Source organism: Microchirus variegatus (genome assembly GCF_963457635.1).
Source record: "Microchirus variegatus genome assembly, chromosome: 17".
NCBI lineage: Eukaryota > Metazoa > Chordata > Actinopteri > Pleuronectiformes > Soleidae > Microchirus > Microchirus variegatus.
In genome coordinates this window covers 19,562,479-19,668,678 of record NC_139818.1, presented here as the reverse complement: position 1 = coordinate 19,668,678, position 106,200 = coordinate 19,562,479, and the positions used below count along the sequence as shown (strand labels likewise).

At 36.0% G+C, this 106,200-nt stretch overlaps 6 protein-coding genes across 9 annotated transcripts; 3 read left to right on the top strand and 3 right to left on the bottom strand.

The window, feature by feature from the left end:
- Positions 1-56,381: 56,381 nt before the first annotated feature.
- znf646 (zinc finger protein 646) lies at positions 56,382-61,717 on the top strand (the record flags this gene model as incomplete). The annotated part of the gene is made up of 3 exons (XM_083903824.1): positions 56,382-59,002; positions 59,161-60,237; positions 60,832-61,717. 3 exons carry the CDS (start codon positions 56,382-56,384, stop codon positions 61,715-61,717), a joined length of 4,584 nt encoding a protein of 1,527 aa, XP_083759950.1.
- A 3,992-nt stretch (positions 61,718-65,709) lies between these two features.
- LOC310938886 (uncharacterized protein) lies at positions 65,710-75,306 on the bottom strand. Its single transcript, XM_083903514.1, has 5 exons — positions 75,182-75,306; positions 68,934-69,032; positions 68,692-68,835; positions 67,722-67,770; positions 65,710-66,157 (listed from the first exon to the last, which is right to left on the bottom strand). Exons 1-4 carry the CDS (start codon positions 75,261-75,263, stop codon positions 67,730-67,732), a joined length of 366 nt encoding a protein of 121 aa, XP_083759640.1. The 5' UTR covers positions 75,264-75,306; the 3' UTR covers positions 65,710-66,157; positions 67,722-67,729.
- Positions 75,307-79,289: 3,983 nt separating this feature from the next.
- On the bottom strand, positions 79,290-91,499 carry rnf40 (ring finger protein 40). 4 transcript variants are annotated; one of them, XM_083904295.1, is made up of 20 exons: positions 91,447-91,499; positions 90,846-90,994; positions 90,581-90,748; positions 89,824-90,136; positions 88,534-88,734; positions 88,210-88,331; positions 87,737-87,883; positions 87,285-87,359; positions 87,032-87,151; positions 86,696-86,875; positions 86,346-86,481; positions 85,732-85,853; positions 85,353-85,612; positions 85,107-85,224; positions 84,856-85,005; positions 82,124-82,336; positions 81,904-82,029; positions 80,337-80,477; positions 80,112-80,213; positions 79,290-79,715 (listed from the first exon to the last, which is right to left on the bottom strand). In XM_083904295.1, exons 2-20 carry the CDS (start codon positions 90,981-90,983, stop codon positions 79,539-79,541), a joined length of 3,009 nt encoding a protein of 1,002 aa, XP_083760421.1. In that variant the 5' UTR covers positions 90,984-90,994; positions 91,447-91,499; the 3' UTR covers positions 79,290-79,538. The 4 variants fall into 4 exon arrangements, with proteins under 4 accessions (XP_083760421.1, XP_083760423.1, XP_083760424.1 ...); XM_083904297.1 differs by having other exon boundaries at positions 82,124-82,333; XM_083904298.1 differs by having other exon boundaries at positions 82,124-82,330.
- Positions 91,500-91,801: 302 nt separating this feature from the next.
- Positions 91,802-95,759, top strand: phkg2 (phosphorylase kinase, gamma 2 (testis)). Its single transcript, XM_083903483.1, has 10 exons — positions 91,802-91,918; positions 92,522-92,633; positions 92,752-92,927; positions 93,022-93,076; positions 93,165-93,230; positions 93,455-93,618; positions 93,722-93,812; positions 93,910-94,063; positions 94,997-95,122; positions 95,227-95,759. Exons 2-10 carry the CDS (start codon positions 92,539-92,541, stop codon positions 95,470-95,472), a joined length of 1,173 nt encoding a protein of 390 aa, XP_083759609.1. The 5' UTR covers positions 91,802-91,918; positions 92,522-92,538; the 3' UTR covers positions 95,473-95,759.
- Positions 95,760-96,216: 457 nt separating this feature from the next.
- Positions 96,217-98,805, bottom strand: cfap119 (cilia and flagella associated protein 119; the record flags this gene model as incomplete). Its single annotated transcript, XM_083903734.1, has 9 exons — positions 96,217-96,371; positions 96,467-96,532; positions 96,702-96,765; positions 96,871-96,987; positions 97,224-97,294; positions 98,250-98,413; positions 98,509-98,574; positions 98,667-98,701; positions 98,788-98,805. The coding sequence occupies 9 exons, from the start codon at positions 98,803-98,805 to the stop codon at positions 96,217-96,219; spliced, it is 756 nt and encodes a 251-aa protein (XP_083759860.1).
- Positions 98,806-100,788: 1,983 nt separating this feature from the next.
- On the top strand, positions 100,789-104,577 carry LOC310939329 (tubby protein homolog; the record flags this gene model as incomplete). Its single annotated transcript, XM_083904044.1, has 12 exons — positions 100,789-100,830; positions 101,551-101,710; positions 101,810-102,052; positions 102,255-102,380; positions 102,458-102,622; positions 102,704-102,873; positions 102,956-103,117; positions 103,199-103,311; positions 103,412-103,526; positions 103,632-103,730; positions 104,160-104,331; positions 104,444-104,577. The coding sequence occupies 12 exons, from the start codon at positions 100,789-100,791 to the stop codon at positions 104,575-104,577; spliced, it is 1,701 nt and encodes a 566-aa protein (XP_083760170.1).
- Positions 104,578-106,200: the final 1,623 nt, after the last annotated feature.

The following is a 106,200-nucleotide window of genomic DNA, read 5'->3' as shown; positions in this document are numbered from 1 at the left end:
ATAGTATAGTATGATGTTTTTCAAATTTTGGACCAAATTTTTTTTTGCTCAAAAGCTGCCACATTTGGATGATATAGCATAGTACTACGTTGTAGTCAAATTTCGGACGACATATGACGCTTTTTAGACCCAAAAAACTGCTTTTGAAAAAAAATGTCACATTTTGGACGACATAGTATAGTATGATGTTTTTCAAATTTTGGACCAAATTTTTTTTTGCTCAAAAGCTGCCACATTTGGATGATATAGCATAGTACTACGTTATAGTCAAATTTCGGACGACATATGACGCTCTTTAGACCCAAAAAACTGCTTTTGAAAAAAAATGTCACATTTCGGACGACATAGTATAGTATGATGTTTTTCAAATTTTGGACCAAATTTTTTTTTGCTCAAAAGCTGCCACATTTGGATGATATAGCATAGTACTACGTTATAGTCAAATTTCGGACGACATATGACGCTTTTTAGACCAAAAAATATACTTTAAAATAATTGTCAAATTTTGGACGACATAGTATAGTATGATGTTTTTCAAATTTTGGACCAAATTTTTTTTTGGTCAAAAGCTGCCATATTTGGATGATATAGCATAGTACTACGTTATAGTCAAATTTCGGACGACATATGACGCTTTTTTAGACCAAAAAATGATTTTGAAAAAAAATGTCAAATTTTGGACGACATAGTATAGTATGATGTTTTTCAAATTTTGGACCAAATTTTTTTTTGCTCAAAAGCTGCCACATTTGGATGATATAGCATAGTACTACGTTATAGTCAAATTTCGGACGACATATGACGCGTTTTTAGACCCAAAAAATGATTTTGAAAAAAAATGTCAAATTTTGGACGACATAGTATAGTATGATGTTTTTCAAATTTTGGACCAAATTTTTTTTTGCTCAAAAGCTGCCACATTTGGATGATATAGCATAGTACTACGTTATAGTCAAATTTCGGACGACATAGGACGCTTTTTAGACCCAAAAAATGATTTTGAAAAAAAATTTCAAATTTGGACGACATAGTATAGTATGATGTTTTTCAAATTTTGGACCAAATTTTTTTTTGCTCAAAAGCTGCCACATTTGGATGATATAGCATAGTACTACGTTATAGTCAAATTTCGGACGACATATGACGCTTTTTAGACCCAAAAAAATGATTTTGAAAAAAAAATTCAAATTTTGGACGACATAGTATAGTATGATGTTTTTCAAATTTTGGACCAAATTTTTTTTTGCTCAAAAGCTGCCACATTTGGATGATATAGCATAGTACTACGTTATAGTCAAATTTCGGACGACATATGACGCTTTTTAGACCCAAAAAATATACTTTAAAATAATTGTCAAATTTTGGACGACATAGTATAGTATGATGTTTTTCAAATTTTGGACCAAATTTTTTTTTGCTCAAAAGCTGCCACATTTGGATGATATAGCATAGTACTACGTTATAGTCAAATTTCGGACGACATATGATGCTTTTTAGACCAAAAAAATGATTTTGAAAAAAAATGTCAAATTTTGGACGACATAGTATAGTATGATGTTTTTCAAATTTTGGACCAAATTTTTTTTTGCTCAAAAGCTGCCACATTTGGATGATATAGCATAGTACTACGTTATAGTCAAATTTCGGACGACATATGACGCTTTTTTAGACCCAAAAAATTATTTTGAAAAAAAAATTCAAATTTTGGACGACATAGTATAGTATGATGTATTTCAAATTTTGGACCAAATTTTTTTTTGCTCAAAAGCTGCCACATTTGGATGATATAGCATAGTACTACGTTATAGTCAAATTTTGGACGACATAGGACGCTTTTTAGACCCAAAAAATGATTTTGAAAAAAAATGTCAAATTTTGGACGACATAGTATAGTATGATGTTTTTCAAATTTTGGACCAAATTTTTTTTTGCTCAAAAGCTGCCACATTTGGATGATATAGCATAGTACTACGTTATAGTCAAATTTCGGACGACATATGACGCTTTTTTAGACCAAAAAATGATTTTGAAAAAAAATGTCAAATTTTGGACGACATAGTATAGTATGATGTTTTTCAAATTTTGGACCAAATTTTTTTTTGCTCAAAAGCTGCCACATTTGGATGATATAGCATAGTACTACGTTATAGTCAAATTTCGGACGACATATGACGCTTTTTAGACCAAAAAATGATTTATAAATTTTTTTTCAAATTTTGGACGACATAGTATAGTATGACTTTTTTTCAAATTTTGGACGAAATTTTTTTTTGCTCAAAAGCTGCCACATTTGGATGATATAGCATAGTACTACGTTATAGTCAAATTTCGGACGACATATGACGCTTTTTTAGACCAAAAAATGATTTTGAAAAAAAATGTCAAATTTTGGAGACATAGTATAGTATGATGTTTTTCAAATTTTGGACCAAATTTTTTTTTGCTCAAAAGCTGCCACATTTGGATGATATAGCATAGTACTACGTTATAGTCAAATTTCGGACGACATATGACGCTTTTTTAGACCAAAAAATGATTTTGAAAAAAAATGTCAAATTTTGGACGACATAGTATAGTATGATGTTTTTCAAATTTTGGACCAAATTTTTTTTTGCTCAAAAGCTGCCACATTTGGATGATATAGCATAGTACTACGTTGTAGTCAAATTTCGGACGACATATGACGCTTTTTAGACCCAAAAAACTGCTTTTGAAAAAAAATGTCACATTTTGGACGACATAGTATAGTATGATGTTTTTCAAATTTTGGACCAAATTTTTTTTTGCTCAAAAGCTGCCACATTTGGATGATATAGCATAGTACTACGTTATAGTCAAATTTCGGACGACATATGACGCTTTTTAGACCCAAAAAACTGCTTTTGAAAAAAAATGTCACATTTTGGACGACATAGTATAGTATGATGTTTTTCAAATTTTGGACCAAATTTTTTTTTGCTCAAAAGCTGCCACATTTGGATGATATAGCATAGTACTACGTTATAGTCAAATTTCGGACGACATATGACGCTTTTTTAGACCAAAAAATGATTTTGAAAAAAAATGTCAAATTTTGGACGACATAGTATAGTATGATGTTTTTCAAATTTTGGACCAAATTTTTTTTTGCTCAAAAGCTGCCACATTTGGATGATATAGCATAGTACTACGTTATAGTCAAATTTCGGACGACATATGACGCTTTTTTAGACCAAAAAATGATTTTGAAAAAAAATGTCAAATTTTGGACGACATAGTATAGTATGATGTTTTTCAAATTTTGGACCAAATTTTTTTTTGCTCAAAAGCTGCCACATTTGGATGATATAGCATAGTACTACGTTATAGTCAAATTTCGGACGACATATGACGCGTTTTTAGACCCAAAAAATGATTTTGAAAAAAAATGTCAAATTTTGGACGACATAGTATAGTATGATGTTTTTCAAATTTTGGACCAAATTTTTTTTTGCTCAAAAGCTGCCACATTTGGATGATATAGCATAGTACTACGTTATAGTCAAATTTCGGACGACATAGGACGCTTTTTAGACCAAAAAAATGATTTTGAAAAAAAATTTCAAATTTGGACGACATAGTATAGTATGATGTTTTTCAAATTTTGGACCAAATTTTTTTTTGCTCAAAAGCTGCCACATTTGGATGATATAGCATAGTACTACGTTATAGTCAAATTTCGGACGACATATGACGCTTTTTAGAACCAAAAAACTGATTTTGAAAAAAAAATTCAAATTTTGGACGACATAGTATAGTATGATGTTTTTCAAATTTTGGACCAAATTTTTTTTTGCTCAAAAGCTGCCACATTTGGATGATATAGCATAGTACTACGTTATAGTCAAATTTCGGACGACATATGACGCTTTTTAGACCCAAAAAATATACTTTAAAATAATTGTCAAATTTTGGACGACATAGTATAGTATGATGTTTTTCAAATTTTGGACCAAATTTTTTTTTGCTCAAAAGCTGCCACATTTGGATGATATAGCATAGTACTACGTTATAGTCAAATTTCGGACGACATATGACGCTTTTTTAGACCAAAAAATGATTTAGAAAAAAAATGTCAAATTTTGGACGACATAGTATAGTATGATGTTTTTCAAATTTTGGACCAAATTTTTTTTTGCTCAAAAGCTGCCACATTTGGATGATATAGCATAGTACTACGTTATAGTCAAATTTCGGACGACATATGACGCGTTTTTAGACCCAAAAAATGATTTTGAAAAAAAATGTCAAATTTTGGACGACATAGTATAGTATGATGTTTTTCAAATTTTGGACCAAATTTTTTTTTGCTCAAAAGCTGCCACATTTGGATGATATAGCATAGTACTACGTTATAGTCAAATTTCGGACGACATATGACGCTTTTTAGACCCAAAAAATATACTTTAAAATAATTGTCAAATTTTGGACGACATAGTATAGTATGATGTTTTTCAAATTTTGGACCAAATTTTTTTTTGCTCAAAAGCTGCCACATTTGGATGATATAGCATAGTACTACGTTATAGTCAAATTTCGGACGACATATGATGCTTTTTAGACCAAAAAAATGATTTTGAAAAAAAATGTCAAATTTTGGACGACATAGTATAGTATGATGTTTTTCAAATTTTGGACCAAATTTTTTTTTGCTCAAAAGCTGCCACATTTGGATGATATAGCATAGTTCTACGTTATAGTCAAATTTCGGACGACATATGACGCTTTTTAGACCCAAAAAAATGATTTTGAAAAAAAAATTCAAATTTTGGACGACATAGTATAGTATGATGTTTTTCAAATTTTGGACCAAATTTTTTTTTGCTCAAAAGCTGCCACATTTGGATGATATAGCATAGTACTACGTTATAGTCAAATTTCGGACGACATATGACGCTTTTTAGACCCAAAAAATATACTTTAAAATAATTGTCAAATTTTGGACGACATAGTATAGTATGATGTTTTTCAAATTTTGGACCAAATTTTTTTTTGCTCAAAAGCTGCCACATTTGGATGATATAGCATAGTACTACGTTATAGTCAAATTTCGGACGACATATGATGCTTTTTAGACCAAAAAAATGATTTTGAAAAAAAATGTCAAATTTTGGACGACATAGTATAGTATGATGTTTTTCAAATTTTGGACCAAATTTTTTTTTGCTCAAAAGCTGCCACATTTGGATGATATAGCATAGTACTACGTTATAGTCAAATTTCGGACGACATATGACGCTTTTTTAGACCCAAAAAATTATTTTGAAAAAAAAATTCAAATTTTGGACGACATAGTATAGTATGATGTATTTCAAATTTTGGACCAAATTTTTTTTTGCTCAAAAGCTGCCACATTTGGATGATATAGCATAGTACTACGTTATAGTCAAATTTTGGACGACATAGGACGCTTTTTAGACCCAAAAAATGATTTTGAAAAAAAATGTCAAATTTTGGACGACATAGTATAGTATGATGTTTTTCAAATTTTGGACCAAATTTTTTTTTGCTCAAAAGCTGCCACATTTGGATGATATAGCATAGTACTACGTTATAGTCAAATTTCGGACGACATATGACGCTTTTTTAGACCAAAAAATGATTTTGAAAAAAAATGTCAAATTTTGGACGACATAGTATAGTATGATGTTTTTCAAATTTTGGACCAAATTTTTTTTTGCTCAAAAGCTGCCACATTTGGATGATATAGCATAGTACTACGTTATAGTCAAATTTCGGACGACATATGATGCTTTTTAGACCAAAAAATGATTTATACATTTTTTTTCAAATTTTGGACGACATAGTATAGTATGACTTTTTTTCAAATTTTGGACGAAATTTTTTTTTGCTCAAAAGCTGCCACATTTGGATGATATAGCATAGTACTACGTTATAGTCAAATTTCGGACGACATATGACGCTTTTTTAGACCAAAAAATGATTTTGAAAAAAAATGTCAAATTTTGGAGACATAGTATAGTATGATGTTTTTCAAATTTTGGACCAAATTTTTTTTTGCTCAAAAGCTGCCACATTTGGATGATATAGCATAGTACTACGTTATAGTCAAATTTCGGACGACATATGACGCTTTTTAGACCCAAAAAATATACTTTAAAATAATTGTCAAATTTTGGACGACATAGTATAGTATGATGTTTTTCAAATTTAGGACCAAATTTTTTTTTGCTCAAAAGCTGCCACATTTGGATGATATAGCATAGTACTACGTTATAGTCAAATTTCGGACGACATATGACGCTTTTTTAGACCAAAAAATGATTTTGAAAAAAAATGTCAAATTTTGGACGACATAGTATAGTATGATGTTTTTCAAATTTTGGACCAAATTTTTTTTTGCTCAAAAGCTGCCACATTTGGATGATATAGCATAGTACTACGTTATAGTCAAATTTCGGACGACATATGACGCTTTTTAGACCAAAAAATGATTTATAAATTTTTTTTCAAATTTTGGACGACATAGTATAGTATGACTTTTTTTCAAATTTTGGACGAAATTTTTTTTTGCTCAAAAGCTGCCACATTTGGATGATATAGCATAGTACTACGTTATAGTCAAATTTCGGACGACATATGACGCTTTTTTAGACCAAAAAATGATTTTGAAAAAAAATGTCAAATTTTGGAGACATAGTATAGTATGATGTTTTTCAAATTTTGGACCAAATTTTTTTTTGCTCAAAAGCTGCCACATTTGGATGATATAGCATAGTACTACGTTATAGTCAAATTTCGGACGACATATGACGCTTTTTTAGACCAAAAAATGATTTTGAAAAAAAATGTCAAATTTTGGACGACATAGTATAGTATGATGTTTTTCAAATTTTGGACCAAATTTTTTTTTGCTCAAAAGCTGCCACATTTGGATGATATAGCATAGTACTACGTTATAGTCAAATTTCGGACGACATAGGACGCTTTTTAGACCAAAAAAATGATTTTGAAAAAAAATGTCAAATTTGGACGACATAGTATAGTATGATGTTTTTCAAATTTTGGACCAAATTTTTTTTTGCTCAAAAGCTGCCACATTTGGATGATATAGCATAGTACTACGTTGTAGTCAAATTTCGGACGACATATGACGCTTTTTAGACCCAAAAAACTGCTTTTGAAAAAAAATGTCACATTTTGGACGACATAGTATAGTATGATGTTTTTCAAATTTTGGACCAAATTTTTTTTTGCTCAAAAGCTGCCACATTTGGATGATATAGCATAGTACTACGTTATAGTCAAATTTCGGACGACATATGACGCTTTTTAGACCCAAAAAACTGCTTTTGAAAAAAAATGTCACATTTTGGACGACATAGTATAGTATGATGTTTTTCAAATTTTGGACCAAATTTTTTTTTGCTCAAAAGCTGCCACATTTGGATGATATAGCATAGTACTACGTTATAGTCAAATTTCGGACGACATATGACGCTTTTTTAGACCAAAAAATGATTTTGAAAAAAAATGTCAAATTTTGGACGACATAGTATAGTATGATGTTTTTCAAATTTTGGACCAAATTTTTTTTTGCTCAAAAGCTGCCACATTTGGATGATATAGCATAGTACTACGTTATAGTCAAATTTCGGACGACATATGACGCTTTTTTAGACCAAAAAATGATTTTGAAAAAAAATGTCAAATTTTGGACGACATAGTATAGTATGATGTTTTTCAAATTTTGGACCAAATTTTTTTTTGCTCAAAAGCTGCCACATTTGGATGATATAGCATAGTACTACGTTATAGTCAAATTTCGGACGACATATGACGCGTTTTTAGACCCAAAAAATGATTTTGAAAAAAAATGTCAAATTTTGGACGACATAGTATAGTATGATGTTTTTCAAATTTTGGACCAAATTTTTTTTTGCTCAAAAGCTGCCACATTTGGATGATATAGCATAGTACTACGTTATAGTCAAATTTCGGACGACATAGGACGCTTTTTAGACCAAAAAAATGATTTTGAAAAAAAATTTCAAATTTGGACGACATAGTATAGTATGATGTTTTTCAAATTTTGGACCAAATTTTTTTTTGCTCAAAAGCTGCCACATTTGGATGATATAGCATAGTACTACGTTATAGTCAAATTTCGGACGACATATGACGCTTTTTAGAACCAAAAAACTGATTTTGAAAAAAAATTCAAATTTTGGACGACATAGTATAGTATGATGTTTTTCAAATTTTGGACCAAATTTTTTTTTGCTCAAAAGCTGCCACATTTGGATGATATAGCATAGTACTACGTTATAGTCAAATTTCGGACGACATATGACGCTTTTTAGACCCAAAAAATATACTTTAAAATAATTGTCAAATTTTGGACGACATAGTATAGTATGATGTTTTTCAAATTTTGGACCAAATTTTTTTTTGCTCAAAAGCTGCCACATTTGGATGATATAGCATAGTACTACGTTATAGTCAAATTTCGGACGACATATGACGCTTTTTTAGACCAAAAAATGATTTTGAAAAAAAATGTCAAATTTTGGACGACATAGTATAGTATGATGTTTTTCAAATTTTGGACCAAATTTTTTTTTGCTCAAAAGCTGCCACATTTGGATGATATAGCATAGTACTACGTTATAGTCAAATTTCGGACGACATATGACGCGTTTTTAGACCCAAAAAATGATTTTGAAAAAAAATGTCAAATTTTGGACGACATAGTATAGTATGATGTTTTTCAAATTTTGGACCAAATTTTTTTTTGCTCAAAAGCTGCCACATTTGGATGATATAGCATAGTACTACGTTATAGTCAAATTTCGGACGACATATGACGCTTTTTAGACCCAAAAAATATACTTTAAAATAATTGTCAAATTTTGGACGACATAGTATAGTATGATGTTTTTCAAATTTTGGACCAAATTTTTTTTTGCTCAAAAGCTGCCACATTTGGATGATATAGCATAGTACTACGTTATAGTCAAATTTCGGACGACATATGATGCTTTTTAGACCAAAAAAATGATTTTGAAAAAAAATGTCAAATTTTGGACGACATAGTATAGTATGATGTTTTTCAAATTTTGGACCAAATTTTTTTTTGCTCAAAAGCTGCCACATTTGGATGATATAGCATAGTTCTACGTTATAGTCAAATTTCGGACGACATATGACGCTTTTTAGACCCAAAAAAATGATTTTGAAAAAAAAATTCAAATTTTGGACGACATAGTATAGTATGATGTTTTTCAAATTTTGGACCAAATTTTTTTTTGCTCAAAAGCTGCCACATTTGGATGATATAGCATAGTACTACGTTATAGTCAAATTTCGGACGACATATGACGCTTTTTAGACCCAAAAAATATACTTTAAAATAATTGTCAAATTTTGGACGACATAGTATAGTATGATGTTTTTCAAATTTTGGACCAAATTTTTTTTTGCTCAAAAGCTGCCACATTTGGATGATATAGCATAGTACTACGTTATAGTCAAATTTCGGACGACATATGATGCTTTTTAGACCAAAAAAATGATTTTGAAAAAAAATGTCAAATTTTGGACGACATAGTATAGTATGATGTTTTTCAAATTTTGGACCAAATTTTTTTTTGCTCAAAAGCTGCCACATTTGGATGATATAGCATAGTACTACGTTATAGTCAAATTTCGGACGACATATGACGCTTTTTTAGACCCAAAAAATTATTTTGAAAAAAAAATTCAAATTTTGGACGACATAGTATAGTATGATGTATTTCAAATTTTGGACCAAATTTTTTTTTGCTCAAAAGCTGCCACATTTGGATGATATAGCATAGTACTACGTTATAGTCAAATTTTGGACGACATAGGACGCTTTTTAGACCCAAAAAATGATTTTGAAAAAAAATGTCAAATTTTGGACGACATAGTATAGTATGATGTTTTTCAAATTTTGGACCAAATTTTTTTTTGCTCAAAAGCTGCCACATTTGGATGATATAGCATAGTACTACGTTATAGTCAAATTTCGGACGACATATGACGCTTTTTTAGACCAAAAAATGATTTTGAAAAAAAATGTCAAATTTTGGACGACATAGTATAGTATGATGTTTTTCAAATTTTGGACCAAATTTTTTTTTGCTCAAAAGCTGCCACATTTGGATGATATAGCATAGTACTACGTTATAGTCAAATTTCGGACGACATATGATGCTTTTTAGACCAAAAAATGATTTATACATTTTTTTTCAAATTTTGGACGACATAGTATAGTATGACTTTTTTTCAAATTTTGGACGAAATTTTTTTTTGCTCAAAAGCTGCCACATTTGGATGATATAGCATAGTACTACGTTATAGTCAAATTTCGGACGACATATGACGCTTTTTTAGACCAAAAAATGATTTTGAAAAAAAATGTCAAATTTTGGAGACATAGTATAGTATGATGTTTTTCAAATTTTGGACCAAATTTTTTTTTGCTCAAAAGCTGCCACATTTGGATGATATAGCATAGTACTACGTTATAGTCAAATTTCGGACGACATATGACGCTTTTTAGACCCAAAAAATATACTTTAAAATAATTGTCAAATTTTGGACGACATAGTATAGTATGATGTTTTTCAAATTTAGGACCAAATTTTTTTTTGCTCAAAAGCTGCCACATTTGGATGATATAGCATAGTACTACGTTATAGTCAAATTTCGGACGACATATGACGCTTTTTTAGACCCAAAAAATTATTTTGAAAAAAAATGTAAAATTTTGGACGACATAGTATAGTATGATGTTTTTCAAATTTTGGACCAAATTTTTTTTTGCTCAAAAGCTGCCACATTTGGATGATATAGCATAGTACTACGTTATAGTCAAATTTCGGACGACATAGGACGCTTTTTAGACCAAAAAAATGATTTTGAAAAAAAATGTCAAATTTGGACGACATAGTATAGTATGATGTTTTTCAAATTTTGGACCAAATTTTTTTTTGCTCAAAAGCTGCCACATTTGGATGATATAGCATAGTACTACGTTGTAGTCAAATTTCGGACGACATATGACGCTTTTTAGACCCAAAAAACTGCTTTTGAAAAAAAATGTCACATTTTGGACGACATAGTATAGTATGATGTTTTTCAAATTTTGGACCAAATTTTTTTTTGCTCAAAAGCTGCCACATTTGGATGATATAGCATAGTACTACGTTATAGTCAAATTTCGGACGACATATGACGCTTTTTAGACCCAAAAAACTGCTTTTGAAAAAAAATGTCACATTTTGGACGACATAGTATAGTATGATGTTTTTCAAATTTTGGACCAAATTTTTTTTTGCTCAAAAGCTGCCACATTTGGATGATATAGCATAGTACTACGTTATAGTCAAATTTCGGACGACATATGACGCTTTTTTAGACCAAAAAATGATTTTGAAAAAAAATGTCAAATTTTGGACGACATAGTATAGTATGATGTTTTTCAAATTTTGGACCAAATTTTTTTTTGCTCAAAAGCTGCCACATTTGGATGATATAGCATAGTACTACGTTATAGTCAAATTTCGGACGACATATGACGCTTTTTTAGACCAAAAAATGATTTTGAAAAAAAATGTCAAATTTTGGACGACATAGTATAGTATGATGTTTTTCAAATTTTGGACCAAATTTTTTTTTGCTCAAAAGCTGCCACATTTGGATGATATAGCATAGTACTACGTTATAGTCAAATTTCGGACGACATATGACGCGTTTTTAGACCCAAAAAATGATTTTGAAAAAAAATATCAAATTTTGGACGACATAGTATAGTATGATGTTTTTCAAATTTTGGACCAAATTTTTTTTTGCTCAAAAGCTGCCACATTTGGATGATATAGCATAGTACTACGTTATAGTCAAATTTCGGACGACATAGGACGCTTTTTAGACCAAAAAAATGATTTTGAAAAAAAATTTCAAATTTGGACGACATAGTATAGTATGATGTTTTTCAAATTTTGGACCAAATTTTTTTTTGCTCAAAAGCTGCCACATTTGGATGATATAGCATAGTACTACGTTATAGTCAAATTTCGGACGACATATGACGCTTTTTAGACCCAAAAAACTGATTTTGAAAAAAAATTCAAATTTTGGACGACATAGTATAGTATGATGTTTTTCAAATTTTGGACCAAATTTTTTTTTGCTCAAAAGCTGCCACATTTGGATGATATAGCATAGTACTACGTTATAGTCAAATTTCGGACGACATATGACGCTTTTTAGACCCAAAAAATATACTTTAAAATAATTGTCAAATTTTGGACGACATAGTATAGTATGATGTTTTTCAAATTTTGGACCAAATTTTTTTTTGCTCAAAAGCTGCCACATTTGGATGATATAGCATAGTACTACGTTATAGTCAAATTTCGGACGACATATGACGCTTTTTTAGACCAAAAAATGATTTTGAAAAAAAATGTCAAATTTTGGACGACATAGTATAGTATGATGTTTTTCAAATTTTGGACCAAATTTTTTTTTGCTCAAAAGCTGCCACATTTGGATGATATAGCATAGTACTACGTTATAGTCAAATTTCGGACGACATATGACGCGTTTTTAGACCCAAAAAATGATTTTGAAAAAAAATGTCAAATTTTGGACGACATAGTATAGTATGATGTTTTTCAAATTTTGGACCAAATTTTTTTTTGCTCAAAAGCTGCCACATTTGGATGATATAGCATAGTACTACGTTATAGTCAAATTTCGGACGACATATGACGCTTTTTAGACCCAAAAAATATACTTTAAAATAATTGTCAAATTTTGGACGACATAGTATAGTATGATGTTTTTCAAATTTTGGACCAAATTTTTTTTTGCTCAAAAGCTGCCACATTTGGATGATATAGCATAGTACTACGTTATAGTCAAATTTCGGACGACATATGATGCTTTTTAGACCAAAAAAATGATTTTGAAAAAAAATGTCAAATTTTGGACGACATAGTATAGTATGATGTTTTTCAAATTTTGGACCAAATTTTTTTTTGCTCAAAAGCTGCCACATTTGGATGATATAGCATAGTACTACGTTATAGTCAAATTTCGGACGACATATGACGCTTTTTAGACCCAAAAAAATGATTTTGAAAAAAAAATTCAAATTTTGGACGACATAGTATAGTATGATGTTTTTCAAATTTTGGACCAAATTTTTTTTTGCTCAAAAGCTGCCACATTTGGATGATATAGCATAGTACTACGTTATAGTCAAATTTCGGACGACATATGACGCTTTTTAGACCCAAAAAATATACTTTAAAATAATTGTCAAATTTTGGACGACATAGTATAGTATGATGTTTTTCAAATTTTGGACCAAATTTTTTTTTGCTCAAAAGCTGCCACATTTGGATGATATAGCATAGTACTACGTTATAGTCAAATTTCGGACGACATATGATGCTTTTTAGACCCAAAAAATGATTTTGAAAAAAAATGTCAAATTTTGGACGACATAGTATAGTATGATGTTTTTCAAATTTTGGACCAAATTTTTTTTTGCTCAAAAGCTGCCACATTTGGATGATATAGCATAGTACTACGTTATAGTCAAATTTCGGACGACATATGACGCTTTTTTAGACCCAAAAAATTATTTTGAAAAAAAAATTCAAATTTTGGACGACATAGTATAGTATGATGTATTTCAAATTTTGGACCAAATTTTTTTTTGCTCAAAAGCTGCCACATTTGGATGATATAGCATAGTACTACGTTATAGTCAAATTTTGGACGACATAGGACGCTTTTTAGACCCAAAAAATGATTTTGAAAAAAAATGTCAAATTTTGGACGACATAGTATAGTATGATGTTTTTCAAATTTTGGACCAAATTTTTTTTTGCTCAAAAGCTGCCACATTTGGATGATATAGCATAGTACTACGTTATAGTCAAATTTCGGACGACATATGACGCTTTTTTAGACCAAAAAATGATTTTGAAAAAAAATGTCAAATTTTGGACGACATAGTATAGTATGATGTTTTTCAAATTTTGGACCAAATTTTTTTTTGCTCAAAAGCTGCCACATTTGGATGATATAGCATAGTACTACGTTATAGTCAAATTTCGGACGACATATGACGCTTTTTAGACCAAAAAAAATATTTTGAAAAAAATGTCAAATTTTGGACGACATAGTATAGTATGATGTTTTTCAAATTTTGGACCAAATTTTTTTTTGCTCAAAAGCTGGCACATTTGGATGATATAGCATAGTACTACGTTATAGTCAAATTTTGGACGACATAGGATGCTTTTTAGACCCAAAAAATGATTTTGAAAAAAAATGTCAAATTTTGGACGACATAGTATAGTATGATGTTTTTCAAATTTTGGACCAAATTTTTTTTTGCTCAAAAGCTGCCACATTTGGATGATATAGCATAGTACTACGTTATAGTCAAATTTCGGACGACATATGACGCTTTTTTAGACCAAAAAATGATTTTGAAAAAAAATGTCAAATTTTGGACGACATAGTACAGTATGATGTTTTTCAAATTTTGGACCAAATTTTTTTTTGCTCAAAAGCTGCCACATTTGGATGATATAGCATAGTACTACGTTATAGTCAAATTTCGGACGACATAGGACGCTTTTTAGACCAAAAAAAATTATTTTGAAAAAAAATGTCAAATTTGGACGACATAGTATAGTATGATGTTTTTCAAATTTTGGACCAAATTTTTTTTTGCTCAAAAGCTGCCACATTTGGATGATATAGCATAGTACTACGTTATAGTCAAATTTCGGACGACATATGACGCTTTTTTAGACCAAAAAATGATTTTGAAAAAAAATGTCAAATTTTGGACGACATAGTATAGTATGATGTTTTTCAAATTTTGGACCAAATTTTTTTTTGCTCAAAAGCTGCCACATTTGGATGATATAGCATAGTACTACGTTATAGTCAAATTTTGGACGACATAGGATGCTTTTTAGACCCAAAAAATGATTTTGAAAAAAATTTCAAATTTTGGACGACATAGTATAGAATGATGTTTTTCAAATTTTGGACCAAATTTTTTTTTGCTCAAAAGCTGCCACATTTGGATGATATAGCATAGTACTACGTTATAGTCAAATTTTGGACGACATAGGACGCTTTTTAGACCCAAAAAATGATTTTGAAAAAAAATGTCAAATTTTGGACGACATAGTATAGTATGATGTTTTTCAAATTTTGGACCAAATTTTTTTTTGCTCAAAAGCTGCCACATTTGGATGATATAGCATAGTACTACGTTATAGTCAAATTTCAGACGACATATGACGCTTTTTAGACCAAAAAAAATATTTTGAAAAAAATGTCAAATTTTGGACGACATAGTATAGTATGATGTTTTTCAAATTTTGGACCAAATTTTTTTTTGCTCAAAAGCTGCCACATTTGGATGATATAGCATAGTACTACGTTATAGTCAAATTTCGGACGACATATGACGCTTTTTTAGACCAGAAAATGATTTTGAAAAAAAATGTCAAATTTTGGGAGACATAGGACGCTTTTTAGACCCAAAAAATGATTTTGAAAAAAAATGTCAAATTTTGGACGACATAGTATAGTATGATGTTTTTCAAATTTTGGACCAAATTTTTTTTTGCTCAAAAGCTGCCACATTTGGATGATATAGCATAGTACTACGTTATAGTCAAATTTCAGACGACATAGGACGCTTTTTAGACCAAAAAAATGATTTTGAAAAAAAATGTCAAATTTTGGACGACATAGTATAGTATGATGTTTTTCAAATTTTGGACCAAATTTTTTTTTGCTCAAAAGCTGCCACATTTGGATGATATAGCATAGTACTACGTTATAGTCAAATTTCGGACGACATATGACGCTTTTTTAGACCAAAAAAATTATTTTGAAAAAAAAATTCAAATTTTGGACGACATAGTATAGTATGATGTTTTTCAAATTTTGGACCAAATTTTTTTTTGCTCAAAAGCTGCCACATTTGGATGATATAGCATAGTACTACGTTATAGTCAAATTTCGGACGACATATGACGCTTTTTTAGACCCAAAAAATGATTTTGAAAAAAAATGTCAAATTTTGGACAACATAGTATAGTATGATGTTTTTCAAATTTTGGACCAAATTTTTTTTTGCTCAAAAGCTGCCACATTTGGATGATATAGCATAGTACTACGTTATAGTCAAATTTCAGACGACATATGACGCTTTTTAGACCAAAAAAATGATTTTGAAAAAAAATGTCAAATTTTGGACGACATAGTATAGTATGATGTTTTTCAAATTTTGGACCAAATTTTTTTTTGCTCAAAAGCTGCCATATTTGGATGATATAGCATAGTACTACGTTATAGTCAAATTTCGGACGACATATGATGCTTTTTTAGACCAGAAAATGATTTTGAAAAAAAATGTCAAATTTTGGACGACATAGTATAGTATGATGTTTTTCAAATTTTGGACCAAATTTTTTTTTGCTCAAAAGCTGCCACATTTGGATGATATAGCATAGTACTACGTTATAGTCAAATTTCGGACGACATATGACGCTTTTAGACCCAAAAAATGATTTTGAAAAAAAATGTCAAATTTTGGACGACATAGTATAGTATGATGTTTTTCAAATTTTGGACCAAATTTTTTTTTGCTCAAAAGCTGCCATATTTGGATGATATAGAATAGTACTACGTTATAGTCAAATTTCGGACGACATAGGACGCTTTTTAGACCAAAAAAAAGATTTTGAAAAAAAATGTCAAATTTTGGACGACATAGTATAGTATGATGTTTTTTATATTAAAATAAGAAAAAGATAAATTAGCTGGTGTTTAGCTCAGTTGGCAGAGCACATGACCTGGTTCATCTAATTGATGTTGTAGTTCTCTTTACAAACACACCATGTTCGAATCCCGCACTGACTGGCCCTCTACCCATGTCCTGAATCCCTCTCTTTGCTTTGTCTCAACTATGCTACTCATTACAGGCGAAAAAGCCCCAAAAAATATACTTTAAAATAATTGTCAAATTTTGGACGACATAGTATAGTATGATGTTTTTCAAATTTTGGACCAAATTTTTTTTTGCTCAAAAGCTGCCACATTTGGATGATATAGCATAGTACTACGTTATAGTCAAATTTCGGACGACATATGACACTTTTTTAGACCCAAAAAATTATTTTGAAAAAAAATGTCAAATTTTGGACGACATAGTATAGTATGATGTTTTTCAAATTTTGGACCAAATTTTTTTTTGCTCAAAAGCTGCCACATTTGGATGATATAGCATAGTACTACGTTATAGTCAAATTTTGGACGACATAGGACGCTTTTTAGACCCAAAAAATGATTTTGAAAAAAAATGTCAAATTTTGGACGACATAGTATAGTATGATGTTTTTCAAATTTTGGACCAAATTTTTTTTTGCTCAAAAGCTGCCACATTTGGATGATATAGCATAGTACTACGTTATAGTCAAATTTCGGACGACATATGACGCTTTTTAGACCAAAAAAAATGATTTTGAAAAAAAATGTCAAATTTGGACGACATAGTATATGATGTTTTTCAAATTTTGGACCAAATTTTTTTTTACTCAAAAGCTGCCACATTTGGATGATATAGCATAGTACTACGTTATAGTCAAATTTCGGACGACATAGGACGCTTTTTAGACCAAAAAAATTAGTTTGAAAAAAAAATTCAAATTTTGGACGACATAGTATAGTATGATGTTTTTCAAATTTTGGACCAAATTTTTTTTTGCTCAAAAGCTGCCACATTTGGATGATATAGCATAGTACTACGTTATAGTCAAATTTCGGACGACATAGGACGCTTTTTAGACCAAAAAAATTAGTTTGAAAAAAAAATTCAAATTTTGGACCACATAGTATAGTATGATGTTTTTCAAATTTTGGACCAAATTTTTTTTTGCTCAAAAGCTGCCACATTTGGATGATATAGCATAGTACTACGTTATAGTCAAATTTCGGACGACATATGACGCTTTTTTAGACCCAAAAAATGATTTTGAAAAAAAAATTCAAATTTTGGACGACATAGTATAGTATGATGTTTTTCAAATTTTGGACCAAATTTTTTTTTGCTCAAAAGCTGCCACATTTGGATGATATAGCATAGTACTACGTTATAGTCAAATTTAGGACGACATAGGACGCTTTTTAGACCAAAAAAAATGATTTTGAAAAAAAATGACAAATTTGGACGACATATTATAGTATGATGTTTTTCAAATTTTGGACCAAATTTTTTTTTGCTCAAAAGCTGCCACATTTGGATGATATAGCATAGTACTACGTTATAGTCAAATTTCGGACGACATAGGACGCTTTTTAGACCAAAAAATATTAGTTTGAAAAAAAAATTCAAATTTTGGACGACATAGTATAGTATGATGTTTTTCAAATTTTGGACCAAATTTTTTTTTGCTCAAAAGCTGCCACATTTGGATGATATAGCATAGTACTACGTTATAGTCAAATTTCGGACGACATATGACGCTTTTTTAGACCAAAAAATGATTTTGAAAAAAAATGTCAAATTTTGGACGACATAGTATAGTATGATGTTTTTCAAATTTTGGACCAAATTTTTTTTTGCTCAAAAGCTGCCACATTTGGATGATATAGCATAGTACTACGTTATAGTCAAATTTCGGACGACATAGGACGCTTTTTAGACCAAAAAAATTAGTTTGAAAAAAAAATTCAAATTTTGGACGACATAGTATAGAATGATGTTTTTCAAATTTTGGACCAAATTTTTTTTTGCTCAAAAGCTGCCACATTTGGATGATATAGCATAGTACTACGTTATAGTCAAATTTTGGACGACATAGGACGCTTTTTAGACCCAAAAAATTATTTTGAAAAAAAATGTCAAATTTTGGACGACATAGTATAGTATGATGTTTTTCAAATTTTGGACCAAATTTTTTTTTGCTCAAAAGCTGCCACATTTGGATGATATAGCATAGTACTACGTTATAGTCAAATTTTGGACGACATATGACGCTTTTTAGACCCAAAAAATGATTTTGAAAAAAAATGTCAAATTTTGGACGACATAGTATAGTATGATGTTTTTCAAATTTTGGACCAAATTTTTTTTTGCTCAAAAGCTGCCACATTTGGATGATATAGCATAGTACTACGTTATAGTCAAATTTCGGACGACATAGGACGCTTTTTAGACCCAAAAAATGATTTTGAAAAAAAAATTCAAATTTTGGACGACATAGTATAGTATGATGTTTTTCAAATTTTGGACCAAATTTTTTTTTGCTCAAAAGCTGCCACATTTGGATGATATAGCATAGTACTACGTTATAGTCAAATTTCGGACGACATATGACGCTTTTTTAGACCCAAAAAATTATTTTGAAAAAAAATGTCAAATTTTGGACGACATAGTATAGTATGATGTTTTTCAAATTTTGGACCAAATTTTTTTTTGCTCAAAAGCTGCCACATTTGGATGATATAGCATAGTACTACGTTATAGTCAAATTTAGGACGACATATGACGCTTTTTTAGACCAAAAAATGATTTTGAAAAAAAATGTCAAATTTTGGACGACATAGTATACTATGATGTTTTTCAAATTTTGGACCAAATTTTTTTTTGCTCAAAAGCTGCCACATTTGGATGATATAGCATAGTACTATGTTATATTCAAATTTCGGACGACATATGACGCTTTTTTAGACCCAAAAAATTATTTTGAAAAAAAATGTCAAATTTCGGACGACATATGACGCTTTTTTAGACCAAAAAATGATTTTGAAAAAAAATGTCAAATTTTGGACGACATAGTATAGTATGATGTTTTTCAAATTTTGGACCAAATTTTTTTTTGCTCAAAAGCTGCCACATTTGGATGATATAGCATAGTACTACGTTATAGTCAAATTTCGGACGACATATGACGCTTTTTTAGACCCAAAAAATTATTTTGAAAAAAAATGTCAAATTTTGGACGACATAGTATAGTATGATGTTTTTCAAATTTTGGACCAAATTTTTTTTTGCTCAAAAGCTGCCACATTTGGATGATATAGCATAGTACTACGTTATAGTCAAATTTTGGACGACATATGACGCTTTTTTAGACCCAAAAAATGATTTTGAAAAAAAATGTCAAATTTTGGACGACATAGTATAGTATGATGTTTTTCAAATTTTGGACCAAATTTTTTTTTGCTCAAAAGCTGCCACATTTGGATGATATAGCATAGTACTACGTTATAGTCAAATTTCGGACGACATATGACGCTTTTTTAGACCCAAAAAATGATTTTGAAAAAAAAATTCAAATTTTGGACGACATAGTATAGTATGATGTTTTTCAAATTTTGGACCAAATTTTTTTTTGCTCAAAAGCTGCCACATTTGGATGATATAGCATAGTACTATGTTATAGTCAAATTTCGGACGACATATGACGCTTTTTTAGACCAAAAACTGATTTTGAAAAAAAAAGTCAAATTTTGGACGACATAGTATAGTATGATGTTTTTCAAATTTTGGACCAAATTTTTTTTTGCTCAAAAGCTGCCACATTTGGATGATATAGCATAGTACTACGTTATAGTCAAATTTTGGACGACATAGGACGCTTTTTAGACCCAAAAAATGATTTTGAAAAAAAATGTCAAATTTTGGACGACATAGTATAGTATGATGTTTTTCAAATTTTGGACCAAATTTTTTTTTGCTCAAAAGCTGCCACATTTGGATGATATAGCATAGTACTACGTTATAGTCAAATTTCGGACGACATAGGACGCTTTTTAGACCCAAAAAATGATTTTGAAAAAAAAATTCAAATTTTGGACGACATAGTATAGTATGATGTTTTTCAAATTTTGGACCAAATTTTTTTTTGCTCAAAAGCTGCCACATTTGGATGATATAGCATAGTACTACGTTATAGTCAAATTTCGGACGACATATGACGCTTTTTTAGACCCAAAAAATTATTTTGAAAAAAAATGTCAAATTTTGGACGACATAGTATAGTATGATGTTTTTCAAATTTTGGACCAAATTTTTTTTTGCTCAAAAGCTGCCACATTTGGATGATATAGCATAGTACTACGTTATAGTCAAATTTAGGACGACATATGACGCTTTTTTAGACCAAAAAATGATTTTGAAAAAAAATGTCAAATTTTGGACGACATAGTATAGTATGATGTTTTTCAAATTTTGGACCAAATTTTTTTTTGCTCAAAAGCTGCCACATTTGGATGATATAGCATAGTACTACGTTATAGTCAAATTTCGGACGACATAGGACGCTTTTTAGACCCAAAAAATGATTTTGAAAAAAAAATTCAAATTTTGGACGACATAGTATAGTATGATGTTTTTCAAATTTTGGACCAAATTTTTTTTTGCTCAAAAGCTGCCACATTTGGATGATATAGCATAGTACTACGTTATAGTCAAATTTCGGACGACATATGACGCTTTTTTAGACCCAAAAAATTATTTTGAAAAAAAATGTCAAATTTTGGACGACATAGTATAGTATGATGTTTTTCAAATTTTGGACCAAATTTTTTTTTGCTCAAAAGCTGCCACATTTGGATGATATAGCATAGTACTACGTTATAGTCAAATTTAGGACGACATATGACGCTTTTTTAGACCAAAAAATGATTTTGAAAAAAAATGTCAAATTTTGGACGACATAGTATACTATGATGTTTTTCAAATTTTGGACCAAATTTTTTTTTGCTCAAAAGCTGCCACATTTGGATGATATAGCATAGTACTATGTTATATTCAAATTTCGGACGACATATGACGCTTTTTTAGACCCAAAAAAGTTATTTTGAAAAAAAAAGTCAAATTTCGGACGACATATGACGCTTTTTTAGACCAAAAAATGATTTTGAAAAAAAATGTCAAATTTTGGACGACATAGTATAGTATGATGTTTTTCAAATTTTGGACCACATTTTTTTTTGCTCAAAAGCTGCCACATTTGGATGATATAGCATAGTACTACGTTATAGTCAAATTTCGGACGACATATGACGCTTTTTTAGACCCAAAAAATTATTTTGAAAAAAAATGTCAAATTTTGGACGACATAGTTTTGTATGATGTTTTTCAAATTTTGGACCAAATTTTTTTTTGCTCAAAAGCTGCCACATTTGGATGATATAGCATAGTACTACGTTATAGTCAAATTTCGGACGACATATGACGCTTTTTTAGACCCAAAAAATTATTTTGAAAAAAATGTCAAATTTTGGACGACATAGTATAGTATGATGTTTTTCAAATTTTGGACCAAATTTTTTTTTGCTCAAAAGCTGCCACATTTGGATGATATAGCATAGTACTACGTTATAGTCAAATTTCGGACGACATATGACGCTTTTTTAGACCAAAAAATTATTTTGAAAAAAAATGTCAAATTTTGGACGACATAGTATAGTATGATGTTTTTCAAATTTTGGACCAAATTTTTTTTTGCTCAAAAGCTGCCACATTTGGATGATATAGCATAGTACTACGTTATAGTCAAATTTCAGACGACATATGATGCTTTTTTAGACCCAAAAAATTATTTTGAAAAAAAATGTCAAATTTTGGACGACATAGTATAGTATGATGTTTTTCAAATTTTGGACCAAATTTTTTTTTGCTCAAAAGCTGCCACATTTGGATGATATAGCATAGTACTACGTTATAGTCAAATTTCGGACGACATATGACGCTTTTTTAGACCCAAAAAATGATTTTGAAAAAAATGTCAAATTTTGGACGACATAGTATAGTATGATATTTTTCAAATTTTGGACCAAATTTTTTTTTGCTCAAAAGCTGCCACATTTGGATGATATAGCATAGTACTACGTTATAGTCAAATTTCGGACGACATATGACGCTTTTTTAGACCAAAAAATGATTTTGAAAAAAAATGTCAAATTTTGGACGACATAGTATAGTATGATTTTTTCAAATTTTGGACCAAATTTTTTTTTGCTCAAAAGCTGCCACATTTGGATGATATAGCATAGTTCTACGTTATAGTCAAATTTCGGACGACATATGACGCTTTTTTAGACCCAAAAAATGATTTTGAAAAAAAATGTCAAATTTTGGACGACATAGTATAGTATGATGTTTTTCAAATTTTGGACCAAATTTTTTTTTGCTCAAAAGCTGCCACATTTGGATGATATAGCATAGTACTACGTTATAGTCAAATTTCGGACGACATATGACGCTTTTTAGACCAAAAAAAATATTTTGAAAAAAAATGTCAAATTTTGGACGACATAGTATAGTATGATGTTTTTCAAATTTTGGACCAAATTTTTTTTTGCTCAAAAGCTGCCACATTTAGATGATATAGCATAGTACTACGTTATAGTCAAATTTCGGACGACATAGGACGCTTTTTAGACCAAAAAAAATATTTTGAAAAAAAATGTCAAATTTGGACGACATAGTATAGTATGATGTTTTTCAAATTTTGGACCAAATTTTTTTTTGCTCAAAAGCTGCCACATTTGGATGATATAGCATAGTACTACGTTATAGTCAAATTTCGGACGACATATGACGCTTTTTAGACCAAAAAAAATGATTTTGAAAAAAAATGTCAAATTTGGACGACATAGTATAGTATGATGTTTTTCAAATTTTGGACCAAATTTTTTTTTGCTCAAAAGCTGCCACATTTGGATGATATAGCATAGTACTACGTTATAGTCAAATTTCGGACGACATAGGACGCTTTTTAGACCCAAAAAATGATTTTGAAAAAAAATGTCAAATTTTGGACGACATAGTATAGTATGATGTTTTTCAAATTTTGGACCAAATTTCTTTTTTTGCTCAAAAGCTGCCACATTTGGATGATATAGCATAGTACTACGTTATAGTCAAATTTCGGACGACATAGGACGCTTTTTAGACCAAAAAAAATATTTTGAAAAAAAATGTCAAATTTTGGACGACATAGTATAGTATGATGTTTTTCAAATTTTGGACCAAATTTTTTTTTGCTCAAAAGCTGCCACATTTGGATGATATAGCATAGTACTACGTTATAGTCAAATTTCGGACGACATATGACGCTTTTTTAGACCAAAAAATGATATTGAAAAAAAATGTCAAATTTTGGACGACATAGTATAGTATGATGTTTTTCAAATTTTGGACCAAATTTTTTTTTGCTCAAAAGCTGCCACATTTGGATGATATAGCATAGTACTACGTTATAGTCAAATTTCGGACGACATATGACGCTTTTTTAGACCAAAAAATTATTTTGAAAAAAAATGTCAAATTTTGGACGACATAGTATAGTATGATGTTTTTCAAATTTTGGACCAAATTTTTTTTTGCTCAAAAGCTGCCACATTTGGATGATATAGCATAGTACTACGTTATAGTCAAATTTCGGACGACATATGACGCTTTTTTAGACCCAAAAAATTATTTTGAAAAAAAATGTCAAATTTTGGACGACATAGTATAGTATGATGTTTTTCAAATTTTGGACCAAATTTTTTTTTGCTCAAAAGCTGCCACATTTGGATGATATAGCATAGTACTACGTTATAGTCAAATTTTGGACGACATAGGACGCTTTTTAGACCCAAAAAATGATTTTGAAAAAAAATGTCAAATTTTGGACGACATAGTATAGTATGATGTTTTTCAAATTTTGGACCAAATTTTTTTTTGCTCAAAAGCTGCCACATTTGGATGATATAGCATAGTACTACGTTATAGTCAAATTTCGGACAACATATGACGCTTTTTTAGACCAAAAAATGATTTTGAAAAAAAAATGTCAAATTTTGGACGACATAGTATAGTATGATGTTTTTCAAATTTTGGACCAAATTTTTTTTTGCTCAAAAGCTGCCACATTTGGATGATATAGCATAGTACTACGTTATAGTCAAATTTCGGACGACATAGGACGCTTTTTAGACCAAAAAAAATGATTTTGAAAAAAAATGTCAAATTTGGACGACATAGTATAGTATGATGTTTTTCAAATTTTGGACCACATTTTTTTTTGCTCAAAAGCTGCCACATTTGGATGATATAGCATAGTACTACGTTATAGTCAAATTTCGGACGACATAGGACGCTTTTTAGACCAAAAAAATTAGTTTGAAAATTTTTTTCAAATTTTGGACGACATAGTATAGTATGATGTTTTTCAAATTTTGGACCAAATTTCTTTTTTGCTCAAAAGCTGCCACATTTGGATGATATAGCATAGTACTATGTTATAGTCAAATTTCGGACGACATATGACGCTTTTTTAGACCAAAAAATGATTTTGAAAAAAAATTTCAAATTTTGGACGACATAGTATAGTATGATGTTTTTCAAATTTTGGACCAAATTTTTTTTTTCTCAAAAGCTGCCACATTTGGATGATATAGCATAGTACTCCGTTATAGTCAAATTTCGGACGACATAGGACGCTTTTTAGACCAAAAAAAATGATTTTGAAAAAAAATTTCAAATTTGGACGACATAGTATAGTATGATGTTTTTCAAATTTTGGACCAAATTTTTTTTTGCTCAAAAGCTGCCACATTTGGATGATATAGCATAGTACTACGTTATAGTCAAATTTCGGACGACATAGGACGCTTTTTAGACCCAAAAAATGATTTTGAAAAAAAATGTCAAATTTTGGACGACATAGTATAGTATGATGTTTTTCAAATTTTGGACCAAATTTTTTTTTGCTCAAAAGCTGCCACATTTGGATGATATAGCATAGTACTACGTTATAGTCAAATTTCGGACGACATATGATGGTTTTTAGACCAAAAAAATGATTTTGAAAAAAAATGTCAAATTTTGGACGACATAGTATAGTATGATGTTTTTCAAATTTTGGACCAAATTTTTTTTTGCTCAAAAGCTGCCACATTTGGATGATATAGCATAGTACTACGTTATAGTCAAATTTTGGACGACATAGGACGCTTTTTAGACCAAAAAATGATTTTGAAAAAAAATGTCAAATTTTGGACGACATAGTATAGTATGATGTTTTTCAAATTTTGGACCAAATTTTTTTTTGCTCAAAAGCTGCCACATTTGGATGATATAGCATAGTACTACGTTATAGTCAAATTTCGGACAACATATGACGCTTTTTTAGACCAAAAAATGATTTTGAAAAAAAAATGTCAAATTTTGGACGACATAGTATAGTATGATGTTTTTCAAATTTTGGACCAAATTTTTTTTTGCTCAAAAGCTGCCACATTTGGATGATATAGCATAGTACTACGTTATAGTCAAATTTCGGACGACATAGGACGCTTTTTAGACCAAAAAAAATGATTTTGAAAAAAAATGTCAAATTTGGACGACATAGTATAGTATGATGTTTTTCAAATTTTGGACCAAATTTTTTTTTGCTCAAAAGCTGCCACATTTGGATGATATAGCATAGTACTACGTTATATTCAAATTTCGGACGACATAGGACGCTTTTTAGACCCAAAAAATGATTTTGAAAAAAAATGTCAAATTTTGGACGACATAGTATAGTATGATGTTTTTCAAATTTTGGACCAAATTTTTTTTTGCTCAAAAGCTGCCACATTTGGATGATATAGCATAGTACTACGTTATAGTCAAATTTCGGACGACATATGATGGTTTTTAGACCAAAAAAATGATTTTGAAAAAAAATGTCAAATTTTGGACGACATAGTATAGTATGATGTTTTTCAAATTTTGGACCAAATTTTTTTTTAATCAAAAGCTGCCACATTTGGATGATATAGCATAGTACTACGTTATAGTCAAATTTCGGACGACATATGACGCTTTTTAGACAAAAAAAAATATTTTGAAAAAATGACAAATTTTGGACGACATAGTATAGTATGATGTTTTTCAAATTTTGGACCAAATTTTTTTTTGCTCAAAAGCTGCCACATTTGGATGATATAGCATAGTACTACGTTATAGTCAAATTTCGGACGACATATGACGCTTTTTTAGACCCAAAAAATGATTTTGAAAAAAATTTTCAAATTTTGGACGACATAGTATAGTATGATGTTTTTCAAATTTTGGACCAAATTTTTTTTTGCTCAAAAGCTGCCACATTTGGATGATATAGCATAGTACTACGTTATAGTCAAATTTCGGACGATATATGAGGCTTTTTTAGACCAGAAAATGATTTTGAAAAAAAATGTCAAATTTTGGACGACATAGTATAGTATGATGTTTTTCAAATTTTGGACCAAATTTTTTTTTGCTCAAAAGCTGCCACATTTGGATGATATAGCATAGTACTACGTTATAGTCAAATTTCGGACGACATAAGACGCTTTTTTAGACCAAAAAATGATTTTGAAAAAAAATGTCAAATTTTGGATGACATAGTATAGTATGATTTTTTCAAATTTTGGACCAAATTTTTTTTTGCTCAAAAGCTGCCACATTTGGATGATATAGCATAGTACTACGTTATAGTCAAATTTCGGACGACATATGACGCTTTTTTAGACCAAAAAATGATATTGAAAAAAAATGTCAAATTTTGGACGACATAGTATAGTATGATGTTTTTCAAATTTTGGACCAAATTTTTTTTTGCTCAAAAGCTGCCACATTTGGATGATATAGCATAGTACTACGTTATAGTCAAATTTCGGACGACATATGACGCTTTTTTAGACCAAAAAATTATTTTGAAAAAAAATGTCAAATTTTGGACGACATAGTATAGTATGATGTTTTTCAAATTTTGGACCAAATTTTTTTTTGCTCAAAAGCTGCCACATTTGGATGATATAGCATAGTACTACGTTATAGTCAAATTTCGGACGACATATGACGCTTTTTTAGACCCAAAAAATTATTTTGAAAAAAAATGTCAAATTTTGGACGACATAGTATAGTATGATGTTTTTCAAATTTTGGACCAAATTTTTTTTTGCTCAAAAGCTGCCACATTTGGATGATATAGCATAGTACTACGTTATAGTCAAATTTTGGACGACATAGGACGCTTTTTAGACCCAAAAAATGATTTTGAAAAAAATGTCAAATTTTGGACGACATAGTATAGTATGATGTTTTTCAAATTTTGGACCAAATTTTTTTTTGCTCAAAAGCTGCCACATTTGGATGATATAGCATAGTACTACGTTATAGTCAAACTTCGGACAACATATGACGCTTTTTTAGACCAAAAAATGATTTTGAAAAAAAAATGTCAAATTTTGGACGACATAGTATAGTATGATGTTTTTCAAATTTTGGACCAAATTTTTTTTTGCTCAAAAGCTGCCACATTTGGATGATATAGCATAGTACTACGTTATAGTCAAATTTCGGACGACATAGGACGCTTTTTAGACCAAAAAAAATGATTTTGAAAAAAAATGTCAAATTTGGACGACATAGTATAGTATGATGTTTTTCAAATTTTGGACCACATTTTTTTTTGCTCAAAAGCTGCCACATTTGGATGATATAGCATAGTACTACGTTATAGTCAAATTTCGGACGACATAGGACGCTTTTTAGACCAAAAAAATTAGTTTGAAAATTTTTTTCAAATTTTGGACGACATAGTATAGTATGATGTTTTTCAAATTTTGGACCAAATTTCTTTTTTGCTCAAAAGCTGCCACATTTGGATGATATAGCATAGTACTATGTTATAGTCAAATTTCGGACGACATATGACGCTTTTTTAGACCAAAAAATGATTTTGAAAAAAAATTTCAAATTTTGGACGACATAGTATAGTATGATGTTTTTCAAATTTTGGACCAAATTTTTTTTTTCTCAAAAGCTGCCACATTTGGATGATATAGCATAGTACTCCGTTATAGTCAAATTTCGGACGACATAGGACGCTTTTTAGACCAAAAAAAATGATTTTGAAAAAAAATTTCAAATTTGGACGACATAGTATAGTATGATGTTTTTCAAATTTTGGACCAAATTTTTTTTTGCTCAAAAGCTGCCACATTTGGATGATATAGCATAGTACTACGTTATAGTCAAATTTCGGACGACATAGGACGCTTTTTAGACCCAAAAAATGATTTTGAAAAAAAATGTCAAATTTTGGACGACATAGTATAGTATGATGTTTTTCAAATTTTGGACCAAATTTTTTTTTGCTCAAAAGCTGCCACATTTGGATGATATAGCATAGTACTACGTTATAGTCAAATTTCGGACGACATATGATGGTTTTTAGACCAAAAAAATGATTTTGAAAAAAAATGTCAAATTTTGGACGACATAGTATAGTATGATGTTTTTCAAATTTTGGACCAAATTTTTTTTTGCTCAAAAGCTGCCACATTTGGATGATATAGCATAGTACTACGTTATAGTCAAATTTCGGACGACATATGACGCTTTTTTAGACCAAAAAATTATTTTGAAAAAAAATGTCAAATTTTGGACGACATAGTATAGTATGATGTTTTTCAAATTTTGGACCAAATTTTTTTTTGCTCAAAAGCTGCCACATTTGGATGATATAGCATAGTACTACGTTATAGTCAAATTTCGGACGACATATGACGCTTTTTTAGACCCAAAAAATTATTTTGAAAAAAAATGTCAAATTTTGGACGACATAGTATAGTATGATGTTTTTCAAATTTTGGACCAAATTTTTTTTTGCTCAAAAGCTGCCACATTTGGATGATATAGCATAGTACTACGTTATAGTCAAATTTTGGACGACATAGGACGCTTTTTAGACCCAAAAAATGATTTTGAAAAAAAATGTCAAATTTTGGACGACATAGTATAGTATGATGTTTTTCAAATTTTGGACCAAATTTTTTTTTGCTCAAAAGCTGCCACATTTACTATAAATACCTGGGAGTGTTCATTGACAATAAACTGGACTGGACTAAGAACACTGAAGTCCTTTACAAGAAGGGACAGAGCCGCCTCTATTTTCTGAGGAGGCTCCGCTCCTTTAACATCTGCCGGACAATGCTGAGGATGTTCTATGAGTCTGTGGTGGCCAGTGCTGTTCTGTTTGCTGTTGTGTGCTGGGGCAGCAGACTGAAAGTAGCAGATGCCAACAGACTCAATAAGCTGCTCAGGAAGGCCAGTGACGTTGTGGGGATGGAGCTGGACACTTTGACAGCAGTGTCAGACAGAAGGATGCTGTCAAAGGTGAGGGCAATACTACAGCATGACTCTCACCCTCTCCACAACGCTCTGGTCAAACAGAGGAGCACCTTCAGCCAGAGACTGATTGCTCCTAAATGCACCACAGAGCGCCACAGGAAGTCATTTCTGCCAGTGGCCATAAATCTTTACAACTCCTCCCTCTGATGATCAGACTCTGTATAAATAAATATACAAACAAACAAACAACAGACAAACTATAATTACCCATCCTCATCTAACTTCTTTCATTTGTTTATACATACATTCTCTGTATATTGTATATATTTCCAGATTGTCTACATTGTTTATTGTATTGTTTATTTTATTTCATTTAGCTTACTGTCTATTTTCACTGTCTTATTTTATCTTATTTTATTTTATTTTATTTTATTTTATTTACATATTTTATTTATTTTATTTACATCTGTATATCTAGCTCTTGTTTCCGCATGCTGTATTTCTTCTTCTTACTTTGCACAGAGCATCTGGAACAAAAACAATTTCCCCACGGGGATTAATAAAGTATTCTGATTCTGATTCTGATTCTGATTCTGATTTGGATGATATAGCATAGTACTACGTTATAGTCAAATTTCGGACAACATATGACGCTTTTTTAGACCAAAAAATGATTTTGAAAAAAAAATGTCAAATTTTGGACGACATAGTATAGTATGATGTTTTTCAAATTTTGGACCAAATTTTTTTTTGCTCAAAAGCTGCCACATTTGGATGATATAGCATAGTACTACGTTATAGTCAAATTTCGGACGACATAGGACGCTTTTTAGACCAAAAAAAATGATTTTGAAAAAAAATGTCAAATTTGGACGACATAGTATAGTATGATGTTTTTCAAATTTTGGACCACATTTTTTTTTGCTCAAAAGCTGCCACATTTGGATGATATAGCATAGTACTACGTTATAGTCAAATTTCGGACGACATAGGACGCTTTTTAGACCAAAAAAATTAGTTTGAAAATTTTTTTCAAATTTTGGACGACATAGTATAGTATGATGTTTTTCAAATTTTGGACCAAATTTCTTTTTTGCTCAAAAGCTGCCACATTTGGATGATATAGCATAGTACTATGTTATAGTCAAATTTCGGACGACATATGACGCTTTTTTAGACCAAAAAATGATTTTGAAAAAAAATTTCAAATTTTGGACGACATAGTATAGTATGATGTTTTTCAAATTTTGGACCAAATTTTTTTTTTCTCAAAAGCTGCCACATTTGGATGATATAGCATAGTACTCCGTTATAGTCAAATTTCGGACGACATAGGACGCTTTTTAGACCAAAAAAAATGATTTTGAAAAAAAATTTCAAATTTGGACGACATAGTATAGTATGATGTTTTTCAAATTTTGGACCAAATTTTTTTTTGCTCAAAAGCTGCCACATTTGGATGATATAGCATAGTACTACGTTATAGTCAAATTTCGGACGACATAGGACGCTTTTTAGACCCAAAAAATGATTTTGAAAAAAAATGTCAAATTTTGGACGACATAGTATAGTATGATGTTTTTCAAATTTTGGACCAAATTTTTTTTTGCTCAAAAGCTGCCACATTTGGATGATATAGCATAGTACTACGTTATAGTCAAATTTCGGACGACATATGATGGTTTTTAGACCAAAAAAATGATTTTGAAAAAAAATGTCAAATTTTGGACGACATAGTATAGTATGATGTTTTTCAAATTTTGGACCAAATTTTTTTTTGCTCAAAAGCTGCCACATTTGGATGATATAGCATAGTACTACGTTATAGTCAAATTTTGGACGACATAGGACGCTTTTTAGACCCAAAAAATGATTTTGAAAAAAAATGTCAAATTTTGGACGACATAGTATAGTATGATGTTTTTCAAATTTTGGACCAAATTTTTTTTTGCTCAAAAGCTGCCACATTTGGATGATATAGCATAGTACTACGTTATAGTCAAATTTCGGACAACATATGACGCTTTTTTAGACCAAAAAATGATTTTGAAAAAAAAATGTCAAATTTTGGACGACATAGTATAGTATGATGTTTTTCAAATTTTGGACCAAATTTTTTTTTGCTCAAAAGCTGCCACATTTGGATGATATAGCATAGTACTACGTTATAGTCAAATTTCGGACGACATAGGACGCTTTTTAGACCAAAAAAAATGATTTTGAAAAAAAATGTCAAATTTGGACGACATAGTATAGTATGATGTTTTTCAAATTTTGGACCAAATTTTTTTTTGCTCAAAAGCTGCCACATTTGGATGATATAGCATAGTACTACGTTATAGTCAAATTTCGGACGACATAGGACGCTTTTTAGACCCAAAAAATGATTTTGAAAAAAAATGTCAAATTTTGGACGACATAGTATAGTATGATGTTTTTCAAATTTTGGACCAAATTTTTTTTTGCTCAAAAGCTGCCACATTTGGATGATATAGCATAGTACTACGTTATAGTCAAATTTCGGACGACATATGATGGTTTTTAGACCAAAAAAATGATTTTGAAAAAAAATGTCAAATTTTGGACGACATAGTATAGTATGATGTTTTTCAAATTTTGGACCAAATTTTTTTTTAATCAAAAGCTGCCACATTTGGATGATATAGCATAGTACTACGTTATAGTCAAATTTCGGACGACATATGACGCTTTTTAGACAAAAAAAAATATTTTGAAAAAATGACAAATTTTGGACGACATAGTATAGTATGATGTTTTTCAAATTTTGGACCAAATTTTTTTTTGCTCAAAAGCTGCCACATTTGGATGATATAGCATAGTACTACGTTATAGTCAAATTTCGGACGACATATGACGCTTTTTTAGACCCAAAAAATGATTTTGAAAAAATTTTTCAAATTTTGGACGACATAGTATAGTATGATGTTTTTCAAATTTTGGACCAAATTTTTTTTTGCTCAAAAGCTGCCACATTTGGATGATATAGCATAGTACTACGTTATAGTCAAATTTCGGACGATATATGAGGCTTTTTTAGACCAGAAAATGATTTTGAAAAAAAATGTCAAATTTTGGACGACATAGTATAGTATGATGTTTTTCAAATTTTGGACCAAATTTTTTTTTGCTCAAAAGCTGCCACATTTGGATGATATAGCATAGTACTACGTTATAGTCAAATTTCGGACGACATAAGACGCTTTTTTAGACCAAAAAATGATTTTGAAAAAAAATGTCAAATTTTGGATGACATAGTATAGTATGATTTTTTCAAATTTTGGACCAAATTTTTTTTTGCTCAAAAGCTGCCACATTTGGATGATATAGCATAGTACTACGTTATAGTCAAATTTCGGACGACATATGACGCTTTTTTAGACCAAAAAATGATATTGAAAAAAAATGTCAAATTTTGGACGACATAGTATAGTATGATGTTTTTCAAATTTTGGACCAAATTTTTTTTTGCTCAAAAGCTGCCACATTTGGATGATATAGCATAGTACTACGTTATAGTCAAATTTCGGACGACATATGACGCTTTTTTAGACCAAAAAATTATTTTGAAAAAAAATGTCAAATTTTGGACGACATAGTATAGTATGATGTTTTTCAAATTTTGGACCAAATTTTTTTTTGCTCAAAAGCTGCCACATTTGGATGATATAGCATAGTACTACGTTATAGTCAAATTTCGGACGACATATGACGCTTTTTTAGACCCAAAAAATTATTTTGAAAAAAAATGTCAAATTTTGGACGACATAGTATAGTATGATGTTTTTCAAATTTTGGACCAAATTTTTTTTTGCTCAAAAGCTGCCACATTTGGATGATATAGCATAGTACTACGTTATAGTCAAATTTTGGACGACATAGGACGCTTTTTAGACCCAAAAAATGATTTTGAAAAAAAATGTCAAATTTTGGACGACATAGTATAGTATGATGTTTTTCAAATTTTGGACCAAATTTTTTTTTGCTCAAAAGCTGCCACATTTGGATGATATAGCATAGTACTACGTTATAGTCAAATTTCGGACAACATATGACGCTTTTTTAGACCAAAAAATGATTTTGAAAAAAAAATGTCAAATTTTGGACGACATAGTATAGTATGATGTTTTTCAAATTTTGGACCAAATTTTTTTTTGCTCAAAAGCTGCCACATTTGGATGATATAGCATAGTACTACGTTATAGTCAAATTTCGGACGACATAGGACGCTTTTTAGACCAAAAAAAATGATTTTGAAAAAAAATGTCAAATTTGGACGACATAGTATAGTATGATGTTTTTCAAATTTTGGACCACATTTTTTTTTGCTCAAAAGCTGCCACATTTGGATGATATAGCATAGTACTACGTTATAGTCAAATTTCGGACGACATAGGACGCTTTTTAGACCAAAAAAATTAGTTTGAAAATTTTTTTCAAATTTTGGACGACATAGTATAGTATGATGTTTTTCAAATTTTGGACCAAATTTCTTTTTTGCTCAAAAGCTGCCACATTTGGATGATATAGCATAGTACTATGTTATAGTCAAATTTCGGACGACATATGACGCTTTTTTAGACCAAAAAATGATTTTGAAAAAAAATTTCAAATTTTGGACGACATAGTATAGTATGATGTTTTTCAAATTTTGGACCAAATTTTTTTTTTCTCAAAAGCTGCCACATTTGGATGATATAGCATAGTACTCCGTTATAGTCAAATTTCGGACGACATAGGACGCTTTTTAGACCAAAAAAAATGATTTTGAAAAAAAATTTCAAATTTGGACGACATAGTATAGTATGATGTTTTTCAAATTTTGGACCAAATTTTTTTTTGCTCAAAAGCTGCCACATTTGGATGATATAGCATAGTACTACGTTATAGTCAAATTTCGGACGACATAGGACGCTTTTTAGACCCAAAAAATGATTTTGAAAAAAAATGTCAAATTTTGGACGACATAGTATAGTATGATGTTTTTCAAATTTTGGACCAAATTTTTTTTTGCTCAAAAGCTGCCACATTTGGATGATATAGCATAGTACTACGTTATAGTCAAATTTCGGACGACATATGATGGTTTTTAGACCAAAAAAATGATTTTGAAAAAAAATGTCAAATTTTGGACGACATAGTATAGTATGATGTTTTTCAAATTTTGGACCAAATTTTTTTTTGCTCAAAAGCTGCCACATTTGGATGATATAGCATAGTACTACGTTATAGTCAAATTTCGGACGACATATGACGCTTTTTTAGACCAAAAAATTATTTTGAAAAAAAATGTCAAATTTTGGACGACATAGTATAGTATGATGTTTTTCAAATTTTGGACCAAATTTTTTTTTGCTCAAAAGCTGCCACATTTGGATGATATAGCATAGTACTACGTTATAGTCAAATTTCGGACGACATATGACGCTTTTTTAGACCCAAAAAATTATTTTGAAAAAAAATGTCAAATTTTGGACGACATAGTATAGTATGATGTTTTTCAAATTTTGGACCAAATTTTTTTTTGCTCAAAAGCTGCCACATTTGGATGATATAGCATAGTACTACGTTATAGTCAAATTTTGGACGACATAGGACGCTTTTTAGACCCAAAAAATGATTTTGAAAAAAAATGTCAAATTTTGGACGACATAGTATAGTATGATGTTTTTCAAATTTTGGACCAAATTTTTTTTTGCTCAAAAGCTGCCACATTTGGATGATATAGCATAGTACTACGTTATAGTCAAATTTCGGACAACATATGACGCTTTTTTAGACCAAAAAATGATTTTGAAAAAAAAATGTCAAATTTTGGACGACATAGTATAGTATGATGTTTTTCAAATTTTGGACCAAATTTTTTTTTGCTCAAAAGCTGCCACATTTGGATGATATAGCATAGTACTACGTTATAGTCAAATTTCGGACGACATAGGACGCTTTTTAGACCAAAAAAAATGATTTTGAAAAAAAATGTCAAATTTGGACGACATAGTATAGTATGATGTTTTTCAAATTTTGGACCACATTTTTTTTTGCTCAAAAGCTGCCACATTTGGATGATATAGCATAGTACTACGTTATAGTCAAATTTCGGACGACATAGGACGCTTTTTAGACCAAAAAAATTAGTTTGAAAATTTTTTTCAAATTTTGGACGACATAGTATAGTATGATGTTTTTCAAATTTTGGACCAAATTTCTTTTTTGCTCAAAAGCTGCCACATTTGGATGATATAGCATAGTACTATGTTATAGTCAAATTTCGGACGACATATGACGCTTTTTTAGACCAAAAAATGATTTTGAAAAAAAATTTCAAATTTTGGACGACATAGTATAGTATGATGTTTTTCAAATTTTTGACCAAATTTTTTTTTTCTCAAAAGCTGCCACATTTGGATGATATAGCATAGTACTCCGTTATAGTCAAATTTCGGACGACATAGGACGCTTTTTAGACCAAAAAAAATGATTTTGAAAAAAAATTTCAAATTTGGACGACATAGTATAGTATGATGTTTTTCAAATTTTGGACCAAATTTTTTTTTGCTCAAAAGCTGCCACATTTGGATGATATAGCATAGTACTACGTTATAGTCAAATTTCGGACGACATAGGACGCTTTTTAGACCCAAAAAATGATTTTGAAAAAAAATGTCAAATTTTGGACGACATAGTATAGTATGATGTTTTTCAAATTTTGGACCAAATTTTTTTTTGCTCAAAAGCTGCCACATTTGGATGATATAGCATAGTACTACGTTATAGTCAAATTTCGGACGACATATGATGGTTTTTAGACCAAAAAAATGATTTTGAAAAAAAATGTCAAATTTTGGACGACATAGTATAGTATGATGTTTTTCAAATTTTGGACCAAATTTTTTTTTGCTCAAAAGCTGCCACATTTGGATGATATAGCATAGTACTACGTTATAGTCAAATTTTGGACGACATAGGACGCTTTTTAGACCCAAAAAATGATTTTGAAAAAAAATGTCAAATTTTGGACGACATAGTATAGTATGATGTTTTTCAAATTTTGGACCAAATTTTTTTTTGCTCAAAAGCTGCCACATTTGGATGATATAGCATAGTACTACGTTATAGTCAAATTTCGGACAACATATGACGCTTTTTTAGACCAAAAAATGATTTTGAAAAAAAAATGTCAAATTTTGGACGACATAGTATAGTATGATGTTTTTCAAATTTTGGACCAAATTTTTTTTTGCTCAAAAGCTGCCACATTTGGATGATATAGCATAGTACTACGTTATAGTCAAATTTCGGACGACATATGACGCTTTTTTAGACCCAAAAAATTATTTTGAAAAAAAATGTCAAATTTTGGACGACATAGTATAGTATGATGTTTTTCAAATTTTGGACCAAATTTTTTTTTGCTCAAAAGCTGCCACATTTGGATGATATAGCATAGTACTACGTTATAGTCAAATTTTGGACGACATAGGACGCTTTTTAGACCCAAAAAATGATTTTGAAAAAAAATGTCAAATTTTGGACGACATAGTATAGTATGATGTTTTTCAAATTTTGGACCAAATTTTTTTTTGCTCAAAAGCTGCCACATTTGGATGATATAGCATAGTACTACGTTATAGTCAAATTTCGGACAACATATGACGCTTTTTTAGACCAAAAAATGATTTTGAAAAAAAAATGTCAAATTTTGGACGACATAGTATAGTATGATGTTTTTCAAATTTTGGACCAAATTTTTTTTTGCTCAAAAGCTGCCACATTTGGATGATATAGCATAGTACTACGTTATAGTCAAATTTCGGACGACATAGGACGCTTTTTAGACCAAAAAAAATGATTTTGAAAAAAAATGTCAAATTTGGACGACATAGTATAGTATGATGTTTTTCAAATTTTGGACCACATTTTTTTTTGCTCAAAAGCTGCCACATTTGGATGATATAGCATAGTACTACGTTATAGTCAAATTTCGGACGACATAGGACGCTTTTTAGACCAAAAAAATTAGTTTGAAAATTTTTTTCACATTTTGGACGACATAGTATAGTATGATGTTTTTCAAATTTTGGACCAAATTTCTTTTTTGCTCAAAAGCTGCCACATTTGGATGATATAGCATAGTACTATGTTATAGTCAAATTTCGGACGACATATGACGCTTTTTTAGACCAAAAAATGATTTTGAAAAAAAATTTCAAATTTTGGACGACATAGTATAGTATGATGTTTTTCAAATTTTTGACCAAATTTTTTTTTTCTCAAAAGCTGCCACATTTGGATGATATAGCATAGTACTCCGTTATAGTCAAATTTCGGACGACATAGGACGCTTTTTAGACCAAAAAAAATGATTTTGAAAAAAAATTTCAAATTTGGACGACATAGTATAGTATGATGTTTTTCAAATTTTGGACCAAATTTTTTTTTGCTCAAAAGCTGCCACATTTGGATGATATAGCATAGTACTACGTTATAGTCAAATTTCGGACGACATAGGACGCTTTTTAGACCCAAAAAATGATTTTGAAAAAAAATGTCAAATTTTGGACGACATAGTATAGTATGATGTTTTTCAAATTTTGGACCAAATTTTTTTTTGCTCAAAAGCTGCCACATTTGGATGATATAGCATAGTACTACGTTATAGTCAAATTTCGGACGACATATGATGGTTTTTAGACCAAAAAAATGATTTTGAAAAAAAATGTCAAATTTTGGACGACATAGTATAGTATGATGTTTTTCAAATTTTGGACCAAATTTTTTTTTGCTCAAAAGCTGCCACATTTGGATGATATAGCATAGTACTACGTTATAGTCAAATTTTGGACGACATAGGACGCTTTTTAGACCCAAAAAATGATTTTGAAAAAAAATGTCAAATTTTGGACGACATAGTATAGTATGATGTTTTTCAAATTTTGGACCAAATTTTTTTTTGCTCAAAAGCTGCCACATTTGGATGATATAGCATAGTACTACGTTATAGTCAAATTTCGGACAACATATGACGCTTTTTTAGACCAAAAAATGATTTTGAAAAAAAAATGTCAAATTTTGGACGACATAGTATAGTATGATGTTTTTCAAATTTTGGACCAAATTTTTTTTTGCTCAAAAGCTGCCACATTTGGATGATATAGCATAGTACTACGTTATAGTCAAATTTCGGACGACATAGGACGCTTTTTAGACCAAAAAAAATGATTTTGAAAAAAAATGTCAAATTTGGACGACATAGTATAGTATGATGTTTTTCAAATTTTGGACCAAATTTTTTTTTGCTCAAAAGCTGCCACATTTGGATGATATAGCATAGTACTACGTTATAGTCAAATTTCGGACGACATAGGACGCTTTTTAGACCCAAAAAATGATTTTGAAAAAAAATGTCAAATTTTGGACGACATAGTATAGTATGATGTTTTTCAAATTTTGGACCAAATTTTTTTTTGCTCAAAAGCTGCCACATTTGGATGATATAGCATAGTACTACGTTATAGTCAAATTTCGGACGACATATGATGGTTTTTAGACCAAAAAAATGATTTTGAAAAAAAATGTCAAATTTTGGACGACATAGTATAGTATGATGTTTTTCAAATTTTGGACCAAATTTTTTTTTAATCAAAAGCTGCCACATTTGGATGATATAGCATAGTACTACGTTATAGTCAAATTTCGGACGACATATGACGCTTTTTAGACAAAAAAAAATATTTTGAAAAAATGACAAATTTTGGACGACATAGTATAGTATGATGTTTTTCAAATTTTGGACCAAATTTTTTTTTGCTCAAAAGCTGCCACATTTGGATGATATAGCATAGTACTACGTTATAGTCAAATTTCGGACGACATATGACGCTTTTTTAGACCCAAAAAATGATTTTGAAAAAATTTTTCAAATTTTGGACGACATAGTATAGTATGATGTTTTTCAAATTTTGGACCAAATTTTTTTTTGCTCAAAAGCTGCCACATTTGGATGATATAGCATAGTACTACGTTATAGTCAAATTTCGGACGATATATGAGGCTTTTTTAGACCAGAAAATGATTTTGAAAAAAAATGTCAAATTTTGGACGACATAGTATAGTATGATGTTTTTCAAATTTTGGACCAAATTTTTTTTTGCTCAAAAGCTGCCACATTTGGATGATATAGCATAGTACTACGTTATAGTCAAATTTCGGACGACATAAGACGCTTTTTTAGACCAAAAAATGATTTTGAAAAAAAATGTCAAATTTTGGATGACATAGTATAGTATGATTTTTTCAAATTTTGGACCAAATTTTTTTTTGCTCAAAAGCTGCCACATTTGGATGATATAGCATAGTACTACGTTATAGTCAAATTTCGGACGACATATGACGCTTTTTTAGACCCAAAAAATGATGTTGAAAAAAAATGTCAAATTTTGGACGACATAGTATAGTATGATGTTTTTCAAATTTTGGACCAAATTTTTTTTTGCTCAAAAGCTGCCACATTTGGATGATATAGCATAGTACTACGTTATAGTCAAATTTCGGACGACATATGACGCTTTTTTAGACCCAAAAAATTATTTTGAAAAAAAATGTCAAATTTTGGACGACATAGTATAGTATGATGTTTTTCAAATTTTGGACCAAATTTTTTTTTGCTCAAAAGCTGCCACATTTGGATGATATAGCATAGTACTACGTTATAGTCAAATTTTGGACGACATAGGACGCTTTTTAGACCCAAAAAATGATTTTGAAAAAAAATGTCAAATTTTGGACGACATAGTATAGTATGATGTTTTTCAAATTTTGGACCAAATTTTTTTTTGCTCAAAAGCTGCCACATTTGGATGATATAGCATAGTACTACGTTATAGTCAAATTTCGGACAACATATGACGCTTTTTTAGACCAAAAAATGATTTTGAAAAAAAAATGTCAAATTTTGGACGACATAGTATAGTATGATGTTTTTCAAATTTTGGACCAAATTTTTTTTTGCTCAAAAGCTGCCACATTTGGATGATATAGCATAGTACTACGTTATAGTCAAATTTCGGACGACATAGGACGCTTTTTAGACCAAAAAAAATGATTTTGAAAAAAAATGTCAAATTTGGACGACATAGTATAGTATGATGTTTTTCAAATTTTGGACCACATTTTTTTTTGCTCAAAAGCTGCCACATTTGGATGATATAGCATAGTACTACGTTATAGTCAAATTTCGGACGACATAGGACGCTTTTTAGACCAAAAAAATTAGTTTGAAAATTTTTTTCAAATTTTGGACGACATAGTATAGTATGATGTTTTTCAAATTTTGGACCAAATTTCTTTTTTGCTCAAAAGCTGCCACATTTGGATGATATAGCATAGTACTATGTTATAGTCAAATTTCGGACGACATATGACGCTTTTTTAGACCAAAAAATGATTTTGAAAAAAAATTTCAAATTTTGGACGACATAGTATAGTATGATGTTTTTCAAATTTTGGACCAAATTTTTTTTTTCTCAAAAGCTGCCACATTTGGATGATATAGCATAGTACTCCGTTATAGTCAAATTTCGGACGACATAGGACGCTTTTTAGACCAAAAAAAATGATTTTGAAAAAAATTTCAAATTTGGACGACATAGTATAGTATGATGTTTTTCAAATTTTGGACCAAATTTTTTTTTGCTCAAAAGCTGCCACATTTGGATGATATAGCATAGTACTACGTTATAGTCAAATTTCGGACGACATAGGACGCTTTTTAGACCCAAAAAATGATTTTGAAAAAAAATGTCAAATTTTGGACGACATAGTATAGTATGATGTTTTTCAAATTTTGGACCAAATTTTTTTTTGCTCAAAAGCTGCCACATTTGGATGATATAGCATAGTACTACGTTATAGTCAAATTTCGGACGACATATGACGCTTTTTTAGACCCAAAAAATTATTTTGAAAAAAAATGTCAAATTTTGGACGACATAGTATAGTATGATGTTTTTCAAATTTTGGACCAAATTTTTTTTTGCTCAAAAGCTGCCACATTTGGATGATATAGCATAGTACTACGTTATAGTCAAATTTTGGACGACATAGGACGCTTTTTAGACCCAAAAAATGATTTTGAAAAAAAATGTCAAATTTTGGACGACATAGTATAGTATGATGTTTTTCAAATTTTGGACCAAATTTTTTTTTGCTCAAAAGCTGCCACATTTGGATGATATAGCATAGTACTACGTTATAGTCAAATTTCGGACAACATATGACGCTTTTTTAGACCAAAAAATGATTTTGAAAAAAAAATGTCAAATTTTGGACGACATAGTATAGTATGATGTTTTTCAAATTTTGGACCAAATTTTTTTTTGCTCAAAAGCTGCCACATTTGGATGATATAGCATAGTACTACGTTATAGTCAAATTTCGGACGACATAGGACGCTTTTTAGACCAAAAAAAATGATTTTGAAAAAAAATGTCAAATTTGGACGACATAGTATAGTATGATGTTTTTCAAATTTTGGACCACATTTTTTTTTGCTCAAAAGCTGCCACATTTGGATGATATAGCATAGTACTACGTTATAGTCAAATTTCGGACGACATAGGACGCTTTTTAGACCAAAAAAATTAGTTTGAAAATTTTTTTCAAATTTTGGACGACATAGTATAGTATGATGTTTTTCAAATTTTGGACCAAATTTCTTTTTTGCTCAAAAGCTGCCACATTTGGATGATATAGCATAGTACTATGTTATAGTCAAATTTCGGACGACATATGACGCTTTTTTAGACCAAAAAATGATTTTGAAAAAAAAATTCAAATTTTGGACGACATAGTATAGTATGATGTTTTTCAAATTTTGGACCAAATTTTTTTTTTCTCAAAAGCTGCCACATTTGGATGATATAGCATAGTACTCCGTTATAGTCAAATTTCGGACGACATAGGACGCTTTTTAGACCAAAAAAAATGATTTTGAAAAAAAATTTCAAATTTGGACGACATAGTATAGTATGATGTTTTTCAAATTTTGGACCAAATTTTTTTTTGCTCAAAAGCTGCCACATTTGGATGATATAGCATAGTACTACGTTATAGTCAAATTTCGGACGACATAGGACGCTTTTTAGACCCAAAAAATGATTTTGAAAAAAAATGTCAAATTTTGGACGACATAGTATAGTATGATGTTTTTCAAATTTTGGACCAAATTTTTTTTTGCTCAAAAGCTGCCACATTTGGATGATATAGCATAGTACTACGTTATAGTCAAATTTCGGACGACATATGATGGTTTTTAGACCAAAAAAATGATTTTGAAAAAAAATGTCAAATTTTGGACGACATAGTATAGTATGATGTTTTTCAAATTTTGGACCAAATTTTTTTTTGCTCAAAAGCTGCCACATTTGGATGATATAGCATAGTACTACGTTATAGTCAAATTTTGGACGACATAGGACGCTTTTTAGACCCAAAAAATGATTTTGAAAAAAAATGTCAAATTTTGGACGACATAGTATAGTATGATGTTTTTCAAATTTTGGACCAAATTTTTTTTTGCTCAAAAGCTGCCACATTTGGATGATATAGCATAGTACTACGTTATAGTCAAATTTCGGACAACATATGACGCTTTTTTAGACCAAAAAATGATTTTGAAAAAAAAATGTCAAATTTTGGACGACATAGTATAGTATGATGTTTTTCAAATTTTGGACCAAATTTTTTTTTGCTCAAAAGCTGCCACATTTGGATGATATAGCATAGTACTACGTTATAGTCAAATTTCGGACGACATAGGACGCTTTTTAGACCAAAAAAAATGATTTTGAAAAAAAATGTCAAATTTGGACGACATAGTATAGTATGATGTTTTTCAAATTTTGGACCAAATTTTTTTTTGCTCAAAAGCTGCCACATTTGGATGATATAGCATAGTACTACGTTATAGTCAAATTTCGGACGACATAGGACGCTTTTTAGACCCAAAAAATTATTTTGAAAAAAAATGTCAAATTTTGGACGACATAGTATAGTATGATGTTTTTCAAATTTTGGACCAAATTTTTTTTTGCTCAAAAGCTGCCACATTTGGATGATATAGCATAGTACTACGTTATAGTCAAATTTCGGACGACATATGATGGTTTTTAGACCAAAAAAATGATTTTGAAAAAAAATGTCAAATTTTGGACGACATAGTATAGTATGATGTTTTTCAAATTTTGGACCAAATTTTTTTTTAATCAAAAGCTGCCACATTTGGATGATATAGCATAGTACTACGTTATAGTCAAATTTCGGACGACATATGACGCTTTTTAGACAAAAAAAAATATTTTGAAAAAATGACAAATTTTGGACGACATAGTATAGTATGATGTTTTTCAAATTTTGGACCAAATTTTTTTTTGCTCAAAAGCTGCCACATTTGGATGATATAGCATAGTACTACGTTATAGTCAAATTTCGGACGACATATGACGCTTTTTTAGACCCAAAAAATGATTTTGAAAAATTTTTTCAAATTTTGGACGACATAGTATAGTATGATGTTTTTCAAATTTTGGACCAAATTTTTTTTTGCTCAAAAGCTGCCACATTTGGATGATATAGCATAGTACTACGTTATAGTCAAATTTCGGACGATATATGAGGCTTTTTTAGACCAGAAAATGATTTTGAAAAAAAATGTCAAATTTTGGACGACATAGTATAGTATGATGTTTTTCAAATTTTGGACCAAATTTTTTTTTGCTCAAAAGCTGCCACATTTGGATGATATAGCATAGTACTACGTTATAGTCAAATTTCGGACGACATAAGACGCTTTTTTAGACCAAAAAATGATTTTGAAAAAAAATGTCAAATTTTGGATGACATAGTATAGTATGATTTTTTCAAATTTTGGACCAAATTTTTTTTTGCTCAAAAGCTGCCACATTTGGATGATATAGCATAGTACTACGTTATAGTCAAATTTCGGACGACATATGACGCTTTTTTAGACCCAAAAAATGATGTTGAAAAAAAATGTCAAATTTTGGACGACATAGTATAGTATGATGTTTTTCAAATTTTGGACCAAATTTTTTTTTGCTCAAAAGCTGCCACATTTGGATGATATAGCATAGTACTACGTTATAGTCAAATTTCGGACGACATATGACGCTTTTTTAGACCCAAAAAATTATTTTGAAAAAAAATGTCAAATTTTGGACGACATAGTATAGTATGATGTTTTTCAAATTTTGGACCAAATTTTTTTTTGCTCAAAAGCTGCCACATTTGGATGATATAGCATAGTACTACGTTATAGTCAAATTTCGGACGACATATGACGCTTTTTAGACCAAAAAAAATATTTTGAAAAAAATGTCAAATTTTGGACGACATAGTATAGTATGATGTTTTTCAAATTTTGGACCAAATTTTTTTTTGCTCAAAAGCTGCCACATTTGGATGATATAGCATAGTACTACGTTATAGTCAAATTTCGGACGACATAGGACGCTTTTTAGACCAAAAAAAATGATTTTGAAAAAAGATGTCAAATTTGGACGACATAGTATAGTATGATGTTTTTCAAATTTTGGACCAAATTTTTTTTTGCTCAAAAGCTGCCACATTTGGATGATATAGCATAGTACTACGTTATAGTCAAATTTCGGACGACATAGGACGCTTTTTAGACCCAAAAAATGATTTTGAAAAAAAATGTCAAATTTTGGACGACATAGTATAGTATGATGTTTTTCAAATTTTGGACCAAATTTTTTTTTGCTCAAAAGCTGCCACATTTAGATGATATAGCATAGTACTACGTTATAGTCAAATTTCGGACGACATAGGACGCTTTTTAGACCAAAAAAAATATTTTGAAAAAAAATGTCAAATTTTGGACGACATAGTATAGTATGATGTTTTTCAAATTTTGGACCAAATTTTTTTTGCTCAAAAGCTGCCACATTTGGATGATATAGCATAGTACTACGTTATAGTCTAATTTCGGACGACATAGGACGCTTTTTAGACCAAAAAAAATGATTTTGAAAAAAAATGTCAAATTTGGACGACATAGTATAGTATGATGTTTTTCAAATTTTGGACCAAATTTTTTTTTGCTCAAAAGCTGCCACATTTGGATGATATAGCATAGTACTACGTTATAGTCAAATTTCGGACGACATAGGACGCTTTTTAGACCCAAAAAATGATTTTGAAAAAAAATGTCAAATTTTGGACGACATAGTATAGTATGATGTTTTTCAAATTTTGGACCAAATTTTTTTTTGCTCAAAAGCTGCCACATTTGGATGATATAGCATAGTACTACGTTATCGTCAAATTTCGGACGACATATGACGCTTTTTTAGACCCAAAAAATTATTTTGAAAAAAAAATTCAAATTTTGGACGACATAGTAGTATGATGTTTTTCAAATTTTGGACCAAATTTTTTTTTGCTCAAAAGCTGCCACATTTGGATGATATAGCATAGTACTACGTTATAGTCAAATTTCGGACGACATATGACGCTTTTTTAGACCAAAAAATGATTTTGAAAAAAATGTCAAATTTTGGACGACATAGTATACTATGATGTTTTTCAAATTTTGGACCAAATTTTTTTTTGCTCAAAAGCTGCCACATTTGGATGATATAGCATAGTACTACGTTATAGTCAAATTTCGGACGACATATGACGCTTTTTTAGACCCAAAAAATGATTTTGAAAAAAAAATTCAAATTTTGGACGACATAGTATAGTATGATGTTTTTCAAATTTTGGACCAAATTTTTTTTTGCTCAAAAGCTGCCACATTTGGATGATATAGCATAGTACTACGTTATAGTCAAATTTCGGACGACATATGACGCTTTTTTAGACCAAAAAATGATTTTGAAAAAAAATGTCAAATTTTGGACGACATAGTATAGTATGATGTTTTTCAAATTTTGGACCAAATTTTTTTTTGCTCAAAAGCTGCCACATTTAGATGATATAGCATAGTACTACGTTATAGTCAAATTTCGGACGACATAGGACGCTTTTTAGACCAAAAAAAATATTTTGAAAAAAAATGTCAAATTTTGGACGACATAGTATAGTATGATGTTTTTCAAATTTTGGACCAAATTTTTTTTTGCTCAAAAGCTGCCACATTTGGATGATATAGCATAGTACTACGTTATAGTCAAATTTCGGACGACATAGGACGCTTTTTAGACCAAAAAAAATGATTTTGAAAAAAAATGTCAAATTTGGACGACATAGTATAGTATGATGTTTTTCAAATTTTGGACCAAATTTTTTTTTGCTCAAAAGCTGCCACATTTGGATGATATAGCATAGTACTACGTTATAGTCAAATTTCGGACGACATAGGACGCTTTTTAGACCCAAAAAATGATTTTGAAAAAAAATGTCAAATTTTGGACGACATAGTATAGTATGATGTTTTTCAAATTTTGGACCAAATTTTTTTTTGCTCAAAAGCTGCCACATTTGGATGATATAGCATAGTACTACATTATCGTCAAATTTCGGACGACATATGACGCTTTTTTAGACCCAAAAAATTATTTTGAAAAAAAAATTCAAATTTTGGACGACATAGTAGTATGATGTTTTTCAAATTTTGGACCAAATTTTTTTTGCTCAAAAGCTGCCACATTTGGATGATATAGCATAGTACTACGTTATAGTCAAATTTCGGACGACATATGACGCTTTTTTAGACCAAAAAATGATTTTGAAAAAAATGTCAAATTTTGGACGACATAGTATACTATGATGTTTTTCAAATTTTGGACCAAATTTTTTTTTGCTCAAAAGCTGCCACATTTGGATGATATAGCATAGTACTACGTTATAGTCAAATTTCGGACGACATATGACGCTTTTTTAGACCCAAAAAATGATTTTGAAAAAAAAATTCAAATTTTGGACGACATAGTATAGTATGATGTTTTTCAAATTTTGGACCAAATTTTTTTTTGCTCAAAAGCTGCCACATTTGGATGATATAGCATAGTACTACGTTATAGTCAAATTTCGGACGACATATGACGCTTTTTTAGACCAAAAAATGATTTTGAAAAAAAATGTCAAATTTTGGACGACATAGTATAGTATGATGTTTTTCAAATTTTGGACCAAATTTTTTTTTGCTCAAAAGCTGCCACATTTGGATGATATAGCATAGTACTACGTTATAGTCAAATTTCGGACGACATATGACGCTTTTTTAGACCCAAAAAATGATTTTGAAAAAAAATGTCAAATTTTGGACGACATAGTATAGTATGATGTTTTTCAAATTTTGGACCAAATTTTTTTTTGCTCAAAAGCTGCCACATTTGGATGATATAGCATAGTACTACGTTATAGTCAAATTTCGGACGACATATGACGCTTTTTAGACCAAAAAAAATATTTTGAAAAAAATGTCAAATTTTGGACGACATAGTATAGTATGATGTTTTTCAAATTTTGGACCAAATTTTTTTTTGCTCAAAAGCTGCCACATTTGGATGATATAGCATAGTACTACGTTATAGTCAAATTTCGGACGACATATGACACTTTTTTAGACCCAAAAAATGATTTTGAAAAAAAATGTCAAATTTTGGACGACATAGTATAGTATGATGTTTTTCAAATTTTGGACCAAATTTTTTTTTGCTCAAAAGCTGCCACATTTGGATGATATAGCATAGTACTACGTTATAGTCAAATTTCGGACGACATATGACGCTTTTTAGACCAAAAAAAATATTTTGAAAAAAATGTCAAATTTTGGACGACATAGTATAGTATGATGTTTTTCAAATTTTGGACCAAATTTTTTTTTGCTCAAAAGCTGCCACATTTGGATGATATAGCATAGTACTACGTTATAGTCAAATTTCGGACGACATAGGACGCTTTTTAGACCAAAAAAAATGATTTTGAAAAAAAATGTCAAATTTGGACGACATAGTATAGTATGATGTTTTTCAAATTTTGGACCAAATTTTTTTTTGCTCAAAAGCTGCCACATTTGGATGATATAGCATAGTACTACGTTATAGTCAAATTTCGGACGACATAGGACGCTTTTTAGACCCAAAAAATGATTTTGAAAAAAAATGTCAAATTTTGGACGACATAGTAGTATGATGTTTTTCAAATTTTGGACCAAATTTTTTTTTGCTCAAAAGCTGCCACATTTGGATGATATAGCATAGTACTACGTTATAGTCAAATTTCGGACGACATATGACGCTTTTTTAGACCAAAAAATGATTTTGAAAAAAATGTCAAATTTTGGACGACATAGTATACTATGATGTTTTTCAAATTTTGGACCAAATTTTTTTTTGCTCAAAAGCTGCCACATTTGGATGATATAGCATAGTACTACGTTATAGTCAAATTTCGGACGACATATGACGCTTTTTTAGACCCAAAAAATGATTTTGAAAAAAAAATTCAAATTTTGGACGACATAGTATAGTATGATGTTTTTCAAATTTTGGACCAAATTTTTTTTTGCTCAAAAGCTGCCACATTTGGATGATATAGCATAGTACTACGTTATAGTCAAATTTCGGACGACATATGACGCTTTTTTAGACCAAAAAAATGATTTTGAAAAAAAATGTCAAATTTTGGACGACATAGTATAGTATGATGTTTTTCAAATTTTGGACCAAATTTTTTTTTGCTCAAAAGCTGCCACATTTGGATGATATAGCATAGTACTACGTTATAGTCAAATTTCGGACGACATATGACGCTTTTTAGACCAAAAAAAATATTTTGAAAAAAATGTCAAATTTTGGACGACATAGTATAGTATGATGTTTTTCAAATTTTGGACCAAATTTTTTTTTGCTCAAAAGCTGCCACATTTGGATGATATAGCATAGTACTACGTTATAGTCAAATTTCGGACGACATATGACGCTTTTTTAGACCCAAAAAATGATTTTGAAAAAAAAATTCAAATTTTGGACGACATAGTATAGTATGATGTTTTTCAAATTTTGGACCAAATTTTTTTTTGCTCAAAAGCTGCCACATTTGGATGATATAGCATAGTACTACGTTATAGTCAAATTTCGGACGACATATGACGCTTTTTTAGACCCAAAAAATGATTTTGAAAAAAAAATTCAAATTTTGGACGACATAGTATAGTATGATGTTTTTCAAATTTTGGACCAAATTTTTTTTTGCTCAAAAGCTGCCACATTTGGATGATATAGCATAGTACTACGTTATAGTCAAATTTCGGACAACATAGGACGCTTTTTAGACCAAAAAAATTATTTTGAAAAAAAAATTCAAATTTTGGACGACATAGTATAGTATGATGTTTTTCAAATTTTGGACCAAATTTTTTTTTGCTCAAAAGCTGCCACATTTGGATGATATAGCATAGTACTACGTTATAGTCAAATTTCGGACGACATATGACGATTTTTAGACCAAAAAAATTATTTTGAAAAAAAAATTCAAATTTTGGACGACATAGTATAGTATGATGTTTTTCAAATTTTGGACCAAATTTTTGGACCAAGCCTCTGGCAGCCTCTGTTGGTCATATTGGCAAGTGCAATTGTGGAAGTACAAACAAACAAACAGACACACGGAGCCACTAAAAACAATACTTTACTCCCACTCCCTGGGTTGATGTGACAAGAGGCAAACAATGCATTTGACTTGGGTCAAATTAAGAAATCCACTTATTTCATGCCAAAGTCTAAGAAACTACAGAATTTGTGAGCATGGATTAAAATTATTCTTGATGTACTGAATTCAAAAATGTAATACTGTCATTCATGGAGTTTACCATTAAGTGTAGCAGTCTGCTGATGGAAGCAACCAAGCTCAAATTTTTCATTTTTTTGGGTGCAAGAAATGCCATCGTCATCATTTCACACCAGACAACATATGAACTCAGGTTAGTTTTTAATATACTTTGTTACACAGTATATTTCTATTTGTACAATAAACTGGATTCCACTGAACAACTTCGAATGCCATTCTAGACAGGTAAATGACGTATTTTACACAAAGAAACAACTGAAAACAACATGAACAATAATAACGAAATGATAAGCCTTTAAGACATTGGTTCTCAAAGTGCGGCCCGGGGGCCAATGGCGGCCCGCAGAAAAATTTCTGACGGCCCGCAATGAATTACAGTTGATAGTTTTAATCCAGGAGCTACTAAGCTTGTTATGTTTGTTGGACATTACTGGATACAGACCAATAAGTGTAAACTGTACAATGCAATCTGGTCATTAAAATGACTACAAATGGGATTTCTTTCTGTTTTTCATTTTTGTTTTTTTTCCTTTGGTGGCCCTCAGTGCAACGCTGGGTTCCTAAATTGGCCCTCAGGTATCAAAACTTTCAGAACCCCTGCTTTAAGACGTGCTATAATTAAAATGCAATAAAAACAGGCTTACCTATTGATTCAAGTGCGATTTTACAGTGATGACAGACTGTATGTTTGTAACACCATAAGAAGATTACAACATAATAAAAACTTTCCTTAATAAGCTTATATTGTTGAATGTTTTTTAAATATGGACAAAATATGTAACATCTCACAAACCAGTGAACAATTAACCTGTAAGAGACTCTGTTCTTTCCTTTTTCAAATGAGACCCACATTATCATCACAAAAGATTCAAAGCCACTGGCTAAATATCTCTGAATCAAAGTTGTGAAAACCTAAAGTCCCTCTTCCTTCACCAGGTACTCTGGCAGAGTCTGAAACACAGACACAGGCACAGGCACAGGAACCGTCAGGGGAATGGTGCTGGGTTCAACGGTGGAGGGGGAATCCTCGCTTGGAGGTGGAGGGGAAGGAAGTGGGTCTGTGTGAATAATGTGCAGGTCAGTGATATGTTGGGCGGGTTGTGAAGCATCTCCGTGAGTCCGTAAGTGCTTGCGAAGGTAAGCGGCAAACAGAAAGGCTTTGCCACAGTGAGAACAGCTGTGAGGTTTATTGGTGGAGTGAATCTTCTGGTGTTTGCGCAGTCCAGACTTGTTGAGGAAGCCTTTGCCACAGCTATTGCAGACGTGAGGCCTCGGTTTAGGATGCTGCTTCTCGTGCTCCTGTAAATCGGCCAGCTGTGCAAACTCCGCCTGGCAGGTCTCGCAGACGTGCGAGCACAGCGGCACCAGTTTGGTAACAGTCGGAGCAGTGGCGTCGATGGAGTGAAGACTTTCGTGGGTCTGAACTTCATCCCAGGTTCCAAATGTAGCATCACAGTGCGTACATGAGAACTGAGGGAGAGTCGTGTGGGTCGTAAAGCCTGAAGCGGATCCTGCGTCTGTCTCCTGTTGTTGCTGCTCAGTCTGCTCAGCGAGGTGAGTTTTCTCATGTTTGCGCAGGCTGGACGACACGACAAACGACTTCTGACACTCCTTACATTTGAAAGGCCGTTCTCCAGAGTGCACACGCCGATGCTTGTTGAGGCTGGAGCGCTCCGCAAATGACTTGTCACACTCGGTGCAAGAAAAAGGCTTGAGTCCTGTGTGGACAAGCATGTGGCGCCGCAAATCCCAAGACGCCACAAAGGCCTTGTCACAGCTCTGGCACTTGTAAGGCCGCTCTCCAGAGTGAACGCGTTCATGCACAGCCAGATCAGCCGGCTGCCTGAACCTTTTGGAACACTTATCGCAGGGATAGGGCTTGAAACCTGCGTGTGCTCGCTGGTGGCGACGGAAACTGGACGGGTCAGAAAACATCTTGCCACACTGCGGACAGAGGAAGGGCTTCTCGCCAGAGTGAGTGCGGAGATGCGGCTGGTAGGAGGAAAGCTGGGTGAAGCATTTGCCACACTGCTCACACTGATAAGGTTTATTCTGCGAGTGAATACGCTGATGACAGGCCAGAGAGGACGAGCGGGAGAAAGCTTTCCCACAGTCAGAGCACAGGTATGGCTTTTCTCCAGTGTGGGAGCGCTCGTGGTTTTTCAGGTCCTTGAACTCTGTGTATGTTTTCCCACACTTGTCGCAGGCGTACGGCCGATGGCCCTGGTGGTTCCTCCTATGTTTTCGGAACACAGACGGATCGGCAAAACTCTTACCACACTCAGCGCAGAAGTACGGCTTCTCTCCGGTATGAGAGCGCATGTGCACTTTCAGTTTGGAGAGGGTGGGGTAGCTCTTAGAGCACTGACGGCAACAGTAAGGACGTTCTCCACTGTGCTGCGTCATATGGATCCTCAGGCATATAGCCTGCATGAAGGCCTTCCCACACTCTGTGCATATGAAGGGTTTCTCCCCAGTGTGAGAGCGGCTGTGGTTGCGTAGCTCCGTGGGGGTCTTGTAAGCCTTGTGACAGTTGGGACACTGAAAGGGACGCTGGGACGAGTGAGTGCGCTCATGCTTCGCGAGCTGCGCCTTGCTGGTGAATGTTTTGGTACACTGAGAGCAAGCCTGTTGCTGCTCATGGTCCGTCGCATGTGCTGTAAGCTCGTGTCTCTGCAGAGCCGACCGAGTCCTGAAAGCCTTTGTGCACGTGGAGCATTTAAAGGGAGGTTTGGCTTTCGGAGGCCTTCCTCTGCCACGTTTCTTCCCAGGCTGGTCCCCTAACGCTGCGTCATCTTCCTGGCTCTCTTTATCCTCCTTTATCTGCTCTGCAAGAGGTGGGCTGCCAGGCTGAGGAGAGGTCATCTTTATGTCTGCAAAAAGGTTACATTTAAGAAAATTAAAAATACTGTAATAATTATGTGAATAAACAACATGAGCAGTTTTAAAGTGGACACTTGTTCATCAGACATCAAGATACATATAAATCAAATGAACAGCTCATCAGTGGCATTTGCTGATTGATGCTGAAAGACAGAAGCAGTATAATCACATAATAACAGAAATATGTGGGTGTGCATTCCGTCACAAAATGGCTGGCATTAGGACCTCAGGGACAATAAGCTAACCGCTTTGGTGCCGGAGGAAGTCGGCGATGCTGTGACAGAGATCAGAGTGTATGAGTGTGTGTGGGGGGGGGGGAGACCGACATGGGGCACACATGAGATGAGGCTCAAAGATCACAAGTCACCGCGGTGGAGATGACAACAGGACGCGATATGTACGCATCTATCGCTTTTTGTTAGCATGATTGCTAAACATTACAGACTCAAAATGGCTGGCTTTAGGACCGGTTGGTTGCACCAAAGTGCTCGACAGTGTCACCATCATCACAACACGGGCTGCATTTCTATGCTTACAATAGTCCACGCGTCGTATGTACGTAAGCGCAACAGCGGCGTTTCTTACCTGAAACACATTAGTCGTTGGTCGGTAATGTCTTGAAAAACTGTCCGGTACACGACTGCGTTTACGGAGAGACGCCGTGACTGGCTGCAGGATGGGGGACGGCGTTAGGACCATAATGACGAACGCCCTCGGCTAGCCAAGTGTGCCGCAGTTTAATGCGTTTAATGGTAAACATGATTAAATAATACACATTTCGGTTGTATTGGCGAAGTCACGACATGGTAACGAAGTTAACTGATAACCTGTCACAGTGGAAACGTGTGTGACACGGTGAAGCGAATATCGTGTTCAAATAATTCAATAGCAGGGTAAGCTACAAGTGCTAGCTCTAGGAAGTTACTGTACTTTCGGTTTCTGTGTGGTGAAAAGCTGAGGCAGAATTGTGACATCAACATTAAACGTCTTGGTGTTATTTGCGTATAATTGTATATTATAATAATTTTAGATTGCTTAAACGCCTTTGTATTTGCTCAACTTTTTAGTCCCACTCGGTTACTTCAGAGAGGGAAGCATTTCTCTGCTGCACATTTCCTGTTTCCTAGCAACAAGAGCAATGTGGAATCGGGGATGGAAGAAAAAAAGACAATTGGGCAAAGGGGGCTGGCCTTTTACATAAATAATATGTTTTTATAGTAATGAATGAAACATATATCATCGGATGCCTGCGTTACATCGGTTCTTCTACAGGTATTTAATACGAAGCGTTTGTTAATGCTGTGATCCCGTGTTTAATTTGGCTCCCTGGTTTTTGGTGCAATGTTTGTTTAGCTAGCCGTGGTGCTAGCTGGCGGCGCGCTAACGCTAGCTCCTTTCTAATTGAAATACATTTCACCGCAAGTCGTCTCTGTTTTTTCGTCTAACTTTGTGTGCACAAGTGTGTTAAGGCAGGCGTGTTTAGAACTTTGGGGAATGCGGTTATCTATTCAGACGCATTAAACCGCACAAAATAGGCGTTGGTCTCCGTTTATTGACATAGCTACTGTCACTGCTGTTAGCCCGGTCGTGCGGAGAATGTAGCAATATACCCGAGGCTGTGTACAGTTTCGAGGTAACTGCGGCTAATCGTCAGCTGTGAAGTATAATAACTGTAAAATGTTTATTGCCTCAGCTGATCGGACACATGTATAAGGAAGGGGTAATTCGTCAGTTTGTATTGTCTGGATGCTGATTATATGCGGAGAAACAGAAAGTATATTATACCATGGACCAGTGTTTCCTAAACTTTATATGAGGAGCGCCTTTTTAAAGCTGACAACCCAACGCGACCGAATTCATCATGTAATAAGTGTGCAATACGATGTTGCCTGTTATAACTCCCATATCTGTGACCCTTAATATTATTTCAAAGTCCAAAAGTCATTGATAACATGAAGACATACAGATGCATGCACGATTAATGAATCCCAACCTAATATTATGCAGATGTTTTAAAAACATGTACTTTATTCTAAATTCTAAATAAAAGACTGTACACAATCCACATCACCCCCCAAAAAGGTGAACATTTATACAACTCATGTATGGTCCCGAGGCCAGTCTTTGGGAATGCCTGTTACAAATTGTAGATGCCTATAATGTATATTTGACTCATGTGTTTTACGTTCATAATGTATTAACCACATTCCTAACTGGCATATCTTTTCTCCTCAACAGCTACATTTGCCTGCTTCTAATCGTGTAGATCTGGCTCTCAACATCCTCTGCTGTGCAACCTGCCTGGACTTTACTTGGACCTAAACTTCTTTTTTATTTTGTCAAGAAAGGCATCTAATGCATTTCCCACCTTCACACTTCATCGCACTGTGTCTGGTACACTTTAATATATTCAAACATTGTAATGGCAGTGCAAGATCCTGGCAGAATGACAGGTTTCCCCTGCAAAGAGTGTGGCATGGTATGTCCCAGTATGCCTAGTCTGCTCGAGCACATGGACGGTCACCTTCTAGAAGAGGAGGAGCGTAAATTCAAATGTGATGAATGTGGACGTGGCTATAGACATGCTGGTAGCCTGGCTAACCACAAAAAGACACACGAAGTTGGTTCTTTTCAATGTGACGTATGTGGTAAAGAAAACTCGAACGCTTTGTCATTGAAGAGTCATCTCCGCAGCCACAAGTCACAGAAAAAGTACTCATGTACAGAATGTGGGAAAGGTTTTCGTCTGGCATCACAGCTGGCCACGCATGAGAGGGCTCATCTTTCCAGGCGAGCAAAGGGCCACTCGTATAGAAAGTTAGATATGGAATATTCCACTGATGAAAAACTTGATACAATTGAAAATGATCACCCTCACAATCTTAGGAGGCGTTCATCCAGTGTCAGGATTTCTCCAGAAAATAGTCCAGTTAAGGACACGGCCGAGGTTTATAATTCACATGCGGAGTCCTCTGATGATACAGGAAATCGACCCTTCAGATGTGATATGTGTGACAAATCATACATACATCTCCGAAGCCTGAACAATCATAAAAAGACTCATCAGGTGGGAAAGTTTGAGTGCACGGTCTGTTTCAAACTGTTCAATAACATGGCTGCCCTCTACAGCCACCAGAGAACCCACAAGGGAAGAAGTGGGACAGACGCTGGTTCAGTGGGTTTGTCATACACAGACACACCACAAGGCCAATTTTCACCTCAGAGCCAGGATGCTCCAGTAAATTTCTGCCACTTATGTCAGGTACATTTCCCCAGTGATGAGGAATTCCAAGAACACATACAAATGCATAACTCTTCTTCTGTGTCATTCGGACTGCAAGACACCTTGTCGGACAACCATAGTGTATCATATGACAACAGCATTGCTTCGCCCGAGTCCAACTTTTATGCATCTCCAATCAATAATATTCCTTCAGTATCATCAATGGATAATGGAGGTTTTGATCACCCACAGGAGCAGATAATAAGCAATGGTCGCGAGTACTCGGACTGTTCCAATAATCAATCTCCATCTTCCAGTAGCACTCAGGGAGAACCCCCAATCATTGACCCAAGCATTCTCGATCCCGTTCTGATGCACACACGCAACACTGACAGTGCGACTGAAATGGAGGAGTCTTTAACGGATTCTGATGAGCGTCCTTTCAAGTGTGAAACCTGTGGTAAAAGCTACCGTCACTCCGGGAGCCTCATTAATCACAAAAGGTCGCATCAGGTTGGCATTTACCAGTGTTCCATATGCAGAAAGAGTTATCCCCACCTGGCCGCCCTCAAAAGTCATCTGCGTCTCCACAAATCTCAGCCGTCATCCTTTAGCCTCGACGCTGAGGGGGACTGGCTCTCCACAGAGCCTTTGACTCTGGATAACCAGCAGGCCTGCTTCTCCTCACACGAGGAGGAGGAGGAGGACAGCATTCAGCCCATGCTTGGTCTTGATCAGAGCAATGGAGTCGACCACAGCAATGTATCATTGTACCATGAGCAGTTCAATCAGGACTTTTCCCAAGATATGACGGTGCATCTACCTCACAATGAACACCTGATGCAGAGGCACATGTGTGCCGACTGTGGTGAGACATTCGCTGATATTGCAGGGATTAAATCTCACAGTTGTCCCCTGCTACAGCAGCAACACAACACCACGAGCAGTGAATATGAGAGTCATGTAAACTTCCAGGACAGTAATGGTCACTATTCCATTGGCAATCCAGAGACTAATGTAGATTTTCAAGGTCTAAACGGTGGCCATGACCAAAGTTACTTGGATCAGAATTTCCATGATAATGTGAGCAGTTGTCCGATAAATGGAGGAGGAGCAGGTGATGACGCAGAAGAAGAAGAAGAGGAGGAGGAGGATGATGATGGAGAGCTTTATCAGTGCTCCATATGTGGAAACGGCTACACCAGCATGACGGCTCTCAGGAGCCATCTTCAAGGGCACACACAGTCCCACGGGACTCCTGCAAGCTCAGGGCCTTCATCCATGTCCTCACATGAAGAAGTGAAGGATGAAGAGTTGGGAGAGATGATGATCTGTAGTACGTGTGGGGAAAGTTTTGCCAACAGACAGGACTTGATTACCCATCAGCTTCTTCACAACAAAGACATGGTAGATGATGTTAACGATTTACAAATGAACGACAGCAATGTGTCTGAAGGCACGGAGGAAGCACAGAGTATCATCTGTGGCAGCTGTGGAGTTTTCTGCACCAGCTATCATCATCTTGAGAACCACGGATGCACGAATGAGACGAAAGAAGAGTCAACGAATTGCGAAGAGGATGTTATGGCGAAAGATGTCGACCGGTATGAAGACGCGAGTGCCGTCAAAGAAACGGGTGATGCTGAAGATCGCCAGTACAAGTGTGATCAGTGTGGTCGCTCGTACAGACACGCCGGCTCCCTCCTGAACCACAAAAAGTCCCACAAAACTGGAGTATTCAGATGCCTCGTTTGCCAGAAACGTTTCTACAACTTGTTGGCCTTGAAAAACCATCAGAGGTCCCACTTTGATATTAAGAGGTTAGTTTCAATACTTTTATTTTTCAAACATGCTTAATTATTATATTTGTTCCTCATGTTGCAAATTGTCTGTTCATGACTCTACTTTTTGTGTAGGCAGTTAGTTCGCTGTCCTGCCAACACATAATTAAATACTGATGCCTTCTCTCTTCCCACAGGCATACTTGCCAAGAGTGTGGGAAAGCCTTCAAAATCCAGAAGCAGCTATTGAACCACCTGAGGAGGCACAAGGAGAACCAGGCCAAAATCCAGGAACTTAACAACCAGATCCAGGCCCTCATGCAGATGAATGGGACCAGGTCAGACGGAGGAATGCAGCCCTTAACTTCAAATTCCAATCAGGCTTTTACTCCGACTCGCGGCTGCAAGCAACAACCTGAAGAAGAAACTGCTGAAACAAACGAGACTTTAGTCAAATCAGAAGTCACAGATGCCCAACGGCCATTTGCGTGTGACCAGTGTGGTCGTACATATCGCCACGCAGGAAGTCTGGTCAACCACAGAAACTCCCACAAGACAGGAGAATATTACTGTTCTGTTTGTAACAACTCTTACTCCAATAAGCTAGCGATGAAAAACCACATGCGCACCCACTTTGCGTTTAAAAAACACTTGTGCCAAAAGTGTGGAAAAGGCTTTAGGGGGAAGAAGCAGCTATTAGCTCACGTCTGTTCAACCCTCAGAAAAGATGGGGCCAGAGGAAGGAGAGGACTAAGATCTAAAGCCCTTAAGTGTAAGGAATGTAAAAAGGGCTTTTTATCTCTGAGCCAACTGACAACCCACACGTGCATTAGAGCGTCAGGTGGAAGTGACACCCAAGCAAACGCATCTCTAAACAAAGAGGAGCGTCCTTTCAAGTGCAACATCTGTAATCGCAGCTACCGCCACGCCGGCTCACTCCTGAACCACAAAAACACCCACAAGACGGGACACTTCAGTTGTACCGTCTGCTCCAAACCGTTCACTAACCCCATGGCCCTGCGCAACCACACGCGCATCCACACGCAGAAGAAAAAGTTTGTGTGTCTCACTTGTGGGAAGGCCTTCCGCCTCGCCAGTATCCTGCACAACCACCAGAGGGTCCACAACCGGGTGGCAAGTCACTTCAGCTGCCCCGCGTGTGGAAAGTCTTTCCAGGGAAGGTCTGGTCTGAAGAGGCATCGCTGCCACAAAGGTCGGGGAAGCTCGCCAAGAACTGGGGTCCAGCAAACAGAGAGAGGAGACAAGTGCTTTATGTGAGTTTCTTGTTGTCTATATTAGTTTCATTGATGTATAAAGTTTTTGTGTGAACAAAACTTTCTTGAAAATACTGACAGGGTAAACAGGGTTATTATTTTTGGGGTATATTATAGGGTTAATTGCAGGTGTGTACTTTGGGCTGATGAGTTATAAGATATTGAAGTAAATACGTACTTGTCAGGCTATTATTGTGACTGCTTTTGTGATTTGAATCAAAATCAAAAAAAAAAACATGGAACAATGTCTGTGTATGAAACCGTCAAAAATATTAACTACTACACTCTAATCCAAGAACTTTATGATGTGAACTGTTTGTAACATTTACTATATGTATTGCATTTTTCAAAAATTGGCATAGATCATATACCAATTAAAAAATATAACAATTAAATTGCAGCCAGCCTTTGTGATTTGCAAATTGCTTTGTATCAAGTTGCGGTTTTGATTTGAAAGTGAGTAATGATTTAACCTCTTAATGTCAAAGTGGGACCTATGGTTTTAGAGTAATAATAAAACCCAGTAATTTAGTGGATATGATCTGGGTTGTATTGTCTTATTAGGGACTGAACTTGAACATGTTCCTGCTGCAGGTGTGACCTGTGTGGGCGCTCCTACCGCCACGCTGGCTCCCTACTCAACCATAAAAAGACACACTCCGAAAACCTCCACCACTGTACCTTGTGTCTCCAGACATTTCCAGACTCTCTCGCTCTGCAGATCCACTCTCAGATGAGGCGCCATTGCTGCCCTGAGTGTGGCAAGACCTTCTGTCTGGTGGCACACCTACAGAGCCATATGGAGGTGCACTCAAAAGACCAAGCTGTGGATTGCAGCCTTTGTCAGGAAAGCTTTCCCAACGTGGACAGTTACCAGCAGCACCACGACATGCACCACCAGGAGCAGGCGCCCTATGAAGAGGAGTTGGAAGAACCCATGGATGATAAATTCAACTGGGACTCAGGAATAAATCAGAACATGGGGATGGACGGGATGCACAAACGGCTTCCACCGCCTCTGTCTCATATTCCAGGAAACCTCAGCGACTCGCAGAAAGGCAACGACGCCGAGGAGAAGAGCCACGTCTGTGAGCACTGCGGCCGCACGTACCGCCACGCCGGCTCCCTGCTCAACCACAAGAACAGCCACAAGACGGGCTCCTTCTTCTGCTCCATCTGCCAGAAAGAGTTCACCAACCTGATGGCGCTGAAGAACCACCGCCGCATCCACACGGAGCCCAAGCGCTACCAGTGCTTGGAGTGCGGGAAGGCGTTCCGCGTGTCCACTCAGCTCATATGTCACCGGAGGATCCACACCAAAGAGAAGCCGTTCGCCTGCATGCTGTGCGACAAGAGCTTTTCCAGCAAGTCCAACCTGCGGCACCACCAGAAGCTGCACCAGAACACGCAGACATACGACTCGTGTCTTAGCTTGGACGCCGACTCGTTCATGGACCTGGACATGGGGTCTTTCCTTTAAAGTAGTAGTCTGTTCTTTACAGTATCTGACTATCTGTAATTGTAAAACAGTAGTGTTTTTTCCCCTTTCTGAAAGATGCATTGCCACTACTGACTTACACTCTTACCTCCACAATAGTTTATTGGTTTTTCCCAGAATAGAGGGACAGGTGATGGAAACAAACACGGCTCATTCTTTGATGACAAACAGAAAATCAACCAAACTGAGCAGAGAAGTGCAGTCCATGTAAGAGTATTAACACTGATTAACACGACTACGGTTCTAACAATGATCTCTAATATCTAGTTATGTATAATTGTGTTCATCGCCTCTGTAAGTTCCTTATTAGAACAAATTATACAAACTATATTTATCTGTTTTGCTTTGAGGGAATGCTTACTTTAAGGCAGGAGTTCACCTGTAGTTATTAAGTCAAATACCTCTGGGCGTGTCCAAAGGTCAGTGGCAAACTTAAAATTATATTATCGAGTAAATAGTCCTACTGCCTAATGATATTCACGTAGCGTGACATTGTATGCTAAAAAAAAAAGAAAAGAAAACAAATGTATTTATTAATTTATTCCTGTTATTTTATGTCCATATTTTAATAGAAGCCCTTTTTATGAATGTTGTACAAAAGAAAATCGATCTTATTAAACCCGTGTAGTGTGCGAGGAACTTACTTATCAGTCGATTTCTAACTCCGTAGTTTGCGACAGGCAGGGATGAATGAGCCAAGGATGGCAGCGCTCAGGGTCAACCTTGAAAAGGAAACACACCTGACACGGAAAACGTTGTGAGACGGTCGGCGTCCGAGCCGGATCGATCTCTCGTTTTCCTTTTTCTTTTTGTTTTAGTTGTGCCATATAACCGACGTAATATATAGTTGCTGCTGCACACGCAGTGCATGCATCAGTTATGTAGACAAAGCCAGTGCCTAAACTGTAAACTGACTGTAGCATTTCAATGTAAACAAACCTCCTCTTCTTCTTACTGTACCTGTTCTACTGTAAAACCGCCATGTTCACAAAAAAAATATATATTCAGCAGTAACAAAAACTGAGGTGAAAGTGTTTTTTTTTTTTATTTGCCTCTTGTCTCACGACATCATGTCTTTTGTCCAAGTGCTGCGTATGAATCCAGGAGAATAATGAAGCATTTGTACTTTCAAACAAATACAGTCTGTGGCCTAATTTCTGCTAAGCACAAACATGACTGCCAACACACCAGATCTTTGGAGACTTCACCATAATCCAGTTACATCGTTTTTGTCAAAGTTCATGAACTACTCTTTTTTTCTTTCTTCCCTCCCCCCTGTGACTTTTATTTAGTTTTTGAGCAAAGTTGTTATACAGTACTGTGCAAAAGTTTCAGGCACCAGCTCTATTGTTTTTTTCAAATTCTGTGATCGTTGGAATTAAAAATAAATGAAATATTTAATACAGCTAATATTGCAGATATTTCTTTAAATTAAAAAGTCGGACAAACAGGATTTACCAGTAACATTAATTATAGTGTAAATGCTAAATACACCTGGAGAGGATGTTTTTAATTAAAAACAACAAAAAACTGCATATTTTCTGGATGTGTTCCAGTAAAAGAAATAATTATTCTCTATTGTTGTTATAGCATGGCTAAAACAACAAATCTAAGACTTCTGCACAGTACTATATATGAAAATCTAGGAAGTCTATACACAGCCTTTTTTTTTCTCGTTAAAAATGGCGGGTATGTTACATTTCATGTTTGTTTGGCACTGGTAAGAAGTATGAAATACCTCATGGAGCGCCCTGCCTACCTAGTTCTGCTATTGTAATGCCTCATGCAGCGTAACTGCAGGGAATACACTGTAACCACACAAACTCAGATAGTCACCAGTTGTAGGATAACAGAATCGGAGCACGAGTTTTTAAGGTTTTACTCACTAGTTTTTTGCAGAACGTGTCGTTGCCACAATGATGTTGTTACTCTGCTGTTACCTTGGTATATATTTGCACACAGTCTAGCGGAGACGCTCTGCAGCCTAAGGAGGTCAGGAGGTCAATAATGCGGTTCAACCTCGAGCTCGTTTTTTGCAGGTCGTACGTTTTTAAGCAATATGCTGAAAGTATCGTTTCAGTGCATGAACCCCCGACTATTTCAATATCCTGACGTTAGCCTCGAAAAAGATTCTTGCCATCTGTCACATTATGATTATGTTATTTAAGAGCTTTTGTGTGTTATTAACTGTAACGATTTAGATCTTAATATTTTCTTATGCCATGGTAGCCTACATGTTAAAAGGACAAATACATATTTCAGTTCAAACTGTAAACTGACTTTATTTTTGTACAGTGTTGATTTCCTTGTTTTTTTGTTTTTTTTCCCTCGTGGCACTTTTAACTCGCCTGTCGTCACGGTCACAGCCTCGGTGTTTGTGGTGCGAGTGTCGACCTCAGAGCTCTCTGTAATTATTAGTATGAAAGTATCTCATTTCTCTGTACATTTAAAGGAAAAACTACTAGATTAGCTATTGTGTCATTTCAAGAAGAAGAAAAAATACCGCATATTCTGATTAATTGGGGTTTCAGTGCTCAAAAAAATGTCTGCTCAGTATTTAATTCATATTTATATAACTATTTTGTCACCGAGAAGTGTAGATTTTTACTTCTTTGTTAGACCTTAGTGTAGGATATCAGCAAATTATTGACAAAACGGTAGTTGACATTAATTAAATCACATGAAAAAAAAAAAAAAAAACGTGTTTGCTTCTTTGTCCACGTCCATCCAACTTTGGAGTCATTAACACACCGTGGGATTATTAGGTTAAACTATAAACTGTCAGTTTTATTGTGAAAATACTTTCGGTACACAAAGCACTTGATAAGATTTGCAGTAAGTAAAAAGAAGCCAGTGCATGTACAGTATATACAGTTAGACGTTAGGAAGCGTAAGAAAAAGAGCAGAAAGCATTAGTTATTGCTCAGTAACCTCGATGTCTGGCCTATCTTCACTGGAGTCCCTTTTTAAAAAAAAAAAAAAAAAAATGAAATGTGCTTGACCCCTGCAGCAAGTCTGCAAGTTACTTACAAATAAATAATATAAACATATTTGAAAAAGGAAAAAAAAAAAAAAAAGGCCTTAATTTTGTTTCCAGAGGGCAAAAACGTTTACCCACAAGCAGACAGATCCAAGACCAGACCTGAAACCTTTGTCGGTGACAAAATGTCACAAGAATTCTCAGTCACCACATGCTGCATGATGGTCTGTAGATTAGAGATTAAAAAACACACATTACTAGAAAAAAAATGTGGAAAACAATCCTGCCCACCGTGTTCTCACTGGTTTCAGCGGCCACAAAATGACTAACAGACATCTAAACATGATTCCTCCTTGGGTGTTTTTTTTTTTTTTTTTGTTTGCCCTGTTGCAGATCTGAAATGAACTGACGAGCGTCGTGATAGCGTTGCAGCAGCGCCACCTAGAAACACTGTAGGTGTCATTCTCAACAACATTCCCACATGTTAGCAGTGTGGGATCGTGTGTCTAGTGTTGCAAGCGTCCTGTCCTACATGTAATGTGTACGCAGGCAGAAAAAAAAAAAAAAAAAAACATCTGCTTAAATCATCTCAAACCCTAACACAGGAAACACAATATTGTCATGACCTGCAACAAAGGGTGTGTGTCGGTCTCAGTAGACCCAGTAACAGTGCACGAGCACAGTCTGCTCCCCTTTATCAACGTCTAGAGAGAGAGAACGTGTCCATGGAGGTACTGACAGGACAGGACAGGGACGCAGGCGAGAAAACGTTTCACCTAACAATAGCTACATTCAAACGGCCTTAAATGTGCCTTACAGTATGTCTTACTTACTCCATGCATTTGTATATCTAAGAGGCTCTCGTGGTGAAGAACCAGCAGAGAGACCCCGTCTAACCCTGCAGAACGGCAGGGGATCACGCTGCAGCCCAGCAGGCAGCAGTAGCTGTGTTACATTCATCGGATTCCTGCTCGAGTCAAAAAACAACAAAAAAAACAAAAAACAGCACAATACAAAACAGGAGCACGGATTGAACTTGAATCTGAATCTAACATCTATCATTCCAGATCAAAAATCTCTTCTTTTACATGGAAAACAACACGAAAAAGGCACACAAAAGTCTGAAAATGCTACCACTCGAGTATAATGTCGTTGCTGTTGTTCCTACAGAGGTGTGTGTGTGTGAGAGAGAGTCGCTCGCCCTACTGTTACGCCCTGTGGTCAGCGAGTGTGAGAACTGAGCACTGAGCTCTTTCGCCGTTTACAGTTCTAATAAATAAAAAGAAATAAAAAAAAAAAAAAAAAGAAATGATTCTGATTCTGGTCAGGAGATACTCTGCAGTCGCCCGGAGTTCACACTTCATGGTCCAGAGGTTGCTGCGTCCAGCTCTGAGCCGCTCACTGCTCGTTTCTGTCACATCTGTTTCCAGAGGAGGATGAGGCTGTGGAGAGCATGACGACAACAGTTCAGGTGTCTTTACGTTCAAAGAACACTTAGAAATGTCCTTATTTTTGAAGGAAAAGCACTTTTTTTCAATGAATATAACATTAAATTAATCACACTAATGTGGTAAACGACTATTCTAGCTGCAAACGTCTGGTTTTTAATGGAATATGTACATAGGTGTATCGAGGCCAATTTCCAGTGTTCTAATGGTACATTTTGTTTGCTAATTGCGTTATTAGAAAACCCTTGTGCAATTATGCTAGCTATTATTTTGAATAAAAATCATTATTTCTAATCTTGTCAATGTCTTGACTATATTTTCTATTCATTCGGAACTCTTTTGATGAATAAAAGTGTGAGTTTTAATGGAAAACACAAAAAAAGATTAGATAGGTGACCCCAAACTTTTGAACGGTAGTGTATAGTGAGGGCTGACACAGGACCAGCGTCGGTCACTTGAGAGCATTTATTGGCAGACGTTAAATATACTAGCTGTCTACATGAGCGTATAATTGTGTTACAATAAAAAAAAACAATGACATATTTTCTGGTATTTAAAGGCCAATGAGGATCTCTTCACTTGGGAAAGGGCGGAACAAGTGAGTCTTCTGTTAATTCCAATCTGCAGTCTCACCATTAGATGTCACCAATTCTTATACACCTTTGAGTTGTTTCCAATCATGTATAGTTCAGAATCAACTGTATTGGCCAAGTACGTTAACACATACAAGGAATTTTACTCTGTATGTTAAACGTAAACATAACATAACAAACATGTTAGTTATTAAAAAAAAAAAAAAAGAAGTATAAAAATGAATAGGTAAAGTGTGCAGAGGTACTGTCTATTATCAATATATATATATTTAAGTATGTGTATATTATAGTGCCCAGCAGTAAGTTTACGCACGCCGAGTTTCCATGACGACAGACCGGGAAAAGGCGCACGTGACCAGTTAGCTCCGTTAGCTGCATTAGCTCCTTTAGCGTCGTTAGCGCGCCTACAGTCGGAGCGGTCTGTTTATTTAAAAAAAAAGAGCAGCGCTACAAATAACCAGCGTACCTTTGTACTGCGTATGTTTGCCTCTGTTTTTAAAGTTTACCGTTTACTTTAGAGACTCACATGACGTCACGCGCGTCTTTTTTCCGGTCAGTCGTCATGGAAACGTGTCGCGCGTTAACCGCCGTTATCGCGTGAAAAGTGCCCAGCACTAGTATATTACGTTATTTACAGTGACAGGAATATAGATATAAAGTGCAATATAGTCTGTAAAAATAGTCTGTTTTTCAAATCTAATCTGTTGTCAAATAACTGAAACATTTAATTTAGGATTTAACCCAGCAACTCAGTGTTTACAAGCCCAATTTGTTTCCTCTTGGCCGTGGTCTGCCCATAATCACTTCCTCAATCACTCCATTATACTGTCTCCACATGGAATTTATGTTTTCAAAATTCACATTTTTTACTTTTTGAACCTCTCTAAGACGCGTTCTGCACATCAACGACAACAATAACAACAATAATAACAATAATAACAATATTAATAAAAAACGATACGTACTGAATGGTTTAAGCTTGATAAAGTGGCCCTGCAGTTTCTTCAATGGGTTCTGTAAAACAAAAAAAAGAGGAAAAAAACAAACACACATGTTCATTCCCAGTGGGGTTTTTTTTGTTGTTGTTTGTTTATTTCGACGCACAACTCGTCTCTAAGCACAAGTGAACAAACAATGACTTACTCTTCTGGGCCAGTTGCAAAAGCTGCAAAAGGCTTCATCGCAAAGAAAACAGCACAATGTGTGCTCATGTTTGTTTTGCACTAGGGACAATAAAAAAAGATTTTCAGAGGGTTGCGCAACCCCCCAATAAAATAATCTTTTGTCATCATTAGCTCATCCCTGTTAGCCTTGAAAGCTAAATCCTGGTGATTCAATGGTCAAAACATGTGTTTGACAAACCTAAACACCTGTAAAACAACTCCAGTGTTTTCTAAATATCCGGAGGGGAAAATCGTGAACACAAGACCCTTTTTGGCACGGACCACTTAAAATACGACTTCCTCTTTCTGTAAAAGCCATATTTGATAGTGAAACAAAATGTGTTTAAAGGTGCATTATGTAATAAATCTAAAGCAACTGTGCCAAAAAATCCTCCTAATGTGTCACAGAGACTCAGGAATAATGTTCATATAACAAACTGAACTCACCAACAACAACAGTACAGACAAAATATTTGCATTAAAAAAATATATTTTGCAGACTGCAAATCATGTTTATGTTTTGAAATCATGTTTTAGCATGTGGCGCCACCTACCGCCGTCTACCAGTAGAGTCTCAGCTGCCGAGCAACCACGGGTTGCCAGTTACGTCAGAAAACGAAACCTAAGAGACCTCGGTATTTTGAATTTGAATGGAGTAACCGTTTTTGGCCACATTCTTACATATGGCGCCTTTAACAAGACGACTACAATAACTGTCCAGTGCACTTATTCTTGAAAAAAAACATAGCCATCGTCCTTTAGAGAATCTTACCACGTAGAGGTCGCGTGTGCGACGTGCGTCGATGCACCATGACCCCGATGATCAACGCCGCGCTGACCAACACGACAGCCAGCACTGAGAAACTGGCGATCGCTGCCAGTTTCCACATATATTGCGAGTCGTCCACGGGTTTACCTAGCGATGGAAAAACCAAAAAAAAACATGCTTGAACTGCAACACGACAGACGGGGGAAACACAGAGAGAAAGAGTGGCTGATGAGTCGGTGTCTCACATGTGTTGCACGACGGGGTCTTTGGGTACTGCTTGCACGATGAACACGGCACACAGACGTCCAAATCCGAGTTCCAGAACTCTGAATTGCCGCACAGACCTGCACAGGATCGATCAAAGATAAATCATTATCATCCATAACTTTCAGGGGAAACAGTTAGTCACAGCTGGGCCGGGGAGTGTCTTGTGATTCCTTCTCAGGGATTTCATTTTTCCCCCTAATTTATGAGGTATATGTAAGGTGCTGAGGCCAGTCTCTGAGAGTGGTGCGAACGTCTTAGAAAATATTAGTCATAATCCCCACAACGGCGTAGCAAAATAAAGCACAAATGAAATAATCTGTTGACTCGCAGGAGAAGCACAGCTGGAATCAGTTATTGCAGCTGTGACCTGCAGCAGGACACAGGAGGAACTCTGTGGCTTTCTTCTTCTTGTAAAAATGAAACCGGGAAATTCCTTCGGGTCAGACTGCTGATGCAACCAAAGTGCTTTCGAGAGAAGAATTACTCAGTAACTTTCTGGGTACGAGCGCGGTGTACAGGGCGCTGTGCGACGAGCAGGATGTGTTTTCACCAAGTGCTTCCTGTGAATTGTTGCGCTTCTGCGTATGTGTGCAGCGACTTCCAGAGAACGAACCAACAAATACGTGTCTGTGAGAAAGAGGTTGGCGGCTTTCGCTCGCACACAGAAAGAAAGAAAGAATGAAAGAAAAAATGTCCGTGTCTGTGAAGACAATGGAAAAGCTGCTGCTTGTTGTTTCTATGGCAGCTGGACAATCAAAACTGTGCACTTCCACCCTGATGAAGAAGCCTGAAGCCGATGTGATACGGTTTAAAAGAGAGGGTTCTGCTGCTTTAATAGTGTGCGGTTTGACATCCTGGGTTTGGTTAAGATTGGAAGAATGCACTAATACCCCCAAGGTCATAGGAGGATTGTGACATCAAGCTCTGAAAAACAACCTCCGAAGAACAACATTACAACACAAAGACGGCACAACAACGACGACTGAAACAATACAAGACACACGAACACTTTACAGATAATGTAACACGGAAACAGATATTTCACAGATAAAAACAGGGGGGACATTCTTTCCCCTCCATCTCGGTGCCACACATGTATTTTTGCATGAACTGCTTCTTTTGTGGACACCACAGCAAAAGAGAGCCATGCTGAGACTAAATCAAGCCATTGCCTTGTGGTGATTTTTTTTTTTTTTTTTTTTTTTTAACCGGCCCTGTTAATCATCCCCCGGCAAGAAAGCACTAGCAAAACTATCAGAGAGGAGAGTTTGACGTAAAACAAAAGCGGTCAGATGCATGTGTGGGATGCTGCGGCTGCTTTCATGACAACAACAGCACTTAATGAATGTTGTGGAGTCGACAAGGCAACGGTGTGAAACACGGGATCGCGATAAACGAGAGGAAAATGAAACAAGATTCATTGGAGACGATGGTTTAAGATGAGTAAGTTAAGTAATTTCCAGTGAAACTATAAAATATAAAATAAGTATAATCCAATTTAAAAAAAACATTTTTTGTCGTCTATTGACTACTTTTGATATATTAAAAAGATACAAAACAAGTAGAAATCTTTCTACTCCAACGACGCAATGAAATTTACAAGGTTCTTTGAATGCATCTCATTATCTGCTCCCGTTAGCTCAACGCGATGTGAACCCTGCATTTCTTACACTAGCTCTCATGCACTGGAATTTAGGATATTCGACAACAAAAGCAGAATTTTAAACCAATAACACTGAGAACCAGTGGTTTGATTAATTGTGTGTTTTAAACATCTAAACGTTTCACTTTGAACATTACAGTACAGTGATAACATATTAGTATTAGTACGGTAATCATTATGTAATAGCGATGTGGTAATACCACATTATTTTCCAGCTTGGCAATAACTTGGCGATGATGTTACAGTTATTAAATAAAGCATATTTCTCCAAGGGAACATTTATGTGACAGATTGGCAGTGGAAATTACTATTAATGTTCACATGAAAATGTGTGTGAATAAAAATGTTATGAATATAAAGTTCAAAAAAAGTTATTACCAAGTGTTTTGGTGATTACTATAGAAATAGGATGGTACTATACTACGATACAATAATATTGCTTCCTTATCACAACATCTTTACAATACTGTTACCATGTTGTTACTGTAGCGTAATGTAAAGTATACTTTTAAGTAAAAATATAAGTATAATATTCTGGGAAAGTACTAGTACGATCATCACAAATATTCAGGGTACCATCTGGACGCCTGAAATGTGAAAAATGTGGACATACAGTATAGATAACAGGAAGTGAACTCATGAAAGAAGACATTGTGTTGCATCATGGGAAACGTTGAAAAACAGGAGCTCCACCAGTCACTAAAAGTCAGAATACTGATATACTGCCTGTCCCGTTCTTAAATCTCAATTATTCTCTTGGTTTTACGAGGACAAAAAAAATGACCAAATCCATATTTCACTCTCAACATGCTGCATAACATTCAGGTTTCCCGTTACACACGACGCGACACATAAAAACCGTGACGACCAGTCAGCGCAGGTCACTGTTTAACCAGCTCCAGCCACAAAAGGCACCTGCTGAAGAAGTCATGTTTGAGACATTCTGACCCGCAGGTCTCTGGTAATGATGCAGCCACATGCTCAGGCCCTCGGAGACTCTGTGTCTTCCGCGGCCAAGCCGCCGCCTCCAGCGCTCGCTTTACTGACGCATTTTATAGCTGCGGTCACAGCAAAAATGTGTCACCGTTTCTTCCGAGCCAGATGGTCGCAGCCGAGCTTTAAGTCCAGCTGGACTCGCGAGCTTCAACGATTCAAGAAGTCACTGAAAGGAACTGAACCTTGACTCTTGGTTGACCTCGACTTAAAAAAAAAAATGAGTAAAAAAAAAAAAAAAAAACCCAACCACATCAGAGCTGCACAGCTTTGTGTCGATGTCGCACAAATCCGACCTGAGAACGTTTCATGTTGAACCTGAGCTAGATTCAAAGTAGCTGTTTCATGTATGTTTGAAAATGAGGTTTCATGTCGCTTTACAACCACACAATTACACAAATACTTGTGAATCATGTTGAAGCAACTCAAACCATTTAGGCATGTCGACACGGTGGAGATGAATCAAAGATCAGAACAGGGAGGGAAGCTAATTTAAAGGTGCATTATGTAATAAATCTAAAGCAACTGGCCATAAAATCCTCCTAATATGTCACAGAGACTCAGGAATAATGTTCATATAACAAACTGAACTCACCAACAACAACAGTACAGACAAAATATTTGCATTAAAAAAAAATATTTTGCAGACTGCAAATCATGTTTATGTTTTGAAATCATGTTTTGGCATGTGGCGCCACCTACCGCCGTCGACCAATCATTGCAGTAAGTAGAGTCTCAGCTGCCGAGCAACCACGGGTTGCCAGTTACGTCTGAGCTACAATTGAGGAGAAAACGAAAACCTAAACCTCGGTATTTTGAATGTTGTGTAGTAACCGTTTTTGGCCACATTCTTACACATGGCGCCTTTAACTTTTAACGTTTTGTTGTCTTCGGTTAGTCAGATATCGCAATGTATCGCTATTGATCATCACAGAATCACTGTATCGTGATATTATTGGTATCGTGGACCATGTATCACGTATCATATCGTGAAGTATACATAATGTTTTATAGTAGAGTGTTGCCATTCACACATTCATACAGCAGATCTATCACATCTTTCAAACCAAATAAGTCACAGCCGGTTAAATGTCTTGCCCCGGGAGACACATCTGAGCTGAACCCGGGGGGAATCAAACCCTCTATCTTCCGCTACCACTGAGCCATCGTCGCCCACCCCCCAAAGGATCAATATGTGCTTTAAAATGACTGTGCAATGACTCAGTGGTGACTCGGTGGTGACTCGGTGGACATTGTTTCTTCTACACGTGTCAATGAGCGATATATCCAGACGCTGCTTAATTAACCCTTTAATGGACGTTTTGTTTCCAACAATAATCTATGAGACTGTTAGAGAGGTAAAATAACATCATGCCTGTGTTTTACACTGATTACACCGACTGTTCACCAGTGACTGTATATCCCTTACTCTACTACAGCATAGTGTCACATGTGGGAACTTAAAGATAAGGCGACAGCTGACCCTGAACAGACAAGAATCCTCAAACTAGCGACGAGAAAATAAACGACTCCTCCTGACTGCATGTGCTTCGTCGTTGAAAAGACACCGTTACTTTACTTTATAGCAACTTTTACTCCACTACATTTCCTCTAACTATCTTTGTTATTCGTTACTACCACATCAAATCAGAAGAAGAAGAGTTGGTAACAGTCTGTATTTACAATATACAGCTTTTCTTGTCTTGATGAATTGCTTTACACTACAGTTTTCACCCATTCACATGTCTGCTTGCTCAAGGACACATGTACACTCTTAGAAATAAAAGTGCCAAGTAGAACCATATAAGGTTATTCGGCTTGTCCTCATAGGAGAACCCATTTTTGGTAGAACCTTTTTATAAAGGTTCCACCTGGAACCCTTTTGGAGGATTCTACCAAAAACCCTTTTAAAATTCCTGGTTCCCTTCCCGAATTCCTTTATTCGGGAAGGGTGTTTTAAAGGGTTCTCTGGATCAAAATGGTTCTTACTGGAACCATAAGTGGGGTTCCAGTAAGGGTTTTTCAGAAGCAAATGGTTCCAGGTAGAACCTCAGCCCTTGTAGAAGGACACTTTTGGAACCCTTATTTCTAAGAGTGTAAACGAGCCAAACCATTGAATTGAACCCACAACCTTCTACCGTGGCTCAAACCTCACTTTTTTCCAGACTTTTACTTAGAAAACTTAACTACATTTGATACCAGAAACTCAGTAAATATCATATACTTTAAGATTTTTACTTAAGTAATCTTATAAAAAAGTGACTTCCACTTCTACCACAGTCATTTTCTGGTAAGATACTTTTACTCAAGTATCTCTTTTAGCTACTTCGTACAAGACTGACAAGAATATTCAAATAATAACGAGAAAATAAATGATTCCTCCGGACTGGTGATGGCTCGTGTGCTTCGTAGTTTTAAAGACGAAGAAGAAAAAAACGACTGTTTCATTATCGATAAATGCTCGATGTTGAAAAAAAAAAATAATTGTATCGGGCCATTTCATGTGACACATGGTGCTAATCTTCTGGGATTTTCACCCACAACCATCTCTGGGATTAACAAGGAACGGTCTTGAGATCAGAAGGACCAGACTGGTTTGAGAGGCACGCGAGAACACCATCTCTCAACGACTGTACAACACAGTGACTGTAGAAGCAGATGGACCCACAGCAGCAGCAGCAGCAGAAGACCTCACCGGATGCCCCCTCCCTCCAATGCTCCAAAGGTTTCCTGTGTGTACCTAATAAAGTGGCCGGTGGATGTATGTTCCAGCTCTGCGTGGTAAAAAAAAAGCCAAGTTTGTAGATTGCGTTACCATGAGAGCATGACAAATATCGTGACAAAGGGGTGTTCTGGGTTGTGGGGGGGGTGGGGGGGGTGATGTGTTTGTGGAAAAGGAGGTGGGGGTGGACCGTGCAACAGCTGATGTCCAGATGTAGAGGTGGTTTCACACAGAGAGGGATCAGCACTGAAACATGCTTTGAGTCGACTTTGTTGGACGGAAACACAAAACAACTTAAATGTGTGAGAAAAATCATCCCAGTCCGTGTCATTGTTCCATTTTTTTTAAGTCCTCGGTGCAAATCAGAGCCTGTTGTTCTCCACTTTTTTTTGGGATTTCGTCCAAGCTTCGGGGGGGGGGGGGGGGGGCTGCGGAAACACAAGTCAAGAAGAACTCCTTTTGTGTGCAAGATAGGAGACAATTGTGCACATTAGTGCGCAAACCGGACACAGGCGGAGAAGAAGGCTGTTCCATGTGGTCAGTCCTTCTCACACCAGACCGGAGGCACCCAGGGATGGATGCGGTGAAATAAGGCGATAGGAATGCGGAACCGGTGAGAAATGCAGCTGCTTAAGGAAGCAGAGCCACTATCTGACTCCATTATTGGGGGAAGAGAGAGAGAGAGAGAGAGAGAGAGAAGACCACCGCACTCTCATCCATGTAATCACCGCAAACAAACAAAGACGCAACACCAAAGTCACAGAAAGTCAATCTTTCACTACATTAGAGTCAGAAAACATCACAACAGCATGCGGGTTATTTCAATTTTAAAGACATTCTCACTTTACCTTTCTGTGCGCTCACGGCGTGGAAATGAGTCACGGCCGCTATAATAAGTCCGCAGAGCGCGCACAGAGCGTCAGAAGCCATGGTGTGTGCGCAGGGTGAACGCTGCTCGCTGTCGGCTACACGATTCCCGAAAGTTCATCTGATTAACAAATCGGGCGCTGGGTTTTCTCAGCATGGAAAAGCGAGCATCAGAGTGAGTCACCCGCAGGAGTCTGCGCCTTGTTTTAATAGTGCGCACACACCCACGCTAACAGTTCAACTCCTATGAGTCATTTCCTATGTACTGTAACTGCTCGGATTCTCTGTGCGCACTCCCCGGACTCACAGGAAACTCCGCTGGCAAACACTGAGCAGTTCATTCGTTTCACTTCGAGTGAAAGTTTCACTCGCAAAAAACCACCTCAGACACCTTTGGCAACTCTCAATAGTCAATATTTCGTCATATTTTTCGTTACGGCCACGCCCTTTAAACCCCCACCACCAACACCACCACCACTCTTTTCACGTAAAAAAAAAAAAAGCAGCGAAGAGTGGAGCGTAGTCTGGACTTAATAGTGTTCTCATTGTTATTACCACGCCTGTCGACGTCATTGGCTCATCCGTGCCAAAAAACACAAGTCTCTGGCAGCAGGACTCTGGTCCCATGCACACACACGCACACACACACATACACACACGCAGAGGAACAGCAAGTGAGGCAAAAACAGATGACACTCACTAGGAAAAACTTTTCTTCTCAAGCAGTTTAAAAGTCTGCACAAAGTTAAGGTTAGATTAAATAACTTCTATTCACTGTAGTTCAGTCATTTCCACAGACTCAGGAGTCATAGGCAGTTTTTTTCCACCTTCTTCTTCTTCTTCTTTTTTCGAGGTCACCAAATAAATGTGAGGAATTTTTCCCAGACTTTTACTTCAAGGTCCAAGTCAGTGTGTGTAACTTTGAGGAGGGTTTTTTGACACACACACACACACAAATGTAACATATATGCATACTTTTGTACTCTTATATGATTAGAATTAGTCGTTCCTTGCATAAAGTACCTTAAAGGGATACTTGACTAAAAGTATCTTACCTGAAAATGAGTCACTTTTCTTTTGTAATATTACTTAAGTAAAAGTCTTAAAGTAAATCACAGTTACAGTAATTAAAGGCGCCATATGTAAGAATGTGGCCAAAAACGGTTACTGCACTCAAATTAAAAAATACCGAGCTCTTTTAGGTTTCGTTTTCTCTGCCATTGTAGCTCAGGTAATACAGTACCTGGCATCCGGTGGTTGCTTGGCAGCTGAGACTCTACTGACTGCAATGATTGGTAGTCGGCGGTAGGTGGCGCCACTTGCCAAAACATGATTTGTGGTCTGCAAAATATTGTTTTTTTCATGTGAATGTTGTTGTTTCAGTATGTTATAAGAACATTATTCCTGAGTCTCTGTGACATATTAGGAGGATTTTATGGCCAGTTGCTTTAGATTTATTACATAATGCACCTTTAAGTATCAAAAGTAATTCTTCTGATATAAAATGTACTTAAATGGACACCATTTATTTTGCAAACGTGGAGTAAATGTTGCCAGAAATATAAATAACAAATATGTGAATTTTGTACATTGTTACACAAACAAGCACAGTTGGCAACACTTACCTGCAACCACGGGCGGATTGGGTGCCTTGCTCATGGGCAGTCCAACCCTCGGCTCTTCCTAGAATTGAACCGACAACCTTCCAGTTACAAGCACAACTCCTTTCCTCTTGGTCATATAGGCGAGGAGGTTGTTTAAAGGAGGCTGCCATCATGCGTTGCCACATTTCTATAAGACACAAACAGATGTATGAAGTGGAAGTTTAGTATGCAAATGAGAAGAGAATAAAACTTTTGTATGAACGAGGAGGCCACCGTAGTTTCCTGACGTACCTGGGGATTGGAGAGTTTGATGTCGTTGTCCAAGTCGACGCAAACGTTGACCGTTCCAAACCGTACCAAACCAAACTGTACCATGATGGAAACATTGCTTTTTTGTAAGAATTAGGGTTGTTCACTGGCCTAACTCTAACCTTAACCATGAATAGATAAAGGGTTTTACATTTTAAAGCAGACACTTGCTGTGCAAATGTAGAATAAGTAGAAGAGTGGTAATGAGTTTGCATGTTTTTTGGTTTGCAAAGGCCACCGTACTTCCCTGATGTGCTTAACTCTGCAGTCTCAGCATTAGATAACCCTTTTAAGCTTTATTCACTTGAGAGTTTCCCCAAACTTTTACTTAAAGGTCTAAGTAAAAGTGTGGTATTTAGGGATGTTTATTGGCACATACGGAATATACTGCTCCAAAAGCAAGTGTAGTGTGTTGTTTTGTAGCCTTAAAAAAAGCTTTTTAAATGCTCTTTAGGCAAGGGACTCACTGTACAGAGGCTGCCATCTTGAACCATCATGTTTTTCTACAGCAGCCCATGTGGACAAAACCATCCAAAGTATGTGTTTTGCATTGTGAAGCAGGAACTCACTTCAGAAAACAAAGAACAGCACCTCTTCCGGCTTTCGAAGGTCATATAGTTTCCTTGTGGGAGTCTTCCTTTGCAATATGCACGCTCGCCACTAGATGTCACTAATGCTGACACACTGTACTCTCTGCAGTACATCTCCAACAATTACGCAGGTGCTATAACAGAGAAGAGAGGGTTAGAAAAAAAAATAAAAATAAGAAACAGCACCAACTTGCTCTCGACATGATTTACACTGTGAATTGGTTTGTTATGTTTCAACAAAGTGGGTCTCCATAATAAAGACTTTGGGAAACACAGCACATTCAACTCAAAGAGCTGGTGGTCTGAAGTTTGAAGAGAGAGCGTTCCCTGATGCACAGTGTTGTTGATATTAATGTCTGGGGCTGGGTGTTGCCTGCTGCTGCAGCACAAATATGCAATAAAAAAAAAAAGAGAGAACCCAAAGGACTTGTGCCTGGAGTGCTATCAGCTTGGCCCCCGTCACGGCATTGTGTCATAGATTAATGATAATGAAGAACATCGCTTACTACAACATGCTTGACATACAGAAGGATCACTTAAAACGAGGTTAAGACTAGTAATTTATTCTAGTGTACGGGTAAAACATCCAATTCCCATGTATAATAAACAATAAAAATGATTCCTGCCTTTGCCAACAGCATAACCAATCCCTGCAGGGACGCCAAGTTAACTGTTACCAAATGCCTGATAAAGTCTCCTCTCTTTTTTTTTTTCCACATATCCACTCTGTCTCAGCAGCCTGGAACTTTTTATGTGTGCAACATGGTGTGAACTGCCTTTCCCACAAGCGCTAACGTCAAACAGACGCTAACCAACCTCCCAGTAAATAGATCACATCATCAGAACAAGAGGGAGAGGGCTTTCGTTGGCTCAATTAGGCCTCGCAGCGTGTTGCTACACAGATGTTTTTGTACTCTCGACTGTCGTAGCTAACCTTTAGGAAAGCAGCAGCGGAGGAGAAGAGGACCTGGAGCAGCACAGCCCACTAAGGACACCCATATGAGCTGACTTTCCACTGGAGTGATTTCATCGGTAATGAGGCACTATAAGCTGCAGATGTTGTGTCAAACTCTGCAAAAGGAACCATGGCAACAGGATGAACACACACACAGGACCTTGCCCAAGGTGATCCAAACACTCCTGTATGTGCTGACTGGGTGCCAAACTCGCTGAAGTCTCTAAGGCATTGTTAATACTATAGTCTAACCAAAGGAGTTAGATAACTCTGGCTGTTATGCTTTATATATCAGAAACATATTTAGGTTTAGAAATGCAATCCTGTAAAGTCTGTAAAGAATGGCTTCTTTTAATTTCTTCTCTTTTTTTTTTTTCTTTTCTCAGCGTCACTGTTTTTACAGGATTTCCAAAAGCAGCAGGACAAAACCTTTCAAAGAAACACTTCAAGGAGGATCAGTCAGGTACCAGTGCAGTTCCAAGTTATTCAATACATTACAAAAAAAAAAAAGCTAAAGAAATATTTAAGTGGGCCCAGCTTGTTAGAAGAGAGGATGTTTAACTTGGCACGAAGAGCAAAGACAGGAAAACAGGGCAGAGCAGCTCAACATGGAAGAATATCACGGTTTGCACAAACAACTGTGTTTATTAGCTACAGCACAAATCTCTCAGTTAGATGTGTCATTGTTTGGTCACAACATTAATCACCAACTGGCAATGACGCAGTAAAAAAATGTCTTTCCAAAGAGAGATTAAAACAGGGAAACACGCGTTTGAATGTCTTTGAATAAATCCTCAGTCAGTTTCTTTGTCTTTTTTCCTCTATTCTTCTTCTCTGCTTTGGTTCCGTCTACTGTTTTCTCTCACTTCACTCCTCTGAACTAGGTGATGTAGATGCGGTGAAAATCGTTGGCGCCAAAGGCACAGTTGCATTTCGGGCACTTCCTCTGTCTGGTGTCGTAACGCATCTTCAGACATTCGTAGCAGAATACGTGGAAACACTTGGTGAGCACCGTCTCCTTGTCTCGCGTGTTGCAGCAAGGGCAGCGCAGCTTGGCCTGGAGACAGATAAAAATGTTATTTATGGGCCAAATAGCGACTCGCCGGCAAAGTTATTACATCCATTACGTAGGGTGTTACGGCTAATACTGGTTGGGTGTGTAACACGTATGAGTTCTGATATCCCCAAAGCACAAAGTGGCTGTAATATTTCGAGAGGTTTGAGCTCACTTTCTGGCACGTGTTGTGCAAATGAAAAACTGCCGTTGCCAGCCAATCAGACAAATCACAAAGCTGTAGTATTTGAATTATGACATTCCTTGTTCACCGCACTGTTGTATTTCTGTCAACAGGCACTCTAGTGCAGATTGTGCCTGAAAGCAGCTTGTTTTTTTTGTTTTTTTCTGCACAGAATAATAACCGTGATAAATTTCCCTGGACATAAACGTCCTCACCTTGTACTGGTTGATCTCCTCCTGCAGGATCTCATCGGCATCAGTGTAAACCTCCATCTTCTTCTGTTTCTCCAGCTTCCGTCTGAGCCTGGACAGATCCTCCTGTAGGGCACGAGGATGAAGAGTCATTACTCTCTGTGATCCTCCCACAACACCTGGAGTCACTTGCGTGCCGTCTTTGAGCTTTGGAGGCCATGTCTCCCAATCCTGAAATGTAAACCTTACCTGTGCTCGTTTCAAGTTGCTGATCTCCCTCTCCCGGGCGGTGCGGTTCTCTGCCACAGAGACCTGGATCTCCTTAAGCTTGGCCTGTGTGTGCTCCAGCTGCACCTTCAGGTCCTCTGCCAACTGGGCGGCCTCCACGGCCTGCAGCAGAGAAGGAACCGGACACACTCAATTAAAAAAGATAAAAATACATTTAAAAAAAGAACTGACGTTGAAATTCCCGAGCTGTAATATGGTGGTGCAGTACGTTTGGAAAAAGCCTTGACTTAATTATTTTAGCTTCATATTCGATTCTGCCGTCTACCAACCTGGACCGCTGCGTTTGCATATTGCTTTAATCATATTTACAACAGCAACAGATTGCGTTTATTTTCCATCCCTGGCAACCATTTTCCACAGCATACGTTATGTTTTTAGATCCTCGTCATTGCCTTCACATCAGCCCCCTGGTTCCACTTAAACGTGTTTCCTGTCATGTTTTTTGTTCTTGTTAAAATAAGATTAAAAAGTGATTGAATTAGAAATATGTTCACTTAAATGACAAGATGACCTCTTTATTTACCATGTGGGATATTGTACTTAACTTGTGAAGTACCCGTTTGTTGTGTTTCTTTGTTTTTTTTCCTGTATTTTTGTTGTGTTTGAATGGTCACTGTTACTATTACACAGCACATCTGTGAAGCCCGTCAAGCCAACTGTATGATGTGACAGACGGAAAAGAATATCCAATGGTGCCGTGCTGTGCTGTGTTCTACCAATAGCTCTTGCATTTATTATCCAAGTAACATCAAAGTTGGTACTGCACACACTGGTGCCATAAGTATGTCACCTAGCAAGTTTGAAGCCTGTTAAAGCCACATTTGGAGTCTAGCTATTGCTGCATGTAGCGCTTAGCATCGGCACTTAGCATCGCAGTTCCCACCCTCAGCTAATACCCAGAAATAACAGAAGAAGCCAGTGCAAAGAAGGACAACCATGATGAAAAAACATGGCACGAATCAGGTCAGTGCATTCTTCAGACTGAATGTATGCTCTTCCAGCTGATTGGATATTTTGTTAATGGATGGCAGAAGACTCTGAATGGCAGCCATTCGCATGAAAAACCTGAAAATGGCTATAACTAGCAAGCTAAAAGGGGGTATTTCGCCACCTAGTGGGGCAAAGGTGGACTCGCTACCGTTCAATAAATCAATTCCCGACTGCTGCTTGTATGCTGGGACAGGACTGTTGTCCTGATATGACTGTGAATGGAACTGTACTGAATGTTGGCCAAGGAACATACAATTAGCACTCGACCACTTGCAGAACTTGGTGTGAGAATGAGGACACATGCTGGGAAACATTTGCAAAACACTGTAGCTTGTTAATACATTTTCTGGAACAACAAGCTCACAAATGAAAATGATGAAATACGACTACACACACATGCTATAATTAAAGATCCTCTTAGGTATACGGTGTTTATATAAAATGAGTCCAGACATCTGGCCGCAATCAAATCAAGCAGTAATTACAAAACAAAGTGCAAGAGGCAACAGTATAAGACTGATGTCAGCTCTCCTCTCACCTTCCTCTTGTGGAGCTCAAGCGCTTGCATTCGTACAGTCAGCTCTTTTTCCAGAGTGGACAGAGTGCTCTGGAGGACGCCCTCTTTTTCTTCCAGCTTCTGCACAACCAGCAGCTGGGCGTCCACCTGAGAGAGAGAAAGAGAGAAGAGAGGCAGCGGTCCTGTAAATACTTTAAATTTTTCCAGCACTATGAGACACAGCCATTTTGCAACACTTCACCTGGGTTTTAAATCTGAGGACTTGGTCAGCCAGCTCCTCCTTCTCCTCTTTCAGCAGCTTGTAGATCTGGTTTGATTTGATCCGCTCACTCATCAGCTTAAAATTGGCGTCGTCCTTCTCTCGTAGCTGCTGCAGCAGTCGGCTGTTCTGCTCCTGCATGTCCTCGAAGGCTTGGCCCGTCACATCCATCTCACTCAGCAGGGCTTCCTCCTCCTCAAAAGACGCACAGGTGTCAGTGATCAAAGACAGGGGGTCCAGTTTCAAAACAAATGAGGCCTCTTTTTCACCACCACTGGTTGGCATCGATACTGGCCCTGTTCACACCTCGTATTAACATCAGATCTTAGTGATCTGATCACGGCCAAACTGTGCCGAGTACGACTGCTCACACCTGGCTTTGAAATGTGTCCTTGATGCGTCTCGTGTGACCACCACAGGAGTAGATCTCAACTTCCCCGCTGACATGAAATTATGTTTTTAATTAGTCTGATTGTACAGATGTGTCCTCTGTGAGATCTGTGTGTACACAAGTGACAAAGATGGATAGAGAAACGAGATACCAGAGGAGCTGGAGCTGGAGCTGAATCAAAGCTCTCAACCGTTAGAAAAAATATCATATGGCAATCAGAGTTACTATTGTGGCTATGGTTGCAAATCATCTACGAGCTCTGATAAAGTAAAAAAAAAAAAAACTTTGAATCTCTTATGTCTGAAACTTTAATCCATCCCAAGGACAGATTGTCTTCGTGCAGCACAGGAATGTGGACAAACGCATCCTTGAACCATCTGCAAATAATGTGGTTTCTGTGATCAGATCTGAGGACACATTCAGGACACATTGGGACCTTTCATGCCTGCACTTAATGCGGTTTTGGCTGTGATTGGATCCCTGAGGACAGATGTTAATACCAGGTCAGAACGGGGTAATTCAGTACTGTACATGTTTGGGGATTCAAGTCATAGTCTCAAAAATAAAAATGATGCTCTTCAGAGAATGTTCTGAAAAAACATCCACACCATTAACGTGAATAAACGAATCGCACTAGCGCCTATAAATGTTCCATCTTATGAAGTATTTTTGGCTTGAAAAAGAATCACACATGCAAAGTTGTTAACCTTCCAAGGCAACGTCATCACATAACCTGCTGTAGTCAATAGTATTACATCCTCACTAGCCTGCTTACAATGTATATCTTGCAATGTAATCACAAACATAGTTACAACTTTCACTTGCTTCATTCTTATTCACCCTGTGCACGTAAAAGCCAACAAAAGCCAATAAACAAACGTGAGCAGTCAGTCAGCACGCACAGTTGAATTCAGGAAGCCGAGAACAAATCAAGCACATCCGAGTCAAAAACAGCGTAGCTGCTACTGACGTTCGCTTCAGACCAGATAAGAAGGAGAAGTAAAGAGCTGAGTAAATCATTATCAGTACAGACTGTGTGTGGTTTTTTTTCTTTTCTGTTAACCATGTTCTGCTAGAGCTCCCAAGCACAAGAAGCTTCAGGGTATCACATCTCAGCAGCTGTCTGCTTTACAACTGCAAAATGGTGTAGAAAAAGAAAAATACTTGTCTACACTTTTGCATAATTTCCGATATTTGATTTCATTTCATTTTCAGAGCGAATAAATAAAATACATGTGGTATAAATACAGTTATAAACTTTTTTACACACATCTAATGAACTGAATTGGTGGCATAAATAAAGATAATACAATCATATGAAGCAATCAGGTCAAATGCCTGGTCTTTATCATTGTCAACAGCTGAATAAATATTACTTTGGCTGATCTGATTAGGGTTTGTCCATCTATTTCCCAATTATATTACCTGACCTATCTTTGACCCAGGTCAGATAATATTTTGTTTTTCCTGTCATGAGAGTCTGCTCTTGTATTACCTTAGTTGATTTAGTGATGAAATTCTCTTAAGAAAGTGCAGCCAAGTACGTGAGCTCAGATCTGATGCATTTTCTCAGGGTAGCACCCTTTTTCCCATTTTCATTTAAATAAAGTGAAAATGTTGTTTTTATAAGACTAAGAACCTCATTAACTGGACAACATCATTAACTTAAATGCTCTGAGACCAAGAGTGTTATACTCTAAAAGAAATATGTGATATTAGCCAACTGTTGAACAACTGTGCGTACAAATATGACGTTTTTGCTTATTAGTATATTTTTAGTGAGTAGATGTTGGATGTACAGGCCAGTGTGTTAATATTCACAAATAAACTTGAGGAAACATTCATACGGCCTCTCACTCAAGTATATATTTCCTCCTTGGGCCATAACCTACATCACCCCCCAAAAATTCATCAAAATGCATTATCTTTTCAACTGCTCATAAACAGGAAGACGATGACAAATACAGGGGCAGAAACAGTTTTCGTGGTGGAGATAATAATACCAAGAGACATCTAAAAGGTTAAGGCCACAGCTTCAAATCTTAGTTCCTCTTTAATGGTCTCAGATTAGAGGAACCTCTTTCTTAGGCAAATGCGATGATCGTGACACTCATTTGTAGAACAGCTGGCTTGTTTACAGTCATATCTGGTGGTGTCCCAGAGGTTTACATTTTTCTCATACTGGGCTGATGATTCATGTCTCATTTCTCACTAGTCTTAAACAAAAATCCGCGGTTAAGTGAACTCTGTGGAAGTAGATAGACACTGAGCACAGCAGCAGCCTAATATTAAGTTTGACAGTAAAAAAAAAACAATCCGATACCTGCTTAGTGGCAGCAAGTTTCTTCTGCAGATGCTCAATGGTCTCTTCTGCGACTCTGATCTTCCTGAGGGCATCTTCATCAGCCAGCTTCTTACTTTCCTTCCTCTCCCTCTCCTCCAGTTCTCGCACCCGCATCCTCAACTCATCCACCTGGACGGATCAAGACAGGGATGAGTATTGTATGTAAGACGCTAACAAAGAGATTCTGCAAAGATATATGTGCGAGAGAACGACAGAAACACGAGACAAACCTCAGCTTTAGCTTTGCGTTCAGCGGCCATGAGCTGCACTTTGTCCCTCTGTTCCTTTGGTGCAGACTTGTACATGTCTAACAAGAGCTTCATCTCTTTCTGGGACTCTTGAGCTTTCCTAATGAGTTATAAAAGACGATGAGATTAGAGTCACATAAGAAAGACACACCTTGAATGTGAAATGTTAAATTTAGGTAACAATATTTTATAGAAACATATGAATAAATGAAGAAGAAGGGGATGTACTTGAGTTCGACTCTGTGCATCTTCAGCGTGTCCGAGTCTTTTCTCTTCAACTCATCGCTGCGCTGTCTCTCTCTCTCACGCTCCCTCTCTCTTTCTCGCTCAGCCTCCCTCTCTCTCTCCCTGGCCCTCTGCCTTTCAAGCTCCTTCCTCCTCTCCTCCTCCTCCTCTTGGTCCTCGTCCTCCTCTTTCTTCACATCGATGCTGTCGCTCGCCATCTCCTCGAGAATCAGAGCGCCTGTGTCGCCACTCTGACAGCGCAACTGTAGATAATGGACAGGAATGATAAGGAATGTGTCAGCACTAATGTTTCCGTTCGCTTTATACATTGACCTGAACTTAAAAGTTCAGCTGCCAGAGTTCACTTGACATTATTATCTACCTTATTGATTTCCATCTGTGTTTCCCGCAACTTCCTCTTATAGCGCTGCACGTCACCTTTCAACTGCAGGTTGTGGTTCTGAAGGCTGCTGATTAAGTGTCGCATCTCCCTGTTAATTGGTCCTGAGAGAGCAAACACATGCAGAGAGAGCACAGCACAGTCAACATGTGGTTTGGTAATGAGTAAATTAACACCATACAGCGCTGTAGAAGACGATTTACATGAGTGACATCATAATGCAAATAAAACAGTATCCAATTTATTCCAATTTAACATTTTGGTCGGTGTGTTGTTTCATATTCATTTGAGTAATATCCTTAAAAACTGTGATTTAATTGAACTCATTTATAATCTGAAATCAGTAAATGCATGCATGTGAACCACACTGTGGCAGAAGAATTTGTAGGATTTATTTTGCTGCCTTTTACTTAAGTTGTCTCTGCTGTCTCTGTTTTAAACAACATACATAAAATGAGGTTCAATGACTATTGGAAACGTCTGGTTTACCTATTAAAAATAATTTAAATAGATTAGGTACAGAAACAGCAGTAATGATATTCAGAAAACAGATTTGCTCGTGTCACAAAAAGTATGATGAGTGTGTGAAAGGTTACCTGCTTGCTCGTTGGCTGCCAGGTTCTGCTCAAACTCAATGCGCAGCATTTCATACTCTTTGCGCACTTGGGCCAAGGTGTCCTCCAGCTGGATGACCTCAGTCCGCAGCTTCTTCTGAAGGGACAACTCGTCGCTCTGAGCAGTAGAAAACATCAAGACATTGCTCATCGTGTTGCCAAGCGACTCCAGTAATACACACGTACAGATTGAAAGTCAAGATGGTAGAAATATAAAGAAAAATGTGACAAGTAATGTCTGTCGGCATTCTTATGGTTTCTGGTGTATAAAGTGTATTTATCTCTATGGAAAAACTTTACTTAATAACACAAACATATCTTAAGAGAGTTACCTCCATGTGCTCAATCTGTCGGAGGTGAGCATTCTTTGCCGTGAGCAGCAGGGCCCGTGCCTCGTCCAGTTGCGTTTTGACCCCCAGAGACTCATTGTACAGCACGGAAAACTGAGACTGCAGACATTTGTACTCCAACGTCTCCTTCACAACCTCTTCTGGAATATTACGTAGATCCATCTGAAGAACCAGGACGTACATTGAGATGACAGTTAACGCTGAACAACAGAAAATTGATGTTTGATGACGACTTTCAAAGAAGTACCCAGCAATCACATTTAACACAAAATATACCTGGTGTAATTTAACAGATGCATCAAACCACTTTCTTTATACCTTCAGCTTCTCGCTCTCCCTCACAGCCTCCTGGAGCTCCACCTGTAGTTTCTCCAACTCTGCCATGCGGCTATTTGCCAACTCCTGGTTGTGCTCCAACTCTGCATTGAGACTCTCAAACTAAGAGGGGGAAAAGGACATGTGTGAGATGTGTGTCTGATATATAAACACTGTTTTGCCACATCTTGCACCTAATATATTACATCTATTAAGTGACAACAACTAGATCGTTTGCAATGAAATGAAAGCTCACCTTCTGAATGTTCAGTGTAATCTGGCCTCCGGGGAGACCACCTGAGCTGCCAGTGCTGCTGTATCCAGACTTAAGCTGCCAAGGTACAGGAAACGTTAAAAAAAGCATGGTTACACACATCCTACAGTCAGCCAGCAAATGATGTATTGGAAGGACTTATTGAAGGACTTAAGTATGGAAAAGTAACAGTACGACATCTTGTGGACAGAAAAAAGCTTACAACACACAGATACACCTAATCTTAACCGTTACAACTAAATGCATAATCCTAAACCCAGGGCTCCAGAATAACTAGTTGCACCATTTAAAGTGTTAGTGAGGACATTTTGACCTAGTGAGAATATTTTGGCTGGTGATGTGTCTGAATCTCAATTTGTCCTTGCAGCTTACTACAGATATGTCATGTATACAAACGCACACGGACACAGACAGACAATGTTACACAAATGCACCTGTTCCATGGCCTCTGCCAGATGTTTGTTGAGCTTTTGTTCTCTATTGCGAAGTTTCTCAATGTCCCACTGCAGGTCCTCCACTGTGGTCTCCATCTCAGACACCTTGGTTTCAGCGCTGGTCACCTTGTCCACCCACTCATTGTACTGCAGAAAAAAATAAAAATAAGAAAGCCGAATTATTAAGCAGATATCGGAGGCTGTGTAAATGCAAAGTAACAAGAGACTGACAAGGTATAACTGACAGAAGGTTTTAAAAAAAGACCTTTCTCCACAGCTGAAAGACAATTTGTTGAAAACAAGAACCACTCATGACCAAAATACTGGCACATCTTTCACAAAGGTCTATGTTTCTGCAAGTCCAGACTAAAACACAGCCCCAAAGTTTTCAAATGTCTCTATTATTGGGGCTAATTCACACACGTTCATATGTGTCACTCATGCAAACACAAACTCAAGCAAGGACATTGTACCTCCATAGACATCTTGTGATGACGGCCCTGCAGCGAAGTGGCCAGGTCTCTCAGTCGTTTGTTGTCCTCCAGCAGAGTGTGGACCATACTGATGATATCAGACTGACTATCATCCTCACACGCTGTTAATGGGGATCAGGTAAGAAGTGTTCACTTACAACAGAGCTGATGGGTGTCAGGGAAATCCCTGTATACATTTACATAAACTCCATAATAACACATTTATATCAAATAGCAGTGAGTAAATTGAGGATGTAGAATGTGCTGCAGCAATTCCATTCATATATACATGAATTAAGAAGGAATCGATGACAAGACAGTTACCCGCAGTTTGGACTCGCTTGCACATGTCATCGATTCGGCTGTGCAGCCGGTCAAAGACACAGACTAAGCAGGCGATGGCTTCCTTGCTGAACTGCATGCGGCCCTGTAGATGAAGAGTGAGCTCTTCCTCACTGCTATGCTCCAGTGTGGTCAGGAAACCCTTAGCCTTTTCACTTAGAGGAGGGGGGGGTGGAATGGCATCTAAACACAGAAGGAGGCATTTGTGGAGAAGATTGGTAAAACCTTTGCATATTTGTAGCATGTAACAAATTGGTTTAATCTATAAACCTTCACATTTATCCATAAATAAACCAGAAGTACATGTCTGGGGCATTTAAACCACTGACTGACAACGTAAAATTTCACTGACTGAGATGTTTACCTTTTTACCCCTTCTCAGACAATTTCAACTTAACTTATCAATGGATCAGGTAAATACAGATTATGGAGGTTAGCACTGCTTATATAACCTTAAAGTACTACAGGCTGCGTACCAGAGGAGTCAGCCAACATAGGAAACTAAAACATATGCAATTTAATAATTATACACCAGGATAAACTATGAGGATACATAAGGGATACAGGATGTCCACTCCCATGGACTAACTCTAGCCTGTGAAATTAAAGACCAGGGACTTTGTGTCCAGGATGGGCAATGTGAGAGCAAAGCAAAATTGAGATTAACTTCACTTACAGCCTCAGGAACTACTATGGAAAAGATTGCAACCTATATTGAAGACAACTCAATGCCTCATTCTATATGTAACATTTTACCTATGTACAACACATTTACAGGAAAGGTAGTAAGTGCTTTGGGCTAAGCATTAATAAGGATGTCATTCACAGATACTCTTATGTGTACAAAGTATGACTGGCATATTGTTGTGTATATTGGGAGAGAATTCTTAAAGCCCAGTGTGAAGTCATATCAATAAGAACACTCTCGTAGTTGAGAACACTAAATCAGCATTTCAAATTGTAAAGTTCCTATTTTCTTTAATTATATCTGCCATTTTTTGGTGACCATCACACACATATTCAGTTTCAATTTCAACAATTCCTTCAGCTCACTGATATTCTCACAAATTTTTTGTTTATTATTACTTCTGCAACTTTTTTCTCCCAGGCAGTTAAGCAAAAACACCCATTAAAGGTTACTTCTTTTTTTAAATCTGCATGTTCTAATTACAATTAAAATACTGTATAAGATAAAGACAGGTTACATATTATGTGGTCCAATTAATGCAGTTCATAGATGCCATAGAATAAAATGAGGAAAATTGTGTTTACCTGTTGCTGAATCCAGTGATGGTTCTGCAGGTGTCATCAACTCTTCTGAGCCAGCAGGAGGAGGAGGCTGAGGCGGCTCCTGACGCACTTCCTGACACTCATCCTGCTTATGCTGCGGTTCTGACTGCTCTCCTTCATTCAGGACCTCTGGAAGGGGATGTGGGGGAACGGCAGATGTTGGTGAGGCCAGAGTGACACCTTCTTCCTCCATATTTGTGGGACCAGAGAGAGGGACCATGGGTGGAGCAGGGGTAGATGTCACTGGAGCTTCTGGCTCAATACGTTTGCGTAAAATTTGCACATTCTCTTCCAACTGCAAATTAGAAACACAAACACACAAAAATTGGAAAACGGGTTAATCACTAGGGTTTATTTAATTAAAAAAAAAAAAAACAGAGTGCTACATTGAAAAGATCTTTGGATTTTCTTTTCGAGTACAGTGGCTGGCATTCACAAAACTTATTTTGCACCATACAAAGGCCTCCTTAGTGGCTACTATGCACTGATGTGCATTAGTGTAGCGGGGGGAGAACTATGTACCAATCCTGTGTTTACATGGACATTTCTGACGACCGGTTATAGCAAAAATGAGGAGCCCTGTGACGGACTGGTGACTTGTCCAAGGTGTACCCTGCCTTTTACACTATGTCAGCTGGGATTGGCACCAGCGTCATACACGACCATCATGTGGAGAATAAAGCAGTAGAAGATGGGCGGAGGGATTGAAATAACAGGGTACTCCAAAGAACAAAAGTACCTTAGACCAGTAGCTGTTGACAATCAGCAGTGTGGTGTCATCAGTGGCTTGTCTCTTCTCCAGCTTTTCAATTTTCTCTCTCAGCTCATCCTCCATCGTCTGCCTCTGCTCAAGTCGCTCACAGAGCTTCTTATTTTTGAACTGGAGCACTTTCATGTCCATTTCCTCCTACACATAACAAACACAGATAGAGTAGGGTGATGTTTGGCAAAATAAATGTATGAACATGTCAAGATTTGAGAGATAAACACTATAAATGTCTGACCGTGGAAGAGACACCAGCTATTCTAATGGGCTCGATGAGAGTGGTGGTGGTCTTCTCCTCTTTTTTGCTTTTCTTCTCAGGTGGGCCAGGGGGACTGTCCCCTCCTGAGGGACGCTTCCCTCCCCCAGTACCCGACATCTTTCCTTCCTCTGAAAAAACATTTAATCGTTAGACAGTTAGAGCTTTGACAAAAAAAACAGTTCAATTTGTAGAGCTCGTTAATATGATGACAGCTAGCATTGTTCATAATCATACACTACTATGTCGGAACCACTGATTTTAACCGCCTAAAAATGTAGTATCTCTATTGCTCGTGTGAAAACATTTGTCCCTACGCGGTTGTATTTTATTCGTTTCATCTAAGACAGAAACGGTGACACTTTCTGCAGCGATTAACGACATTTTAACACGGTTGCTAACGCTAGCTAAGCTAATGCTATCGTCTAATTCTCCGGCATCAGTTTGGCTAAACGACACTCTTTGTTCAGCGTATTTGTGGGCGTTTTTATTAACCGAATATCACAACACGTCTAATGCATTCTGTATAATCTCTCTATGTACATGGAATTCGACGTGGTTTCTGACCTTTATATTTACAAACCTTCAAAAGGAACGGATAGAAATGTAGCCGAGAGAGGATGCGGGGAAGCTACAGGAAATGGCGATAGCGTACTTCCGTTGAGTGGGGTTTTCTTTCTTTCAATAAATGGTCAAATAAATCGTGTAATTAAAATTAAATTACTCCGGAAGTATGCCTTAATGTCAATACTTGATGATATTATCCTGAAAATATTGTTATATGTGAAAAATAAATGATAAAATCCCCCCGCTGCAATCACTACTCCAGCCTCACGGGGGCAGCACTGTTGCACTGGCTGCAACAAGCTGTTCCGAGTGGTCAGAATGTAAACAGTACTGTTCAGGCGCTAGCTTGCTGTCAACATCTGTAGCTAACCGTGGTGCAAGCGCTGCTTAAACGCACACAGTTATGACACCGCTATAGTTTAATTTAGCTACGATGGCACCATAGTTCCAACTCTTCATTCGTGATCTCCCGTTTGATTACACACGCGGTGAGTAGCTTTGTGAAGGGTCAGGGAACCTGTCGCTGCAGGAAGGCCAAAGCAAACGGCTCGGCTAACTGACTGTCATGATGGATCAAGGGCATGTTTTGCAGCAAACAGAGAAGGCTGCGATGTAGAACCTGAAAAGTAGACCAAACAATTGGAATTAAACTTAGACTTAATGTATTGTATGTTTTGAGTACGACTACTGCTGCTTTTACATATCGTGCAGAAGTGTTGCAAGTTTGCAACAAGTGACAAGAGATGGCACTGTGCACGATATTACCGCGCATCGTGATTTAAGCAACAAAAAATACATACAATAGTTGAATAGGTGAATAATTGAGTAATTAATTGAAACTATTGCAATAATATCATGAAACACATTTACTTGGTTTTCAGGATTTAAGACTATAAAGTATAAAAAAGAAAATATAAATAATTAAAAATAGTAGTAATACACATAAATACACTATTTTATGCAGTTAAACATATAGGACCACTTTAAATAGTATTTTTTTAAAAGAGTATTATACATGGTTTTGCTCCTGTGACTGTAATTTTACTAATCAAGCCATCTTTACACATGACGGTCATGTGTTGTTCTTTTAGAGACATATGCTCTCACCATGACCAAAGACATCGTTGTTGGAGATGAATTACCAGACTGGGTCGGGGCCAAAGAGTTTTACCAGAAATATGACCCCAAAGAGGTGATAGGCAGGTGAGTCCTGTGAAGTAACCTGGAACATCAGCCTCTTAATCTAATGTTTCCTCTCCACTGGGATGAAAATCTAATCAGCGCTGTGCTCTGTGTATTCTACGACAATGGTGTGCGTCAGGGGTGTGAGCAGTGTGGTGCGCAGGTGCGTGCACAGACACACGGGTCAGGAGTTGGCGGTGAAAATTATCGAGATCACCGCCGAGAAGATGACGGTCCAGCAGCTGGAGGAGGTGAAATCCTCCACGCTGAAGGAGATCCAAGTCCTGAACATGGTGAAGGGACAACCCTCCATCAGTACGTTGGCATTCTACTCTTTTGGCATTAGAATGTACGTTTCTGATCTTTAATGTGAGGCAATGTTTCTTATGTGTCTTTGTTTCCTACTCAGTTACACTCATCGATTCCTACGAGTCCACAACCTTCATATTTTTAGTGTTTGACCTGTGAGTATGACGTCAAATTGTAAAAAGTCTAACCGATTCTTCCCTAAAAAACATTATGAAATATGAGGATCCTTGTTTTCCATTTCAGCATGAGGCGTGGAGAGCTGTTTGACTACCTCACAGAGAAAGTTACTCTGAGCGAAAAAGAAACCAGGTGAGCATCAGCTAAATTTATTTTTGCATGTACCTTTATGAGGAAATGAGAACAGTAGAGCGAGTAAAAAGCGATCCAGAATAAATGAAATAGTAGAAATACATTCAGTAATCGAAATGGGAATACTATATACCCTGCTCTATTATGTCTTTTAGTGTTTTCGCTTAAATTAAGTCCATGTTTTTCGTGTTTTCTCAAATGTTTGGATTCTAATTTAACTGCAGGAGTATGGTGCGAGCTCTGCTGGAAGCGGTGCACTACCTTCACTCCCTCAACATCGTTCACCGGGACCTGAAACCAGAGAACATTCTCCTGGACGATCAGGGTCACATCAAACTCTCCGACTTTGGTTTCTCCGTGCAGCTCGAGCCTGGAGAGAAACTCAGAGGTGCTGTAGAGCAGTGTCAGTCACAGTTACTGTACGATGTGGTCAGGTCATTTCAAACATTTGTAAAGGTTTAAACATATTTGTTGTCTTTTATTCCTATCAGAGCTTTGTGGGACACCTGGTTATTTGGCCCCTGAAATACTGAAATGTTCCATGGATGAATTTCACCCAGGCTATGGCCAGGAGGTCGATCTGTGAGTCTCTTACTATTATTGTATGATCCCATGTGTTAAGCTCACCTTTATTTCTCATTCTTTTTTTATTATTTTTTTAAAACTTGTTTTATTAAAGCTGGGCATGTGGAGTGATCCTTTTCACGTTACTTGCCGGCTCTCCACCGTTCTGGCATCGCAAACAGATGCTGATGCTGAGAATGATCATGGAGGGTCGCTATCAGTTCAGCTCCCCAGAGTGGGACGACCGGTCCGACACTGTGAAAGATCTGGTGAGTGGATATTCTCTGTCGACTGCAGAAGTTAATATTAAAGATGAAGATTGAGCACTTGTGTGGTGAAGTGAAATAATTAACTGAAGCTGCAGCTGTACTGAGAGATGGTGAGAAAAGAATTCCGCTGCTTCTCCATTTCACAAAATGTAATCACTTGTAATCACTCCTGGTCCCTTTGCAGACATTTCCTAGAACTTTCATCCAAATCCGTCTGCGACTTTTTCGAGTTATGTTGCTAACAGACTCCGAAAACATACCTCCTGGCGGAGGTAATAAATCTAAAAGTCTAGTTTATAAGATTAAGATTAAGATTAAGATTCCCTTATTAGTCCCGAAGTGGGGAAATTTCCAATTTCTGCATTTTAACCCATCCGTGAGTTAGTGAACACACACAGCACACAGTGAGGTGAAGTACATGCTAACCCAGAGCAGTGAGCTGCCTGCATTCAGTGGCACTCGGGTAGCAGTGAGGGGGTCCGGTGCCTTGCTCAAGGGCACTTCAGCTGCGGACAGGTCGGGGTTCGAACTGGCTAATCATAATACACTGGTAAGAGTTGCTTTACATGGTTACATGGACTTGGAAATATGGAAAACTGTTGTGAAATATGATAAAACGAGCTGAATCGCGCTCAACTATTAAACTTCTGTGATGAAGACAAAAAAATAATAATTGTTTGACAGCTTTAGAGCATATATTCTCCTAATTGCGATTTAATGTCTCTTCAGCATAATCTGAATGTGTGAATTTACACAACACGAGGGACGTAAAGCTCTCAAAAGTCCACACTGATCTGCTCCACTACAGCTCATATGTCATTTCAGTTTTTAGGTCTCGTTCGACGTCCAATACAGTATTGAGACAATATTATCCTCCTTAAATACCTAGGTCTCTACAGCCTTTTTATGTCTTTTGCTCCTCGTCATACTCAGATCTCCAGACTGCTGGTGTTGGACCCCGCTCTCCGTCTCACCGCTGAGCAAGCTTTAGCACATTCCTTCTTTAGACAGTACCAGAAGGAGGACGTGCGGCTCTTCAGTCCCAGAAAGACATTTAGGGTGAGTCAGTGTTGAGTTGAAATGATTTAAAAAAAAAAAAAAAACCCTGAATAATATAAACGTCTATTCAGAAATATGGGTTAGAAATAAGCTTCTTTGCTCAGGTGCTAATCGTCGCAGTACTGGCCTGTATCAGAATCTACGGCCGCTACCGCAGAGCTCGCCCTCTGACTCGGGACGTGCTCGCCAGAGATCCTTACTCCATTCGCGGCGTGCGCAAACTCATCGACGGCTGCGCCTTCCGCATCTACGGCCACTGGGTGAAGAAAGGCGAGCAGCAGAACAGAGCCGCCCTCTTTCAGAACACGGCAAAGGTCATGCTGCTGGGCCTGGAGGACTTTGAAGCATAAAAAAAAGGTCAAACCTCAATCCTCACCGACTTGATTATTTTTATTTAGCCGTTATTTTCAAGTGCAGCGAAGTCATTTTTTTGTGTGTTTTTTTTAGTTACTGTGTTTTCATTTTAAGATGAGGAATTCATCCGAGTTCCGTTTAAAGGCACATCGAGCATGTACAACCCAATACTCCTTATCCGTGTAGTGATATGAACGTGTCGCTGTTTTGAAACTCATTATAAATAAAAATCTGTATGACATTATACTGTACGATGGGAGGGAACATTATATATATGTTATATCGGCAGTTACGGCTGAGGAGAGGGTGCCTTTCTATAAGCACTTTGTGGCTGAAGTGGACATTAAAGCACTGTGATTTGAATATTTAATAATAGATTATTATATGAACATTTAGCTCTTTCAGTATTATGACTTGCATAATATACGTGCATGAAACATTTAAGTCAACAGTACTGTTAATGTTTACCCATGATGCATGCAGACATTCCTCAATCAGGAACCCCTTCTGACTAACTGTAAAGACCACTTGAAACTGTCTAGACCCTCATTCCCTACTTACTCCATTCCTCAGTTTATTAATAATAATAATAATAATAATAATAATAATAACGACATGTTTCTTGAGAAGTGTACTGCAACTGCACAAAAACAATCACCATTACTGTATATGACAGTTTTAATGACAATTAAACAAATTTCAGTCTGAATTATCTCCTGAATGTGTGTTTCACTATAAAGTTACTTCTTGGCCTTGTGGCTGGACTGCGGAGAATCTACTGTTTTTTTGTGCTGATTTGCAATTTCCTTCATCCTCTCGTCCAGGTGTCGAGACGCGTGCATCATCTGCTCTCTGACTTCTTTCTCTATCAGTGCCTTCAGCTCTGATTTGTGGCCTGAAAGTGATGAAACGCGGTTAAGAAAAAAACGTGGCTCGCAGGGTTATTGCTGCACAATTACACCGAATGCTGCTGTTCATTTGTCGTCCTACCGACTGCGGCGTCCTCCGGGTCAGACAGTTCCAGTGTTTGGTCGTCTGCCTCTGGTGCAGCTTCATCTTTAATCACATTTTCACAAAAGCAAAAAAGAATTTCCTCTGTAAAACAACACTGCATTAAAGTTGTGGGTCTTCACAAACCGAGAGGAAGACATCATCATCATTGACATGTTATATCCCGTCCTGAGCCACCTTAGATTTGTCGTGTTTCAAATGCTGTAATCGTTACCTGAATCCGAACCATCCTCATGACCTTCGGTCTCAGAGTAATGAAAAGTCATATCAAGTTTAACCTGTAAATAAAGTGTGGAAAGAGAAACATTATTCCACTGTAAGAACAAAGACTTATTATTATTATTATTATTATATAATGAACAGTACATAATGTGTGCTCTTGCCTGTGGAGTGAAGATATACTTGTAGAGTTTACAGTGTCTCATGTAGCTGCTATGGATGTACTTTAAGACACAGTCTGCCTCTGTGGAGTTGAAGAGGCTGATGCTGAAAGGAGGTCGCTGTAGAGGACGGAGACATCGCCGTGTAAAGTTTACTAAGCTTATAATTAAATCGTGACATCATAATAACATTTATTTGTGACGATATTTCACAGAATTACAAAATAAAGGTGTTTGTGTTGCTATAGAACGATCAAAAATGAGTCTTTTCATGACGTTGGGCCACATGTAAACCTCTGGTTTAGACGATGATGTGAGTGAAAATTATTATCTTTATTATTTATTATTGTACACACCCTGACGGAGTGACGGAGCAGAAGCTCGTTGGAGTATCTGAAGCACTGTTTCATGTTGTTGAGTGGAGTTTCTGCAAGAGAGGAAACAAGAGAGAAAGGACATGTAAATGTTTTACCTTTTAAAACCAATTACGCTAATGTTTGAAGGAGCCAAAGTCGGACCTTACTTGACCCAAAGGTTTGAAACGCTCCATGGAAAGTGCAGGAAAATAAAGTCCCCTCATTTGATCTCATGAACATGAAATAATTCAGAAAAACTTTTAAATTTTGTGAGATTTGTCTCACGTATATGGGTTTAGAATTTTTTTTGCCATGTTTACAAAAGCTCACCCATGTTAATGGACACTGTTGTCATGACGACGACTACAGTTGCATGTTTTTAATGTGCCTTTTGGTTTGCACATAAAAACACCAGAGTCTTAAAATATCCCATTAAAGTTGTTAAGGCCAGAGGGAGGTGGTGAAGTGGGCCTATAGATATAAAAAGTGGATGTGGAAGAGTGAAATAGAAACAGTTTGAACAAATAATAAAAGAGGATCATTAGAAATCATTCCTTCCTGCTTCCACATTTTGCTTATTGGGAAAAAAAAATGGAGAAAACAGCGGATGCAGCAGTCGAGAGGAGGAAAGTGTGGACTAAGGAGGAAATTATGGAGCCAGTACCAGCTCACATTAGACAAAAGGTGAGTCAACTTTCACATTTATGGTCAATTTAGTGTCCAATCCACATGTTTTTGGACTGAGGAAGCCGAAGTACCAGGAGATAACCCACATCCACATGGGGAGAACCGTGACCCAAACCATCTTGCTGTGAGGCAACAATGCCAGCCACTGCAACACCCCACATCAAGGAAAGGCCACCATATATCAACAAACATCTGCACTCTTTAAAGATTCAATTGAATTTTGGGATTCACATTAAAGGAAACATGGAAAAGTGTGTGTCCTTCAAAATAAAAGAACAAAAAAACCCACTCAAATAAACACATGGCGTACAGTATTTCCAAACAGCAGTGACGACTAACCTACGTTAGCCTCGTGGATGGACTTGATGATGGACAGCAGAGCAGACGTTTGTTCCTTTTTAAAGCTGTTCTCTCTGCAGAAAAGCACCGTCTGGACAAACAACTCGAGCAGAACTCCTCTTCTCGGTTCAGGCAGGTCGATCTTCAACACAGCGCATAAAACACTGAGGAGGAAGAAGAAGAAGAAGAGTGTGAAAAATAAACCTTGTCAAGTCAAACTGTGTGTGTATGTGTATTTGTGGGCTTCAAACACACACACCGCTCCAAATCAGGAACAGAATGCATTTCGTCAATCTCCTCCATGTCATGGTAGCTCACATCAGTCCTATAAAAAAAATAAGGGAATAGACTTTTAGTTAAGTAAAGCAGCTTATATTTAAATTTATGTTTACAGAAATAGTAGCAGCGCTCACTCACCACAGCATCACTTTAGCTTTGAGACCACATGGTACCTGAAATAAAATAATAAAAAAAACGAAAACATCTGATTGATATAATACAATATAAAGAGTTAAGACCTAACATGATAAATGTTTACCGTTAGTCTCTGGTCCATTTTGTTCGGCATTTGTTAACAATAGATAGCAAAATAGCAAAAGCAGATTCTTCTTTCTCTTCTTCTTCTAACTTGAATCAGTCTTCACCTCTTCTTCCCTTCATTCTTTTAAATTATATCATAAACAAACATGAACACAGTGCCTTTCATCTAATGGAGTTAACACAAAAAAAACACACAAACGAGACCTTCACAGTGTCGAAAAAATGCTTCAAAGTATCACTTCCTGTTTGGTTAACTCGTATCCTAGCAACGCGATCATTTCCGGTTACAGAATCGCCCAACAAAATAAAACTTACAGATGTAGACTACATTCTAAATAGTTCAAAAAACAGTAAATAATAAAAATATATATATATATATAAAATACGTTATTGTTTTTGTCAATGTTGGATATAATGAACAGTATTTGCAAAATTAACAAGTAAAAAAAATAATACTGCTGAGAGAAATGTTAACCGAAATTATATTTTCTATTAATGCTAAAATACATTAATTATCGTTATACATGAATTTTCCTGAATTTACTGTTTTACAAAAAAAACTGAAAAAAATAATAAAGCACATTATTTCCAAATGTGTTCTCGTTTTTAGGACAGGTGATCTAACAACTTACAAACTGTAGAGGGCAGCATTGCCAATGTTGGTGCACAGCCTACTGGAAAGAAGAAGAAAAGAACTACACGTTGACGTGATCTGTAACCATAGCAACGAGATTAACGAAAACGATAATGTCTGAACGAGTCGCTCATTTATGACTCTTTTGAAAAGGCTTTTTGACGATTTTATTGTCAAGACGTTTTGCGGTACCTTGTGATGGAGACTGCTGCTGCTGTTTGTGTGTGAGGGTGAGTAAGTGATGTGGCTGTAAACAGCATTTAATAAACAAAATGCTTCCACCAACAACACCACAGAAGTCAACAGGAAGTGAAATAGAAATCTGTTGTTTTCAAGCTGTTGTCATGATGCTGCATGTTTGTGTATTTACCATTGTCATAATGTAATATTTTATAAAGAAGGTCAGACAATAGGTACTGTAGATATGTCTTTTTATGGCCTTTGGATATTGTTAATTTTAATATTAATTATATAATTAATTATTAATAATAATTGGAGTAATTATTATTTTTGGTTTGTTGTTAATATTTTTTTTTCTAATTTGTTTTCCTGTATTTCTGTGTAATGTTTTTACTGTTTTTCGTGCTAATTGTTATTTTGTTGTTATTTTATTCATTGTTTGTGCTTTGTTTGTATCTGTTTGCTATTTATTTTGTTTAATGCATAAACATACACTTATGCAATAAAGACACAAAATGCAGACATCTATGTTGACTAGAGTGAGAATCACATACATTTTACAGAGCAAATAAAACGTTTTTTTTAAAGTATTTTTGTTTTGTTTTGTCTTCTTTCACTACAGAAATGTTATATCTGGCCGTTATAGTCATCGGAATAAGGATGATGAGGATTTCACTCGTCATCAGTCTGATTCTGCTTCTTGTCGAATTCCATATAAATGTAAATTCACACATTTAAAATAGTACAACGATGAATCTAAACGGTAAGTTTTTTTCTTCTTTTTCTGTACACTTACATTTATTTATTTTTCTTTAAACTATATTAGCTGTGACTTACTGGACACCATCCAGGTCTCGTTTGGAGAAAGTTCTGATCATTTCAACGATAGTTACCAGAGCAAAAACACAACCATACGCTCAAACAGGCCCTTGTCGCTTCTCCACAATCAGTGGCTGAGCTGTGCAGCGAGCTTTAAGAACATTATCCCCTTTTAATCCACTTTGCCTTCTGCCACATGCAGGTGGACACTCTGTCAGACGTTCGGTGCAGGGTGGGACAATCAAACACCCGCTTCCATTTCCATGGCTCACCGTGTGTTTGTGTGTATTTTTGAGACACTATAGTTGAACATCCCTGGTTTTTTTTTTTTTCTTCAGATGACCTTGTGTTTGGCTTAGATTAAACATGGAGGAACCCGACGTGAGACAACTGAAGCTGGACAACCAGGTAAAAAATCAAATTGGTGCATCTGGTTCTTTCTAAAAGGGTGATATTTAAGGTTATTGAGGAGAGTCTAGATTCTTTATGAACTGTCAAAGTCCATGTGACAGTTGTGGTGGTTAAAAATGAGGCAAAGTAACCACTCCTTTTTTATTTGTTTGCTATTTATTTTTTTTAATGCATGAAATACACTTATGCAATAAAGACACAAAATGCAGACATCTAAGTGAGAATCATATTCATTTTTTTAAAGAGCCATGAGGTCATGGCTACCGCGTAAGTCAGACTTATTTACACTACACGCTGTGTGAGCAACAGGTCAATATCCATGAGTAATGTACATATAAATATAGTACTCACACTACTAGTAACTGTGTTTTACATGAATAATTCGACTAATTATGGTATTAAATAAGACAGCGATGCACATAAGACAGAATGTACATTTATTTATTTATTATTCTTGTCTTTCTCCCGCTGCTCCATCTTATTTTATACTTTGCTCTACAATTTTTGTTCTGATTATTTCTAATTTTTTGTTGTTTTTCTTACCTTTAACTGCTGCAACGTGTGCATTTTAAAGTCTAATCTAATCTAAATGTTATCAGTTGTTTCTTTCACGGTTTGCAGTGAAAAGTTAAAACGTATTAAAATATAATTGTGTATAAATTACCACAGTCAATATATATAACATGATTAAAATCGGATTTTCTTTGCGCCACAAAGCGAACCCTCCTGATGAAGAAGCAGCAGAAGAAGAGGGCTGATACCCAAATGGTGACGGCCACTCGAGACGGTCGCCCAAAGAAGACCAAGCACAAAGCCGTCTGCTCTGATGAGACCCTGCTGTTAATCAGCCAATCCCTGAGCAGCACTTCTCTCAGTGGTCAGTATTAGAATATTAGAAGACATACTGTACATACTGTATGTTGCAGGCTATTGAGTAAGATTTCCTATCCATAAAATGTTTGTTTTTGTGCCGCAGATCAAGTCGAGCACGCTCACGATAACCCACTGGATGAGATCACACTGGGCGAATGCAATACGACAGCAAACATGACACTGGAGGAGCTGCCCTCAGAGACGCCCTGCACTCCCAGAGCAGCGGACACAGATATGGACAAAGAGTCCGAGGCCACGTGTGAAGCAGACGACGACGACGCTCAGGCGGAAGGGAAAAAGACAAAGAAGAGAGACGTGAAAAAGGAAAAACCCGAACGGAACACAGGTGCACGCTCTTTGACATGTTCAGTTCTTTAAGTGTAAAAAGCACTCCGAAAGTCCACATGAAAATGAGCCTCCTTTTCACTTGATTTACATCAGTAAACAAACACAAAAACACAAAAGGAAAGAAAACTGCAGGAGTTAAGATTCTTATTGGACGACGTCACTAACCCTAACCATAACCCTATGTATCACCACTTTCTCAGAGGTGGATCAGAGCAAAGAAACAGATGAAGACGAGGAGAAAAGAGAGAGAAAACCCAAGACAAAGGACAAAGGGAAAGAATCTGACGGCACAAAGAAGACAAACAAGGCCGCCAAAAAAACGAAAAGTAACATCTACTTTCACATTTTTCATCGACTCACTGTGATCTTTAAACTAAAAAATCCAACATCCCCTCTGTTGCAGAGATGCCTTTACAGGAGGCTGCGACTCAGGACACAGAGTCAGTGATGGAGGAGGCGAGTCCAAAGAAACACAAACACGACCACAGTGACGATGAGGAGGAGGAGGACAAAGAGTCCCAGAGGCCGGTCCTTCCCTCATCTAAGAGGAAAAAGCAACTGGACACAAGTGGGTAATCGGTCATCTGAGCGGATGCTTTGTCGCTCTTTTCAAGAATAACACTATTTTCTTTTCCCTTTCTCTCCACAGCCCGGTGCCAAATAAGTGACGAGAGCAAAGAGGAAGAAGTCAAAGAAAAGGAGAAAAAGGAGGAAAAAGGGAAAAAGACGAACAAAGCGGAGGAAACTACTCCAAGTTTAGTTTCACTGAACTCCAATTACAGGGAGAATTCATCCTCAGACAGTGAATCTAACAAAAGGGTGAGAACTGTTTAGTATATTGCACTGATAACAAAAAAATATACACTGATGTCATCATTATTATTATTCTTTCTCAATACAGCCAAGTTCCCCAATGTCAGTGGAGGATCTAGAGAAGTTCGCTTTGCATCCTGCTCCCAGAGACGTGACCATCCAGTGCCGGGTCACCAGAGACAGGAGGGGAATGGAGAAGGGCATTTACCCGACATACTACCTCCACATGGAGAAGGAGGACGGGAAGAGGGTTTGTACGCTCAAGTGTTTTTAAAAATCAAATCAGCGAGTCGTGTAAATAACACAATGATCCTCTCTTGTCACCGCTCAGGTGTTTCTGATGGCAGGCAGAAAGAGGAAGAAGTGCAAAACATCCAACTACCTCATCTCCACTGACCCGACAAACCTGTCCAGAGACACAAACTGCTACATTGGGAAACTACGGTCAGACTCTTTTATTTCACGACCTTCCTGACCGACGACCATGACCCTGTGAGTAACACACCTGAGTGTAACTGACAAAGTTCATCTTCATTTGTTTCAGGTCTAACGTTCTGGGAACAAAGTTCACAGTCTACGACGGAGGAGAAAACCCAGAGAAAAAGCCCTTTATCAAAGAGTGTGAATCAGTGCGGCAAGAGCTGGCAGCAATTTGCTACGTGAGTCCAAATATACGTACAGTACATACCATATCATATATCAGTAACAGGGCATCATATATATGAAACAATTCAAAACTGCCTCTGATGTTGCTCATGTTCCAGGAGACGAATGTGCTGGGCTTCAAGGGTCCACGGAAAATGACAGTGATCATCCCCGGCATGCTGGAGAATGACGAAAGAGTGTCCATTCAACCAAATAATGTATGATTTAAAAACATCCTGACCCAATATATAACCTGTAATAATGCAAAGAAAGGGCTGGCTCAAAACACTCATGTTAGACCCATAGACCATACACACAAAAATGTATCCTCCTTAAGCCACTTAGCCACCAGGGGGCAACTCTGCTGCTTGTTTTGTTTTCATGAAAGTCGATGTTAAAATCCGTCTTCCTCTTCTTCAGGAAATTAACTCTGTCTCTGGTGATAGTGTCCTGTGAGCCTCAAGTTGGCCAAACATGATCTCTGTCAAACAGCATGTTGGAAGCTTATCGACGCTAATGAGAACAGAAAATTGAGATTGAATGACAGCACATTTGATACCACACAAGAATGAAAGTCCAATACCTAGCACTGTAGTTAAACTATGAAATACTTAACTGAACTGAAATATGATTTTTTTTTTCTTCAGGACCTGGAGACTCTTCTGAGTCGCCACGCCAACGGCAACACGGACAAACTGGTGATGCTGGCGAACAAATCCCCGAGCTGGAACGAACAGACTCAGTCTTATGTGCTCAACTTCCATGGCCGTGTTACTCAGGCCTCGGTCAAAAACTTCCAGATCATCCACCCGGACAACGGTACGATAACAACAACCGACGACTTATTCTCCAAATGAATATAAATACATTTCTGCCTTGGTCTTTGTCATCCATGCTCTCCCCTCTGTTTGCCTCCTGTCGTCTGTTCCAGACGATTACATAGTGATGCAGTTTGGCCGTGTGGCAGAGGACGTCTTCTCGATGGATTACAGTTTCCCCATGTGTGCCCTGCAAGCCTTTGCCATAACTCTGTCATCCTTTGATGGCAAACTGGCCTGTGAGTGACCCCTGCTGGTGTGCCTCAAGTGCTTAAAGATGCCAGATCTATGGCATCTGGCTGTTTGTATATCTGTAAACGTTCCGTTTTGTGTCATACGTGACAGCAGATTTGTTTTATTACTCGAGTAAAATTATTTCATATTTTAGCAGTGGTAATGTAAGCTAGGCCACAGTCATGTTTTTTGTGAGGTGTGTAAAGGAATCGTGCAATAAATAATGATGACAGCTGTGTAAGGATTTTCACGAACTTTCTAGACGGAGACCCAGTTTTTAACTATCATAACCTAAATCACAACAAGTGCAAAACTGTGCGACTAATTGATGGCCATATCCGTAACACCCAACATTATTTTTATTTTTATTTAAACAATCTCCAAGAGATGTTTGGTAAATTAGTCATTTAAAATTAATTTTAAATTAGTTTTTTTGGAAGTGGACATTTTTGTCCATAAGGACTTAAGAGGGTAGTAAATTAAACTGAAGGCTGAGGGTTAAATAAATCATATTAAAAAAACAGCAATGAGAACAACAAACGAATAACTAAAAGTCAACATTTTGGCTAATCTTTGACCTAATAAGAGAAAAAAAATCCCCCAGCCACCCAACATTTGTTATATGGAAAATAAAAATTCATAAATAACAACAGTGACATCTAGTTATCAAACATTTAAAGGGTTAAAACATTAATAAATGTTTGGTAGTGTTGAAACTGTTAAAGAGATTTATGCAGAAAAAAAAATCTGTAATGTTTTAACAGTTTTTGGAAGTGGATATTTTTGTCCTTAAGGACTTAAAGGGGTAGTAAATTAAACTAAAGCCTGACGGTTAAAAACATCCGCAATGAGAGCCATGTGTTACTTCTGCTTGAGGAAATAATAAACAGTGACACACTGACAAAACCATGCAAATGTAATGTTGTTTAATAGAGTAGAGGACAGCATATATTATTATATATATTATAAGAAAAGAAAATTCATAAACATCAAAGATACAGATCAAAGGCGATCTAAGATTACGTGTACGTGCCATCACTACATTATGCAAGTGCTTTGAACTGTGATTGAACGGCGATAAGGAAGGACGAGACTGAGGAGATAAGAAGAACCACGATAAAGAACTCCAAACTGTGGAGAGCAGCATTTACATCTCTGCTGGGAAGAAGTCGTCTTGAAGACTCTATTATGACCGGGCTTTTCTAAAAGAACTTTCCAGAAAACAAACATGATTACAGATATAAAAGCAGCGGTGTGAATTTACACACACGTACAGGAGCAACAGAAGACCGTCTTGCATCTTCTACATTGTCTTTAAACTGGAGACATCACTCAGAACACTATGTCACAAGGTGACCAACAATTTTTGTTTTTTAACCCTGAATCTGTAAGTTTTATAGTATATGATATTATAGTAGACCAATATAGAGGGGCTTGTGTATATCAGTCAATTATTTGCTAAATAAACATCATTTTTAACAACTCAGTGGGTTTAATTCTGTCTGAATCGAGTCAAGTAGGATGTTTTAAAAGAAGACAGGAATACATTATGGATGCCAACTGCCACGAAATATCACTATCAACCGAGCAGAGATAACAAAATCAGGAGTCGCTGGAGACTCTCGGGTGGCCTGGG

Bases quoted from the DNA above. Each gene is read 5' to 3' on its own strand.
- phkg2 (XM_083903483.1), top strand. From the start codon at position 92,539: ATGACCAAAGACATCGTTGTTGGAGATGAATTACCAGACTGGGTCGGG. The intron at 92,634-92,751 runs GTGAGTCCTGTG...GGTGTGCGTCAG, and splicing joins CCCAAAGAGGTGATAGGCAG to GGGTGTGAGCAGTGTGGTGC. The intron at 93,231-93,454 runs GTGAGCATCAGC...ATTTAACTGCAG, and splicing joins CTGAGCGAAAAAGAAACCAG to GAGTATGGTGCGAGCTCTGC.
- LOC310938886 (XM_083903514.1), bottom strand. From the start codon at position 75,263: ATGGCTTCTGACGCTCTGTGCGCGCTCTGCGGACTTATTATAGCGGCC. The intron at 69,033-75,181 runs GTAAAGTGAGAA...GATCCTGTGCAG, and splicing joins CGCCGTGAGCGCACAGAAAG to GTCTGTGCGGCAATTCAGAG. The intron at 68,836-68,933 runs GTGAGACACCGA...TTCCATCGCTAG, and splicing joins GACCCCGTCGTGCAACACAT to GTAAACCCGTGGACGACTCG.
- rnf40 (XM_083904295.1), bottom strand. From the start codon at position 90,983: ATGTCGGGTACTGGGGGAGGGAAGCGTCCCTCAGGAGGGGACAGTCCC. The intron at 90,749-90,845 runs GTCAGACATTTA...TGTTATGTGTAG, and splicing joins TAGCTGGTGTCTCTTCCACG to GAGGAAATGGACATGAAAGT. The intron at 82,030-82,123 runs GTGAAGTGTTGC...TCTCTCTCTCAG, and splicing joins TCCTCAGATTTAAAACCCAG to GTGGACGCCCAGCTGCTGGT.